Raw genomic sequence first — 126540 nt, 5'->3', positions numbered from 1 at the left:
CTCTGGCTCCTGAGGTGATGGAGGACCCATTGCCTGCAGGCGCTCCACTCTCAGCCCCGTCAGAGGAAGCTGGGGTTGCCTCTGGGTCCGGTAACCCTCCAGCGTCTCCTGAGCTGCAGAGGCTCAGGGCAGAGAGGCGGAGGGAACTAAGTTCCCACAGAAGGAGTGCTCGCCTCCAGGCCAGGAGAGGCGAGTCACCAGAGGATCGGGGCTGCCCTATGCCTCGGGGCAGATAAAAGCCGGCCAGCCCCAGTCCCAAGTTGTGGGAGCAACGTTGTTGGTTGTTAGTTCCTGCCTGGACCCTGTCCTGCTTACCTGCCTGAGCTCCTCACCTGCCCTGGCTCCCTGCTTGCATGCCTGTACCTGACTTCACCTGACTCCCTGCCCTGCACCCAGCTTCAGCTTCTACGGACTGCCTCCATGTTGCACCTTTGACCACGGACTGGACTTGGACCTCGCCTCTCGGGTAACCCACGGAACCAGCACACTATTTCTCAAGAAGCTACAGGACACATATCCTTGTTTGCAACCCCAGTCCCTGAGAGCCTCCAGGGGTTCAGCTTCCTTGGAATGAAGGTCAGCGGAGATTGGTGTCATTAGGATATATGGTTTCATTTACTGTCATGGCCTGGTTGGACACAGAGGAATGGCGGGAGGAACTAACTGGGGAACCACCAAGGGGAGAAGGCTCAGAGCCAGGGGACTGGTGGTGGGACCACAATGAGTGGTCATGGGGAGAAGAGGAGGAAGGCAAGGAGAGAAGCCCAGAATCAGAGGTTGGGGAGAAGGGGGGGGCAAAAGGCAGAGATGAGTCAGGCTGGTGAAGAAGCCACGGTGTCTCCCCCTCCTGCTGCGACCAGCTCCTCTCCCCCTGGTTTCCCAGAACCAGAAAAGGTATGAAAAGCGTGGAGCAGAGACATACACGTTGATGGAGTCTCAGATTGCTTGGGAAGGACCTGGGAGAGGAGGAGACTTAGGTGACTGTGGGAAGATGGCGACCTTCAGTCCCTACAACTACCTTAAAGAGGCAATATCTACCAGGGTGTTGTGCTCACTAGGCCTGGCCTCCTGAGCAGACCTTAAATAAAGAGTGAATTTCATTGATGCTGTGTGGTTGATTGCTGACCGGCTCTCCTGACACCCACTCCTAGCACTGCCTTAGAGAATGAAAATGTTTTTTTAAAACTGCACATGTCCTCCTTAGATATTTTAAAACCTGAGAAAAACAAAGAAGTCTAAATGGCGGATGATTTCTCCTCTGGACTGTTCTTTTTTTTAAAAAAAAATAATGACACACAGAGATGGAAACTGAAAACAGAAGAATGGTTCTCCTTCTGGAATCTTCTGCCTGAACCAGCTGCTTCCCATTGCTTTAGAGGAGAGATGAAGAGACTGTGCCCCACCAGGCTTTGTGGCACTCCAACTACCACCATCCCTGACCATGGACTATGCTGGCGGGGGCTGATGGGAGTTGAAGTCCAAGAATATCTGGAGGGCCACCCCATCTCTCCTTCACAATAATGCTGGGCTTGCGGATCCCCTCAGAATAAGGCAAGGTCTTTAGAACTGTTGCGTAGTACAGTGGTGCCTTGGGTTAAGTACTTAATTCGTTCCGGAGGTCCATTCTTAACCGGAAACTGTACTTAACCTGAAGCACCATTTTAACTAATGGGGCCTCCCACTGCCGCTGCGCCGCCGGAGCACAATTTCTGTTCTCGTCCTGAAGCAAAGTTCTTAACCTGAAGCACTATTTCTGGGTTAGCGGAGTCTGTAACCTGAAGCTTATATAACCTGAAGTGTATGTAACCTGAGGTACCACTGTATCTACATTTGGTGCTCTTTTATGCAATTTGTGTTTATTTTTTAACTCGCTACCTCGACGTTGTTTTAATATGGTTTGGCATTTAGCTTTAATGGTTGTTGTTTTTAAAGAAGAGAATGCAAATTGCCTTTGTTTGATAATGTTATTGATTGAATGCTCCCAAATGAATCTGCCTGCCTCCCAGCTCATTAAAGCTTGGGCTGAGTTCTTCTTCTTCTTTTTGCTATCGTATTTTCACTGTGGACTGGGTCCCCTGACCAGCTTTATTGAAAGGAGCACTGCTGTTGTGCTAGTGTACTGTGAATATCCCTTTTATCAGAGGTGGAGGAAGGCAGGGGCTGAAAATGTTAATAAAACATAATCTGATGCATTTAAAAGGACTTTGCAAAAACAAGACTTGCTCAAATTACAGAGAATCGCATTTTCAAAGCCCCCTTTCATTGCATTTCATTCATTTATCCAACTTGCATCCCGTGTCCCTTAGATCAGCAATTTGGGATAAGGTTGCCAAATTTTGGATCCAGCTTTGCCCAGTCTTACAAAAGAAAAAGAAAAACTTTTTAAGGTATTTGAGGCATTTTCATACTGCTTAATTATTCACATTTCTAAGGGGTGTACATAAAAACAACTGAAAGAATATGAGACAGCAAAACAATAAAAAAGATATAATCAGGTCAAACTCTACCTTTAAATACCTGCTGGAACAAGAAAGTCACAGGCCATACATTTAAAGCACTATGATACCACGTTAAACGATCATGGCTTCTCCCAAAGAGAACTGGGCAGGAGCTGTAGAGTTGTTAGGAGACCCCTATTCCCCTCACAGACCTGCAATTCTGTGTGAAGAGAGATTGAGTGTTAAAACCACTCTGGGAACCCTAAATCTTCCCCCTCAGCAGTCTGTGGATTCTGGATGTGCAACACAAAAGTTTCCCCAGGCATGACCCCTAATGCCTGTACCGTCCAGGTGAAAAACTAGTGGCTGCTCTGCAGTTTGGGGAAGAAGCTGAAAGATGTACACATGCCGTAATGAGCCCAGAAAGTAGGCTGGGACCAGAGTTAAAGTGAATTAATTGCTGGTTCTTTTGATCTAACGGAGATGCATGAATCTGAGATGTATGCACTTTGATCTAACTGAGATGTATGAACTTACACACGACTGCATTCATCACTCCAGCAGCCTTATTCCCAAGCCTTCCTCCTGCGTCCTTTGCCAGAGGTTCAGAGTTTTGTTGTTCCTGTGGAATGATAGGCTTCAATCTGATCCTGAATGTCGCTTTTGGCTCTGACCCTGGCTGTGTACACAACATCCATTTAAAGGAACTCTGAAGCACATGACTTGCAGCAAAGGATCCTGGGAACTGTTCCTCAGTCATTTTTACTGTGTTCGAATTATGTTACTTGTGAGAATTATTGCAATCGTTTTGCTTATTATGTGTTTATCTTTTCACAGTACCATTTTTTGGGGGTAAACTGCCCTATGACCATCCCCCCCAAAGGGCAGTACAGAACTCTCTAATGGTATGTAACTGTGCGGTATAAGATAATCAACAGATAAAGTACAGCGAGACTAATTGGAAGTCATTTTTAATTTCTTGTTTTACAAGTTTTACAATCGTTCACATCATTGGGAGTACAATTGATGTTATAAGAATTGTGTTGTTTCATGTATTGCTATTGTCTGTTTGTCAATTTATAGTTTGTTTGTTTATTTGATTGTATGTATGTTTGTTTGCTTTCCTGGCATAAATGTATCTATTTTAAAACAATATACAGTGGTACCTCAGGTTAATTACTTAATTCATTCCGGAGGTCCTTTCTTAACCTGAAACTGTTCTTAACCTGAAGCACCACTTTAGCTAATGGGGCCTCCTGCTGCTGCCGCGCCGCTGGAGCATGATTTCTCTTCTCATCCTGAAGCAAAGTTCTTAACCTGAAGCACTATTTCTGGGTTAGCGGAGTCTGTAACCTGAAGCGTATGTAACCCAAGGTACCACTCTCTCTCTCTCTCTCTCTATATATATCAATATATATCTCAATCTCTCTCTCTCTCTCTCTCTCTCTCTCTCTCTCTCTCTCTCTATGAACTCTCTAATGGCTAAATATATCAATATATTTATTGGGAAGGTTTCCTGCAAATATGTGTATATGAGGCAAAATGGCACACAAAAATGGGCATATCTGGAGAAATGTTCACAATAAAAAAAACCACTGTTTTCTAACACCCTTGGTCACCATACACCTAACTGAGGAGTCCGGGCTGTTACCCTCTTCTGAATCCCTTGGTCACATTATGCCAAACAAGCACATCTATTTTTTCCCATCAAACAGTGGAGGCCATGGATATTTGTTTATTTTTAAGCAGACTCTGGGGCACCCAGGCGCTGTGGCTTGTGGTTTCTATACATCTCATAAACACACACACGTCCTTGTGTGTGCGTGTTCTTGAAATCATGTCAGCCTCCACCATTGAAAACAATGCCTATAAAATCAAGAATAAATGCTGACCAATAATTTTTTTTTAAAAAAAAAGAGCAGTGAAATTCAGCAACAATTTGAAGGACCCGTTTTGAGAGCAGTCCTCCTGAAGTGTCTGGGTGATTGTAGATGATGTGTCGTGCTAAGATAAATTCCGCTCCCTTAGTATAGTGGATATGCCTCTCCTGAAATAGATGTAAATCATTATTTTTGGACTGCCCAGTCTGGTGCCACTTATCCAATTAATTTCATCTTTTGGCCAGGCCAACTTCCTATTCATGGAACAGTGTATAAATATTACACTTGGAATAAAATGGGGGCACATGACTGCACTGCAGCTGAGAGTGACATATCTGAAGCTGTCAGGGTGTTGGCTCCCACCTTTGCAATGCTGTTTTAATTCTGTGCAAGACAATTTAGCCAGAAAATGCCCTGGGTGATTTGATCATTCAAATATTTTTTGCTTTTAATGCAAAGGCGATTCTGCAGCTTTTAAAGGCACCTAAAAGCTTCCAGTTGTCTTTAGCTGCCTCTAGGTATTTTGTTTGCTTGTTTAACTTTCAGTACAATTTCAACCATCGTTTTATTTCTCTGCCGCCTTTCCACAAAAAAAGAATTTTGCTGAAGGCTCCTTGCAACAAAGGATAAAGGAATATATCTTGATACCAACCATCGCAAGAGCTCCTGCATGGTAACGAAATGAAACCACGTATGGTGGTACCTCGGTTTTCGGACTGTACTGAGTTGAATAGAATCAAAAGGGCAGCAGTTTGATTGGTCCTAGAACAATAGGATCCAAAATGCAGCAGTCTGATTGATCCTAGAACAATGCAGCAGAATGATTGGTCCGCAGGAGCCACCCAATCCAGCTCCAGGTGGAAGTGAATCCGCAACCTGATTGGCCCACGGGAGAATCCCGGAATTAGCCAATCACGTGCGGCCCATTGTGTAAATAATGTATATAAAGCAGATATTTTGGGGGAACTTTCATTCCCCACTACTATGAGCTGAATAAAGAGCATGAAATCCACACTCGACTCCGAGTATATTTCACGAACGTAATCCGTTCCGGAAGACCGTTCAAGTTCCGAAACGTTCAAAAACTGAAAACAGAAAACTCAGTACGGAAAACTCAATACGGAAGCTGCGTGGCGTGTTCGACTTCTGAGGTGTGTTCAAAAACTGAAGCATTTATTTCTGGGTTTAATGGCATTCGAAAACCAAAATGTTCGACAACGGAGACGTTTGAAAACCGAGGTACCAGTGTAATAGCAAATACATATAGCGACATGCAAGAACCCCCCCCCCCAATATTTCAGTACTATAAATATAACAACAACATTAAACAACATGGCACTTCCTGGCAATGGCAAAAAAATAACAAGGGAGTTGGACAGTTTCATCTTAGTCCCAGCAACATCCCTCCAGCCGTGCTGTTAGTATTCCCTCTCCTGCCACAGTTTCAAGGCTTCTGACAACACTCCTCTTCTGATGTCGCTGTTTAATGCAACCCTTCCCATTTTCCACTTTCAGTGAATACGTTTTCTTGTAAGCAACTTTATTGTTTGGCTTTACAGTGCTACCTTGGGTTACAAACACCTCAGGTTACAAACACTTTGGGTTTATAGCTATCAACTTACAGATTTGAAAATAAGGGACCAGCAGCCTCAAAAATAAGGGATCAACAGCCAAAATAAGGGATTTTGGCTTAGCTTATCCAGAAATCCGCCACTGATGGAGCCATGCTGCTTTTGCTGCGACTGACTGTGTTTTGCAGGGGGTTGGACTAGATGACCCTAAGGGTCTACAACTCCGACCAAAGAAGAGGGGCAGACAAAACTGATGAACGACGTCAAGATGGCAAAGCTTACAGGCAGAATTAGAAACCAGGAGGAGGACCTCTTTAATAAAGAATGGGGAAAGTTTATAATTTATTTGAAAAGCTATTGTAAAGAGTTACATATATTGGTAGGATTGACAGAAAACTTGTAGTAAAAAATTGAACTATGGATGGACAAATTATAAAAATAGAGTTATGAAAGGGATGCAGAGGGGGAAATCACTACATTAAGATGCTGCACTGGTTGGAGGGGTTGCCCGTTGCCACCCGTCTCCTCATGATGCGCCCCTGAGGGGGAAAAGGGAGAGATGGAGACGCGGCAGCTCGTGCGTGCGCTCTCTCTTGCTCTCTTGAGGCGGAGGACCTCGAGCCGCTGCTTCCCTCCCGAGCCGGGCAAGCATGAAACCTGGGAAATTTAAGGGACATCATCAATCCGGAACAGCAGTGGGAAACGGTGCTGGGATAAGGGAGTTTCCCGCCAAATAAGGGATGGTTGACAGCTATGTTTGGGTTACAGACTCCGCTAACCCAGAAGTAGTACCTCGGGTTAAAAACTTTACCTCAGGATGAGAACAGAAATCGCGCACCGGTGGCATGGCGGCAGTGGGAGGGCTCCATTAGCTAAAATGGTAGCTCAGATTAAGTTTCAGGTTAAGAACGGACCTCCGGAACGAATTAAGTTCGTAACCAGAGGTACCACTGTATTATTTATTTCATTTACAAATCCCGCCCTGTGAGACAGCTCAAAGCAATTTGCAATACAGCAATTTACAACACACACACACAAACACACACGTACATGCGCACCACATATTATTCTTATTCCATACCCCTCATTTGTCCCGGGACATCCAACTTTTCTGTGTAAGAGCATGGCACCCAAAAACGTGTGGTTTTGAGCACCACAATCTCACATGATCTCACACCGTAAACTCACCCCGAAAGATGCACTTTTTGTGGGGCAGCGATCTCTCGTGGTGCCCCAAAACATGCGTTTTTGGGCACTGTGAGAGCACTGTGCTTTGGGGGTGCCACAACTCCACCCACGTCATGTGACTCGCATGGGAGTGTGCCCTAGAAAACAAGCGTCCAGGTTTTTCGCCTCGACGTGGTGGAGTGTATGTTATTCTTATTCTTATTATAATTATAATTATAATAATTATTTATACCCTTGCCCTGTTCCCTGACATCAAATCAAGGCAGCTTACATATATAATAGGAAAAGCTAAAAGCGTTTGGGAGGGAAGCAATGATTAAAAAGAAATTAAACAGTATAGAATTAAGAGAATATATATGATATCTATTAGAAACATAAAGATACTTACAGTAAAAACAGCATGGCACCAGCCCTTTCATTAAAAGCAGTCAGCTCCCAACAGCCTGTTTGAATAAGAGGCATTAACCTACGAATGGAAGGACAAACATGAACACATGTATGACAAATCATAGAATCATAGAGTTGGAAGAGACCACAAGGGCCATCGAGTGCAACCCCCTGCCAAGCAGGAAACACCATCAGAGCACTCCTGACATATGGTTGTCAAGCCTCTGCTTAAAGACCTCCAAAGAAGGAGACTCCAACACACTCCTTGGCAGCAAATTCCACTGTCAAACAGCTCTTACTGTCAGGAAGTTCTTCCTAATGTTTAGGTGGAATCTTCTTTCTTGTAGTTTGGATCCATTGCTCCGTGTCCGCTTCTCTGGAGCAGCAGAAAACAACCTTTCTCCCTCCTCTATGTGACATCCTTTTATATATTTGAACATGGCTATCATATCACCCCTTAACCTCCTCTTCTCCAGGCTAAACATGCCCAGCTCCCTTAGCCGTTCCTCATAAGGCATCGTTTCCACGCCTTTGACCATTTTGGTTGTCCTCCTCTGGACACGTTCCAGAAAATCAATTCAAATCCAATACAGATATCAGCTGGGATAAAAGTCTCCACTTAGAAACCTTGTTGAAAGAAGAATGTTTTCATCAGGTGCCAAAAGGCCAATAGAGAATATACCTGCATGATATATAACAGGAGTTACAAAGTGCAGTAATAATACAGTGGTACCTCGGGTTACATACGCTTCAGGTTACATACACTTCAGGTTACAGATGCTTCAGGTTACAGACTCCGCTAACCCAGAAATAGTAGTTCGGGTTAAGAACTTTGCTTCAGGATGGGAGCAGAAATCGCACGATGGCAGCGGGAGGCCCCATTAGCTAAAGCGGTGCTTCAGGTTAAGAACAGTTTCAGGTTAAGAACGGACCTCCGGAACGAATTTAGTACGTAACCAGAGGTACCACTGTAATAATATTTACACCCCGCCTGTTATGTACTGAGGTTCTCACCCTGGGCCAGCAGGGGGATACTGCAGATAGTTATGCAAACAAGTGATCGAAAGTGACGTTCAGTGATTGGATAGTTTTAGAAAATTGTTACATTTACGTTGTACTGGAGCTCTATATAAGCAGGCTGACTGAACCCTTCAGTTCAGTTCTGTTCTGGCCTGTGAATAAACAAGAGCTGTTTGAAGAATCACTGTGTCGTCTGATATGTTCACCCACAACTTAACACCGCCCATCTGGCTGGGTTTCCTCAGCCACTCTGGGCGGCTTCCAGCAGAATATAAAAACAGAATAAAACATCAAATATTAAAAACTTCCCTAAACAGGGCTGTCTTCAGATGTCTTCTAAAAGTCAGATAGTTGTTTATTTCCTTGACATCTGATTGGAGGGCGTTCCACAGGGCGGGTGCCACTACCGAGATGGCCCTCTGCCTGGTACCCTGTAACCTCACTTCTCGCAGGGAGGGAACTGCCAGAAGGCCTTGGAGCTGGACCTCAGCATCCGGGCTGAATGATGGGGGTAGATGTGCTCCTTCAGGTATACTGGGCGGAGGCCATTTAGGGCTTTAAAGATCAGCATCAACACTTTGAATTTGTGCTCGGAAACGTACTGGGACCCAGTGAAGATCCTTTAGGACCGATGTGGCCATTCCCAGTCCACTGCCACACTATAGGCTTTATTCTGACATCATGTGGAATGGCCCTCCCAATAGTATGTATGTATGTATGTCAAGAAGATCAAATCTCTCCATTCTGAAGGAAATCAGTCCTGAGTGCTCACTGGAAGGACAGATCCTGAATCTGAGGCTCCAATACTTTGGCCACCTCATGAGAAGACTACCTGGAAAAGACCCTGATGTTGGGAAAGATGGAGGGCACAAGGAGAAGGGGACGACAGAGGAAGAGATGGTTGGACAGTTTTCTCGAAGCTACCAGCATGAGTTTGACCGAACTGCAGGAGGCAGTGGAAGACAGGAGTGCCTGGCGTGCTCTGGTCCATGAGGTCACGAAGAGTCGGACACGACTAAATGACTAAACAACAACAACAAATGTATGTATGTAATAAAAATTATACACCCCTTGATTGTAAAAGAAAGAAAGAAAGAAAAAAATATCCCTTCAAAGCGGTTTACAAAAGGGAAAACAGTAAAACTGAGAGAGAAAAAATCACAACCCTACTTTAAAACATACAAAAGTTAAAATACTAAAACAGATTAAAATCTTTTCCACTTTCTAAGCATCTGGGTAGGCTTGTCTACACAGGTGCTAAAAAGAGGACTGTGTAGGCACCTGCTTGATCTCAACAGGCAGGGAGTTCCAAAGTGCCACACTAAATGACTGCATTCTTACAAATGCCGAATGGGTATTATGGGGCACTAATTGCATTAATGCCAATTCTGCCAATCGAATTGTGGGGTAAAGGCGATTTTGTAGGAGCACCAGCTGCAGTTTCTTGGGTACCCTTAAGTCCATGGCAGCAATTCAACCTGGAGGTTGCCAGAGGATGGGTGAGGGTGGTCAGGCTCCCCCACTCCAGAAACAGCCGTAGCTGCCAAACCAGCTGAAGCCGGTAAAAGGCACTCCAAAACCCCTGAAGTCGCCTGGGCTAAAGCAACAGAGGTGGATTCCAGGATCCACTCCCAGGCTCTGAAGGGGCTCTTTCAAGGGGAGCATCCCCCACCTAAGGCAAGCACTTGATCAGTTATCTGACCAATAAAACACACTTTTCCAGTCAAAGCTTTGAATGTTTCCTGTTTCATCTATTTTATTAATTAAGAATAAAGAGTATCAATCTATTGCACGAGTTCTCCAGTGATTTCTTTATTTTGCAACCTCTCTGGAGGTTCACTAAGCAGCTCCCTGCTCATAGAACAGTGTATTAATGCTAAGAATAAAAATCAGAGTACGTCCCTGGGCTGCAGCTTAACGTAACGCATCTTAAGCTGGCAGGGTGTTGTTTACCATCTTTGCGGTTGCTAATCATCTCCTTCCTCGCACACTGCAATGCACGCTCGCTTATTTATTTATTATAATTTTGCAGAGTCTGGTGTGTCAAAGAACTTTCTCCCTTTTACCCTACATGATTAACATTATACAGTGGTACCTCGGGTTACATACGCTTCAGGTTACATATGCTTCAGGTTACAGACTCTGCTAACCGAGAAATAGTGCTTCATGTTAAGAACTTTGCTTCAGGATAAAAACAGAAATTGTGCTCTGGCGGAGTGGCAGCAGCAGGAGGCCCCATTAGCTAAAGTGGTGCTTCAGGTTAAGAACAGTTTCAGGTTAAGTACGGACCTCCGGAACGAATTAAGTACTTAACCCGAGGTACCACTGTATGTGTGTGTGTGTGTGTGTGTGTGTGTGTGTACACACACACACACACATACACACACAAAACAACCCACTAATACCATCAAATCATGCTTGAATTGTCACAGAATACAAGAGGGCAGGCCCTGCCCCAAAGAGTTTGTTGCAGTTGTTCCAGTTACGTACGTATCCTTAAGAATGGACCTAGCCTTAGTTGCAGTCCCCAGCTGCTGTTGGACTACAACTCCCATCATACCCTGAGCATTGGCCATGATGGTTGGGGCTGATGGAAGCTGGAGTCCCGCAATAGCTGGAGGGCCACAGCTTCCTTAGCCCTGGTCTAGGCAGTGAAGTACACTGGTAACCTAGCCTGCCCTCAGCCATCCAGTGGGCCTTTGTGGACAGAAAGGATTGTGAGGGCTTCCAGTTTACTGAGGCAAAACCTCTACCTGAGCTTTTGGTGTGATCTTGTGTGTATTCTGGGTTTGTCCTTTGGTTCCGACATCTGACCTTGGTCCGGATTGCTTCCTGGCCATGATTTCTGTTTTACCCTCATCTCCAATGCCTGTTTGGTTTCTTTGGTCTGACTGAAGATTCCTGGCTTATTTTAGACCACTGCCTTTGGCTCAGCCTTGACAATGACCCTTCCTGAGGAGTGGATGTGCCTGGTCCATTCCCAAATTGCTTTTTGTTGTTGTTACTGGTCAGCCACCAACAACCATCCAGTTGAAGCCCTAGTGCAGGGTAGCCAATGCTATAGACTATAGTTCCAATCATCCCTGTCCATTGGCAGGCTGACTGGTGCTGATGAGGTTGTAGTCCAAAATATCTGAAAGTCACCAGGTTGGCTACTCCTACCCTAATGAAACATTGGTACAGAGAGTTACCTCAGATGGCAGGCATGATGACTTCAAGGGACCCCTTTCTGGAGGCTATTATCCTTCTTGATATTCCAGAAAACCAGACAAAGCAGGGACAAGAACTTAAGCTATAATCTAACTGAACACCAAGTGTCCTGTAAAAACTGGGACCTGTTTTTTCTCATGAGAGAGCAATGGGTGCTGTGATCTCACATGAATTTATGCAGTGATTTCTTCCCCCAAAAGAACTTTTTGGGGGTTCCTGTGATCTCATGTGGCACCCCAAAATGAATGCTTTAGGGTGCTGTGTCTGAAAACGTACTTTTTCCAGGGGGAAATTATGGCCCCAAATTGCACGAGATCACAGCATCCAAAATGGCCGCCATTCTCTCACAAGAACAAACGGGAAGACGGCATCCTGGAAGATTGTGTCCTGAATTTTGCCATCAAGGTGTTTGGTGGATATGGCGAGAGCCCATTTGAAGGCCTGCTCTGTGACAGGAACGGCATCAAACACAACTTATTTTTCTGTCATTGCATTTGTGAAACCCTGCCTAGCAGAGCAGTAAATGGCCTAGTGCAGCCTCCTGTCAGAGGGAAAATTGGGATATAAATAAATAGAACAACAAAATAACAACAACTTAAATTATGATCAAATCTAATCCTCAGTGGCTGGCTGTGGTATGTTTGTGAGGTGCTTTGTGGAGAAAATCAATCACTTCTCTTTAGATGTAATCATCACTTTAATTCAGGGCTGGGAAACCTTTAGCCCTCCAGGACTCTAGCCAAATGATCATATATGATGGGAATTGTAGTCCAAAGGTTCCCCAGTGTTGCATTATATTGTATTTTAATGTTGTGAACTGCCCTGAGATCTGTGGATGAAGGGCGGTATACAACAACAACAACAACAACAACAACAACAACAACAACAAAATAAAGTGCAGATCCTACAGAGGAGGTACCTAATGTCTTTCCTAGCTGTATTTGCATGGATGAATTCCTGCTGTAAATACATGTTGATCTTTTAAAAACATTTCATGGCTGAGTTACTCTCACTTTATGAATGCTAATATAGTAGGGTTGTCATATTTCCAAAAAGTGAAAATCTGGATGCAAAAGTTGTTGACCTTTTTTTGTGCCAAAGTTGTTGAGGGTTTTTTTTTGGGGGGGGGTGTTGTGTGTGTTTTTAGCGCAAAGTAATGAGCTTTTATGGCTAAATCGCAAAAAAAGAAGTTTTACAGCTATTTTTAAGGAAAATAGCCAAAAACGATTTCCGCCCGGACACTGCTTCCAACTGCAGTATTCTGGCTATGTCCGGGAAGTTCCTGACATATGTTGTTGTTGTTGTTTGTTGTTTAGTCGTTTAGTCATGTCCGACTCTTCGTGACCCCATGGACCAGAGCACGCCAGGCACTCCTGTCTTCCACTGCCTCCCGCAGTTTGGTCAGACTCATGTTTGTGGCTTTGAGAACACTGTCCAACCATCTCTGTTGTCCCCTTCTCCTTGTGCCCTCCATCTTTCCCAACATCGGGGTCTTTTCCAGGGAGTCTTCTCTTCTCATGAGGTGGCCAAAGTATTGGAGTCTCAGCTTCATGATCTGTCCTTCCAGTGACCACTCAGGGCTGATTTCCTTAAGAATGGATACGTTTGATCTTCTTGCAGTCCATGGGACTCTCAAGAGTCTCCTCCAGCACCATAATTCAAAAGCATCAATTCTTCGGCGATCAGCCTTCTCACTTCCATACTTCACTACTGGGAAAACCATGGCTTTAACTATACGGACCTATAGCAACCCTATAATTTAGCATAACCCTAACCATCCTCCATATCAAACCATCTCTCACAAGTTAAGTAAAGAGAGCACACAATATTTATACCCTGTTTCATTTTATACCCAAATAAAATTGCACTGAGCAAACAGATGAATTAGTTTGGGATTTCCCTTATGCATGCCTTTTAATATTCTTTCCCTTTGCATTTGTTTAATGTCATTTGCATTTGCAATATCTTGCAGTTAATTTGCAATCCCACCCCACCCACCCCTTTCTGACCTCCTACTCCTGTGAGCATAAACGCTTTTTTGGCTTTGCCAAGTCAATGTGAGACCAGGATGGAGCCAGTGCGTTTCACTAGTTAAGTCTCCAAGGTTATGGCCAAAAGTCCACCGAGGTTCCTCAACAGGACACAGGAACACAGGAACAGGAGTAATTGAGCATTAATGGCATCTATAGGGCGTCGTACAACCCACCATTTGAAGAAGTCCTTTATCTGAAGGCCAACCCACTCCAAGTCCTTTATTTAAAGATAAAGGACTTGAAGAAGGAAAAACGGGCCCTGAAGTTGCCCATCAACAATTAGCACCCGGGCAGTAGAATGGGGAGACATGCAGATCACCAGATCAGGGCTATCTCACATAAGAAAAGCCCTGCAGGATCAGGCCAATGGCCTATCCAGGCCAGCAACCTGTTCTGATGGTGGCCAACCAGAAGTCTGTGGGAAGCTCACAAACAGGCCTGATTGAGACGTATTCCATTTCTGTTTCAATTATAGTCATCATTTCTAAATTTGTATCTATGCATTGTAACATGCAAATGTTATGCAAATCTGTGTCCTCTTTTGCCCTCCTGCTTTTAAACGACACATTTCCTCTTTTTATGGCATTGGGTAACTGAGCGCCCTAGACATTTCCAAGGTAAAGGGTAGTTTCAAGGCAGTCCGGACAATTTCCTAGATTCACTAGATTCACTCTCCGCTTGTTCATGCATGTGCAAGTTTTGCTCGGTCTCTTATCATTCCACTATAGCTGCCTACACATCATGCGTTTGAAGCACTTGTCTTGTAGAATCCTTGGAATGGTGGTTTGTTAAGGGTGCTGGGAACTGTAGTTTTGTGAGGGGTAAACTACAGTTCCCATGATTCTTTGGGGGAAGTAATGCACTTTAAATGTAGGGTGTATATGCAACCTTAATGAGTCTTGGTCAGACGTGAAAGCTTTAACCATGGAGTCACATACCCTCCAACATTTCTCCGATGAAAATAGGGACATCCCATTCCAAAATGATAATTTTACTGTTTATACCCCACACATCTTACTGGGTTGGCCCAGCCAATCTGGGCAGCTTTCAACATACAGTGGTGCCTCGCAAGACGAAATTAATTCGTTCCGCGAATTTTTTCGTCTAGCGAATTTTTCGTCTTGCGAAGCACGAAATCCCATAGGAATGCATTGAAAATCAATTAATGCGTTCCTATGGTCAAAAAAAGTCCAAACAAAGCCAAATTTGGTACAACAAGAGTTTATTAAGTGCTCTTTAAAGTCACACATACTGTAAAGAGCATTTCAAAATTCAAACCCAGAATTTTTTTTAAAAAACAGCAGAGTTGCCCAATGGTCACAGAAAATCATAAAAATGCAGAAAAAAAACACACAAGCTTCCAGATTCTTGCAAACCCCTCCCCAACTGTTCCCCCAGCCACCCAGCACACAGAAATTCAAATCCAGAATTTTTTTAAAAAAACAGCAGAGTGCCCCAATGGTCACAGAAAATCATAAAAATGCAGAAAAAAAAAACCACAAGCTTCCAGATTCTTGCAAACCCCTCCCCAACACCAAGTCCTTGAATTCCAAACACCCCAACCCAAAATCCAAAACCCTCCAAAAAAGTTTTAAAAGCTTAACTTACCAAATGGCTGCAAAAGAAGTTTTGGAAAAGCTTCAAAAATCACCAAAGTCTTTAAAAACCTCAAAAAAGGCTACTATGCACACTGCGTTCTATGAGTTGCTCCTCGAAGTCAAGTCGCAACTGTATTAACGGTGTTAAGAAAAAGGAAACAAACTTGCAAGATGTTTTCGTCCTGCGAAGCAAGCCCATAGGGAAATTCGTCTTGCGAAGCAGCTCAAAAAACGGAAAACCCTTTCGTCTAGCGAGTTTTCCGTCTTGCGAGGCATTCGTCTTGCGGGGCACCACTGTATATAGAAACATAATAAAACATGAAACATTTTTGTAAAACTTCCCTATACAGGATTGCCTTCAATCCTCTGGGGGAGGGGTGTGTGTGTGTCGGATAACTCCATACCCTCCAACATTTCTCCAATGAAAATAGGGACATCCTAAGGAAACGTGGGGCATTCTGGGATCAAATCAGAAACTGGGACGGCTTCTGTAAATCAGGGACATCCGTGGAAAATAGGGACACTTGGAGGGTCTGGAATCAGGTGAGGTGAAAGCTCTATTTGCAGTAAAAAATTGGAGCATCCTTCACACATGCAAATCACCACTCACAATCAGCCTGATAAAAATGCATGTGAAATCTGCCCTGATGTGTCTCGCACTGTGGCTCACAAGAACTTACTGTTGTCAACAGGGCCAGCCCATCCATCAGGCTTGGTGAGGCAGTTGCCTCAGGCGGCAGCTGGGAAGAACAGGAGTGTGCTTGTTATGTACTGAGTTGAATAGGATTCAGAATGCAGCAGTCTGATTGGTCCACAGGAGACACCCAATCCAGCTCCAGGTGGAAGGGAATCCGCAACCTGATTGGCCTACAGGAGAATCCCAGAATTAGCCAATCACGTGGGGCCCATTGTGTAAATAATGTATATAAGGCAGACATTCTGGGGGAACTTCCATTCCTCCTCACCACTATGAGCTGAATAAAGAGCATGAAATCCACTCTCGACTCCGAGTATATTTCAGTGCTGCTTGCCTCATCCTCCGCTTGCCTCTGTCCCCCACCCCACCCCACTGCCCTGGGATGCTTGTAGTTGCCTCAGACAGTGGGGGGGGGAGAGAGGCCACGGAGAAGGAGGCAGTGGGATGGCAGCATCTTCTGTTTTGCCTCATGCGGCAAAATGTCTTGGGCCAGTCGTGGTTGTCAGCTTCTGCCTCTGGCCGTTGAACGAGGGTTTAGTAAACCAACACTGTGTGTTTCTGAGAGCAAGACTTCTTACGCGGGGTTTGCTGCTTACATAATTGCATGTAATTACTTCTCACCTAGAAATGCTAGCTGACGCTCGAGTTCAAATTCAAAAGGCTATCGAGTGTTCATATGGCTGCGGGGGGAAGGGGAGCTATGCTTTGAGCACTGTGCAGCGCTGCTTCAATAGGCCTTGCATATTACAAGACTGGGTGCATTAAGGCTGCAACCCAAAACACACTTACTAGGGAGTAAACCCCACTGAACAGGGTGGACTTACTTCAGAGTATGTATGCATATTCTGTGCAGACTTATTTGGTAAGCACTACATTGAACACAGTGGAACATTACCTCCATGCAACCAAGCCTAGGATTGGGCTGCTGGGCTTGCGATTAGTTAGAGGTGGAATGGGGAGGGGGGTAAACGACTGTGGAACATCAGTACATATTGGAGGGCATCATGCGTGCTATACATTTTGGCCCCATTGAACTTCCTCAGGAGGAAACGCTTGAGTGTGTACTGGTACACAGTCTTTAGTCCGGAGAGGGCACTTGTATGCTGAAGGGCCTTATGCAGTTGTGTAGTGTGAGAGGGGGCCACAGGGGCAGTTGCCCTGTGTGCAAAATTGTTAGGGGCTGCAAAATTTCAACACCTAGTGCTGCCTCAATACAGCTGTGGCTTCCGTCGCTGGGCTCCATTGAAAATGGCTTCTCCATGCGAACCAAGAAGTGACTTCTCCAGACAGCGGAACAACTCTTTTCTTATCTTTGCAGCTGGGATCTCCTGGGTGACTTGGATGCCGTTAGGCAGTTGAATGTGCATGTGTACTCCGTTTCCTTCCCTCCCCCCTCCCTCTGTGCAGCCCAGGGCACTGGCAACCCACGCTATGCCACTAGCCTTACGACCATAGTGTAGAATTGTGTGGAGCAGAAGCAATGCCACTGTCCCTTTCTTCTCAAATACAGTGGTACCTCGGGTTACATACGCTTCAGGTTACAGACTCCGCTAACCCAGAAATAGTACTTCGGGTTAAGAACTTTGCTTCAGGATGAGAACAGAAATCGTGTGGTGGCGGCGCAGCAGCAGCAGCGGGAGGCCCCAGTAGCTAAAGTGGTGCTTCAGGTTAAGAACAGTTTCAGGTTAAGAACGGACCTCCGGAACGAATTAAGTACGTAACCAGAGGTACCACTGTAGAATGATATTTCTCCTGCTAGGTCCTTTGAGGTCCTTTGGGTAGGTACCACCAAGTCCAGAGGACTTAAATGGATGCAGATCCCTTCTAGTCAGGAAAACAAACAAACAAAATAACACACCATTCTTTTTGTTTGTTGTTGTGTTCTTGGCTTTCTAGATTTGTTGTGGAAGCTGAGTGTCATAATGATACGTTTCTGCCGTGCACTTAGAAAATGGCAGATGGTGTTTTAAGGCAGAACAACACTGCACAGCATGCTTTGTTTGGTTTTCGGCACACTTGTTGGCAGTTTTCTAACACGCCAAAGCCTTATCCCAGAGGAAAGATAATCTGTTTAGCTTAGTGGTGGCCTATCTGTTTCTCCCCATGGTACCCCATGCCGACGGTTTTTGCCAATTTGCAAAAGAAGGCAACACTGTCTGGGGTTCTTGAATGAGGGAAATCCGGTGCTGTCGTGTGTGTTTGATTGACGCCAGGACTTGCGATGTCAGTCAAGATAACCGGTGGGAGAGCTCTTTCATAACAATTGGTTATTACATCACAAACCACTTAGAAACCTTTCCCCATCCTTTATTACTACTGTTACTGTTATTTTAATTTACTACCCAACCACAACGATCAATGGGATGGAGATGCTTCCCTGCAAGGTAAAGTTGCAGATTGGGACTTTTTAGTTAGGCAAGGAAGAAGTTGACGTGATAGGAGTTTGTAAAATTCTGCATGGCTGTCCGATCCTCCTCCCTCCCTCCCTCATGGCAGGCTGCCAGTAACGAAAAAACAAGAAGCTCTTACCATGGTATTTTAGTCAATATTCACAGAGAGGGACATAGGATGTTGCCTCTTTGATAGTGGCGTTGCTCCAAGTCAAGTCCCACCCCCTCTGTCTCTCCTATTCTACATCATTCCTGCATTGGCTGATCTCTGCTTTCTGCATCTGAGCCTTCTGTTCTCCTACTCTCAATGCCCGCCTGGTCCTGGTCGGTCAGGAATGCTTTCTAAAGTCACGACTGTCAGCTGTCTCTCCCCTGGTGCTTCTTTCTCCTCCTGCCAATCTCCCAATATTTCTTAGCTTCTCCACTCTGAGGCCTCTGAACGATGACCTTCTGCAAACCACTGTTCTAAATCTATACAGTGGTATCTCTGGTTGCGAACGGGATCCATTCCAGAGGCCCGTTTGCAACATGAGCAGAACGCAACCTGCATGGGGGTGTCTGCGCATGCGCGGGTTGCGATTCGCCGCTTCTGTGCATGCGTGTGACGTCATTTTGCGCGTATGCACAAGCAGCGAAACCCGGAAGTGACCCTTTCCAGTACTTCCGGGTCGCCGCAGGACGCAACCTGAAAAAACGTATCATGAAGCAAACGTAACATAAGGTATGACTGTAGTGTCCTCCTGTTCCCGGGAAGGTCCAAGAGAAGTGGGAGGCGGTCTCCACCATTCCTCCTCCGATGTCCAGTCCCTGATACAGAAGGGTTTTCCTTCCTTTCTCTTAACACTAGAACTTGTGGTCTAGTGGATGTTGCAAGATGATAGACAGATCAAAGAAAGGACAGTGGTACCTCAGGTTAAGTACTTAATTCGTTCCGGAGGTCCGTTCTTAACCTGAAACTGTTCTTAACCTGAAGCACCACTTTAGCTAATGGGGCCTCCCGCTGCTGCCGTGCCGCCGGAGCACAATTTCTGTTCTCATCCTGAAGCAAAGTTCTTAACCCGAGGTAATATTTCTGGGTTAGCAGAGTCTGTAACCTGAAGCGTATGTAACCTGAAGTGTATGTAACCTGAGGTACCACTGTAGTGGTATATAAACACTTTTACAAATAAATAGAATACAATTCTGTTGCTGCTGCTGGCTCTATCTGTAACTGAAGTCTGTATTTCTGTTCTATGCTGTTTTAACCTTAATGTTCAATTTGGTTTAGAGACTGTATATATTCATCCTTAGTACCTCTTGGTAAAGGGTGGATTATAAATACTATCCTAATACAGTGGTACCATGGGTTACATACGCTTCAGGTTACATATGCTTCAGGTTACAGACTCCGCTAACCCAGAAATATTACCTCTGGTTAAGAACTTTGCTTCAGGATGAGAACAGAAATCGTGCTGGGGCGGCGCAGCGGCAGCAGCAGGCCCCATTAGCTAAAGTGGTGCTTCAGGTTAAGAACAGACCTCCAGAACGAATTAAGTTCTTAACCTGAGGTACCACTGTAATAATAATAGTAGTAAAACAACAAGAACAACAGCACAACATTTCCTTTCCTACAGGGTTCCCCCACCCACCTTGTAATGGAGTGTGGGGAAAGATGAAGATCTTTTGAACTAGAGTGGTACCTCTAGTTACAAACTTAATTCATTCTGGAGGTCCATTCTTAACCTGAAACTGTTCTTAACTAGAAGCATGCTTTTGCTAATGGGGCCTCTTGCTGCCGCTGGCACACGATTTTCGTTCTCATCCTGGGGCAAAGTTCTCAACTCGAGGTAACACTTCCGGGTTAGCAGAGTTTGTAACCTGAGGCGTTTGTAACTCGAGGTACCACTGTATTTAATTGGAAAACTTGTGTCACTGGTGATAGCCGAAGACAACAGACTCAACAGACTTCCTTGTTTTCTGGATGCAGGTATAGAAAAGAAACATCAGCACATCTCTCTCTCTCTCTCTCTCCTCTGTCACAGTCACTGCACTCTATTTACTTGTTGGTTTGCATGGTGATGTGTGATGGTTCTGTTGCCACCTTAAGTGTGTATTTTTTGATGCTGTGTCTGCTTGAATGCCTGACTTCAGGCATGTCTGCATGGAACTTTTCCCACATTTCCCCCCCTGTTTGTTTTCTTGCTTGAAACAGAATGGATTTAACCCTAACCAGATTATTATTTGTCTGGGCATCAGCTGAACTTTCGTTTTTGAAAGTTTCCTTTGGCTGCCGGCCCAGAGATGTCAGTGCAATAATTTAGCTTTTGCTGATTTAGAAGGCCTAAAATACAGCTGGGTGTGAGTTTGAATAACGAGAGCTCATCTTGTAATTCATATTGTTCCCCATCCAAACTTGGACCACGTTGTCTCAGATTATTTACACACCCACCCCTATCCTTTGGAAAGCACCAGGGCTGTTTCATAGTTCATATTATGTCTTGTTCATGCATGTATTTTAGAGGGGTGGTATTTATATCCTGCTTTTCACTGTAGGGCTGTGTTCTCATTACCGCCGTACAGTGAAGTTGTTTCCTACAGGGATGTCTTTACCCTATAATAATATAGGGCCCAATTTAAAGTGCTGTTTTTGACATAAAGCCTTAAATGGCTCAGGACCGTAATATAGTGGTACCTCGGGTTAAGTACTTGATTCATTCTGGAGGTCTGTTCTTAACCTGAAACTGTTCTTAACCTGAAGCACCACTTTAGCTAATGGGCCTCCTGCTGCTGCCACCCAATTTCTGTTCTCATCCTGAAGCAAAGTTCTTGACCTGAGGTACTATTTCTAGGTTAGCGGAGTCTGTAACCTGAAGCGTATGTAACCCGAGGTACCACTGTACCTCAAGGACTGCCTCTCTCCATATGAACCTGCCTGCACCCTGAGATCATCTTCTGAGGCCCTCCTTCGTTTGCCTCCTCGACGAGAGGTCTGGAGAGTGGCAACATGAGAATGGGCCTTTGCTGCAGTGGCTGCCCATCTGTGGAATGATCTCCCCAGGGAGGTTCTCCTGGTGCCTTCATTGTATATTTTTAGGCACCAGGCAAAAACGTTCCTCTTTAACCAGGCCTTTGGTTAAATCCAATGCCCTTTTAAAATGTGTTGGGAAGGGGGCAGGGACAATTGGGTTGTTTTTGTTTTGTTTTGTTTTTTTTAAATGATATTTATTAAAATTTCAGAAAAGGTTACAAAAATAAGAAAAAGAAGAAAAAGAAAAGAAAAGAAAAAATACAAAATACAAAAAAATAAAAACATTTAAAAACAAATCAATCTTTCCATGTCTTGTCTTTCATTTACTTGTTTCCCTGACCTCCTCACACCTCCCTTTTTTGTATTCCAGTTCAGTTAGTTAATTCAGCAAATCCTTTCCCTCTTTGTTTTTATCTTAATCCTTTAACTTAATATATCATAGCTTTAGATTCTCACCTGTTAACAATCCATTTTTACATACTCCTTTATAACATTGCTGCTAAAACCACTTAACTTCATTAAGACATCATTCTAACATTCATTAATTTTGCAGTATTTCTGTAAATAGTCTTTAAATTTCTTCCAATCTTCTTCCACCAACTCTTCTCCCTGGTCTCGGATTCTGCCAGTCATTTCCGCCAATTCCATGTAGTCAATCACCTTCATCTGCCATTCTTCCAGAGTGGGTAGATCTTGTGTCTTCCAGTACTTTGCAATAAGTATTCTTGCTGCTGTTGTGGCATACATAAAGAAAGTTCTATCCTTCTTTGGCACCAATTGGCCAACTATGCCCAGGAGAAAGGCCTCTGGTTTCTTCAGGAAGGTATATTTAAATACCTTTTTCATTTCATTATAGATCATCTCCTAGAAAGCCTTAATCCTTGGGCACGTCCACCAAAGGTGAAAAAATGTACCTTCAGTTTCTTTACATTTCCAACATTTATTATCGGGCAAATGATAGATTTTTGCAAGCTTGACTGGTGTCATGTACCACCTGTATATCATTTTCATAATATTCTCTGGGTTGTTTTTGTTTTTATTACAGTGGTACCTTGGGTTATATACACTTCAGCTTACATATGCTTCAGGTTACAGACTCCGCTAACCCAGAAATAGTACCTCGGGTTAAGAACTTTGCTTCAGGATGAGAACAGAAATCATGCACCGGCAGCGGGAAGCCCCATTGACTAAAGTGGTGCTTCAGGTTAAGAACAGTTTCAGGTTACGAACGGACCTCTGGAACGATTGAAGTACTTAACCTGAGGTACCACTGTATTTATTTTGTGTTTTCATATTGTCATTTTATGTTGAGAACCGCCCTGAGACTTGCATTTGTATAGGGCGGTATACAAATTAAATAATAATAATAATAATAAATTTATTTATTTATATGCCATCCATCTGACTGGGTTGCCCCTAGGCAAAGGTGTTCACACCTGGCCAGAGACAGGTGGCTTAAGGACTCCAATTGAGTGAGGCTGTTTTGAGAAGCAATACATCCAACAGTAGTATCTTACAACAAACTACAGGATAATGTAGTTCATCCAGCATGTGAACACGGATTAAAAACAGGCAATGGAAACTCACAACAAACTGTGGAGTGTAAACGCAGCCTAAGGTTGCAGGCCAGCTTAATGTCGAAACAGATAAAAACAAATGACAGGCAAAACACGAGGCATGAACATTATTGCAACACATTTCTGATCTGATAAGAACCATTTTCTTCTTCTGCCACTTCCGAAAGGGTCGATGAGGACGATGTCTCATACTAAAATTGTGGTTCTGAAAGTTGCTATAGGATATTGAAACACCGTAATTTGTTTTTAAAGGTTCTCGCTGGGGGTGGCCAGAAATTGGGCATTTTTCCACCAAATGTCTGGCTAGCTTTCGAAATGATGGAGCTATGCTGGGTGCTCAAACACGCCCACTGTGGGTGCCCCACAATTGGCACTGAGAGTGACTGAAGCTAGGAAAAGCCATTCAAAAACATAAGGCATGAAGTTGTTTTCTAGCTATAGATGCTGCAGTGAACATTTTGTTTCCTGCCACATTCGCAACGAAGGCCATGATGGGGTCCAGTCCTCCTTCTCCACCTACCCATCTTCTCTGCCTCTTCCCACCCCCATTTCCACCCCACCCAGTTACCTATCTGCTACAACTGGTGTCCCAGTACTGGGTTCTCGATCAAGTAGTGGCCACTGCCAATGAAGCATGGCTTAAAATCATGAGAATAGCATGAGCTTCATGCTCAAGCGGTGTATATAAATTTTATGAAATAAATAAATGGAGGGAGGCACCATGTATCTCCACAGGCAGGTTTCACAGACACATCATGCTCCTTGCTGAAATCAAATCTCTGATCGTCATGATGGTGGTGATATGGAGAAACTTTCTGGGGGGAATATCAATATACGGTACATGAATATATTGACTTTTTTCAGAGCAGTGCCACAACCCAGAAGTCAAGGGACAAGGACTAGATTTCTGTGAAACAAGAAGCCCATAGCCAAGGAACCAGCCCTGTTTGTATACACAGAAGATATTATTCAAACTATGGAATCTGTTCCACCAAGATGAAGCGATGGCCGTCAACTTGGGACAAATTCACGGAGGATAATATCATCAGTGGGTACTAATTCTCATGCCCACGTTCTACCTTCAGCCTTCAATGCACTAGGGCAGGGGTGTCCAACTTCCAAGAGACTGTGATCTACTCCCACTATAAATAAACTGGCAGTGATCTACCCATTGGATTAACCAGAGTTTTGGGGGAGGATCAGCCAAAGTTGTTGAACTTTTTTGGGGGGAGAAGATCGACCAGGTACACCCCGCAATTGACAGGTAGATCGACCCATTGGACATCCCTGCACTAGGGCATCCAAACATCAGCTGCTGGGGATCACAAGTGGAAGAGGGCTCTTGTGGTCATCACTTGCTTGTGGGTTTCCCCTTAAGTATCTAGTCGACCACAGTGAGAACAGGGTGCTGGACCGCACAGGCCACTGGCCTCATCCAGCTGGACTCTTCTCCTGTTCTTAAATAAGCATTTGCAACTCAGGCTGTCTTCCACAGCTTTTCAGCCCCCAGCTGCTTCCCTTTGCCTTATTATGTCATAATACTTCTTCAACAATAGAAGCCAGAATTCCCCTGTTAGGGTCTAGACGATAGGTCTAGTAACTGCTTCCTTTAACTACTTGTCAGACTTCCTAGCATTCTTGTCTCTCTCCCCCGCCCTTCATTGCTTTGATGTCCCCCCCCCCCCCAAGTTGCTTGCCCTTTCCCCCAAGCCACCTATCCTTCTATCAGGCTCTCTCTCAATCCATTAGCTTAGTCTGCACAGTCCATTAAGCTTACCTGCCTCTAGGATTCCTATCCTTAGCCTCTGGACATTCAGGACCTCTTTCCGATTCTTAGCTTGTCTGAATGTGAGTTTTCAATCCCAGCCAAATCGACAATTTCCTCTTCCCTCACAGAAGCTGGTCTGCAAATGTGTTCTCCGAAGAATACTCTGCTTCACTCAGCCAATCACTGTTAGACGTTTTACTGCCACAAGCACAATATACTGTAGATAGTACCTAAAAATATATATCTATAGGGGAATCTCATTTGTTGACTATTGTCAGCAGCTATCTTTCTTCGGAGATAATGGAAGAGTAAACCTTTGGGAGTTAAGTCAAACTGTTGGAGAGTTACAGTGCCTGCTGTGGCTGTAGAGACTGTTATGGGAGAGACATGTTTTGTTGCAGCTGGCACAGATGAAGGCGTCCAGTTGTGCTGCTGCAGATGCAACATGGTGTTTCTTCTGTCTGTGTTCCTCCAAGCGATCATTCCTCCTCTGGTCACTGCTGTGGATACACAATCTGTCTGTCTGTCTCCAGGCACTGTGGTCATCTGCAACGGATTCCCACATAGCTGGCTTGATGTTGCCAACCTTCATGTTTGCAGACACCTTTGGCGCCTGATGCCAGCTTCCCGTGGAGCACGTCCTTGGGGATCCTGCCATCCTCCATTCTGTGGACATGTCCAAGCCAGCATAGATAGCGCTGAGACAGGAATGCAAAAATGCTGGGAAAATGTGGGCTTGGGAGAGCGCATCTTTGCTTGAGACTGTCCTGCTAACAATGCAATATTATACAAGCAATGTCACTTCTTCTTAACTATCGATATCTGCCAACATGCCATTTCACTTTTGCATATCACTATATTAGAAACTGGCAGGATCGTGGGTGGCTCTGTGGGTTAAACCACAGAGCCTAGGGCTTGCCGATCAGAAGGTTGGCAGTTCGAATCCCTGCGATGGGGTGAGCTCCCGTTGCTCGGTCCCTGCTCCTGCCAACCTAGCAGTTTGAAAGCATGCAGTGCAAGTAGGATAAATAGGTACCGCGCCGGGGGAAAAGTAAATGGCGTTTCCGTGTGCTGCTCTGCTTCGCCAGAAGTGGCTTAGTCACTCTGGCCACATGACCCAGAAGCTGCACGCTGGCTCCCTCGGCCAATAAAGCGAGATGAGCGCCGCAACCCCAGAGTTGTCTGCGACTGGACCTAACGATCAGGGGTCCCATTTATATTAGAAACTGGCATCTTGTCCACCTAGACATCTCTCTCTTCTCAGTGAGTTTCGTTTAGCAAGGGTTGGTGCAGCATTTTTTAAAATAAATAAATAAATAAATTAGTGTAGGCAACAAAGCCTTATATAATTTTGCACATTCCTCTTGGCTGAAGTAGTCCAGTATTATGCTAGTTTCTATGCAGAGAACTCTAGCTTGCAATTGACCTATCCCTGCCCTTTAGCTGAGCCAAGCGAGCTTATCCTCAGCTCTGCTCTATTTGCCTGTCATGAAATAACTTTAAAAAGTCCCCAGCAACCCAATGTTTTCCCTACAGGAAGTGTCCTTGTTCTGCTGGGGGTTAATGGTTCTTCCTTTGCTCCCCAATGTTTACCAGCGATCTGAGCTATCTTCTGTCTTCTCTCTGCCATAGCCCAGCAGCCAATTTCCTTATCATCAACAGAGCTGCTCTATAAGGACATAAAGAAGAGCCTTCTGGATCACGCCAATAACCCATCGAGTCCAGCATCCTGTTCTCACAGTGGCTGACCAGATGCTTGTAGAAAAATCACAAGGCAGATTCAGGCATTAACGCATTCTTCTTTCCTGCAGTTTCCAGCAACGGGCATTTCCTTTGTTATGGGTTTATCACCACACTGCTAAGAAAACAAATGAATAACCCTCAATAGCACACACACACACACAAATATGACATGGCCAGTGGATAATATTTATTAGGCAAAAGACAGTTATGTACTATACATGTTACCTAGCATTTGAGACAAAAGGTATTTGCTTATTGGTGGAGTTAAGAAAGCCTATATAGGATTTGGGTTCAGCAGCCACCATGTGTATTTTCCTCAACAGCTTTTTGACCTTCGACTGTAGGGTGAGATAGTTTCACTTCTTAATTTAGTGATCTTAATCAGGGTTTGGATTCATGCTGTTCGGATCCCTGATTATCGTCTTCCAAAGCAACTACTCTATTCCCAACTTAAGAATGGAAAACGAATGCTGGTGGAGAACAAAAGAAGTTTAAAGTCGCTCTCAAGGCAAACCTTAAAAAAAAAAGTAGTATAAGCACGGATAATTGGCAAACACTGGCCTGCGAGCACTCCAACTGGAAAACAGCCTTTACCAAAGGTGTTGTGGACTTTGAAGACGCACAAACTCAGGGTGAAAAGGAGAAATGAGCTAAGAGGAAGACACGTTTGGCAAAACCTCTCCGTGATCAACTCCCACCCGGAAACTTGGGTCTCATCAAGAGTCTCATCATCCTCTAGCAATTGAGCCATCAACCTATCACTTGTGGAAAGAAAATAACTGAATATGTTAACAAAGTGGCTGTCTGCTGCTGAGGAAAAATCACAATTTGGGTTTGATTATAGTTTGTAACAGGGCTTTTCTTCCGCCAGAACTTGACGGAACTCGTTTCCGGCACCTCTCAGTTGGGCGCCGTTGCCTTTCTAAGAGAACCTGGGCAGTGTTCATGGTGAGTTCCGGCACCTCTTTTTCTACAAAAATAGCACTGATTTCTAGAAATAGTGATATGGGGAGAGGACACACTCTATGGTGCATACCAGGAGCAGTTGTGGTTAGTTATAGCACTGTGTCCAACTATGTAACTACTCAGAGTAAGCCTATTAAAACCAGTGGACCTGTTAGTCAAATCAATTTGTTTTGATTGGTCTACTAACACTGGATATAATTATTTCTCTTCATATACAGTGGTACCTCGGGTTAAGAACTTAATTTGTTCTGGAGGTCTGTTCTTAACCTGAAACTGTTCTTAACCTGAGGTACTACTTTAGCTAATGGGGCCTCCTGCTGCCGCTGCGCGATTTCTGTTCTCATCCTGAGGCAAAGTTCTTAACCCGAGGTATTATTTCTGGGTTAGCGGAGTCTGTAACCTGAAGCGTATGTAACCTGAAGCATCTGTAACCCGATGTACCACTGTACTTGATTCGTTTCAGTTACACACACACACACCCCAAATGACCCCTGGGTTGCTAATGAGTAACTTTGAACCCTGATTAGATCATGGTATCAAACACTTCCCAGCATTGGCTAAAGGCTAACTTTTTTCAGTGTGGTAATGACTCCTGTTTTCATTTTAGCTTTCATTTGCGATGCTCCTTCTTCCTCTTCTTGTCTGCATCTCCAGTGATTGCGTACAACTCGGCACATGAGGTGGAAAATCCCAAAGGGCCTCTTGCCTTGCGGAATACATTTGCTACCCTCTGATGACGCCCCACACATGCTGCCAAGCAATGCGTGCCTCTGCCTCATTCTGCACAGAACCAGCCGTGCTGAACATTTTCTCTCATCGTTCCCCAACCTGGTGCCATTCAGATGCTTTGGACTCCAACTCCCATCAGCCCCAGGCATCATGACCAATGGTCAGGGTGGTTGGAAGTTGTCGTCCCAAACAATCTAGAGGGCACCACATTGGAGAATGCTGTTCCTTCTTAGCCTTCTTTACCTTACCCTTTACCTTACCCAATTAAAACCTTACGAATGAGGTAACTGTGCCCCTGAAGGACCAGGTGCGAAGCCTGGGAGTCATTTTGGACTCACAGCTGTCCATGGAGGCACAGGTCAATTCTGTGTCCAGGGCAGCTGTTTACCAGCTCCATCTGGTATGCAGGCTTGAGACCCTATCTGCCTGCGGACTGTCTCACCAGAGTGGTGCATGCTCGAGTTATCTCCCGCTTGGACTACTGCAATGCGCTCTACGTGGGGCTACCTTTGAAGGTGACCCGGAAACTACAACTAATCCAGAACGTGGCAGCCAGACTGATGACTGGGAGCAGCCGCCGAGACCATATAACACCGGTCTTGAAAGACCTACATTGGCTCCCAGTACGTTTCCGAGCACAATTCATAGTGTTGGTGCTGACCTTTAAAGCCCTAAACGGCCTCGGCCCAGTATATCTGAAGGAGCATCTCCACCCCCATCATTCTGCCTGGACACTGAGGTCCAGCACCGAGGGCCATCTGGCGGTTCCCTCACTGTGAGAAGCCAAGTTACAGGGAACCAGGCAAAGGGCCTTCTCGGTAGTGGCACCCTCCCTGTGGAACGCCCTCCCACCAGATGTCAAAGAGAACAATAACTACCAGACTTTTAGAAGACATCTGAAGGCAGCCCTGTTTAGGGAAGCTTTTAATGTTTGATGTATTACAGTATTTTAATATTTTTTTGGAAGCCACTCAGAGTGGCTGGGGAAACCCAGCCAGATGGGCAGGGTATAAGTAATAAATTATTATTATTATTGTTATTATTATTATTACCCCATGTTCCTCCTTTTACAGAGATACTGGAGTCCTTAAAAACACCAGACAAAGTGATGACGATCCTGTTTTTGGACCATACTTTTCAAATTGCAGATGGAGACTCTTACGATTGAGTGGTCCTGCATACGAGTATATTGGGAAGAAGGTTTGGCCAGAATATTCCCCCTTGACTTCTGTATTTCTGTAGGCGAAGAACCGTATGGCTTTGGAGTTTCTTCCTATGGTAGAAGGTGTACATGAGACTGTGAGGAGAACCTGAGACGCTCCTGAGTCGATGACAAAAGCCAGTGCTGGTTCTCCTCACAGAGACCTCTCCTGCAGGCTGAAATAGCATGAACCAAAACAAAGAGAACAAGGCTGAGGTCTCCCTCGATTCATTTTTTTCTAAATAGAAACATGCACTTCATTTATTTTTCATACACACAATAATTCTACATATTAAGCTTACGGTCACCAGCGAATTTGCTAGCCATTAAGTCCAGCTGAGCTCACAATTTAACAGTCCCATAGTGATTGTGCACGCATTGGTTTTCATGGCAGGGGGTGGCATGAGGAATGCGAACCAGAGATGGGAGCTCAGCATCGGCCTCAAGGCAACATCCACTCAAATGGGGATGCTAAGCCAAGCACCAAACAAAATCCAACTACCATTATAGGTGCCTAGGAAGCTGGTCTGAAGTCAGAACATTGGTCTACCTAGCCCCATATTTTCTACCCTGACTAGCAGTCGAACCTGCCTATGTTCTCAGGCGCAGAAGTCCTATTCTGCAGTAGGACTAGCATGCTGCCCCCCTCACTGCGTTTCAGTTCAGTTTTGTGTGTTACTGTACACCTGGCCATGTTTCCATGTTGCCCCTTGCCTAGTGGGTGGAGATATATTTGTCTGCTGCGATTTGCCTGGCTGGTTACCCCCATCCCTCCACCTACGTCGTCTCCTTTCTTGAGCAAACTTGTGAAAAGCTAAGCCTACAGGCACTTGGAGCTAGGAAGCCAGAGCTCCGTATTATGGGCAAGAACAGGGGTCGGCAACCTAAGGCCCATGGGCCACAAGCGGCCCATGGGGGTTGTTTAACCGGCCCATGGACCCCCACTGCCCGCTCCTGTGCACCACGTTAAACCGGCGTGGATCAGAGCAGGGACCGCCTTCCACGATGCTGGCTGGCTTCCCATTGGCTCCTGCAGCCAATAATAATAATAATAATAATAATAATAATAATAATATATTATTTATACCCTCCCATCTGGCTGGGCTTCCCCAGCCACTCTGGGCGGCTTCCAACCGAATATTAAAAACAATATAGCGTCAGACATTAAAAACTTCCCTAAACAGGGCCACCTTCAGTTGTCTTTTAAAAGTAAAATAGTTGTTTATTGCCTTGACATCTGCTGGGAGGGCATTCCACAGGGTAGGCACCTCTACCGAGAAGGCCAGTGTTATGTGGTCTTGGCGGCCACTCCCAGTCACCAGTCTAGCTGCCGCATTCTGGATTAATTGCAGTTTCCGAGTCACCTTCAAAGGTAGCCCCACGTAGAGCGCATTGCAGTAGTCCAAGCTGGAGATAACTAGAGCATGCACCACACTGGCAAGTTGTGGCTGACCAGATTGCCTGCAGGAAAGCTGCAAGCAGGACCCGAGTGCAAGAGCACTCTTCCTGGATCCTGTGGTTTCCAGCAACTGGTATTCAGAGCATTGCAGCCTCTGACTGTTAATGCTAGGCATTGATAGCCTTGTCCTCTGTGATGCCACTTTTATTTTCACTACCCAAGCTGTTGGAAAGGATTTAAAATTAAGCATCGCTTTCATCCCTCGGGAGGTTGTAGACTCTCCTTCCTTGAAGGTTTTTAAGCAGAGGTTGGATGGTGAACTGTCATGGATGCTGTAGTTGAGATTCCTGCATCGCAGGGGGTTGGACTAGATGCCCCCCAGGGGTCCCTTCCAACCATACAATGCTATGATTCTATGATCTGTGTATGTGCACAGAGGACACGCACCCCCTGCCATGGAAGAGAAGGTTGGTGTTGCAAATTTGCACAAATGTGCAAATTATTCAGTCCAAATTTGGATTGAATAAGGCTACAGTCTGGACCGAAGCTAGCTGGTGTGTGTGTGGGGGGGGGGGGGGAATGCATCAAACCACATATTTCACAAAAAAACCCTACAGGATACCTCTGGTGCAGAACATGGTGGCTTGGCTGCCTCTGGGGGAAAACTACCACCAGCAGATGACACCTTGCTTTCAGGATTTGCACCAGCTACCAATCTGAAACCAAGCCAGGTTCCAGTTGTTGCCCCTATAATATGATGCCCTGTACAGCTCAGGGACAGGTTTCTTGAGAGACCGCCTTTCCTCCTTATATACCCAGTAGATTGCTGCGGTCTGAGGGAAAGATTCCCCTGCAAGATCCAAAGATCTCAGAAGTGCGCTCCGCAGTAATTCAGTGCAGGGCTTTTAATGTGGTGACCCCCATTTTGTGGAACAGCATTCCTGTCAAGATTTGACAGGCAACCACCAGCAGCGTTTTCTGGAAACAATTCAGGACATTTTCGTTCTGACAGCCTCCCCCGTTGGATGAATGGGTCTTTATGTGGGTCCACTCGTTAGTCATATTTTAATTGCATCTGTTGCTCCTGTGTTTTCCACTGTTTCTAATCACCTTGTGTGTTAATCGCTTTGAGAGGGTGGTTTAGAAGACAGCTGATAAATAAATGGTAATAATAATAATAATAATAATAATAATAATGTATTCACAGGCTTGGTCTCTGCCTCCTTCCTGACCTTTCACCTGCATCTCTGGAGGGTACCACACACTACTGGCAGAGCATCCTACATGACACAACACAACACATGAGATGTGTGGGATGCAAGCCCAACAATGCGCATAAGCTTGTTGTACTTTTGCAACCCAACCGATCACAAAGTTACACGTCGTAAGAAAAATATTAGAGAGAGACATTGCGAACGAACGTGTACTTAATCAGTAGTCCCTGCCGTCACTGTCATGTAGTGAACTGCGGCAAAAATGTATTTTTCAACCATTTGTTGGGTGGGTGGGGAACTAAACAAAACTCTCTACAGAAAAGGGGTTGGGAGTAGAGAAAGGAATTTCTTCAAAGTGTTCAGAAGGGGACTGTTGCTTACTGAACTTAATATCACATGGTGGACAAGAGTTTTCTGTGCCCCTTCACTTTAACCCTTTTTAAAAAAAGTTCATTGCAGAGGGCACAAGGCTCTTGTCTCAGCTTCTGGTTGGCCAAAGTTTCCAGAATGCTGTTGTTCCCAAAGTTGGGGCCGGCACATCCATGAGGCAAGGTGAAGTGACCGCCTCAGGCTGAGGGGCGGATTCGCAGATCCCAATCAGATATTTATTCCTCCCTTGTCCCTGATGTAGATCTTAACTCACCCTTTCTTCTCTGGCGGGCACCATTTTGTGGTTCACCTCGGGTGCCAATATGTCTTGGACCAACGCTGGCCAAGGCATTCTGGGAAGTGTCGCCAGGAGGAAGTGGTGCAAGACACTCTCTGCCACTTCCTGCAAGCCACAGTTCCTGCTGAGACCCGGTAAAGCAGCTTCCCTCCTAAAAAAATCAAGAGAAATTCTGCCATTGTCCTGAAAGCAGCAGCAGATTGGCCCAGTTTTTGCAAGAGGATAATATTTGGGGGTGGGGATATTGTGTGAGTGTGATTTCAGCCCAGCCATAAGTGTGACATTTTGGGTTGTTCCTTAGGCTGACTACACCACCTGAGACCCAGAACCCAAATTTCAGCGCTCAGTTTTGAAACATATTGTGTGCCATTGAGTAACAACTGCCCTGCTTCCACATAACTCGACTGGAAAATAAGTAGCGATGAAACACTGGCTAGCCCAGCCTTTGCCAACTTGGTATCTCTGCCAGATGTTTTGGACCACAACTTCCATCACCATGGCTGTGGCGGTCTTAAACATCTGGAGGGCACTCAGTTGGCAAAGGCTGGGCTAGATTAGTACAGTGGTACATACGCTTCAGGTTACAGACGCTTCAGGTTACAGACTCTGCTAACCCAGCAATATTACCTCGGGTTAAGAACTTTGCTTCAGGATGAGAACAGAAATCGTGTGGCGGCGGCGGCGCAGCAGCAGCAGGAGGCCCCATTAGCTAAAGTGGTGCTTCAGGTTAAGATCAGTTTCAGGTTAAGAACAGACCTCCAGAACGAACTAAGTACTTAACCCGAGGTACCACTGTAACTGGTGGAAAACTATTTTCGATACAAACTGCAAATGGCAAGTGTCGTCATAGAAGAGGCATGCCCTTTCTGGGTGAGAATGAAGGGACATCTAAGTGGGTGCCTCTTATGAATCATGCTCGCATCACCCCAAAACTAATCATGCCTTTTCACTTTGGAACAATTGAACAACTCAAACTCACAGACACGTTTTTGCCTATTTAATCGTTTACAGCACACACCTATGTCTGCTTGTCCAGAACAGGTTCCACAGTGTGCAATGGGGCTTAGTAAATTAAAAAGCACTTTAGTCCCAATTGAAGAATTGTGGTTTTGTACGTGTACGTGTGTTGTTGTTGTTTTTTTTAAAAAGGAGCATGCTCAGAATTGTCCCTTCTTCGCCTCCTTGGCTAGTGGGTCACACCCACTAGTGCGAATGGAATGCAGCAGGAGGCACACACACACACAAAAATACCTCCCAAACTGCGGAAAGCAGTTCCCCGTTTACCTTAAGGACCGGAAGACCAACGTGCAAGAGCAACACAGTGGAAGAGCAACGACTGGGAAGCGCTGGAAACCACCAGGCCTGCGAGGAACCGGGTCCCCAGTGCAAGGAGGGCGCAGCGCTCAGCACATGCTCAGAGATGCCACTCTCGCCATCGGCTTTCCACAGCACCAGGCTTATAAATCCCGGATGTGTGTGTGTGCGTGCACGCGCGCAAGAGAGGAAAAAGCGCAGCCCCTGAAGCCATTCCTGGCCTCCTGCTGGCTGGGTGGGGGGCACCCCTCTCCCGATGCCTCCCCGCGCGCTTGCTGCAAAAGAAAGGCGGGCCGGATCGTGCGAGACGGATTGAATGAAATCCCTCCGGGAAGAGCGGCTCGCCCCTCCCACTCCCCCCACCCCCCGCTGCTTCTCTCTTTGCTTGGCAGGGCAGGCAGCCAGTCCGCTGCGCCGGCCGCCCAGAAAAAGGGGCTGGCGCGCGCCTGGCGGAGTCCCTCCCCGCCTGGCTTGCGACGGGGAGCTGCTTGCCGCGCCTGCTGTCTGGCGCTTGTGCTTGCGCCGTAGCGAGAAGCCGGGCAGGGCGAGAGAGAGAGAGAGAGAGAGGGGAAGGGAACGCGGCGTGCCGGGGATTTCCAGCCTGGGCTTCGGGAGGGCGGGAGAGGAAGTGCGGGGCGGGGTGAGGGAGAGAAAGAGAGCCGGGGCAGCGCACCAGGGACTTTCCAGGCAGCCGGAGCGAGGCGGCGGCTGCTGCTGCGTTTGGCTGGGCTGCTGCTGGTGCAGCAGGAGGCGGCGGCGGCGGCGCTGGTAGCGAAGGCTCTTTTCTCCTCCGTCTCCCCTTCCCTTCGCTTCCTTTCCTCGGGCAGGGAGAGGAGAGAAGGAAGCAGGTAGGGCAGCCGGGCTGTTGCGCCCCTCGAGGCGCAGGCGGAATCCGGGGAGAGGAGGCGAGGGGGGTCCCCTCCGGCTGAGGAGGCGGTGTGTGTGCGCGCGCGCGCAGGGGTGCCCGTGTGTGTGTGTGAGGCGGGCGGGGGGCGCCTCTGGTCTGCTGGCTGCTCCCGCCGCCGCTGCTGCATTTGCGCGCAGGCTGTGAGGGGAAGGAGGTGGTGGATGCCGGAGGTCCTTTCCGGAGCCTCCGCGGGGAAAAGGGAAGGGGGCGTGAGGGAGGAGGAGGAGGAGGAGGAGGAGAGGGGCGGCTGGGTGGCCGGGCAGCCTTCATGGTGGCGCCGCCTCGGCTCCTGGGCTGGAGCTGCTGCTGCGAGGGGCTGGCAGGGCGAGAGCCGAGGAAGGTCGGCGGGCTGGGCTGCGCCGCGGCGGGCAGGAGCGCGCGAGGAGCCGTCGGGGCTGCCTGAGGGCGCGCGAGGGGACGCCCGCTTGCCCGCCCCCCTCTCCCGCTTCGCGGCTGTTGCTTCGCTCTCCCTCTCTGGCGCCCCCCCCCAAACCACCCCCTCATTCCACTGGAGGCAGCTGCCCGCCAAGGGGGTCTGCGCCCGGGGACTATGCAGGGACCCGGTTGCTTCTGTTGCTCAGCCCCATTCGGTCTCCATGCTTTGACTGCCGGGGAAAAGGCTTCTGGGGCTCAGAGGTAGATTCCATTCGCTCGCTGCTGCTGCTGCTGCTGCTGCTGCTGCTGCTGCTGCTCTTGCTCTCGACGCCAGGAGCAAATGCTTGCTTCTGAGCCACTGGCTTTGCTCAGATCTCCAGATCTCCCAAGTTCATCCTTCCAGCTGTTGGCTGCTATCGCTGCTCGCCCCCCACCCCACCCCCGCCGCTTCAGTCAGCCCCGGTGCTTGCTTTGGAGACGGGGGCGCGCGCGCCTGTGTGTGCTTTATTGCTCTTTGAGAGAGGCTACTTTGGAAGGCCGAAAAAAAAAAAACACACCTTAACGTCTCGGTGTTGGAAAGTGGATCAGACCAGTAAGTCTTTTTCTAATAAATAAATTCAGAATGGTTTATGTGTATATGTGGGCTGCTGGTGAAGGAAGCATGCTTCGACCCCCCCTCCTCTTCCTCTCCCATTGCTGTGCCTTAAAGGTGTCTCTGCATGCATTTGATGTGCTGTTTGAATGCAGAATGCTCTCTTAATTTCTGACTCCCTCCATATGCAGTCCGTGTGGGCGGGCCGTAGGTATTTAAAGGGGAAGTGTCTTGTCTTGCAAACCTTTTATTGGGGCGGGGGGGGGGTTGTTTTAATTCACTTGTGGCAAACTCCTGTTGTATCCACTTTGCATGTCCCCACAGGCTAAACCTTTTTATTTCTTGGCTTGGTTGCTTCGCGGTGACTGCACTGATGCTTGCAGTAGGCTGCATGTTGAATTTCAATCAGTGGAGCAGCCATGCAGGATAAGGGAACATTGCAGTTGTAAGTGGAGGGAGAGCTCTAGGACGAGATACAGGATAAATTATCTGTAATATGGGTGCGTGCATCCTCTCCTATTGGGAAAAAAAAACCCCACCGTTGTGTGTGTGTCTGTCTGCTCTTTCATAGGAATAGCCTTGTAGCCAGTGCGGAAGAAGGAGCTCTTCTGTAAAGGACACAGAAAGAAAGGTATCTATTACGGCCTTTACACATTATGAATTGGTTTGCCGTTTGCAACCCACGGTGCTTTTTAGATGTGCATGGTTTTAACATGTGGGGAATGTTAACTTGTGTATGATTACGTCATGTCGTAGTGTAACGAAAGGGAATGGGGTTTTTAAAAGTTTTATCCTGAGTCATTCCTCTGCAGATGAAATCTTTTGTTAAAAGCAGTAACTGCTATGTTTTTGTCCCCCCCCTCCCCACCCCAGTAAGGCAGGAAGGAAAAGCCAGTAACTGATCAGTCACAGAGATGTATATTTAGATAATGCTTGGAGGTATGATTAAACTTGGAAAATCGTAGTTCGCTTAGCATTCTGGTCATGTCTCCATAGTGTTGTACCAGGGTATTGCTGATAGAGGATTTGTATGGGCTTCCAGCTGCAGGAGCCCTTGCTTCCAGCTGTAGTTAAGCCTCTTTGCTCTTACCATTTCCCAGTAGCAGAATGGGAAGGATCCGCAACGCATCATCGGGGTTTTTTTTTTTTTTTTTTAAGGATATTGAATGCTTGCGTATTTGTGTGTGTGTGTGTGTGTGTGTAAGGGTGAGGAGGGAAGAAGAGTTGTCAGTCTGTTGGCGATGGCATTGTGATCAATGAGTTTACAGAAAAGCATTACGTGTTATACTACTTTTAAGGGGTGCATTTGGGCTCTATTTTGCCTGTTACTGACCTAAGTGACTGAATTTCTATTGACGTCTTTGAGGCTAGGATTGCACCAGTGGTATTGTAATCCTAAAGTACGGTCCATCAAGGGGTGTAGCTTCTATTCTAGCATATGCTGTTGAATTGCAGTACTATGAATGGCTTTCAACATGGATTCTGACCCTGGCTGTTTAGTGCAAAATGCTTATTTCAAATAGTTACTGGGGGTGTACGATGGCTGAATTGCAACCTATGAATACATATTCATCTACAGATGTCTTCCTCCCTCCCCACCCCACAATCTCGTTTAATCACTGAGGTCCAGTTTATGGTTTTGAATTGGCATATATTTAGCTCTTTAAAATAAGAGAATGCAGTTTTTCAAAGTTAGATTTTCTGGATTAAGACGCTTGTGAATATAGCATGCGTGCATTTAGTTTAAAGTGTTTATAGGAAAGACATTAAGCGTATGAGGCAAAATCACTTTCGTGTCTGAACGTGTGGTTTCTTGGTCTTGTTGGGAAGCCCCTGAGAATACTGGTTAATAATGGAAACAGTGATCTTACTTGAGGTTAGGCAGCTAAAGTTATCTTCGTAGTTAGGATTTTGCACATGCTTCTAATTGCAAGCTGTGTTCATTGTTGTTGTATGGTATGTTAGTGAAATGCTTTTTGGTTCAGTAGCACCGAACACTTAACATGTTCTGCTTATGGTGGCAAAGGAGCCAATCCAGCATGTGGGTGAGGAAGGATACTGACATCCAGAGCTTTCCTGGAATACAGCAGTAAGGAAGGCTGATCTTTTGTGACAGCTGGACACAGACATTCTGGGAGTGAAATAGGCAGACGATTTGGGATTGCCGTACACGAGACATTTTAGTTGAATTAATGTGTATGTTATTGCCATCTGGTCATCAGTGGGTATGAAACACATCACGGGGTTAAAAGCAAGGAATTCTGTAGTAATTGTCAGCGTGTAGTAAGACACCTAAGAACTGGGCTGGATCCAGCCGAAGGCCTATCCAGCGCAGCATCCCTTTTTTACACAAGTGGTCAAGACAAGCAGATGCTTCTGAAAAGCTTCGCAAGCAGGACATGGAGACGTTAATTCTCTTCCGCTGTTGTTTCCCAGCAACGGGCATTCAGATGCATGCTTCCTCTGATCTGGAGGAAGTATATACCCATCATGAGTAGTAGCCATTGAGAGCTGCATCCTTCAATGACCAGGGATGAATTTGTAGAGAACAGCATCAATGAAAATTCCGAAACCGGCAGAGATTTGTTAAAGGAAACAGGTTCTGTGCTGAGGATGCATTTCAGAATGCCTGAATGCATGCGAATTATTTCCGTGCCCTCAAGTGACTTTTACATCGCAGTACATACAGACGAGGCGAGATGGAAAAGAGGCTGTAGGTTAAAGGAAAGGGGATGATGCAGTGGAGCGGTTGGAATATTCACGCTGGAATTAAATAGCACAATGTGCTCTTAAGTTTTGTTTTCCCTTTATGGGTTTCTTTTAATAATAATAATAATAATAATAATAATAATAATAATAATATAGGCTTGGATCCTAGCTATTCTTAAAATCAACACAAGTCTACATAAGCAGCAGCAGACGACAACAACAACAAAACTAGAGTTGCAAAGCCGGCTGCTCGCAAATTGCCTTCTGAAATGTTTTGACATGACCTTTCGTGACTCAGTGTCTTGACTCAGTGGCGCTCTCCACGCTCTTTTCAACAGGCTTCTTTTAGCCTCGTAGATTTCTTAGCTAGTGGAAAGTGAGATTGTTGTCCTCACTGCCCGTGGTTGTAGCCATTGGGCCAGTCTGCATGGACTTCCCGACAAGCAGAAGCCCTCTGTGGCATGCAAGCACGGCTGTGGCTTTCTGCTTTTCCCAGCGCGCACACCTGTTCCACCTCCAGGCGCAGTAGACACCCACGTGTGGGCATAAAATAGGCATAGGACCTGTGCATGTATAAAATGAAAAGGGTAATGTACAAAATAGAATGCATGCGGTCCTGATCTGTGCAATCAGCTGGGATTTTACGGACGTGATCATTTAGCAAGTGCCAGAGTGTGACCTTGCTTCCCCTTCTCCAGTGGTGGTGAAATAAGCTTGAGCTAGCCCATTGGGTAGCAGTGGTCAATGGGATATCTGAAATGCACCTATAAAATGGGTACAAAGTTTTCTTCTGCAGCCAAGTGGTTTATTTTTTTAAAAAAAAGATTTCTTCATTACGGAAAACCCTAAAGTACTTCAGTTTGGGGGTTCCAACCCCCCCCCCACAACATTAGAATAGTTATATCCGATTTTACTCCCATCATGGTAAATTCATTGGTAGCCTTTTAAGGTGTGTGGTTTTGTCTCCATGTACATATATGGTATTATTGTTTCAGTAATAATTCCATGCCAGTGCCTTTTCTTCTGGGATTTACTGTTTTATGCCTCTTGGGATTGTAGAAGGTAGTAATAGTGTCAGCCTTGTTTGACAGAGCCGTTCTAGCTAGCAATTTATATTGTATGTAGAATTCTGGAGTGGTCCTTCCTGCTTTCGAAAGAATCTCCTAAGGATGCTCAGAGCTAATTCTGGATCTTACTGCAGACTCTACTCCATATGGCTGGATTTGGTAGGAAAGCACAGAAGTGTTGCTGTCTTTCTTCAAACGAAACTTAAAATGTTGCTGCAGCAAAAACAATCAATGTTTAGGGTACAATCAAGACTGTACCTTGAGTTTATAGCTCCACCCCACTAGCGGAAAGTATTGCACGTATTCAAAGAGACTTTGTGTAAATGCTGCATGGCAGGCGCGAGAGAATTGCCAACATGAAACTTTCATTGGGTCCCTGTGGATTCGTTTTTGAAAACAAACCCTGAAACACAGATACCTACCATTTATTCAAGAGCATAATTTTAGATCCCTGTACAGCCTTTTAAAAATGGAGAGTTAATTTGTATTAATTTTAAACTCCCTCATCCCAATGTATTTGAAGCTAGGGTTACAATGTATTTGAAGCTAGGGAAGCAATCAGTTATCCACAATTTGTTCCAAACCCCTACAAAGATACAAGTTTTTTGCCCATACACTAGTGCCCTCACTAGTGCCTTTTTTTTTGCCCTCACTAGTCAGGAAGTGCTCTGAATCTCACTTAGGAAGGAACTACCCAGCCTACAAACCACTATTGAGATGGCCTTGCTTTCTGACCCCAAACCTACGTATCTCGCCCTGTGTCCTTTCATGCACCGTGGTGGAGGAAGAAAGCCTGCAGGTCCCACCAGGAAGTTCTTGAAGATGACCAGCAATATCTTCCAGGGGGCTTCCCCTATAAGAAGAAGCAGAACTACCTCCACAATCTTTGCAGATGCTTGCAGTCAGCTGATTTATCTCCACACTGCAGAGTTAACTACTCATCCCAGAGCCTTCTTGGAGGAAGTGGAATTTTGGCTGGGAGATCAACCCTTAAGACTGAGGTTGGGGAGAGAATGTGAATGAACACAGGTCCATTGATTTGGCGCTGCTGCTGGAAGCCACTCGTAACTCCAGGTGACATTTATTTTGATTTATTTATTTAGATTTTTGTATCAGCTGTTCCTCCAGGAAACTTGGATCAGCAACTCACCACTGTGGTTGGAGGGAAAAAGAGAGACAGAGACAGTAACTTGTTCAAGGTTCCATGGAGCAGGAATTTCAACATGGGTTTCCTATTTTCAAGCTCAAAACTCAAGCCGTTGTGCCACACTAGTTTTCATGCTATACTTGAAACAGCTGTTTCAAATGCAATTAATAAATACATTGCGAAGTAAAGCTTGCCTACTTTTTTAGATTCCCAGTGCTGACAGCAGTGAGAAACCTGTGGTTCTCCAGGTGTTTTGGGTCTCTAACTCTCATCAGCTCCAGCCAGCATGACTAGTGGTTAGGGATTAGGGGAGCTGTGGTCCCACAAGAACTGCAGGGCTACAGGCTCCTGATCCTGGCTCTGTCACTTGGAACTCCCGCTGACTGCTGTCGTCATCATACAGGCTGCATAGATGCACTAGTTCTTCTCTGAATAAGATTTGATGAAAGGAGCCAGTCTCTGAAATTAATGTGTCTGGATTAATAACATTCAAAATACCAGCAGACATTGATCTTGTTGAAACTATTTTTCTGTGTTACTCTGTTAAATATGGTTTATACCCAATTCTGATGATGGTGAGAGGTAGTCATCTATCTTTCTAGTGTCATGGTTAGTTTACCTTACACATAAGGAACCCTTTCCTTCAAGATCTTCAGAAGGACACCTCCGTTCCAATACATAAACTTATTATCATTTTGAAAACCAGACCTTCAGCCAGGAATAACAAGAGACTCAAATCACCCACCAGTTATAAGTCTTCGTTCTGTGGCTAACAATGGCATTAACCAGTAAAATGGTAATACCTCACAAAATTGAGAAAACCCATATTTGAATACTACCCCTCCCCCCAAAAAGTCCATGTTTCCTGCCTTACTTGAATCCATGGTGTAACTCTGAATATGTAGTGGCAAAGGAAGCATTGAAGTTCCTAGTGTTGTGTCATTAGACCTACCCAAAAACACTTGCTTTCAGAAAGAGAACAAGTCAGGGTTCCTATACTAGGCAATACGAGACAGGTTCTGATGTGCCTGTTCAGTGGTTGCTTGGGATAAAATCTGGGCAATCAAGGATTGTTAGTTATTATATGCTGATCCTGGAGCACCATTGATTGTGTGCTATTGTGAGTACCATAAAGGAGATAGTTTCCTCTCCACAGACACAGGCAGATATACATTGTTGTGAGTTTGTGGGTGCCTGACTCCCCTGTGCTATGCATTTCAGACTCCCCCATGTTAAGAGTTTCTGGGTGGCACACACTCCTGGAATTCAGCAAATGTTAAAATGTAAGCTTGGTCCTTTTCCTGAGGTGGTGATGGGCCATCAGAAGAACAAAATAAAGGTGATGAGCCATTAGGAAAGCCAAGGTGAGGGGGCTCTGTGACAGAGGGCAAGTGGGTGGGGCACCTCCTCCACCTCTTAGAAGACAAAGGCAGAATTTGGAGTAAAATTTTAGAGTTGGCCGTGATGTGCTCTAGAGGACAAAAAAGGTTTCAGACTGGTAAAGGCGGCAAGCTGGAGTGAGGTTCAGAGCACAATGGTTGATTTCTGTTTGAATCCAAGGCAGATGTTGTGGAAGAAACAAGAACACCCCTTGGGGTGTTGATGCTGTGAACCGCTCCGCCGTAGGCTCAGGTTGTATATACAGTGGTACCTTGGGTTACATACGCTTCAGGTTACAGACTCCGCTAACCCAGAAATAGTACCTCGGGTTAAGAACTTTGCTTCAGGATGGGAACAGAAATTGTTCTCCGGTGGCACGGCAGCAGCAGGAGGCCCCATTAGTTAAAGTGGTGCTTCAGGTTAAGAACAGTTTCAGGTTAAGAACGGACCTCTGGAACGAATTAAGTACTTAACCCGAGGTACAACTATATGTGTAAATAAACCACCCCAGTTTCTTCTGTGCCTCGTTTCCAAATGGAAACGTAAACCCCAGGTTAAGTGCCTGGAACCCCTGGAATTTTGCACACAATTTCCCGCCTGCCTGCATTGCAGACCTATATTGTGTGACCTCAAGTCACACTGAATGCTGGGTGCTTCCTTGGTCTGGTCTTGTTCTAATGGACCATGGTTTATTAGTACCTGTGGTGCTGGAGTGGAAAGAAGGTCAGGCAGTGAGACTGGGAAGGATTCATTCTCAAGACCCTGGGGAAATGTTGTCGGAGATGGAAACACGGAGCTGGGTGTAGCAATGATATAAGGCAGGGAATAGGAATCCTGAAGTCTTCCAGATGTTATCCCCCCTCCCACCATGAGACCATTAATCTCAGGGTTGTGAGTTCAAGCCCCATGTTGGGCAAAAGATTCCTGCATTGCAAGGAGTTTGGCTAGATGACCCTCGTGGTCCTTCCAGCTCTATGATTCTATGAACCCTGACTTGTGCTGATGGGAGCAGGCATTGAGCAACATCTAGAGCAGCCCAGATGTTGTTGGACTACAACACCCATCATCCCTGACCACTGGTCCTGCTAGCTAGGGATGATGGGAGTTGAAGTCCAACAACAGCTTGGAGACCCAGGGTTGAGAAAGGCTGATCTGTAGGGCCACAAACTCCACACACCTCTGCTCTTAAGGCATCTTTATCATAGAAAATAATGCCAAAATGAGGAAGAAGAAAACGCTAACAGCTGATATTACAAAGGCACTAAAGCAAAATAAAAGAAGCTTTAAACTTAATCCAGGAGGGAAGAGGGAGCCAATGTAGAGATGTATTCAAAGGACAGAGACTTTCTCAGTGAGGGGAGAGAGAAATTAGATGAAGGGAAGAGTTTGACAGATGCTGAAGGCGAAAGAGGAGGCTTCCGTTGTGTGGCAATACATCCTTTGTGGAGCAACAGCTGAAACTTTCTGACTTCATGAATTTAATAGAGTTGCATATTTCAGAGTTCTGCCATAAAATCCAGGAGACATTAAAATATAATCTCCCTTGGGGCGTGCCTCATGTAAGTCTTGCTATAGAGTCTTCTTTAAAAAATAATGTAAAAGTGGTATTTTTAAATAGTTTTAAAGCTTCCTGGTGTCTGAGCCTTTGGCTTTGTTAAGGGCACTTAATGGAAGGGCTTTTGATCTCGCAGACACATTTGAGAATCAAAGAGAAAGAGAAGCAGTTTTTGCACCCAGGAAAGGTCTTGACTGCCAGGGAACACCCTACAGAACACAGTGAAATGTGGTGGTGGGGTGCTGCAAGGGAACAGAAAATAGGCAAAAAACCCCCCACCCAAAACCCCTTCATTCTCATTAGCAGAAACATCTGCTGGGTCTAAAGTGCTTGCATGAGCACAGTGGCACCAATTGGATTCCATTCAACACTAGACCACAGCTCCCAATCCTTTCATACAAAAATCCATTCCAGGTTTTCCCCAAAAGCTTTCTTTGTGTCAGCAGCCTATTTTTTTTTTTTTGTGTGGGGTGGGGGACGACAACACCTTTTTGGTGTTGCTGTTATTCAACAATTGATAATTGGAAACCCTTGTTGATTTATTGCACATCTCCCCAATAAACATGATAGAAAAGGAGAGAGAGGAGGGCGCTGCAAATCAGCCAGAGATTCACTAGTAGATTTCTTGCTTTCTTTGGTTATACGTGGGTAGTAGTTGCAATGCCATTTTCACTGTGCTGCTTAAAACGATGGAAGCAGTTGTTGAGAGGCTTAAGTACGTTGCAAGCAATTCAGCCACTTTTCTCTCACTTCTTTTTTCCTGATGGATCACGTCCGGCCGTGAAAAACTTTGGTTAGCTTACTGCATGAGGGCTTTCTACCTTCTCAGAATGATTCATTGCACTCAGAATAGGGGTTGAAAGGCTATTTACTTTCGATATAGAGTGGCAGAATTTCTCTTGGGTCCATGTAGAAGTGGGGCATAGTTTAGTTCAAGTATTTGCCGTACGTTATGTCCAATCTTTTTGAGTAATGTGAGTTATTTCGGGTGAAAACTCCACCTTTATTTAACTTAGCAGCCTACCTAGAACTTGGTTAGCACGAGCCACCAAAATTTGAGTCTTAACCAACACCACATGAGCGCAATACATTTAGAGCATATTCATGCTAATTTAACAGCCACAGCTTCCCTAAAGCATCGTAGCTTAACCTCTCAGAAAGCTACAATTCCCAGCACCCTTCCCAAACTGCAGTTCACAGGGCAAATAGTGAAAAGCCATGTGCCTTAAGTGTGTATTGTGAATGAAGCCTAAAGCTGTGTGAGATTTGGAATTTTCTATGTGTTTTCAACATCATGCCTACCAGGCGCTATTGTTTCCCAGGTGTGGGATGTGGACTCTGTTGTCTTCCAGATGTAGTAGGACCACAACTCCCATTATCCCTGACTGTTGCCCATGCTGGCTGGGGGTGATGGGATCTGGTGTCCAGCAACAGCTTGAAGGGCTTACCCATGTCTTAAGATGAGAAATCGCTAGCTGTGGTTCTTGCACTGTCCTTGCTACCCATGCGTTTCTCATGAAGACTTAATCCTATAAATCATTATTATTTACTGGGGCTTAATTCTCTTGCAGTCTGTAAATCTTTGGGCTGTGTTTCCTGTAACTACTGATGGGGAATTAGCTGCACATCCCCCCAATCTCATTTTAAAACAAACCTTCGTCTTTGTTATTTTAACATGGTTTTAAATAAATCTTACGTCTATATTGTAAACTGCTTTGAGATTCATTTCTTTAAAATATAAAGTTGTCTAGAAATAAGTAATAATAAAAATTATTTAAAAAATGATGTTCTCTTGGTGTGGCTTTAAGGTGAGCTGTAAGCTGTTTTATTCCATCCACACTAGGGAAGGCCTTGTGGTGGTGTGAGACTTCTGTTACATTCATTATTGTAATTTGTGTACACAATGGTTTTGATTTTGTAACGTGCCTGGAGATTTTTTTAATCAATAGACGATCATATAAATTTAATAAAAAATTTGGCATGTAGGAAGCTGCTTTGTGCCACATCAGACTTTTGTCAGTTCAGCCTGTTGTTGTCTGGCTGGCAGTGGTTTTTCCAGGATCTCGGGCAGATATTCGTCCCCATCACCTGTTACCTGGTCCTTTTAACTAGGAGGTGCGTGAACCTGGGAACCTCTGTATATAAAGTGTGTGCTCTCTTCAACTCATATGACCTTCCTTCTGAGTTTTGCATTTGGCGAAGGAGATAAAAGCAATTTCAGGTTTTGTTTCCCCCCCTGAAAGTAATTCTGCAGTGGCAGGCGTGGGTGGCAATAACCTGTGATAATGGAGTCCAAAATGCTCCTTGGGGGCCTATTCAGTGCAGCCAGAGGAGGACTCTGCGCATGCCTCCTGAAATGTGTGACACCAGCCACCACTGAAAATGATTTGGGAAGGAAGGTAAGAAAGAAGCAAGCAAACTAACTAACTAACTAACTAACTAACTAAATAACTCTACTTGGTGGATAGTTCAGATGTCAGTCTAAATTATGTCAGGATTTTGGACTCTGCGGGGTTGGTGGGAATTTCCATTTTTGAAATTTGTTTTTGTTAATGTGACCAGCCTAATGGCGTTAAGGTTATTAATGGCCTAGATCAGGATAAAAGACTATATTTTTAAATTTAATTTGGACTGGAGGAATGTACTTGCTTTATTAGGCTCATTTGTACACCATTCTTAATTTAGAAAAATCACAAAGGTTCTAATGAAGATAGGTGGATGGGTCCCCCTCTGTTGAAAGAGTGGAGGGTTGTGAGACACGGGGTGAATCCTTCTCAGTATTGGTACCAAGGCCATTGAACTTGCTCCTCATGCAGTCTTGTTCCTCCCTTATTCCTTTTAATAGGCACCAGCTCAACAGAGGTTGTTTTTTTAAATAAATATAATAGAGTGTTTAGGGTTCATTGAACCTTGGTTTACCCATTGTTCTTCAGTGGTGTACATAAGAATAACTCTTCTGGATCAGGTCAAAAGCTTGAATAGTCCAACATCCAATTCTCACCATGGCCACCCAGATGACTATGAGACACCCCCACACAGGACACAAATACAACAACACTGTCCCCACTTGTGCTTCCCAGAAACTGGTATACAGAGCCATAACACCTCCCAGTACTTTAGATAGTATACACCTAGTGACCATCAATAGCTTTACCCTTCAAGAATTTGTCTGAACCTCATTTTCAGTCATTTGAGTTGGTGACTGTTACTTTACACCCTTTTATGGCTTTTTTTTTGGTGGGGTGGTGGAATCTGTTTATTTTAAAATAAAGATTATAACGTATATTTTCCCTAAACTTAAAAGTCCCTGAAAGGAGCCCCAACCTCTTTCTAGGCCTGCTTAATTCAACAAGATTGGATGAAGGCCTCATGTGCCTTCATCCAATCCCTCTTTCTCAGTGTTAGAAACTCAGATGTATAAACTAGGCGTCAAATGGCTCCTTAAACCAGGGTTACAGTCACCAAAACAGAAAGCCTAGTTGCCATTTTTGGGCAAGATAGCTCTAAGGTCTTATTTTTCAAATAACGGCCCGACTGTGATTGATTCTCAGTGAAACATCTGGCTAGTTCAGATGACCACTTTGAAGCTAGGTTAAGAGCTTTGAGAACTTAAAGAAGAAAAGTCCTTTGATCCATATGTATTGGCCTATTCTGACCTCTTTTTCTTAATGGTGACTGTTCCTTCTCAGGCTGCGCAGAAAAATCAGTTTGATTCCAGAAATTCATTCCAATTGTACAGATAAAATATAACAGAATTCTGCAGGATGGGGTTTTAGAGTGTGAAAACAACCCAGATCCAATGATCTCCATATGGTGGAGATGTCAGGTGCCAACCTGGCGACCAGGCATCTTCACTTGGTCGCAAGTGGTTGAAAACTAGGTGCAAAACGCGCCTGGCTAATTTCGAACATTGCCTCTTCTAGTAACTCCTAACCTAGTGTTGAATTAAACATTACACTATTAAGACCATTCAGTCAGGTCAAGCATTTCTGATTGTCAGATGGAATGAAACCTCTCCTTCCCCTGTATGCTGTTCTGGGGGGTTTTCCTGATCCCTAAGAGCAGATACAGGGCAGGGAGGACAGCCCCATTGCGCTAGTGCTTCTATATGCAACATACAACTGTGTGTAACATACAGTTGCACCACAAATCCACATTCTTTTCCTCAGGAGTTATGGCCAGTTCAGATTGTATCAAACTCAGGTGCTTGGGTATTAGTGCGCATTATTCATTTTGGCAGTTATTTATGTGTTCATTGCCTGTTTTCTCAGTTTAGATAGGTCTTCCTGGAGTTTTTCACAGTCTCCTAATTAATACAGGTCCTTGAGGGGATTTCATTGCTTGTTTGCCCTTTGTACTTCTTTCTACTGTTTGCTTCCTGTTGTTCAGCCACTTGTTGATCCCCAAGATATTTCCATTTGCCTAACTTGGGCATAGCTTTCCAAAGCTTATGTGCTTGTGAATGATGTTTCCTTGACATCATTGGGGACAGCTGATCAGCCAAGCATCTTCAGCCGGTTCCTTTAAGAAGACACCTTTTCCTGCAGTCTAGAGAGGCTGTGGTCTGTAAGCAAATCAGCAGGTACCATGAAAGTTTTTCTTTCCCCCCCCCCTTTTTAAAGGAAAGTTAAGGATGTGGTGGTGCTTAAATGCCCTGCAATTGCACCAGATCAATGACCAGTCCAGAGGGTGCTTCTTCCTATCGGCCTCTTAAACTCTTACATACTTCGATTAAGTGGTTCAGTTGCTTTTCTTGCTTCTACTCTCCAGTGACAATTCGGTGTTGGGAGGGAGGGAGGGAGCGCGTTCCTCAAACACACATTTTCACCATTGAACTTTGCAACAACAACAACAAAATTCTTGGAAAATAACCCTAAACTTTGCAGAACTACCCTAAACTTTGCAGAACTGGCTCTCGCAGGAACCAAGAAGAGCATTTCTCAATAAATATGTTATATCTTTAAGGTGGTGCTTTTAGAGAGTTCTTGTTCAGCCCATGTGGCCTCTCTTCCTCGGTCCCACCCTCTTCTTCCGCCCCGGATTGTTCATCACATTGCAGAAGAGGAACAAACAGACCTGAAAACTGCAGACACAGCGAGTCCCTGATCTGGATTGGAACCATGGTGGGCGGAGGTAGAGTGGCTTTAATCCACCCTCCCCTGCTCATGCCAGAGCCTTGATCCAAATCAAGCTCCAACACCTGCAACTTGTATGAGGAAAAAAGCTCCCATTTGCTTTAATTGGAGTCCTGCCACCGTAATGTAAATTGCAGATGTGTGTGTGTTTCTGAACAACTAGCTTCAGGGGTGAGGAACTGGTGGCTCTCCAGATGCAGATTGACTCCAACTCCCATAAGCAGTGTTATAAACCCAGATATATAAGCTAGGTACCAAAATGGCACCTTAAACCAAGGTTTATGTTTTGTTGTTTAGTCGTGTCCGACTCTTCGTGACCCCAAGGACCAGAGCACGCAAGGCACTCCTGTCTTGCACTGCCTCCCGCTGTTTGGTCAAACTCATTTTTGTAGCTTCGAGAACACTGTCCAACCATCTTGTCCTCTGTCGTCCCCTTCTCCTTGTGCCCTCCATCTTTCCCAACATCGGGGTCTCTTCCAGGGAGTCTTCTCTTCTCATGAGATGGCCAAAGTATTGGAGCCTCAGCTTCAGGATCTGTCCTTCCAGTGAGCACTCAGGGCTGATTTCCTTCAGAATGGATAGGTTTGGTCTTCTTGCAGTCCGTGGGACTCTCAAGAGTCTCCTTCAGCACCATAATTCAAAAGCATCAGTTCTTCGGCGATCAGCCTTCTTTATGGTCCAGCTCTCACTTCCATACATCACTACTTGGAAAACCATAGCTTTAACTATACGGACCTTTGTTGGCAAGGTGATGTCTCTGCTTTTTAAGATGCTGTCTAGGTTTGTCATTGCTTTTCTCCCAAGAAGCAGGCATTTTTTAATTTCGTGACTACTGTCACCATCTGCAGTGATCATGGAACCCAAGAAAGTAAAATCTCTCACTGCCTCCATTTCTTCCCCTTCTGTTTGCCAGGAGGTGATGGGACCAGTGGCCATGATCTTCGTTTTTTTAATGTTGAGCTTCAGACCATATTTTGCTCTCCTCATTAAAAGGTTCTTTAATTCCTCCTCATTTTCTGCCATCAAGGTTGTGTCATCTGCATATCTGAGGTTGTTGATATTTCTTCCGGTAATCTTAATTCCGGCTTGGGATTCATCCAGTCCAGCCTTTCGCATGATGAATTCTGCATATAAGTTAAATAAGCAGGGAGACAATATACAGCTTTGTTGTACTCCTTTCCCAATTTTGAACCAATCAGTTATTCCATATCCAGTTCTAACTGTAGCTTCTTGTCCCACATACAGATTTTTCAGGAGACAAATGAGGTGATCAGGCACTCCCATTCCTTTAAGAACTTGCCATAGTTTGCTGCGGTCGACACAGTCAAATGCTTTTGCATAGTCAATGAAGCAGAAGTAGATGTTTTTCTGTAACTCTCTAGCTTTCTCCATAATCCAGCGCATGTTTGCAATTTGGTCTCTGGTTCCTCTGCCCCTTTGAAATCCAGCTTGCACTTCTGGGATTTCTTGGTCCACATACAGCTTAAGCCTGTCTTGTAGAAATTTAAGCATAACCTTGCTAGCGTATGAAATGAGCACAATTGTGCGGTAGTTGGAGCATTCTTTGGCACTGCCCTTCTTTGGGATTGGGATATAGACTGATCTTCTCTAATCCTTTGGCCACTGATGAGTTTTCCAAACTTGCTGGCATATTGAGTGTAGCACCTTAACAGCATCATCTTTTAAAATTTTAAATAGTTCAGCTGGAATACCATCACTCCCACTGGCCTTGTTATTAGCAGTGCTTTCTAAGGCCCATTTGACTTCACTCTCCAGGATGTCTGGCTCAAGGTCAGCAACCACACTACTTGGGGTGTACTAAACCAAGGTTAGAGATGCCAAAATGGAATGTCTAGTTGCCATTTTAGGGCAAGATGGCTCTTAGGTCTTTTTTTCTTCTTCAAATAAATATCAGTTAAACATCTGACTAGTTCAGATGACCACCTTCAGCTAAGTTAAGAGCTTTGAGAACTTAAATAAGAAAAGCCCCTTGATCCGGGGACAGTCCACGAATATTTTGGCTTATTCTGACTTCTTTTTCTTACGTGTGACTGCTCCTGCTCAGAAAAAATCATTTTGGTTCCAGAAATTCATTCCAATTGTGCAGATGAAATATAACAGGTAGAATTCTGTGAAAACAGTCCAGATCCAAGGATTCCCAGGCATGCACCTCCAGATGGTGGAGATGTCAGGCGCCATCCTGGCATCCAGGCATCTTCACCTGGTCACAAGTGGTCAAAAGCCAGGTGCAAAACGCTCCTGGCGCCTTGCTAATTTTGAACACTGCCCATCAGCCCAAGGTGACATGGCCAGTGGCCAAGGATAATGAGAATTGTCCACAAGGCATGGAGAACCACATTTTTCCTCCACCTGTGTCCTAAGGGCACTGTCCCAGAGGTGGTGTGCTCTGCATCAGTTGTTGCTTTAACACCAGAGTGGTGGGTGAAGAAATTCTTTGTGTTAATGCTTTTTGCTACAAGAGCGAACAAACTTCATTACAGTCTTCACCGTTCTTGAAGCTTGAGCCCTGATTCCTTGCTGCTGAGAGATCCACAGCGTGGAGAAGATAATGAAGGTGTTTTTCAAGCCTGGAGTACCAGCGAGCACTGTAGTCTCTGAACTGAAATCTTCTTGTTCGTTCTGAAGAACCTCTTGACGATTCACTTAACTTGTACCTGAGGACAAATATGTGTTCTGAAGCATGAGCTGAAGGAGTTTATACCTTGACATTCATCACCTTCCTAAATATATAACAGCGCCTAATTAGGAATTCATGCCTAATGAGGAATTAGTGTTTCTGGTGGTTGGGATGGGGGGTGGAAATCAAGCAGGAAGTTTTCAGATACAATTAGCATTTACGGTCCCTCAAGGTTGACACAGATACACGTAAGAAGAAAGGAAAGCACCAGTTTATGGAAATCTAGAAACAAGAGGTACCAATATCCAAATGGGATAGAATCGCTGTAACACTTAACGCAGACGAGCCTTTGAAGAGCTAAGTCACTTGAATGCATGAACCAAATGCAAGGCTGGGAAGAAGCCCCCTTGAAGCGTTTTGTAAGCTCCATCTGTGCGACGTGCATCTGCTCCAGAACCTTCAAATCGAGCAAGTGACTGAATAGTTTGCTGGTAGCTTTCCATTTTAATCTGTTAAAAGGAACGGAAGAGGATGTGCAATTCAGCAAGAGGCGAGCGATATGCTCCTGCCTACTTTCTCTGACGTCTTCTGAGATTAGGTTGGTATCAGCCATGTTTGGGTCTTTCTCTGCTGTGGAGTCCGCTCTGTGGAATCGCCTGCCAAGCAAAAACACTTGCAGATGGATATTTATGCCTGTCCCGGCTTACATTTTGTGATGCTTTGATGGCTGTCCTGGAATTGTTCTATTTGTTCTGAGTTTGTTGTCATTATTTTTGATTATGTACTTAGCTTCAGTTTGGGGATTAAGCACACACACACACACACACACACACACACACACACAGTGTGTTAATGATTAGTTGGCCGCCTTGAGTTTCCTTGCAAAAAATTGGGAATAAGATAGTATCTTTTACGATAATGCAATTAACAACACAAATTGGCAATCCAGATTATAATTCCTCTAAAGGAATGCTGAAACCCCACCAGCAATCACATTGTTTCAATAGATACTCAAGTGTGTAAGTTAAACAACTATTGTAGGGAAATCTTAAGCCTTTTCTGTTTACGGAGGTCTAGATGGTGGTGGTGATTATGTGGGACAGTTGATTTCTCTCCCTACGAAATACTTACATCCAATATCTATATGCCACCAAGCCCTCCCTTACTTAAAACAATTAAAATAAGCAATTTATGTTTTATAGAAACAGTTGTTTAATTTTTCCACCAAAGATAAAGCTGAAAATAGCAGCACTTTAAAAACAGTAAGCATCCTGCTCACAGAGTTCATAATAAAAAAAATTGAAATAAGCTTTTAAGGTTTGTATAAAACTAATAAAGACGGAGCCCAACTCACCCATCCATTGGACGAGCCCCACAGATAGAGCCTTTTCAGTGTTGGCTCCATATCTAGATTGTTGAAGTTTGATGGAGGGCCTTGAAGCAAGTAAGGATACACATTCTTGCTAGGTCTCCACTACGATCAAGCAAAGGATATCAAAACAATATTGAATAACTGTAGCTGGCTGCTGCTAAGTGACTAACACTCAGTTTTTATAGCTGCAAGGGAAGAAAATAATGGGAGTCTCTTAGGTACATTGAATTGGACCCATTAGTATTGTCCACACTTTTTGGCAGTGGCTCTCCAGGGCTTCAGGCTCTGGGGACCCATCAGTACCTGTGTATGTCAGCTCACATGGTCATGATGGAGCCAGAATTTCATTTATAAGTTTATAAATTAAAAATAAAATAAAATCAGTTTGCATTCTGTAGCAGGAGGCCAGAATGTGTTCTAATAAATATTTCAGAATGACTAATTGCTGCAATGTTTTTATAACTCTGAGCCCGGCTTCGGCTGGGGAGGGCGGGATATAAATAAAATTTTATTTTTATTTGTATTATTTTAAAAAATTCTGCGTAAAGTTTATCCCATTATTAAAATGAAAATACTTAATGATTGCCTAGGAGGAAAAAATGTGACGGCCTGAATGTTTATCGGATTCAGAGTCCTGGCAAAATGTAGAGCCCAGATTGTTCAACGTTCCTGCAAGAGCTTCTTTCGCTCAGTTTGGATGACCACAGGCTAACCACAAGCAATGATCAGGAAGCAAAGTAGAATTGTATCTGCTTGCCTACTAGATCCATCTGTGGACACCACCTTTGGGCTTCCTGTATATCTATGTCTAAACGTAATATTTGCGTAAGCTCCATATAATTGACAGTGGAATGGACTCTCCTTCACTGGAGATTTTAAAGCAGAGGTTGGATGGCCGTCTGCCATGGATGCTTTAGTTGAGATTACTGCATTTCAGGGGGTTGGACTTGATGACCCTAAGCACCCTTTCCAACACTACAATTCTATGGTTCTATAATAAATAAGATGTGTAGCTCAAAACTATGCTGTCAATTGTCGGTAGACGCTTCGGTATTGGAGCCAAATATTTTCCCCTACGTTTCATTGGATTTGACCCGTGTAGGTAGTAGCAGTCAGAAGAGAGAAATGTTTATAGGGAATGTAGTCTCAATATTTGTGTACACACTTTGGAAAGATGCGGCGTATGCCCAAATTTCTATTTATTGTCTGCCTTTGAGGCTTGCTTTATAGCTTGTGCATATTAATAGCAGGCAGTTAAAGCGAGCTTTGCGGGTTCGTCTCCCAGCAGGAAACCCCTGGGTGTTTAAATTTCCAATAGAAACAGGACCAAGTTCTCCAGCAGTAGTACATAATGTATTTATCACTCGGAAACGTGGAGTGGGGCCTTGCATCATGCTTTGCCACTCTGCAGTAATGGATAGCCTCTTCTAGTGCAGGTGGAAGGTCCTAGTACCTTTTCAAGCCCGTTGTTTGTTTATGTTATGGCAATCGGGGAACCTCAGCGCAGGCAAACTACCTTTCTTTTGTAGCAGCTGAGCGCTACTTTACTCTTCCAGTATTGCAGTCTTATGAAAAGAAAATGACGTGTATTTAACAAGAAGCCCAGTTTACTATATTTGTGGAGCTGAATGGCCTATACAGTGGTAACTCTGGTTACAAACTTAATTCCTTCCGGAAGTCCACCTGCCTTGCCCCACCCTCTAGTCTCTGCTTCTCAATTTGAATTGCATTATTTTATGTACTGTGGCTTGCTGTTGTTTTACTGATTATAGTTTAGAAATTATTTATTGTAACTGTTGAGTGGATTTCTGTTTAATTTTTATATGTTGTTATTATTTAATACTATTCTAATGATGGTTGAATGTTGCTTTTTTGATGTAGGTTGCCTATTTTAAAGTTTTATTATCACATTTTTGTATTGCATTAGATTGTTATAGGATGTACATTTTTTGTTTCTTCAGCTTGTAAACCGCCTTGAGTATTGTAAGATAGAAAGACGTTATACAAATTAAAAAATGATGATGATGATGAGGTCCGTTCTTAATCTGAAACCGTTCTTAACCTGAGGTACCACTTTAGCCAAAGGGGCCTCCTGCTGCTGCCGCAGTACGATTTCTGTTCTCATCCTGAGGTAAAGTTCTTAACCTGAGGTGCTACTTCTGGCTTAGCGGAGTCTGTAACCCAAGGTATTTATAACCCGAGGTACCACTGTATAGCTCAGTGCTTCTGACTGGCCGCAGCCCTCCAAGGATTCAGACGGGGTCTAACCGACCCTTACCTTGAGATGTTGAGGACTGAACCAAGCACATGTTTTTACCACTGAGCCATGGCCCTTCTGGAAGGCAGGAAGAATGGAGTTAGGGCTGCGGCAGAATTTCCAAGTCTGTAAGACTTCTAAGTGTCTTAAAAGGCAGAGTTGGATGTTACAAATGGCACATTGCTACTCCCTGCCAAATGATGAGATCCATGTTGAATTCCCGACTTCCTTGCCTGCTGTCTCCATGTAAAGCATGGCATTGGCTTAGTGTTACGTGCAAACCAGGTCAAACAAGGAAGCATGCTGGGAAAAATTGTGGCTGCTTTGCTCCTTTCCCTTGCTGCTGATGCCACGCTTCTGGGAGCTAAGCCATTGTTTGGCCTAGTGTTTACATTGGAACCCGGGCTTGTAATACTACTACTACTACTAATACACCACCCATCTGGCTGGGTTTCCCCAGCCACTCTGGGTGGCTTCCAACAAAATATTAAAATACAATAAAACATCAGACATTAAAAACTCCCCTAAACAGGGCTGCCTTCAGATGTCTTCTAAAAGTCTGGTAGTTGTTGTTCTCTTTGACATCTGGTGGGAGAGCGTTCCACAGGGCGCCACTACCAAGAAGGCCCTCTGCCTGGTTCCCTGTAACTTCGCTTCTCGCAGTGAGGGAACTGCCAGAAGGCCCTCGGAGCTGGACCTCAATGTGCGGGCTGAACGATGGGGGTGGAGACGCTCCTTCAGGTATACTGGGCTGAGGCCATTTACGGCTTTAAAGGCCAGCACCAACACTTTGAATTGTGCTTGGAAATGTACTAGGAGTCTTTCAAGACTGATGTTATGTGGTCTCAGCAACCGCTCCCAGTCACCAGTTTAGCTGCCGTATTCTGGATTAGATGTAGTTTCTGGGTCACCTTCAAAGGTAGCCCCACGTAGAGCGCATTGCAGTAGTCCAAGCGGGAGATAACCAGAGCATGCACCACTCTGGCGAGACAGTCCGCGGGCAAGTAGGGTCTCAGCCTGCATACCAGATGGAGCTGGTAGACAGCTGCCCTGGACACAGAAATGACATGTACCTCCATGGACAGCTGTGAGTCCAAAATGACTCCCAGGCTGTGTACCTGGTCCTTCAGGGGCACAGTTACCCCATTCAGGACCAGGGAGTCCCCTACACCTGCCCGCCCCTGTCCCCCCAAAACAGTACTTCCGTCTTGTAAGGTTTCAACTCCAATCTGTTAGCCGCCATCCATCCTCCAACTGCCTCCAGGCACTCAAACAGGACCTTCACTGCCTTCACTGGTTCTGATTTAAAAGAGACGTACCTAGTCCAAGCCCATTCAGTTCTGGAATATTTGCCAGACATGGGGCTCAAACGCATGACCTTGAGATAAAGAATCTCATGCTCTACCGAGTCGTCTAACTCAGCAAACCAGATGTCACCAAGGTTTGCTTTTGGCTGGGAGGTGGTGTGTGTGTGTGGAGATTAGCCACCCCTGTTGGAGAGCCTAGCTCTGTCTTAAAAACTGCTCTCTTAAACTTCGGGCTGTGCTAAAATCGGATCATTTTGAAGTATAAAATTCATCTTATTCTGTTGTGCATGGTCCCATGTGAGGGCGAGGGCCTGGAATTTGGCCAGTAAATACTTGAATAAAAGGTACACACACATATATATATGTATATATATTTAAACAACCACCTTTTTTCTTCTTCGCCAGGCAACTTTGTGGAATATGTGATTGGTGAGAGAACTGTAGTGTAAACTATTCCATCTGGCTGCTAATTAAAAATGTTCCTACGAGGTTAACTATGTCCCGGTGAATGAAGCTTGCTGAGGGTTTCTCATTTGGAATCAGAGTTGCCCCAGGCTGTCGGATCTCATCCCCCATTATCACTGTAGGCCCTATATGGCTTCAAGTATTCAGCAAATGCATCACGTTTCATCTGGTTGCGCCAGGAGGTGCTCAAAGGCTCCTGTTTGGACATTTTGATAATGTCTCCTTTGTTTGCTTGCCACAGACAAAACATTTATTTCTGTTTTTATTTTTAGAGCGGGGTTTTGCTTGCTAATATGAAGAGTTTTATTTGGCTGTAAAAACCAAGTGTTGGTGTAGTTTTTCAACAGGTTAAACCAGAGCTTTTCATGTTGGTGACACACTTTTAAAGACATGCATCATTTCGCGACACAGTAATTCACTTTTACTAGCAAACCAGAGGTTAAACACAGACCCCCCTCTCCCGCCCCGGGAGGAGCGCGGGGAGCGTTCGCACGACACACCTACACACTGCAGCTGACGCACGAACATGTTGTGACACACAATTTGGAAAGCTCTGGGTTAAACTGTTAAGGTGGCATTCAGCATTTGCCAAGAGCAGTCTTTCTCAGTCTTGGGCTCCCAAATATTTTTGGACTATGATTTCCATAATGCATAACCATTGGCTAGGGTGGCTCTGGATAATGGGAGTTCTTTGCTGGATTTCTCTTCATTGCCCTTATAGTTCAGGAGCGCCAACACGGTGCTAGCAGGCAGCTATGTACTTGCAGCCGTCTCCCCTGGTTGACCACAGAATCTCCTGCCCCTGCTAAAATTGGGCATGAATTCAGCGTATACAATAGGTTCAAATTTTGTGATGCCTCCAACCAAAAGCGACATACAAAGATTGCACATATTAGGGGAAAGTATGCATGTATTAGCACATGTGTAAGTGAAAATAACAAATAACAAAAACATTATTTGGAGTGCTTGCAAAAATGCATAGGAGGAACATGCAATAAAATGCAAGCGAATTTTCATGAGGACCTTCAGAGTGGTGCGCAAACCAAATTTAAGGCTGGAAAAATGAGAAACTGAAAATGACATATTAGTCTCTACACTGTAGTGTGTTGTGTTGATCTGGGCACTAGTTGGCAGCATAGTACATGCTCTGCTGGAAGTAAACGGTAATGAGCTTTGTGCTTCTACAGTTGTACGCCTGGGAATTCTGATGGACGCCTGCCTTCAATGTGGTGAAATCCTCCCTACCTCTCGGCAAAGCAATAGCAATTCAGATGATCTGCTTTGCAAATGATTTTCGGGCACATTGTGGTAGGGATCATCCACCTCGGATTGTGGCACGTGAACAGTGCTGTCAAAACGCTTCTGGGTTCAAGAAGCATGTGCACGAAGTTCCTGTTTTGCAGATGTGGATGTAATATGGAAGGGAAGCGCCACCGCTTGGTGTAGGACATTTGCTTTGCATGCAGAAGGTTCGGGTTCAATTCCTGGCATCTTCTAGGTAGGGCTGGGAATATCCCTTGCCCGAAATCCTGTTGCCAGTCACTGTGCTGTAGAAGAAGAAGAGTTTGGATTTGATATCCCGCTTTATCACTACTCTAAGGAGTCTCAAAGCAGCTAACAATCTTTCCCTTCCTCCCCCACAACAAACACTCTGTGAGGTGAGTGGGGCTGAGAGACTTCAGAGAAGTGTGACTGGCCCAAGGTCACCCAGCAGCCGCATGTGGAGGAGCAGGGAATCGAACCCGGTTCCCCAGATTACGAGACTACCGCTCTTAACCACTACACCACACTAGCCCTCAGGCTTTACTGAGCTAGTCGCTGGATTTGGAATAAGGTACCTTCCCATGTTTCCTATGGCAAAATGAACGTGTCAGTAATGGAAAAGCAGTGCGATGCAATTCAGAATTGGTGGTTCTGCTGTGTTCAGTGGAATCGTCTTAAAAATTGATTCAGCCCGGGCTGATCTCAAAGTGGTTACCTCCACATTTTGCTGTGTTCCATATTTCATTAACACAGTGGTGGGTGTCGCTGCGTTCGCAAAGCTGAACATTGTCATAACTACCCCTGTTTTAAAAGTATTGGCCAATACCAGATAATGGACCTTTTGCTTTGCGGCAACATGGAATACCGGGTCAATTTCTTTGTTTGCTGACGAATGTCTTATATAGCACTATTTTGTGCGAGAGAGAGAAACGTGTTAGAGTGAAAAGAAAGAAAGAAAATCTGCTTGGAGCTAAGTAGCGATAAAAATCTGGTTTTTCCTCTTCGCAAATTCTGCTTTGGTCATGCGAAATAGGTATTCCATGAACAATTCAGTGATGAAACACTTCCTGGAGCAGCAAAAAGAGGCTTGGAGGAAGGAATAGAGAGAGACCAGGCCATGGAGATTCCACCCTACTTTGGTAACCTCTGTCCTGACTCAATTTGCAATGCCTTGAAGGTAATCTGCTTAATTATATGGCTCCTGCAAAAGCAGTTTACTGTATACTTGTGTTCCTAAAGCTCTTTCCCATGCTGACTTGATTGTATACCCATCAAGGAAGACTGCAATGCAGTAATTGGTGTGAGCTAGTATTAGACAGTGAAAAGTGCAAGTCTATGGTAACATTTCTCTACTCCTCTGCCTGCCCCTTCCCACTTGCAAAGGAGGGGCAGGCAGGTGTGCAGTTCATGAGTCAGAAAGGTAGAGCCTTGTGTTATGTGCAGGGGAATTTTTGAGGCTTGACTGTTAGGCAAGAAAGTAGAAATACGCTTTTTTCTGTGGAGTTTTGCTACTGCATATCAGGGGCTGCACATGTGTATCTCTCTGGATCTATTTCAGTGCACTGGACTTAAATTCAGCGTATGGGCCTTCACCAGATTTTGTACCAGAACGGTTCTGTTAAACAGTAATGCTTTCTTTTCAGGCCATTTATTGGATTAAGGTAAGATTTGTTCTCTTAGCTGCAGATGATTCCAACTAATGCAAACCATTTTCACGCTACAGGTAGTTCTGCTCCTCTTGATTTGGGATTTGGGATATTATTGCTAGGAACTATAGCATGGGTAGGCAAACTAAGGCCCGGGGGCCGGATCCGGCCCAGTCGCCTTCTAAATCTGGCCCACGGACAATCCGGGAATCAGCGTGTTTTTACACGAGTAGAATGTGCCCTTTTATTTAAACTGCATCTCTGGGTTATTTGTGGGGCATAGGAATTCGTTCATTCCGCGCCCCCCCCCCCCCCAATATAGTCCGGCCCCCCACAAGGTTTGAGGGACAGTGGACTGGCCCCTTGCTGAAAAAGTTTGCTGACCTCTGAACTATAGCTATAAAATGGAGGGATATAGCAACTGCAAATCCATATTTTACCTGTTGCTTGTTTTCCCCATCACTTACCTTTCAAACACATTTCGCAACTTGAGTTGGTCAGAATTCTGAATTTAAACTGAATTGGCCACATGGATGTGAATGGTGCAAACGAAACTTAAAATACTTGGGTGCAGTTTATGTTAATTGTGCTAGGAAATGCGAAGCCATGACTTGCAAACAGTACCTTGGGAAGATTGTGTTTAGGCCATATTAATAAAGATGTTCCTTAGGCATATTAATAAAGATGTTCCTAATGCCTGGGATTTCTGCCTTTGATTTTTATTTTGTGTGCACTTTTGCATTATATACAGGTGTCCCCCTCCCCCCACTTACGCCGGGGTTATGCCTTGGGCCCCTGCGTGTGTAAGTGAAATCGCGTAAAGTGGGGAGCACCCTTCAAATGCCCTCCCTGGTGCTCTGTCACCAATCCCAAACAAAAACACCGTATCTAAAATATCCACAGTTAGAATTGAAGCTCTGGGTCTAGCTGGAAGATGTGTGAGAAGCGGCTTCTGCGCAACCCCACACACCAGCTGATCGCCGGGGAGGCTGAGCAGCCTCAACAAAGTGCCACTGCATCTCTGATCTCTTTGGGGATCCCTCTGCCCTCATCAACACCCTCTTTGGGTTCCAGGGAGGTTCTCCTTGCAAGCCACAAGGACTCTCCCTCTCTCTCCCAGCATTTCCAAGTTTGAATTGAATTATTTATTCCTGGCACTGTGCATTTATACGGCCGTTCACACGCTTGTACTTCATTGGACAGTATACAGCCTTGTGCTCAGGAAGAGGAAGGGGAAAAGTGAGGTTTACTGACTCGCCTTTCTCCTACAACCCTCCACACCTGGTTCTGGAGGGTCCCCCAACTCTCTGGAGCTCATATTTTGGGTGGTGGTGCTGAGATCACTCTTTAATCTTGAGTCTAAATGGAGGCAATGTCAAAGTGTATCGAAGGAGGGTTCTCCATTGTGTTATCCTTCTCTGACTGCGACAGCTTCTGGTGGAGACTGTGCCTCTAGCAGGATTTGTACACGGGGCATCTTGAAATGTTTTCGAAAGCATAGCATGTTTTATTTATTTTGGATTTAGAAATCTGATTCCTCCCTCAAAAACCTTTGGGGAAAACAGCAACCTCTTTATGTCAGGGTTGGGGAATCTCCGCCACCCCCTATTGAGGGCCACATTCTGTGTTGTCCACTGCCCTGGGATCTATGGACATAGGGCGGTATACAAATTTAATTAATAGTACAGTGGTACCTCGGGTTACAGACGCTTCAGGTTACAGACTCCGCTAACCCAGAAATAGTACCTCGGGTTAAGAACTTTACCTCAGGATGAGAACAGAAATCGTACTGCAGCGGGAGGCCCCATTAGCTAAAGTGGTACCTCAGGTTAAGAACAGTTTCAGGTTAAGAACGGACCTCCAGAATTAAGTTCTTAACCCGAGGTACCACTGTAATAATAAATTGATTTAGGATAATCTGTTGGGGAGCAACTTACTACCACCCATTTATCTCTCTCTGCGTACCAGACACTTTTCTCTCCTTATCTCCTCACTGAGTGGGCTGCCAAGGGACACACAAGTCTCTCTTGCAGAAGTTTGCCCTCTGATTTCTTACCAAGGAGTTCCCCCTTCCATTGCACCATTTGTTCCGCCCTCTCCCACATTTTGTTCTCCTCTTGTCCCCCGTCTCTTCCTCTAGTCACCCACACGTGCGCGAAATTAGGCCGAAGGCCACAGCTTGCCCACCCTTGCTCCATGACGGTATCAAGGAAATCCACACAGGAAGTATATTAATATAATTTATTTCACGACAGCTACACCTCCTTTGCCAATTAACTTGTCTTTTAACACTGTCTCATTTAGTAATTATGGAAACGTTAACAGAAATTGCTGATTTGTATGGGTGAAATAGCCCCGCAGATTTTCTGCGAGATTCAGCCTGTTAACGTTTTACCGAGGGAATAATTGCTTCACACACGTTTCTTAAGATTTGAAGAGCAGGTTCAGGGAAAGGAGGAGGTGGTTACCTGATAATGTTGGATCATTAGGCAGTGGGGGGTGAAGTTGGATTACTTCTCAAGCAATGGAACTGGGGCTAACCAGTTTTGGATCTCCAACCCAGCCTCCTTGCTTATTTGCTTATACAAAAAAATTAATCTTGGTTATTTGAAGAAATCCTGATTACCACCAGCTAAAATAGACGTAGCTGCTGAGGCAGTGCATTTATTACCATCTATTTCCATAGCCTCTGCTATGCTGTAATGACTTGCAGGATAAAAAATGGCGGGTGTCCTCTGGGTACCTTTTGATCTGGCAGCTTCCCAGTTAGAAGCTGCTACTTATATGCATCCCAAATATCTTTAGCGTCCTTGTACAGCTTCTTGTAATACCACCAGACAAATCGCTGTCAGTAGAAATCCCTGTGGACCCTCCAGTGATGCTAACTATATTGCAAGAGCAGCTTACGTAGGGCTTCATGTCTTAATTTCTTTCTTTTTCTTTTTCTTTTTTTTAAAAACTTATTAAATGCCAAACGGCTATTAATGCATTTTATTTTAAAGTTCCTTGGCTTCAAAAACCAGTTGGCAACTGATTCCATTATCCCATTAGTGTTTGCCAACAGCGACTTCTGGATCTGAAGATGGCAAAAGATTTCTATAAATAAAACTTAAGTTTTCTGACTTCGTGACGTGGTCAGAGCAATCCGACCTTCCTGAGTAGGGGAGATTTGTTGTGGAGCCACTGTCCTGTCTAGAGCCTTGTTCCCTGGCACAGCTTGTGTAGGTTGGGGGCAGGTAGGAAAGAGAAGGGCGTGTGTTGGTGGATTTGCCACCCAATTCCATTGGGTTTTCTTGAAATATCCTACCTGTCCACTCCTTGCTGTTCTTCACATGAACTACTAGCAGCCTTGTACCTGGCATTGCTCGGGAATTCTGAGACACCGAAAAACCAGTGCAGTTTTGAAAAGTCTGCCATCTTGGTTCAAAATGGTGCCCAGTGGTGTTCATAAATGAAAACCTGTTCCTTGATCACAGGAGCAGTTCTGCAAAATTTGGGTACATCTTAAAAGGTGACCAGTACATAGTCAGCAGACAAAAGACTTCACGAAATCTGCTATTTCTCTTTTTTTTTGGATGTGTGAAGAGGTACCATTGGGAAAACTGAGAGGTAGGAGGTAATAGATCATATCCTTCCATCTGGCAGAGAGCCTCTAAAAGGTCACCCCCCCCCCGCTACATAGAGGAACGTGGTGTTCTCCTTCTTAAAGGAGCCATAGCTGCTTTGGTGCCATCAGGAGCAAATAATTTTAATAATTCAATTTCTAGTCCACTGTTCATTGATACACAATCCTACAGCGGGTTGCATCATGGAACCTACACAAAGGATTACAACCACAAAGAGCATTGCAATGTAAAAGTTAAAACATCAGATTTTGTAAACACTGTGAGTAATACTACAGGCGGTTTATTGGTTTACAGCTGGCTGCATTGCATTAACCCCCTGCAAAGACTTGAGCTCTTTGCTTACATTCCAGTGTCAGCTAACGCTGTTGCAACCCATATCTTTGAGGGGAGGGCATTCCATAGCTGGGGTGCTGCTGCTCTGCAGCTTCACCTCAAATCTATTCTCATGTCTAGCAACCAACTCGCTTCATGTTAAGAAGAGGTGCAGAAACCGCCATACTTGATTGTTTGGAAGGGATGGAAATTGAGAGCCAAGAGTGAACAGGGACTTACAGAGAGGAGCAATAGCCGGGACAACTCCTTCATACGAAATTCCCTTTTTGATTAATATTTTGCTAGTTGATAAGTGTGAAATATACTGTGAAATGCAGATTTCAAGATAGATTGATTAATTAATTCAACTATATAATTCATTCAGAGGTGCAAATTAGGGCTCTTTCCCCCACCCCACCCCTACGATAACGTGCTATGTGAAACTCTTCTCTTTTATAATAACCTCCATGTGAGTTTGAAATGAAGAATCATGTAATGTATAGAAAGATAGTTTTTGAAGTTATGGCAGAAAAGCTGTATTAGAGCAGCCTTCCAAGGTGCCTTTCAGATGCTTTGGCCATGGTGAGTGGAGCTGATGAGAGCTGTGGTTCTTGAGGGCACATGTTTGGAGAACGCTGCAATAGAGGACAATCTTCTCTTGTATCTGCCTTTAAAAGGCTTCTACATTTGTCACTCTGTGTCCCTAGACAAGACGTTCTTCTTTTCTGGAACAGGGGTTTTGCAAATTTCATAAGGTCAATTAGATTTGTTCTTGACATTTAAATTATTTTCTGTAATGGATGGGTTTGTTCTGCAATACATGGCCCTTGTTGATCCCCGCGACACATAGGTTTATGTGTGCTACAATGCAAAGGTGTTCTAAATTCAGACTGACAACCCTTACAGCACAATCCTGTACAGCTCTACTCAGTAGTAAGTCCCATTGAGTTCATTGGTAAGACTGAAATGTTCCACTTTACTTCTGAACTAACCAGAGTTGCCTGTGGTTTCTGAGCTCTGGGAACCATCATTTGTTTAAACTATGTTTATTGAAAAGTCAGTGAAAAGAAGAAGAAGAAGAAGAAGAGGAGTTTGGATTTGATATCCCACTTTATCACTACCCGAAGGAGTCTCAAAGCGGCTAACATTCTCCTTTCCCTTCCTCCCCCACAACAAACACTCTGTGAGGTGAGTGGGGCTGAGAGACTTCAGAGAAGTGTGACTAGCCCAAGGTCACCCAGCAGCTGCATGTGGAGGAGCAGAGACGCGAACCCGGTTCACCAGATTACGAGTCTACCGCTCTTAACCACTACACCACACTGGCGTAAAAAGGGATTTAGATCTTGCCTTGTTCTCACTAAACCCTAGTTTAAACAAACCACAGTTCACAGAGCTTGGAGGTCACCAGAACTGTATTCTGTTTGAAACTGAAAATAAAACCTTTCTATCTCTCTCTGATTCATGAAAAAGGAGAGTGGAACACACAAGCTGTAGGCTCTGGCCACCTCACCTCCGCAAGGATATTGTAGAGCTGGAAAAGGTTTAGAAAATGCCATCAAGAATAATCAAGAGGATGAAGAAAGGTTGCAGCATTTGGGACTATTTAGTTTAAAGATAAGGCAAGTAAGAAGCAACATGATAAGAGTTTATAAAAACTTATAATGACATGAAGAAAATTTAATAGAGAAAGGTTTTTCTCATAGCAGTAGAACTTGTGGACATCCAATGAAGTTGAACATCAGAAGATTAAGGGGAGTTGAAAGAAAGTACCTCCTCATAGTCATAGTCATACTATGGAATGTGCTCCCCAGGAGACGGTGATGGCCACCAACTTGGGATGACATTAAAAGAGGATTGGACAAATTCATGGAGGAGGAGTGGGCTATCAGTGGTTATACTCTACCACCCCAGTTGGAGGCAACAATGCTTCTGAACACCCGTTGCTGGAAACCACAGGAGGGGAGAATTCTCTTGTGCTCATGTTCTGCTCGCTTGTTTCCTGCAGGCATCTGGTTGACCACTGTGAGAACAGGGTGTTAGACTAGATGGGCCATTGGCCTGATCCAGCAGGCTGTTCTTACGTTTCAGCAGAAGCATTCGTAGAGCAACAATACTTCTCAGTTGGGCTTCATAGAATTATAGTGTTGGAAGGTGCCCATGGGTCATCTTGTCCAACCCCCAGCAATGCACAAATCTCAGCTAAAGCATCCATGATAAATGACCACCCAGCCTCTGCTTTAAAACCTCCAGGGAAGGAGAGTCCACCGCATCTCATGGGCAGTCTGTTCCGCTTCCGAACTGCTCTTACTGTCTGTAATTTCCCCCCAAATGCTTCGTGGGAATCTTCTTTCTTGTAACGAAGCCATTGCCTCAAGTCCTACCCTCAAGAGCAGGAGAAAACAAGTCTGCTCCATCTTCCATAAAGTTATTTGAAGATGGCCATCATATCTCTTCTCAGTCACCTCCTCTCCAGGCTAAACATACCCTTCAACCGTTCCTCATAAGGCTTAGTTTCCAGACCCTTGGTCATCTTGGTTGCCTTCCTCTGCACACTTTCCTGGGTATAACAACAACAACAACAACAATAAATACCTCGCCCATCTGGCTGGGTTTCACCAGCCACTCTGGGCGGCTCCAGTGTGGTGTAGTGGTTAAGAGCGGTAGTCTCGTAATCTGGGGAACCGGGTTCGCGTCTCCACTCCTCCACATGCAGCTGCTGGGTGACCTTGGGCTAGTCACACTTCTTTGAAGTCTCTCAGCCTCACTCACCTCACAGAGTGTTTGTTGTGGGGTGTTTAATATTCTTCCAACAGAATATTAAAATACAGTAGTCTATTAAACATTAAAAGCTTCCCTAAACAGGGCTGCCTTCAGATGTCTTCTAAAAGTCTGGTAGTTGTTTATCTCTTTGACATCTGGTGGGGGGACATTCCACAGGGCCGGTGCCACTACCGAGAAGGCCCTCTGCCTGGTTCCCTGCAGCTTGGCTTCTTGTAGCGAGGGAACCGCCAGAAGGCCCTCGGCGCTGGACCTCAGTGTCCGGGCAGAATGATGGGGGTGGATATGCTCCTTCGGGTAGAAATATCAGTTGATATATATGCTCCCTAAACCTGGTTGTTTTTTTTAAGGAAATATGCAATGAATGGGAATGTAGTTTTCCATTCAGCAGCAAAGCAGCTGATCATATATTCCTGCATTGCAGGGGATTGGACTAGATGACCCTTCTATGATTCTGTCTAGGGTTTACCGAGACCCAATCAATCACCAGGCCCTCTTACTGCTTCTAGGCCACATTTAGGAAAACTATGGTAAAGGCGTTCCAGGTCTAAGTTAAGTGAAATAAATACCTCTTCTTGTCAAAGCAAGTTGAAATAAACGTGTGCTATCTCTACTGTGCTGCTGTCACTGATATATATATATATATATTAAACTACACTTTTCAATAGTAGTACTGCAAGTTTAGTCTAACCCAGTGGAAGGGATCAAGGTTCTCTTTGAAACATTTCAGATGTTTGCTCGCTAGAACGTACTCTTTTCAGTCGAAAAGCTTTGTTCTTTGCAGCCAAAATATTGAAAGGCATCTTGCTGGGAAGGGTGGGTGGAAAGATTACTGCATCCCTTGGAATGAACTATAACCTAAAATGTTGAAGGCAAGGATGTCAAGCTGGGCAATTTATACTTACTAGAAAGTCACCACTGTACCTGCAGCACTAGAGAAACTTATTGCAGGACTAAGTACAAGGAGGCAGCCCAGTTTCTCCCTGTAACACGATTTAAGTGTCTTTCAGAAGTAGCCATTGAACACACACAGAAACCTACAGTATTGTTTTGCTCTTGGCACTGTCTGCTAGAAAAAATGCATTTTTTGTTGTTGGAAGTATCCTCCAAAGGTCATTTAGAATCCCTGGTGCAAAGCCTATGCTATTAAGTCATTTCTGTTGGGGTTTCTGCAGGAAATGCCACTTGGCTAGGGTTTTGGGGAGTGCTCACTGCTGCTGTCTAACCTGCCCTACCCATCTCTTCTCTGCCCCAAAGATAGTTTTCTGGGACCTCGTAACAGGAAGAGATGGGAAAGTGGAGAGTGGTTTGTTCGCGCCCTCCAAGCTGTTTTGAAAGCATTCAAACAAGACTTGTTGAGAAAGCTTAGGCTTTTAAACCTGCATTTCAGTTGAAAGCTGGCAAAGGCTTGATCCTTACCCGGGCAAGCAGAGGTGTGTTTATGCACCCGCAAACATAACAATGTCCTTTCGATTAGGCTTGCAACATTGCATGCTAGCCAGGGCCGGATTTAGGTTTGATGAGGCCCTAAGCTACTGAAGGTAATGGGGCCCTTTATATGTCCAGCTGTCCTTTGTCAACAACAAATTGCTGCTGTTTTTTGTGTTGAATATATACTATATGGTAATTTATGGACCTAATAGGTATCTAAAGCTATTTGCACATGCAGAATGTAGGCACCCTATACAGTACATAGAAATGAGCAAAGCAGTGATATTTTAGGGAGCAGGCTAGCAGGCGGGGCCCATGACTTACATCATAGGAGCATACACAACACAAAATACTGTTGCTGTACGTAGGTTTTATTTTATTTGTTTTTTATCTTATATTTTGGAAATGTACATCCAGGTTTTCCCCCCTTTAAGTTTTTTGCGTCCGCCCAAGAGAGTGGGGCCCTAAGTTATAGCTTGTTTAGTTTATATGTAAATCTGGCACTGATGCTATCCCAATTTACTCACATACATTAGAGTGGAGCACAGAAGATGCATTTCTTGTGACAATTCAAATTCTTCCCCTCGCAGAAAAGCAATTCTGACAGAACGTGGGGGGAAAAGGGAGGTGAGATTGTGAATATGTTATTCACAAGTGAGACCTTTTGAACTTTTAGTTCTTCCTGCGTAAGGTGTAGCTGCTTCTTCTATTTTATAACTAGGAGGCGTCGATTTTGCCGTTGTGTTTCAGGATGCCCGGGCATGTCTTCGTCATGGGGCTCCATGAAGGATAATGTGAGCCAGATATGCAAAGCTGCAATGCTACATGATTCATTGGTCCTGTGACCTGCTTTCCTAAATGACATTCATAAAGCACACACCTAAACCTATCAGTCTTGATCTAGATCTGTAACTGTGCTGGAAGTAGCACTGCTTGTGATCAATAAAAATCTGTTCTCATGCTTGCCAGGTACAAAGTACGCTTGGGCATCTGATTGAAAAGTATCAGGGTTTTGTTTTGTTTTTGCAAGACATTGTCCTTTTATGTTCTGCTTAGTTATGCTAGGAAGTTTGCCATCAATAAATCTATGCAGTGGCATTGTGTGGGGAGGGCCGGAGGGTTGGTGGCCCCAGGCGCATTTGTTAGGGGGCACATTTTGCTCCTTGCCGCCCTGCCTGCCCTGTAAAGCTCTGGGGAAATTGCTTGCAAAAACACGTGCCTTAGTTAAAAATGTGTATGCAGTTTTCATGGGGATTTTAAAAAATAAAATGCTGATTGCTATGGAAATGTGGGAAACTGGATTTTTAAGCTTGGAAAAACGAGAAATTAAGAGAACCAAACTTCACAACGTCTTTCTATCCCTACTTTCCAGAGGTTTTTGTGATTTTAAATTCAATCTCAATTTTGCATGTGGACTTAAATTGAGTTTTCTTCTGTCTCTTAAGTTACAGGAGTCAACATTTGACAGTATCAACTGGGAAACGGATTCACAGTTCATTTTTTGTTGCCTTTTCTTCTCTGTTCCAACGTAGATGTCCTTGCCCCTTTCGTCTGCCATTATACAGGTAAGCTGTTGGGCTCCTTTTTGGGAGAAATGGTGGTATACAAATTTAATGAATACATTTTGTGTGGGGAAACAAGAATATTGGTATAGCGGCATACTGTTGTTGTTTAGTCGTTTAGTTGTGTCCGACTCTTCGTGACCCTATGGAGAGCACGCCAGGCACTCCTGTCTTCCACTGCCTCCTGCAGTTTGGTCAAACTCATGCTGGTAGCTTCGAGAACACTGTCCAACCATCTCGTCCTCTGTTGTCCCCTTCTCCTTGTGCCCTCCATCTTTCCCAACATCAGGGTCTTTTCCAGGGAGTCTTCTCTTCTCATGAGGTGGCCAAAGTATTGGAGCCTCAGCTTCAGGACCTGTCCTTCCAGTGAGCACTCAGGGCTGATTTCCTTCAGAATGGGTAGGTTTGATCTTCTTGCAGTCCACGGGACTCTCAAGAGTCTCCTCCAGCACCATAATTCAAAAGCATCAATTCTTCGGCGATCAGCCTTGTTTATGGTCCAGCTTTCACTTCCATATATCACTACTGGGAAAACCATAGCTTTAACTATACGGACCAATATGAGTGTAAATTTTTCATTTTCTGGATTAATTTTTTTGTAAGTGTAGTGTTCAAATTATACTGAATTGTTTATTCATATTTTTAGTCAGTTCTGAATTTTGTGGAGAATCTCACCCTTTTCCCATCGCAGCCAATCATCCAGGGTGGCACCTGGGTGAAGTTCTCTTCCTCCTGGGCACCTTGCATTACTTTTCTGCCTCCTGTCAAAGTCTTTAGTATGTCAGCACTACTTCCTGCTGAGATATAGCTTACTGGTGCATTTTTTCTGGCTGTTTTCTGGAAATCGATAGCCAATATATGCTGTTTCGTAAAATGGAACCCTGAGGAGCCATGTCTTGAGTTGATAGGAAACATGATTTGCCAGCTGACAATCAAGTTGCCTAAAGCTTACAGAAAGCCCTCTTAGGCTGCTCTTTCTGAATTTGGTTCTGAGCCTCTGTGAATAGGCACTTATAAAAAAATATAGCAGCAAAAAACTCTTGCAAATAGCAGTGTTTTACCACTTTCCTTTTTGTATCAAGTTGTTCAGTTCCATATGACAAAATACTGCTATTTGGGAGGGTTTTTTTGGGGGGGGGGTCTGTGCTATTTTTCTGTTTCTTCTTTTGATTGCTGTGTGTCTATTAAACATTGAATGGCTGTCCTCTTTCTGCCCCTGACATCCTGCGCTCTCTGTAATTCTCCTCAAATTGTAAAACCATTTCTTCATCGCCTTCTCTAGTCACCTTCTCTTCCCCAATTTATGCTTTATTCAGGAGTGGAGAAACTTGTTAAGCCCACGCTTATTTCTCTTGGTGATCTCATCTGCTCAGGTGAATTCTTAACAACCTCTTCTGATGAGTCCCTAAATCAGCCGCTGACCTGCCCACCTCTTCTCAGGGCCAAACCATACATGATGCACAGTTCCTGATCTCTTTCCTCCTGATCTCAATTTCCTTTATTTTATTTTTAAAATGAAAGGCAAGCTTGAAGGATTGCAGTTGGGAGTGGAAAATGGGAAGGCAAGGGACAGCTTTTGTCCCATCGACCGTTCTTCTTGAAATTTTGGGTATTTTTTTTAAAAAAAAGACAAGTAGATGTTGCAAAACCAAGGAGTGGCAGCAGTAGTGAGGAGTACTAGAGGAAACTGAATATATATGCTTTATCCAGTTTTCACGGAAATTCTTACTTTGGGTGTGGTTTTGCAAAATGCTCTTGTAAAAGAGCTTCATGTCTGCTAATATCCTGCTATATATGGGATAGGTCATCGAGACGGCAGATTATGAGGCAGCTTCATTTAAGCACAGCTATTTAAGCATGAGAGGTCTGGAGGGCAGCAACATGAGAATGGGCCTTTTCTGCTGTTGTTGTTGTTGTTTAGTTGTTTAGTTGTGTCCGACTCTTCGTGACCCCATGGACCAGAGCATGGCAGGCACTCCTGTCTTCCACTGCCTCCCGCAGTTTGGTCAAACTCACGTTGGTGGCTTCGAGAACACTGCCCAACCATCTCGTCCTCTGTTGTCCCCTTCTCCTTGTGCCCTCCATCTTTCCCAACATCAGGTTCTTTTCCAGGGAGTCTTCTCTTCTCATGAGGTGGCCAAAGTATTGGAGTCTCAGCTTCAGGATATGTCCTTCTATGCAGTGGCTCCCCATTTGTGGAATGCTTTCCCCAGGAAGGCATACCTGGCACCTTCATTATACTTTAGGCACCTGGCAAAAACTTTCCTCTTGAACCAGACCTCTGGTTGATTGACATCTGATGCCCTTTGAAAATGTGCTGAGGATGGAGGAATTACAGTGGTAGCTCTGGTTGCGAACGGGATCCATTCTGGAGGCCCGTTCACAACATGAAAAGAGCGCAACCCGCAGCGGCGCATCTGCGCAAGCGCAGGTTGCAATTTGGCACTTCTGCGCATGCGCGCGACGTCATTTTGTGCGCATGCACAAGCGGCGGAGCCCGGAAATAACCCTTTCTGGTACTTCTGGGTCACCGCAGGACGTAACCTGAAAGAACGTAACATGAAGCAAATGTAACATGAGGTATGACTGTATTGGGTTGTTCTTGTTTTTATTTTTTATCGTGTATTTTATGCTTCTATATTGCAGTTTTATGCTGTGAGCCGCCCTGAGACCTGCGTGTATTGGGCGGTATACAAATTTAATAAATAATAATACTCCTTTCTTCCATAAAAAGGGACTAGAAATAAATAATTTTATTTTCTTTGAAATGTAAGTTATACACTGCCTGTTAACTTGTAAGAGAGGAGTGCGGTACCTTTGGCCTGCTGGCCTGGCCTGCCCATTTGGCCCACCAGGTAGACATGGCCACAAGCCTTACACCTGATGCTCTATGTGATGTCAGGTGTGGAACAGGTAAAATCATAGCGGGGCCAGAAAGTCTGCACGCCCCTTTGCAAGGCTCCTTGAAGAGCCTTGCTGATTGTCAGAGCTTTAAGAGAGACCTGCACAGCCAAAGCTGCCCAAATCAGCTGGGATAAACTGCTCTAATCCTCTGGAAACTCCCTAGCATAGCGGGGGGGGGGGGGGCTGGAGGAAGCGACTTGCATTCATGGTGCTTCCTTCAGAGCTTTGAATACAAACTGCAACCTTTGGAAAGAAAAGGAAAACAGCATCTTTTTCTTTCTTCCCAGAGGAAGGAGTTTGTATTCCAGGCACTGGAGGAAGTCCATTAAATACAAACCGCTTTCTCAGCAGAGGAGAAAATATTCCTTTTTCAATAAGCTTTTCCCTGTCTCTAATGACTTCCAAGTTGTGATCAGCCAGTGGGCAATTGCAGGGAGCATCTCGGAAGGAGGTTGCTGTAACCCCCCCCTCCTCTGAACTTTTGACAGGTGTCAGTCAGGGGATTGTCAGAGTTGGAGTTTGAGGAAATAAGGATCCGGCCCTGTGATCGGATCTGTTTCTGCGCCCTAGCTCTAAGGCAACATATGACTATTAATCGGATTCAACTCAAATGAGCAATTGTCTGGGGGGTGCACTTGTGTTAAAATGTTAAAATGAAATTGCCCCGCCATAAAACAGGTACCGCCGAATCGGGAGCCTCAGAGGCAAAGAGTGACATAAGCTGAACGTGCGGCAGATCACAGGTGCCTTCTCAGTGACCAGCGCTTGGGTTTTCTCCAGTTTCCTGCAGAAATACCCACACTTCAAACGCCACATGAATTCTGCATGAGATTCTGCAAGAGGCAGATGCAGTATTTGATCCAAGCACTGTGTGACAACCCAATTTCATTTGCTTTTAATTCTCTAGCAGAGTAGTCCTGATTTAAACACATTCGATGAAAAAAATTAATCTGAAACAAGGTTAGCTATTGAAAGGCAACCCAAGCAAAGCATGGGAAGCTTGTGTATGAATGGGATATTGATGAATTCTTATATTACCAGAAATGGGTTTGGGTGTATATTGACTGTACAAGCATTTGCAAAATGTGGCGCTGTGGTCTAAACCACAGAGCCTAGGGCTTGCTGATCGGAAGGTTGGCGGTTCGAATCCCCGCGATGGGGTGAGCTCCCATTGCTCTGTCCCAGCTCCTGCCAACCTAGTAGTTCGAAAGCACATCAAAGTGCAAGTAGATAAATAGGTACCACTCCGGCGGGAAGGTAAACGGCATTTCCGTGGGCTGCTTTGGTTTCGCCAGAAGCGGCTTAGTCATGCTGGCCACATGACCCGGAAAAACTGTCTGCGGACAAACGCCGGATCCCTTGGCCAGTAAAGCGAGATGAGCGCCGTAACCCCAGAGTCTTTTGCGACTGGACTTAACTGTCAGGGGTCCTTTACCTTTACCTTTAAGAATGAGAGAGGAGGGGATTTGAAGAGAGTATATCTGGATAGATAGTGAGTACTTCCATTTGGTGTAGAAAACCTGCCCCTCTAAAGAAGAGTTTGCTGTTTGTTCCCATAATCTATCAGCTATATTTATTTATTTTGCATAGTTTCTATCCTGCCTTTCTGTTCAAAGTTCCCATAACATTTTACATTCTGTGAAGTCTTTGTAATTTCTTTAAAAACCACAAATACTGATTTTTTAATAATTTTTTTTCAAATGAAAATACACAAAAGTAATAACAATACTATTTTAAAATTTTCTTTAAAAAATTCTCTTCCCTCTTCTTTTTCCTTTGAATTTACAAACGGATTAAAAAGAAGCGATAATATTAATTTTTTAAAAATTGAAAGAAGCGATAAAAAAGAACAAGTAGCTATTCAAGTCAGCAGCAGTAGCCTCTTTGGGAAGCAGTTAACATAGCCAAAGCCCTGATTAAAATAAGTAAGCAACCATTAAATGTCTTGGGAAACAAAATGGCCGTGCACCCTCGGATTTGGCATGAGGGGAAGGGAATTCTATAACGGCTTTTAATATAAGCTTTGATTTTTTGCAGTGTGTAACTGTTTGCTACTGTTCATTGCTTAACACCAAGGACATGCTAAGTTATGTCTAGGGACCAGCGTCAAGAGTGGCTCACAATAATTTAAACAGAGGGAATAGAAATGGCTCCAAGAAGGTTGTAGCCATTGAGGTGCAGTGGAGATGTACATTGGTTCTTTTACCCTTCTCGGCTCGAAATGTGATTTTTCTTCGCCCTCCGGGAATGCTTAGTAGGCTGGAGTCAGGAGGGAAGGCATTCTGGTGACAGCGCAGACTGTTGGGAAGGCTGCGATGGCAGGAAATTTAATTTATGCCCTCTAGCTGTCAGTTGTAAGAAGATCTTGTTACATCGCCTCTGAGGAACTGGCCGACCTTGATCTAAGAGCAAGGCATTCTGAGTTGACTGAAGTGTGGAACTGGGACAGAAGCGGAAGGCCAGGGAGAGAGATAAACAAGAGGTAACCAGGTCAGATGTTTCTGCAGTAGTATGTTGACAGCTACTATATTTCAGTCCCCTAACACCGTATTCTCGGACAGAATGTGCTGGGCTAGAGGCAATGGAGGCTACAGAGTAGATAGTCTACTGCTTCTATTGTTCTTCGCTGTCTTCGTAATGACCCTAACTCTTTGGGGCTGTGAATGAGCTTAAGGAAAATATTGGCTGCTCCTTGTAGTTTTTAGGTTTGCCAGCTTCATTGAGGATCTTGCCAATTGGGCCCCAGCAGACCCAGCACTCTAGGCCTTTTGAAAATGTCGGAGAACCCATCTTTCCTCGCTGGCTTTCCACAAAAGGTGTTTTAGTTTAGGGTTTTGGCTATTGTTAGGGGTTTTTTTTGGTAATATTTTTGTAGTTTTGGAATGCTGCTGCTGATTATTACCTGCCCTTCGCCAGCAGGTCCTGGGGCATATGACAGGAGTTTAAAAATTCAGAATTATAAATACGGTTGAAACGCAGTACAGACACAGGAATAGGATGGGCTCTGAAGACACAGAGATTTCTACAACTCAGGGGCTGCCACAGGGAATTCCCTCTTCACGGCCACCCTTCCCAAACTTCTGAGGGATGTGGGACTACCCAGAAGACCCCCTCTGTTGACTTTACGGCCTAGGAGGGTTTGTAGGGAAGAAGCTGTCTGTTCAGATATTTGAGGCCTAAGTCATATCAATTGCTGGCCTGTTAATTTTATTTTATTTTTATTTTATTGGGCCTGTATTGTTAATTGGCATTTTTTTGGGAAGCCACCTTGAACGAGTGTGCTTCTAAGGGTGGTGTATAAATATTTTAGATAAAATAAGTATATTTCAGGCTTAATCGGTTCTTACTACTTTCAGACTAGGCACCTATATCAAATTCCAACATCTTCAGTGTAAGTTGGGGTGGGGGCACTGGATCTGGTTGGTGGGCTTCATCCTGGCCACCCACCTGTCAATACCTTTGCATCACCTTGAGTCAGGTGATGCGTTTCTTTTGCCAGCGTAGTTTGGAATAAAAGGAATGACTTTGCAGTTGCCTTCAAACCTTCCTTTCGGCAGGGAGCTGCGTCTTTATCTGCACCACACCTAGAATCATAGAATCATAGAATCATAGAGTTGGAAGAGACCACAAGGGCCATCGAGTCCAACCCCCTGCCAAGCAGGAAACACCATCAGAGCACTCCTGACATATGGTTGTCAAGCCTCTGCTTAAAGACCTCCAAAGAAGGAGACTCCACCACACTCCTTGGCAGCAAATTCCACTGTCAAACAGCTCTTACTGTCAGGAAGTTCTTCCTAATGTTTAGGTGGAATCTTCTTTCTTGTAGTTTGGATCCATTGCTCCGTGTCCGCTTCTCTGGAGCAGCAGAAAACAACCTTTCTCCCTCTTCTATGTGACATCCTTTTATATATTTGAACATGGCTATCATATCACCCCTTAACCTCCTCTTCTCCAGGCTAAACATGCCCAGCTCCCTTAGCCGTTCCTCATAAGGCATCGTTTCCAGGCCTTTGACCATTTTGGTTGCCCTCCTCTGGACACGTTCCAGTTTGTCAATGTCCTTCTTGAACTGTGGTGCCCAGAACTGGACACAGTACTCCAGGTGAGGTCTGACCAGAGCAGAATACAGTGGCACTATTACTTCCCTTGATCTAGATGCTATACTCCTATTGATGCAGCCCAGAATTGCATTGGCTTTTTTAGCTGCCGCGTCACACTGTTGGCTCATGTCAAGTTTGTGGTCAACCAAGACTCCTAGATCCTTTTCACATGTACTGTTCTCAAGCCAGGTGTCACCCATCTTGTATTTGTGCCTCTCATTTTTTTTGCCCAAGTGCAATACTTTACATTTCTCCCTGTTAAAATTCATCTTGTTTGTTTTGGCCCAGTTCTCTAATCTGTCAAGGTCGTTTTGAAGTGTGATCCTGTCCTCTGGGGTGTTAGCCACCCCTCCCAATTTGGTGTCATCTGCAAATTTGATCAGGATGCCCTTGAGTCCATCATCCAAGTCGTTGATAAAGATGTTGAATAAGACCGGGCCCAAGACAGAACCCTGTGGCACTCCACTAGTCACTCTTCTCCAGAATGAAGAGGAACCATTGATGAGCACCCTTTGGGTTCGGTCAGTCAGCCAGTTACAAATCCACTGAGTGGTAGCATAGTCAAGACCACATTTTACCAGCTTCTTTACAAGAATATCATGAGGCACCTTGTCAAATGCCTTGCTGAAATCAAAGTAGGCTACATCCACTGCGTTCCCTTCATCTACCAGGCTTGTAATTCTGTCAAAAAACGAGATCAGGTTAGTCTGACATGACTTATTTTTCAGAAATCCATGCTGACTATTGGTGATCACAGCATTCCTTTCTAGGTGCTCACAGACTGTTTGCTTAATCATCTGCTCCAGAATCTTCCCTGGTATTGATGTCAGACTGACTGGGCGGTAATTATTTGGGTCCTCTCTTTTCCCCTTTTTGAAAATAGGGACAACATTTGCCCTCCTCCAGTCTGCCGGGACTTCGCCTGTTCTCCAGGAATTCTCAAAGATGACTGCCAGTGGTTCTGAGATCACATCTGCCAGTTCTTTTAATACTCTTGGATGCAGTTCATCTGGCCCTGGAGACTTGAATACATCTAAACTAGCCAAGTATTCTTGTACTATCTCCTTAGTTATTCTGGGCTGTGTTTCCTTTGCTGAATCATTTGCTCCAAATTCTTCAGGTCGGGCATTGTTTTCTTTATCGGAGAAGACTGAGGCAAAGAAGGCATTGAGGAGTTCAGCTCTTTCTGTGTCCCCTGTTTGCATTTCACCATCTTCTCCTCTGAGTGACCCCACTGTTTCTTTGTTCTTCCTTTTGCTACTGACATACCCATAAAAGCCTTTTTTGTTGCTACACCTGATGTCAGGTGTAGGGCAGGTGACTGTGGCTTCAGGTAAGCGGTCTGATGGACCTAATCAGGGCTGCAGGATCCCCACCAAAGACACAAGTTGGTGACTTTTCATTTGGTCATTTGCAACTGAATGCTGGAACAACCTCATTGGAGAAGCATTGTGTTTGAGGCGATAGATGATATGGGAATTTTATCTGAAGCTGTTTTTCCATGCATGCAAATCACCACTTGCTGCTTCAGCTCTTGAGTAGTGAATCTGCATGTGTGCACTTTCTCTTCAAAGGAAGGAATGGGAAGTGCTTTTGCATATTTCTGTGTACTCAATATGTTCCAACGCTCATGATGTTGGAGGAACCTCAGACAAATGTTTGCATGAAATACGCATCTGTTTCTCATCTGAATTGTGTGGGTACAAGACTCTCTCTTCATGCATGTGTGGATATGTGTTTTCTTTTAGTAATATTTATCAACTGCAACATGGACACAAGCAAGAAAACAGATCCCCCGGTGTCAGTGGAACTGGTCCAAAAGGCAAATCCCGACCGCAGCCCAGTGGCATCCATTTACGTGCCCGAACAAGGTGGCTACAAAGAGAAATTTGTGAATGCAGTGGAGGACAAATACAAATGCGAAAAGTGCCACCTCATTTTGTGCAATCCAAAGCAGACAGAATGTGGGCATCGGTATTGCGAGACCTGTATGAATGCTTTGCTAAGGTTAGTGTTTCTTGGTATTGTTTCAATGGGGTAAAACGGTACTGAAGGCAAGGTGCTGGCTTTCTAACCTAAATGCTTTCGTGGTCAAGTTCTAGGCATGAAGTAACTTTGCATGTTGAATATGTATGCATAAAGTAAAGAGCAAACACCTGGACTAGTTTCATATCTAGCAATCCACAAATGAGCTCACCAGTCATTTTTTAATTGGGTCAAAGTGGGCAGGTGGGCTCCCCTGTGACCTCACTCTGGACTTCAGAGGGATTCCAGAAAATAGTGCTCTATGTGACACCAGGTATGAGATTCTTCCCCCCACCCCCACCTCAATTAGGGGAACCATACATTTTGGTTGACTGTGAAGGCTGACCAAAACTCCTTTGCTCCTTAGTTAGTGCTTGATACATGTCACTGAGAGAGAAGACAGACTGGATAGGTCAGTCGGTAGACCATGAGACTCTTAATTACAGGGTTGTGGGTTCAAGTCTCACATTAGGCAAAAAAATCCTGCATTGCAAGGGGTTGGACTAGATGACTCTCACAGTCCCTTCCAACACTACAATTGTGTGGTTCTACGACAGACAGAGGGACGCGGGTGGCGCTGTGGGTTAAACCACAGAGCCTAGGACTTGACGATCAGAAGGTCGGCGGTTCGAATCCCCGCAACGGGGTGAGCTCCTGTTGCTCAGTCCCAGCTCCTGCCCACCTAGCAGTTCGAAAGCACATCAAAGTGCAAGTAGATAAATAGGTACCGCTCCAGCGGGAAGGTAAACGGCGTTTCCGTGTGCTGCTCTGGTTCACCAGAGCAGCTTTGTCATGCTGGCCACATGACCCGGAAGCTGTACACCGGCTCCCTCGGCCAATAAAGCGAGATGAGCGCCGCCGAGTCGGTCACGACTGGACCTAATGGTCAGGGGTCCCTTTACCTTTACTTTATGACAGACAGATAGTTGGAAAGAATGGGATTATATTTTCCCCAAAGACCAAAGAAAGAGTTTTGAAACACCTGAGAGAGTAGCTAATTTTAAACTGCATCTCTTGTAAGTTGATGCTGATAACATTACCATAAATTATTTGCCAGTTCAGAAATAGTCCAGAGAAACGAAGGAGTTGACATTTTCATATTTTGCCGGATAGATATGAAACATCCACGTCAACAATTATATAGCTGTAGAAGAAAACAGGGAAGTGAAGAAGACACCAAGCCCGAGGGCCTTCCTAGTGGCTCTGAGCTTTTGGAATGATGGGCTGCAATATTGTTTCAGGCAGTTGTTAATTGCTCGCTACTGCTGTTAAGCTCATTGCGCAGCACCTAGGCTTCTTGTCCTTCTTGATCCATCACTGTAAATATGCAGACATCAGAAACAAATCTTACTGATTCCTACAGATAAAAGTGCTGTTTTATTGCAAATAAAGGAAAAAGTCTAGTTATTTCTTCCTGGATATATGTATAATGGAATCATAGGGTTGGAAGGGAACTCAAAGGCCCACCCAGTCCAACCCCATGAAATGCAGGCTATATTAGAGATGAAAGTCATTTGTGTATATTGGGCGGGTGGCACTGTGGTCTAAACCACAGAGCCTGGGGCTTGCCGATCAGAAGGTCGGCAGTTCGAATCCCCACGACGGGGTGAGCTCCCGTTGTTCAGTCCCTGCTCCTGCCAACCTAGCAGTTCAAAAGCACGTCAAAGTGCAAGTAGATAAATAGGTACCACTCTGGTGGGAAGGTAAACAGCATTTCCGTTCGCTGCTCTGGAGTCATGCTGGCCACATGACCCGGAAGCTGTACACCGGCTCCCTTGGCCAGCAAAGCGAGATGAGCACCGCAACCCCAGAGTCGTTCGCGAGTGGACTTAATGGACAGGGGTCTCTTTACACACACACACACGATTTTTGTAGTAGAATGCTGTCATCTCACGCTGTTAACAGCTGATAAGAGGGAGGCAAAATAACTAATAATAATTAGATGAGGTAAAGTGAAAGATGGGGGGGGGGGAAGGTTCCTGTTATGATGAAATCAACTTGAGAAGAATGAGACTTGTAATCCAAAATGCTAAGTTGGTGGGCATCTCCTTCCCTAAGATGTTTAGATATGTGATTGAATGTTAATTGTGTTTTCTGTGTTGTATCAAGCAAATGGCCTTCTGAAAGTGTGTGTGTGTGTGTGTGTGAATGAAATAATAATATGAATTTCAAATAACCTGAAAGCTGCAAAGAGTAAATGGCTTTGTGGTGTTTCGCTGCTCGTGCATTGTTGTTTGCATACCATTACCCCTTTCTATATAATTCTTCTAGAATCATTGTTTGCAGTGATTGTGTGGGCTCCACTTCCATTTCCAACTCCCGACTGTTAAAATGAATGGAGAGCGTGCCACCGCATTGGGTTTGGAGCTGTGGGTGGAAAGCAATTCCATTCTCGGTTCTCGTGTACTTGTTAGAATATAACGATCATGCCGTGGAGCCTTTAGCGCTCTCTCTCTCTGGGTCATCTGAGGATAGAGAGACAAGAACCACTGAAGACAGCCCAGTGAAGATTACTGCTCAGTATGCAGCAGTAGTTTAAAAGAGCAAACAGGATGCTTGAGTGCATTCAATAAGCACTAGGAGACAATAGCACAGTATCGGATGAATGGTATTTGTTCTAAGGCAGAACACAAGTTTCCTGCATTATCCTCATCTCAAAGGGATGGAAAATTAGAGAGGAAAGAAATGAAGAGAGTCAGTGGAGATCATAGAACTGTAGAGGTGGAAGGGACCCTGAGGGTCATCTAGTTCAACCCCCTGCAACAACAATCTCAGCTAAAGCATCCATGACAGATGGCCATCCAACCTCTGCTTAGAAACCTCCAAGGAAGGAGAACCCACCACCTTCCGAGGGAGTCCGTTCTGCTGTCTTAAGAGCTCTTACCATCTGAAAGTGCTTCCTGATGTTTAGTTGGAATTTGCTTTCTTGTAACTTGGTTTTTTGGTTCAGGTCTCATCCTCCAGAGCAGGAGAAAACAAGTTTGCTCCATCTTCCGTTTGACAGCTCTTTAGCTATTTGAAAATGGCTATCACATCTCATCTTAAGTCTCCTCTTACCCAGGTTAAACATACCCACCTCCTTCAACCGTTCCTCATAAAGGCTTGGTTTCCAGACCCTTGATCATCTTGGTAGCCCTCCTCTGCACACGCTCCAACTTGTCAACATCCTTCTTAAATTTTGGTGCCCAGAACTGGACACTGTATTCCAGGTGTGGTCTGACCAGGTCAGAACAGAGTGGGACTATTCCCTTGATCTGGACGCTGTACTTCTGTTGATGCAGCCTAGAATAGCATTAGCTTTTTTTTCTTTTTGCTGCTGCATCACTCTGTTAACTCATGTTAAGCTTGTGGGCCTATTAAGACATTAGGAAGTGTGTTGCTGTTAGCATGACAGCATTTAAAAGATGAGGATTAAATTGACTAGAGTAATCAAGGGCTGCAATTGAAGTAACTAATATAGGTGATGCAAGGGCATCGTCTAGAACAGCAATTGCCGTTGCATTTTGCACAACTGAATTGCCAGCATCCTACTTCTCCATTGAGCGGCAGACAATCTGGGCTGAAACTTTGGCACACATACAGACTATGCACTGGAGCTTTGGAGAAGAGCAGAGATGTTGGACCTCTTTGGGAGACGCCAGCAGGTGCCCTTAGGAAGGTTCCCCCCCCCAACTGTATCGCTGTGCTAGCACTGTGCATGTCCAGCTGTCAGGGGGGCATAGGGGGCTCTATGGGAGTGGACCCCCCTCCACGCATGAAGAACGGCATGTGCACACAGTGTGCGTGAAGGCATCAGCTGCGAAGCAACCTTATCTCCCAGCATTGTTGCTGTCAGTAAGAAAGGAAGCTTTCACTCTGTTATGCTCTTAAGGTAATCTTCTTGTTGCATCAAAGCCGACAAGTGATTGTGAATGGAGCATTGCAATAGCATTATGATGCTTTTGCAAGAGCTTTTGCTCAGTGTTGCAGGTAGACGGTCTTACGGCACAAGTAGGGGGTTTTTTTTATAAAAAAAACTCTTTATAGCCATGCTTTTAAAAGTTGACCCGGAAAAAGTAAGCTTGCTACCTCGTTAATAAAGTTATGGTTTCCCATTTTTAAAACAGAATTTTAGAGATGGAAGGGGACCCCTTGCAATGCAGGAATATGCAGCTGTCCCATGTGGGGATCGAACCTGCAGCCTTGGCACTATCGGCACCACGCTCTAATCAACTGAACTGTCCAGGCATTTAATGCCATAAACTTTCATAATAGCCGTAAATGGTGTAACCCAGCCTCCTCCGACCTGGTGTCCTCCTGTTGTTTGGGACTACAACTCCCATCATGCCTGACCAAGAAGCACCTGGTTAAGGGAAGCTAGCACAACCTCTCTTGGGAAGACTTAACCTTGTTGGTAAAGAGAATGCAGACCTGGTGTTTTCGTGGAGCTAATAATAATAATAATAATAATAATAATAATAATAATAATACATTTTATTTATACCCCGCTCTCCCCGGCCAGAGCTGGGCTCAGGGCGGCGATAACACCAATAAAATCACAGTAAAAACATAATAGGGGGAACAAGAAAACCAATTTAAAATACAGGTTAAAATGCAATTTAAAATGCAGCGTCATTTTAAAAGTAGCCGATAAATCAAGACCATAAGGGGAGGGAAACATAAGGGTCAGACTGAGTCCAAACCAAAGGCCAGGCGGAATAGCTCTGTCTTGCAGGCCCTGTGGAAAAATGTCAAGTCCCGCAGGGCCCTAGTCTCTTGTGACAGAGCGTGCCACCAAATCAGGGCCAGTCCTGAAAAGGCCCTGGCCCTAGTTGAGACCAATCTAACCACCTTGCGACCTGAGACTTCCAAAATGTTGTCATTTGTGGACCTTAAGGTCCTCCGCGGGGCATACCAGGAGATTAATACCAGGAGATTCATGCAGATTAAACAATAAAAAAGGAAGGGGAAATAATAAAATTCTGCTTGAAGGTGCTCTGAACATCACAGGGCTGGGCCCAGACTTGCGCTGAGCAGAGCTCTCCTTGTGCTGGAAGGATGGGATGTGAGGCCGAGTCCTTTTCTTCCCTGTAGCCCCTTGAGATGCTCAGCCCAGAGGGTTGAGGGGGTCATAGAATCATAGAACTGTGGAGTTGGAAGGGACCCGGAGAGTCATCTAGTCCAGCCTGCAATGCAGGAATCTCAGCTAAAGCATCCATGATGGACAGCCACCCAACCTCTGGTTAAAAACCTCCAAGAGTCCACCACCTCTCGTGGGAGACTATTTTCTGGAACAGCATAGGTGCTTGTGCTGGGGGTTGCAGTGGAAAGGGGAAACCAATAGAAATTGCCACCCTGCTCCCTTTCACTAGTGGGGAGCCTCGGTTGGATCAACGCTTCCTTTGCCCTTTCATTCATACAGGAGAAAGTTTTGGACCCAAGTTATAAGGTGCATTTTGATTTGATTGTTTGTACTCTGCCTGCTTTTTGTGTGTATGTGTGTCATTTAACCTCTGTGACCAGTGCGGTCCCAACCTTTGCCTATTTTTCTTTTTCTTTTTTTTTAAATGTACTGACCTCTGTTTAAATTTATTGTCAACATATATGAAATGCTACATGTATGCAAACGAAGTTTTGGTGTAAGATCAGTTGTTGTTGTTGTTTTTCTTTTCTAGCTCTGCAATTCCAAAATGTACAGCATGTCAAGAAACAATAGTGAAAGATAAGGTATAGTTCCATCTCCCCACCCCCTCCCCAAAAAAACAAAAACGAACCACCTTATTGTGCATCTTAAACTAGGTTGCTTTGCTTATCTCAGACAAGAAATTGGCCTTTACTTTCTGCAGTGTAAATGCATTTCTAGCTCTCTTTCTCTTGCTCCAGAATTTTTCATGAGTGCAGTTCTTGTATGGGTTGTCCTTTTCAAAAACAGGGCCCACCTGACCCCCAGGAAAGCTGGTTGAGCAGGATTCTTATAGCTGATCTTCTAACTCCTGATAGCAGACAGCTAATGATGAACTGTCTTCTTACTTGCTCGCCATTCACATATAACTGCAGTTCTTCCCTGAGGAATCAGCCGAGGTGCGTGTAGCCAACAATCCATAACAGGCGGATAGAGATGTAGTTATCTTGCACAAGTTCTGTTATAGCAAGGCAAGCATGACAAGATAGTTCTGCAGTAGGGAGTTTGCAAACAATACACCACGGGTAGCTAACATGGGGCCCTCCAGATGCTGTTAGACTGCAACTACCATCAGCCCCAGCCAGTGGAGACGATGCCCAAGGATGATGGGAGTTGTAGTCCCACAACTTCTGGAGAACCCCACCACATTGACTACCCCTGCAGTTCTCCCAAAGAACGTAAGAGCTGGTAGTGTTGAGGATCGTGGATTGTATTCACAAGAGTGCTATGGGGAATGTTTCATCAGTGCAATGATTTCTCTTCGTGCATCAGAATGTTCTTCACCCCATTCACTCCCTAAACCTATTGTAGAGGTTCCCACAACACTCTGGAGCAGATTTGGGGGTTGTGGGGAAAAGAGGAGGGGGGAGAGGATGAAGTCCCTTGGCACAAGTGGAAATCGTTCTGCTTGTGCAGAATGGATGTGGATCCATGCAAGAAAGGGAAGCTGTAGAAGGTTTACAGAGTCGTGGTCAATTCACCAGAGAAGCAGATAGTTGCCCCATGGCAGCATCAATGTGGTTAGAAACTAGAATTACTCGTCTCTTCACATTTTACTAGTGTGGAGTTTGCCCAGTCCCCATGGGGGAAGTAGATGAAGTTGCATCCAGCGATGAAAGAGCAGGTATTCCCCTCAAGTACAAGTATTGACTCGTCTTGTAGCAAAGCCAGCAGGTGATGCTTGGCAGCGATCATCTAATGGAGATTTGTCACTAGGCGAAAGTTGGCGGGATGGTGGAGGCTGCTGTGAAAACCCTGCTTCTGGTCCTGCTGCACCAGTCAGTGGCTCTGCGTTGACACTCAAGCTGGGCAGGTGCTTGGAAGACAGCTAGGCAGGTGCATCTGCTGAAGGAAAACACGCAGGGCATGTCCCAGAAGCCCTAGAAGGTTAGAAGCTCCCTATGCAGAAAGTGTGCAGGTGCGCATTGTCCCTGATCAGGAGACACATAGCCGTGGTGTAATCAGCTGTGATTCGTAAGCACAGCTCCTCTGCTGCTACTGGGATGAGGCTAATGAATGACAGGCAGGTAGGAACTCCAGCCTTAACGATATATACAGCCAGGTAGTCAACAGCATGCGGTCTCTGAGAACAATGCTGCATTCCGCAGTCCCAGAGAGGTGCAGTCATGCAGATAGAGGCTAACAAAAGGCTGTGCAGGCGTGGGCTGCTGATGAAGTTCACTTGAAGGCGAATCAAATCGGAGGGATGCTGAGGAGCATGCAGGCAGCGCAGAAGGAGTAGAAGAAAGCCTGCCGTGCAAATAAAGCATTCATAGCAGAAGGCTAGATGTTGTGGTATGGATCACAGACCCAAACGCTCCTTCGAAGGCAGCACGCTCCAGGATTGAAGCCAGGTTACAAGGCTACAGGTTTTTTGGAGCAAGTCTGCACAGCAGGGGTGGGGAGCAATTTTGGCCCCTAGAGCTGCCCTTTGCTCCTGGGCAGGCTCCTGGGGACTAGATGCCAGTGGCACGTGGGGCCAGACTCAAAGCTGCATGCAACTCTTGACCATTGTGCAAAAGCCAGAGGTTTTGTAGACACACATACCTGCCTCTCATCATGGCAAGCAAGAAGTTTTGTTGACATTTCAGCCAGGCAAGAGCACTCCAGGAAGGCACTAAGCAGGGCTGGTGACAGGTGAGGCCTGGGTGAGACCCTCAAGGACCGGATGGAGATGCATGGAGGGCCACATTTTAAGGGTCCTCTCACCTTACAGCATACACTTTGTGCTAGAACTTGTTGGGAACCAAGATCATTCAGGGAAAAGCAGTTATGTACCCAGAAAACGTGGTGCCTATGTAGTTGAGTGCATTTCAACTCTATGTGCTTTATGCCAAGGGTTGCCAAGTGTAGGGCACTGGGGCTTTGGCTGGGACTGCCTCTGTAATGAGCACCAAGTCATAGGCCAGATGTCAAGGCCACCAGCGGCCACTAGGTGTTGAAGTAGGTTGGTGGTTCGTGCCCACCCAGGGACACCATCGTAGGTGTCAAGGCCACCTTTACCAAAGAAAATGCCCACACTGAGCCCATAAAATGTAGAGGATGCGAGGTTCCAAGGCTGAGTCCAGGTCCTAGAGCGGCCAGTAATGAGAAAACAGGAGATACTGAAGCTTGAACACCCTTTGTACAGAGAACACGCGATGCCGAGGATAGAGTTGGATATCAGGGGCAAAGGATGGGACTTGCCACTGAAACCGTCATTGATGAGAAATGTTAGGTACTGAAATTGGAATGTAAGCAGAGAAACTTTGCATTGAAAACCCCCAATAACTGAGACTTGAGCTGGGGTTCAAACCTGTCAGGACAGAGAGAGAGGCTAGATATTGGGACTGGCACTAGGCATGAGGTGGTGCTGAGGAACCGTAGGCACCAGAATACAAGCCAAACATCAAGACTGCCAGTTTAGAGAAACACTCTAGGTACCAAGGCATGTGCTTGGCTCCTGAGACTTCCAGATCCAAGGGATGCCAGCTGTTTAGGCTTGAACTGGAGCCTGCCAAGAAATGTTCTAGGTACTACAGCTTTAGCAGGATACTGAGACTGTTCATATGAAGGTAATCCTGGTATCTAGACTGGAGCTGGGCACCAAGACTGCAGTCGTGGTATTTGAAACGCATGCAGTGTAGGAGAAAGGATGGCTGTCGATACCAGCCCCATGCCTCCGTTGCATTGTTGTGAGAATTGGGTCATTTGAAAACCCAACAGGACTGAATCCTTAAAACCAGGTGGTCTATGAATCAGTGTCAAGATCAACAGTCCTTCAAGCTTTATGGTCAACGATCTGTGATCAAGACCAGTGTGGGAACAGAGGTAGGTGGCACAAGGCACACTTCACGTTCCAAAACCATACCCAAGCAAGTTAATACAAGCACCTGGGTCAAACGTTGGACACTTAGGGAGGTTATAACAGTAGCATTGACGTCAGACTGGGCATCAGTCCAGAGAAATGAAGGTGCCTGTTCAAGGGCAATTAATGCCCATAGAGGGACGTGAGTGTGAATCCCAACACAATGCAGGAAAATGGCAAAACACAAGGTGAGCAACAGCTCAGGTAGGCCCTGTTGCTCAAGCAGATAATCCACCAAGGCAGCAATCCCTCTTGTACTCTGCCATCCCCAGGAGCAGCCAAAGGCCAGTCTGGAATTTTCTTCCTCAAGAAGCTGTAGAGAGATGGCTTGCCACATGGAGCAGTGGTCAGCAGTTGTTGACGACATCATCATCCAGGAAGACTCCTCCTACTTCCTTATTGGAGCAGAGGGTGGGAAGGGAGGTGGGAATTGATAATGCGTCACCATGCCAAAGCTAGTTGAGCTGGAGGCTTCTTAGAAGTGTTGACTCTTCTTCAGTGCCTAGTAAAGACAAATCATAACTGTTGTTTCATGGTTGTTTTCATATTTCTTCACTCTATCATGGGTTTGGCCACCTGATCCCTTCTCTCGTTCTCTGTTCCTTTGCTGCTACTGCAGCTGAGCTTGGTGCATTTTTGCTACAGAGCGTTTTTGGTGCACACTCTTCACTGTCCTATTGCGTTTCTCTCTTCCCTGGTCACTCATGGCAGATTTCTATAACCCAGTGTAGGCTTTTGTTTCATCATAAAGCCGATTTCCTTTCCCACAGGTCATCTGTCCTATCTTCAGATGTTCTAAACTTGGGTCTGTGTGGTCTGCGGAAAAGAGAGTTGGGTGTTTGCTGGGCCACAAGAAGCATAGTGTGTTCTGCCACCTGTGATGGGGTAGACACTGGTTCTCTCCAGGTGTCATCAGCCCAAGCCTCAACTCCAACCTATGTTGGGAGGCATATGTAGAGGGGACCATATCAGTGACCTGTGATCACACTTTGTCTGTGCATACACCACAATAAACCTGTGGGCATCATATTGGTCAGAAGGAATGAATGCTCATTGACTTCACTCAGGTTCTCTTGGCTCCATGGGGCCTAGAAAACTGTCTGGGTGATTCAAAATCAGTTAATTTTATTTCTTTATTATATACCACCCTTCATTCTAAAATCTCAGGGCGGTCCACAGATTAAAATACAAGATAAAAGCAAGTTTACTGGTGTATGTAGTCTAGCCTTCTCAATCTGGTGCCCTGCAGAGGTTGCCCAACTCCCATCAGCCCCAACCAGCAATGGCCCATTGGTCAGGGATGATGGGAATTGTAGTCCCTTTGGAAGGGTGCCAGTTGGGCTGATGTGGTTCGTGGTCTGCCACTAACACAGTCAAATAACGTAGATCACTTCAGAACCTTCTTCCCCAATTTTTGTGGCATTGTGGTTGTTCAGCATCTTCAGTCTAAGAGGCTTCTTCACGGCTGGGCTTTTTAAAGGATAAATCTGTACCAGCTGAAGATCTGAAAGGCTACCTACAGAGGATATTCAGTTTTAATTCAGAATGGCCAGTCATACCATTTGATTCATTGGGATGCCAGCTAAAAAATTTGTAGCTCCTCATTCACGTTGCTTTGCAAAACCAAGAGCAAACCTGCTTGTATCCTAGCTTTTTGTACTCGTGCGCCTGCTAATAAAAAAGGCAAATTATTTGAGCAGAGAAACGAGTGTTCTAAAAGTGTAGACAACCTTCAGACCTGTATTCATAGCACAGAAGAACATAATATAAATAAAAAAGAGCTCTTTCCCAGGCTACTTTGGACATCGCAGCAACACTGTTGTCTTGCTGTGCATACAGAAATCAGGATGTTTTCATTGTGCTGATTGATAGCCTGTCGGCACGAGGTGACAACGGCAGCACCCGCGCTCAAAACTGGTGTTAGCCGATATTGTTCTCAAGAAATTGCTCTGAAAACAATTTTCCTCATTTCATGAGAATCTCTGTGTGTCTTTATATAGCTGTTCAAAAGCTGGCCTTTTAGTCAGCCACTTACAATCATGCAGCAGAGCTGCAATAGTGTGAAGACTTGGACCACTGCTATAACCATCTGTTAAATGTCTCTTAATTCTAGATATTTAAAGATAATTGCTGTCGGAGGGAGCTTCTTGCCCTTCAGATATTCTGCAGGAATGAAAATAAAGGTTGCAGAGAACAATTGACCTTGGGACAGTTGCTTGTAAGTAGTTGGAATATCTTGCAATTACTTTCCCCCCCAGTTTACAGAAGGGTGTGGTCTATGTTCTGTGGTCAACTAACTAAAGCTCCCCAGCAGGTGCATTCGCACATTAAGGTAAGCCAGGGTTCCTCACTTACGCACGTTAATACCCACGAGCTGCCCAAATGCTCCTGCGTCACCCCTCCCCTGGTGCAAGTGGGAGAAATGAAAAAAGGAAGTTGCATGGCTTCCCATTACATCTCGCTTATTTCTCCTTAATAAGGCAGGATTGCTACTCAACCTTAAGCCATGGTTTGATATTGGCTTAAGCCATGGTTAGTCAATAGGCTTACAGAGCCCAGCCTGTTAGGAAGCAGCAAACCACAGTCCTGGGTTAGGATGCGATGGGAAGCCAGTTTTTAACTGCAGCTGCTTGTGTTGCTTCCTGGCTTGTGCACAGGGAGGGAGTGATTGGGCAGCATGTGCAAGCGTGCCGTTCATCCAAAGCAAACTACGACACGCCAGAAACCTTGGCTTATTGTGATGTGCAAACGTGTCCGCCCTATTAACCAAAACGAGGGAAGGAATGTTGGAAAGCAGAGCGGCTAATGACCTCTAGACTTCGAAACCTCGAATATCATTCCCTGTTGAAAACATTAAGGGTGGATTTTGAGATCTCAGAGAAACAGACCAAGCACCTTCAGTCTGATCTTTCTCTTGCTTTTCTCAACACTTACTCCCCCTGCTTTTTCTCTCCTGGTCCAGCCCTCAGTCAGGTCACACTGTTTGTGACCTATCAGATCAAAACCAAAGCACCAGAATAAAGTGACTATCTGCCACAGGGTGTTGTAAACCAGCTCCTAATGCAATGAGAGAAAAGGCGCTGGTTATCCAAGCATAGTTGGCAGAAGCTACATTTTCATCTGCATCTATTGGAATTGCTTTTTCGACTTTTTGATTGTTTTATCGCTTATATGATTACCATCCTGGGTTAAACCACAGAGTCACGACTGGACCTAATGGTCAGGGGTCCCTTTACCTTTACCTTTACCTTTATGATTACCATCCTGGGCTCCCTTGGGAGGAAAGGTGGGGCATTTAATTCATTAAATGTGTGCGAAAAGGAAGTGTTTGCAACGGTGGGTAGAGGAGGTAAGATGTTTGGAACTGTGCCGTTAAGATTTGTGTGGTCACGAAAGATGACAGGTACCAATATTTTGCTTTTTTGAACAAAGTTGGGAAACCTCCTTACCTTTTCTAGGTGCCACTTCGTTAAGTTTTAGGAGTTAGCCTCAAAGGTATCAACCACCACTTCTGCAAAAGGCATATTTAAAGCTTTTCTGGGTGGCAACCGCAGGTGTGTAGGTAGCCAGGTGTCTTGAGATTTTTCCAGCTTTGTGCTAGTTAGTTACCGTATTTTTCGCTCTATTAGACGCACCTTTTCCCTCCTAAAAAGTAAGGGGAAGTGTGTGTGGAGCGAATGCAGGCTGCACGGCTGTCCCAGAAGCCAGAAAAGCAAGAGGCTATCCCAGAAGCCAGATCCCTCTTGCTGTTCTGGCTTCTGGGATTCAGAATATTTTTGTTCTTGTTTTCCTCCTCCAAAAACTAGGCGCGTCTTTATAGAGCGAAAAATATGGTATATTTGCACTTAATTTGAAACAAGGGAAAGGGTTGATTTTGAGAAAGAGTGGTGCTATCTCTCTTTAAATTAACTTGGTAAGATTCACCTGTTAATGGCTAAAGTGAGAAAATGTGAAACCCAAAAGTGTACATGACCGCCTGGTACATGTTTGCTTCAGACCCACCTGAGAAATGACTGTCTGTTTGAAGAGCTTCCATGCCCTCGGGCTGATTGCAAGGAGAAAATACTTCGAAGAGACTTGCCAGACCACGTAGAGAAGACCTGTAAATATCGGGAAACAACGTGTAAATACTGTAAAAACCAAGTCCCAATGATTATGATACAGGTGAGTGTTGCTTTTCACTAAAATAGTTCATTGCTAAAAGTTGTCGTTGCTTTTTCAACTTCTGTATAGCAGAAACTTTAAAAAGGTTGGTTTTTTTAACAGTAGAGAGGCATTTGGACCCACAAATGGTGCTGTACTATAGAACCTGTGATTCCTGCTTAGAATCTAATGTGATCCGCAGTAAATGGGACACTGTGCCCAGTGCAAGAAGACACCTCTTCTCTTTACTGGAGAAACATTTTAAGCTGATCAAAAGGAGTCCTGCTCTTAATTAACAGCTGCTTCCTTGGAGGCGCCTCTTTTGGTCACAAGATAAACCCATCCATGTTTTATCATATCAGGCAGCCTTCCAGTGACATTCTGAAAATGAAAAGAAAGCAAACAATTCTCTCTGCCCTTCAGAAGGGGGAAGGGGGTTTTTTTTGTGGGGAGGGAAGGGAATCAAAGTTATGCAAACGAGATCTTTAAATATCTTTTGTTCTGCTAGCTAGAACTCAAGGATTCGTAGACTCTGCATGCCTCGCAGAGTTGGAAATCCCCTTTGTAGCTCAAGAACTAACAAACCGATTTTCCATAGCTTTCCAGAGCCTGGCGACTTTTGCACTGGTTCCTAATTTTTCCTAATTTTTGTCAACTTGTTTTATTGTCTCTTATATGTCAAATGCTTTGCTTTATTCTGTATCGTGCCCTGGTATCTGCACTGATGACCAGTGTAATAGAAGCCTGTTAATCAGTTAGTTTAACTTCATTATACACCTTTAGGCACCAGGCAAAATACGTTTCCTCTTTAACCAGGTGTTTGGTTGTTTGACATCCAGCGCCCTTTTAAAATGTGTTAGGGATTATAGGGTTGTTGTTCTTGTTTTCATTATGTATTTTGTGTTTTTATATTGTGATTTTATATTGTGAACTGCCCTGAGACCTGAGGGTATAGGGTAGAATACTACTACTACTACTAATAATAATAATAATAAACAACTTAACAGCACAGAGAACTGTAAATTCATGGTGTCAGCCCCCCACGTGCATGGCTGATATTTATTTATTTATTTATTTATTTATTTATTTATAGATTTCATATATCACCTAATCACAACTGTGTCTAAGGAATGCAATACAGTACAATGAAAATTAAAATGGTTTAAAACTATAACATCGGAATTGCAGCTATATAGTCTGAAATCCATGCAGTTAATATTTTATGGAGTTTTTGGGGGGGAGAAGTTGTAGGGAAGAAATCTAATAAATGGTAGTGATGATGATAATAGCATTTGGGGACCCGAGGTTGAAGAGTGTGCTACAGCTGGAAGCAAGGGTTTTTAGTTTATTTACTCTAATAATTCATTTTAAAATAATGTGCACCCTTGTGAATTATATCAGAAAGGAAATAAGTGTGTTGATGCTCTAAGTGTGACATCAGTAACGAGTGTTGCAGGACTTCATAAACACCGCAATATGTCTCTGAAGATCAGAGTACTGAGATGTAAATTACGAAGGAGAAACGTGCTGGTTCTTTAATGTCCTCCTGTGAAAATTATTAATGGACTTTCAAGTGTGTGATTTTCCCTTTCTTCCGCTTAGAAACATGAAGATGCAGACTGCCCTTGCGTTATGGTCACGTGTCCTCATAAATGTAGCGTTTCAGCGCTCCTGAGAAAAGAGGTAAGAGATCATATTGCACAGCCATTCATGAAAATGAAAGAATGAAGAATAGCCTGTCATATTACTCGGCTTAGAATGTTGTTCTTAGTAATAACGTGCAAGAAATTTGCGAGAAGAAGCAGCTCCAGTATGCGCTTTTTTTTTTTTTTTTTGGAAAAAGGAAACAAACCTTCGTACTGTTATAAAGAAATCTCTATAGACTTCTCTGATTTTGTAATGCAGATTCCGCTTCCCCCTCCTAAATTTTTGGCGTTGATCCCATCTATTTTCTCATCGCTTCAGTCATAGTTAGAGCTAAATTCAAAATGCTTACTGCAGGTATCAGAGAAGAACTTCTTAGCATCGTGTAACCTTTGCATCATTTAGGTGGTGTTCGTATTCTGAATTTAAGTTGTAGTTTTAAATGCTTTAAAAGTTGGTTTTTTTAAAAAAAACACACCCTAAAATAATTTTAATAACAGAGTTCATAATATGTAGTCTTGCAGTCTGCTTCTCCAACATTGAGGCTGGGTTTTGTTTTTTACAAAAAGACCCAGTTTTTAAAAATGTTTTGTGTAGTACCCAACAAAGCAGTTCCGTTAGCGCAAGGATTTATGTGAGTATAAATCCCTGCTCTCTACGCTCTCTGTGCACCTCTGCGCTCTCCCCATATCTGTTCTGGATGGTTGGGAGAAACCCTGAAACGGATTTCAGGGGTTGGGGATGGGAAGTTTCTTTACGCAACCAGAAGTCTTTGCACCAACAGGATGGTTGGCGTACGGCATGTGCCAAACGTGTGCAGCTCCCCAAGCGCGTGCAAGTTTGTGCTGGAAGAAATTCAGTCGGACTCCCAACCTTTCAGTCAGTTCAGTCCTTTACTGACCAGGTCCAAAGCTTTAAGGCAGTTTCAATACACTATATGCTTCCACTAGATCCGTAGTAGAAGGTGCAGGCTTCAAATGCAAAGCAAGTGCAACTCACAACATACATCCAGCACAGAGTTCAGTATCAATCTGGCAGATCTTCCTCGCGGCAAAGCAAGAAGGCAATGCACGGCCCCCTCTTAATATACCCAAGAACGACCACACTTTTGCCAGGTCACAATGACCTTCTTGGCCAGTTGCCAGGTCACTTTGACCTTCAAACACTAATTACAATACCTGAAGGTGCAAGATAAGGGAAACATGGGCGCCAGATTTTCAACAGCAATTGAAAGAACATCAACAAGAACTACCTCATTATAGCGGATCCAGCCACTTATCGCCAATTGATAATGCAGTGGACTCACCCTGCTAACTGTCATAGCGTGCACACCTCACCGTACATCAATTAATACAGAGTTTTGCAAATTTACCACGGGGTGTCCAGGGGTGGGGGACTTGTGTGAGGGAAAACTTAATGATTTCGAGTCCCAGGCAGCAGTTGATCAAACAAACAAGGAAAGTGTATTCAACAAAGAGAAGTTAACTTATTACTAGAAGTGGGCAAAAAAGATGTCACGGTCTTAAATACACTAGGATAGGCACAGCTCTTCTTAAACTCCAGCCGCTATTAATCAGCTGGTAAGATGCTTAAATCACTTTCTGCTACTTAGCTATGACAGGCGGTTCCATTAAATACTTTTATTGCAACACAGCTTCCTTCACAGATTTATTACCCTGGTTCATGAGCGAGGGGCACTTTCCCCCAGTTACCCACTCACTTAACAATCTCACTCCTGAGGTATTTCAAAATAACATAACAGACCCAGGTGATCACCTCACCTGTTGTTACTGGGTTGGGAGTTTTGGACCTAGAAGAACTCTCCCTTCCTGGCTAGAAAGAGATGCCGTTGGCCTGAATTCCCACAGGTTCTCCCTCTCCCAGTTCAGTCCCAGCCCTCTCAGGACACTCCTGTCTGTGTACCTTTCCCAGACCCTCAACCCGGTCTTCCTATCTAAGCTACAAGTCTCTGTCCTCTCGCTATGGATAGTCTCCTCAGTGTGGATGTTTAATTGAACTCAGGACCATTTCTCCCTCAGTCTCACTTCCATCTCAAAACAAGCCCTGTCCATCTTCTCAAATCTGGCCCTATCTCTCCTCTTAAATCAAGCCCTATCTCTCAACCTAAACCCTGTCTAACATCTCAAATCAAGCCCTATCTCATAACCTGAACCTTAGCCTTCTCTAACTCTCTCCCTCCGAAACCGCTTCTTTTATTCTCTCTCCCAAAGTGATGCTCCTCCCCCCTTGTGTGACTAGCTGACTCTGTAGCCAATCAGAGAGAGGCTCCGGTACTCTGGTGGAGTTTCAGGGGAAAACTGGACCATCAGATTGGTCTGGCTCGGCCGTCCGTCACAACCACCCTTTGCATTTGATATTGTGTACGCACAGACATCTCCTGCTACACTTAATTTGACCTGTGGATTTTTTTTGTTACTGGGAACAAAACCTATGCACTGGTAATTTAACTTTAAAGAGGTGATCCAGCTCCTGTAACCATCATTTTCAAGTATAGCGTTGACTTAATTACGCAGTCTTTAGGATTAACATCTAGCTGCAGAAAGTAAGAATGAGCATCCTATGGGATTGCAGGGTAGAACTGGAAGATGTGGAAGGGGTAGAGCAGCTATTGCCTGTTGTCTGTTGCTTCTCCCCTGCAACACTGTCCAGCCATTTTTTCCTTGCCGTGCCCTACCATGTCCAAAACTGAAAACAAACTGCAGGGAGGGAAGGCCCTAGTGGAAAATCTCTGGGAGTACCCCATATTCTGCCCTTCAGTTCTCATTTGACATTTTCGTACGAGCACATAAATGCACCTCGCATCATTAACTGTCACACACATTTATGGAAATACGTCGACCAGCGTCATGTATTGTTCCACATTAGTTTATTGGTATGAAATAGGGGGAAAATAGTATTGTGCTGGTCCAATAAGGCATACTATTTAGCTGTCTGTATGGATCAATGAGGGACCCGGGTGGCGCTGTGGGTTAAACCACAGAGCCTAGGACTTGCCGATCAGAAGGTTGGTGGTTCGAATCCCTGCGACGGGGTGAGCTCCGGTTGCTCGGTCCCTGCTCCTGCCAACCTAGCAGTTTGAAAGCACGTCAAAGTGCAAGTAGATAAATAGGTACCGCTCCAGCGGAAAGGTAAACGGCATTTCTGTGTGCTGCTCTGGTTCGCCAGAAGTGGCTTAGTCATGCTGGCCACATGACCTGGAAGCTGTACGCCGGCTCCCTCGACCAATAAAGCGAGATGAGCGCCGCAACCTCAAAGTTGGTCACGACCGGACCTAATGGTCAGGGGTCCCTTTATCTTTTTATGGATCAATGATACTAACTTTCTTAAGATATAAATCCTTAAGCCTGTTTACTAATGGTCCACTGACATGGAAGTTAAGAAGATCCTAACTTAGCATCATGCTAAGTTGATTGTTCCGTCAAAACAAGAATTTCATTTGCCAAATGGAACCATCTCCCCTGTTTCTCCCCTGCATGCTGTTCTGAGGTTCTCCTGAGTTGATTTGGGGGGAGTTCAAGTGAGAGGGAAGTCTTGTTATGCCAGATTCTGTTGTATCTGACCCTAGAGTCAAGAGCACCCCAAGAATGTATCTGACCCTAGAGTCAAGAGCACCCCAAGAATGCTCAGTATTGATATCGGGACATACTAATAAACATCAGTATTTTAGCACAACAACACAACCGACAGAGGTGATTTCTCAAACTGGGGGAGCAGGCCTGTCATAAGTCAAAGTGTGTGTGCTGAGCAGAGGTCGGGAGCAGAGAGAGAGAGAGAGAGAGAGAACATATAATTAATGCCTGCTTTCTCATGGGTAATATACTACAAAACGCCAGGTTTCAGTCCCACCTCCCAAAATGGTGGGGAAAATCCCACAGGCATCTCTGAAAGAGAGGAGCATGGTCATTACTATCGATGTGCTTTTCAATCCGCTGGCGAATCTGGTGCAAAGATTATATGAGCTGATTTATCTTCCTGCGAGCTGTCCTGGTTTGGGCTGTGTAGACTGTGCACAGACAATGTAGTGAACTTGGAAAGGTAAATTGCAATTTAATAAACCTGAGGTAATGCCCCAAATCAGGTGATCTGAACTTTTGAGGCCAGACAATATTTGTGGTCAGCACCAACTCCCAAGGGATGTTTTGGAGGCATGTAAGGCCGAAGCTCTGGATGTGGTCAGTGGCCTGAAATGGGGACTCCTTGGGAATAACATATGTGATGCCTTGGTTTCCATGATGGAAGAAAGGTGGGGTATAAATGTAAGAGGAATGAATCCATCAGTTCCATCTCCTCACTAAGTCTTCTGGTTCATAAAGAGTTTTCAGGATTAGACCTTTAGTAAATTCCTAGATTATTTCTGTGCTTTGTGATAATAGGGACATATCATCTGCTGTTTCTCTTGCTTTTCTCTCACACATGTGCTACAAACCTCAAACAAAAAGCTGGCTATGCAGGCCTTCTTATTAGCTGCAAGGATGGGCCGAGGAGTGAGGTGGTTTGAAACTGTGGAGAGATTGTACATGATAGGCCAGACTTGGGTCTCCAGCTGTTTTTGGACTCCAGTTCCCATCATCCCTGACCACTTAGGGATGATAGGAGTTGCAGTCCAAAACCAGTTGGAGACCCAAGTTTGGTATACCCTGCCCTAGGCTCTGGAATAGGCAATATTAGGACCCTGAAAGGTCCTAAAGCAGATGTAGGGAACAGGAAACATGGTTCTCCAGAAGTTCTTGGACTCCAGCTCCCATCATCCCCAGGCAGCATGGCCAGTGGTTGGGGATTATGGGAGTGGTAGTTTAGCAACGCCTGTCCAAAAACATTTCAAGGAAACTTGCGGACCTTTGCTTCCTTTATCATTTATCCATTTTCTTGCTGTCTTCTGTTTTGATCTTAGCTGCTGCCCTCTCAGCCAAAACTAGCTGAAATCCCAGGGTGCTTATATATGCTGAGTGTGAAAGATCCTTTCTCTACTTTAAGTAGCACTTATTTCTGCCTGCTGCTTCTGTAAATATAAAACCCGTGTTTCTTTATTGAAAATGTATATGTCCGTTTCATGCAATATTTGTTCTAAGTCTCTGTCATTCTGTTCTTTATTCTTATCACTGGAATTTTGCATGACACGTTTCGGGAAGAGGAAAAAATCCGTTCCGAATTAAAAACAGTTTCGGAGAGGGCAGGAGGGAGGGGGGGTGTGCATTATTAATACAGCGAAACTGCTGTCGAGAGTGGCTGCTCAGCGGACCATGATAACTTTGAGAAATTAGTCTCTCATCAGAAATCAAAATTACGCGGAAAGCGTGCAGAGGTCCTTTTCGAATCAGGTTGCAGTAGCCACCCGAAGAGGTTTCACTGTAAATGTGTCACTTTTGTATATCTTATTGGAATGTTCTTGTGATTACATGTGTATATGTATACCCCTCAAGTACAACTGGAGGTAATATATGAGCACATGCTTTTAAAGCAAGCAAAAAAAAACAACCCCAAGCCACACAATGCACAAACCTGCATTGTGTGCTCAATATACTTATGAACTTTATTGTGCATACATTTTTTCCGTTCAAAAAAGAAAGAAAAAAACTCACATTTTTTTCCCGTTACAGTTGAATGCACATTTGTCAGAATGTATTAATGCCCCAAGCACCTGTAGTTTTAAGCGTTATGGCTGCATTTTTCAGGTCAGTATATAATGATTTATATACTTGATTGAAAGTCTACAATAAGAAAACTTAATACTTATTGATAGCTCTCTCGACTGGGCTTGACATCTCTCGTTATCCGCTAAGAGAAAGGCACCCAGTGGCTTGAGTGATTTTGAAGTTATGTATTGGGTGATGATCAGTTTACCTGCCATAGAAATTTAAATGTGTAAACGTGTTTCTAGGAACCACAGTGTGTCAGGGTTTCAGTATTCTGTTGCTTAACATAATAGAGACATTGCATTTGGAATTCGAAAGGCACAATTTGCCCCTCAAGAAAGCAGACTGCAATTACTTAAGTTGTTTCAACAAAACTTACTACTTTTCTGCAATGAAACTTTCTGGCCCTTAATACTGCTTGTGCCCAATAAAATCCACAGAAGGCTTAACCCGCTATAAACTGCTGTCCTGCAATTTCTGCCTTTGTGCGTTTAAACAGGGTATATGTGGAGGTTTAGTGAGTGGCCATTAAGGAGTTTAAAATGTGTCAGCCTAGGCTGGGGGCTACCCAGTGTGGCCAGTGGTTCCCAAACACCTGCAGGATTCTGGGCTGGGGGAAGGATGACCCTGGTTCTTCATACTTACAACGAGTAGGTTCATTGTCCAACCCTTGGCACGCGCAAACGAAGCCACCAAGAATGACTGTGCCAAGTGGAAGACGGTGAACTTTAAAATGAGACTTTTTGCCAGGTAGATCAATTATTCCTTTCCTGCCATGCCTCTTGCCTTAGTTCTCCAGTGGAACCCGTCGACAGTTGGACATTAGTGGGAAGTGCTCAGTCTAATATAAATTGCCCGTTTCGTGTTCCTTTTGAGGAAATGTGCCGGAACATTCTGCACACCTGCAGTTTATTGCTTTTTTAATTTAAAATTTTAAACCCTCTTTAGCCGAAGTGTGAGCCGCCCAAACTCACAGGTATCCCCCTCCCAAAATTAGTGAGATTTCCAGGTAGTTTTTGGGTGGTGAGTAGCTGTGTCCAATTCCCATATAGAGCTACGGTTCTCAATATTCTTTCAAACTGAGTTATATATCTGTAGTAGGGACGCGGGTGGCGCTGTGGGTTAAACCACAGAGCCTAGAGCTTGCTGATTATAAGGTCGGCGGTTCGAATCCCCGCGACGGGGTGAGTTCCCGTTGCTCGGTCCCTGCTCCTGCCAACCTAGCAATTCGAAAGCACGTCAAAGTGCAAGTAGATAAATAGGTACCGCTGCGACGGGAAGGTAAACGGCGTTTCCGCGCGCTGCTCTGCTTCGCCAGAAGTGGCTTAGTCATGCTGGCCACATGACCTGGAAGCTGTATGCCGGCTCCCTCGGCCAATAAAGCAAGATGAGCGCCGCAACCACAGAGTTGTTCACGTCTGGACCTAATGGTCAGGGCCCCCTTTATCTTTACCTTTATATATCTGTAGCACAGACAGGCCATAAGAGCAGTGAGGAGCAACAGGGCTGGGGCCGTAATCTTATCTTTACTTACCTGGGAGCAAGCTCCATTGAATTTAATATGACTTACTCCTGAGTAGGCTTGATTAGGATTACACTGTGAAGAAACCTCCAAGGGGTTCTTAACACCTGGGAAACGAAGCATTCAACAGTTTGCACACAAGCACAATTGCTCTCAGTGGTAGAAATAGTTTGTCTTGTTGGCACTGCTTTCTGTTCCCTTATCACCAATCACTATTTTTATGTTCCGTGTTTCTGTGTGTATGTAGATATATATTTTACTGGAATACTTATTATACAGAACATGTACATTAGAAATCACAGAAATATTAAACTTGCATCTTAATTTACGCACGTTTAAAAGTTTAATTTACACAAACCTTTTTTGCATGGTGTCTCATCCCCTAAAGGGACTGAAACAAACAGATGTACATACTCCGCATATTACTTGTTTTCTGTGCAATTGTATGTAGTAGTTATTCATACTGATGTGTGTGTTTGTAAGGATCACATATTTTCTGATTACCTAAAAGCATTAAGCAGAGCATTTTGGAAACTGTCTAAAATGGAAAATTTCACTCTGTTGAAGCAGTACTGCCATTTCTAGGGTTGATGAATTAAATTTTAATCTTTCAATCTGCTCCCCACCCCCACCCCACAAACAACTTGTTCTGTTTTCACTCAGTGGACTGGCTTGGGCTTCATGCTAAATCATAGCTTAGCATTATGAGAACAAGCCTCAGTGAACCCGGAGCTTCTGTGTTTGTTTTCTATTTTACTATAGTTTAGTGTGTCATCTGAACCTTGACAACCTGCAGTTAATCTTAACTGTGGTTAGTGGAAACAAACCGACTTCAAACCATAGTTTATGGTTTTAACTATGGTTTAATCATAGTTAAAATTAACCAAAGTTTAGAGTTGAAAAAACACGAAACTACAGCACACATTTTTCTTTTTCTTTTTTTAAAAAAGTGGTCTAGATAAGTTTTTCTTTTTAAAGCTGCTGTTAATATAGAACAGAAGGGCAGGACTCACTGAAGCTTGTCCTTGTAACACTAAACCATGGTTTAGCATTATATCCAAACGCCGCCAATGAGCATTTCCATATATAAAAGCATGGTGTTTCCTGCTTGGCAGGGGGTTGGACTCGATGGCCCTTGTGGTCTCTTCCAACTCTATGATTCTATGAAATCCTGTTGGTTTACTTTCTCTAGTTTCCTGGGTAGACAATCCACCAAGTTCTGCTCCTGTGGAATTAACCCTTTAGGCCAATGAGTGAAGACGTTCAGGGGCTTCAGAACAGGTTGCGAGCAATGGTTTGCAGCAGCAGAACTAGACCTGTGTCCCGTTGGCCACAGGAGAGAGCAGTTGGCATATTGCTTTTCACAGTTTTTCCACCATTCTCTCTATCTCTGCCTCACACTTCCTTCCTTTTCCTGGGAACGTGATAACCATAGAGTAGAAAAGGCAAGTAAAATAAAATAGAGCACGTAGATTCAAAAGGTATTTGTTGGCTAATTCGTTGCTTAAATTTGGCATTGTGCTAAACTGCTGCTTGGGAAGACAGGTTGCAAATAGCCACTTGCTGGGGAGCAAGTAAAAATTGCCCCCTGGCAAGCTGTTCTTATGTCATCGTGCCCCCCAGACACAGTGAAGCCAGACTGTGTGGACATCTGTGATTCGCTTCCAACCTTAAAGGTTTGAAGAGAGAGCAGGCCAAAGGCCTGTCAGTTCAGCATCCTGTTTTTCATGGTGGCTAGCTAGACACATCTGGGAAGTAGGACATGAAGGGAGCAGCCTTTTCCCTAGGGCTGCCATACAGAAACATGCTGTTTCTGATCCAGGATGTATCACACAGCCTTTGACAGCCTCATCTTCTGTGTACTTGACTAATCCCCCTTGTAAAAGCAGCATCATAAGCATCTCGCAGCAGCAAATCCCAAGGATGCTATGCGAGAAGAAACTGCTTTGACCTGGATCTCCTGCCAATCACCCGCACTGGATGACCTTGGGTTCCGGTGTTAGAAGCGCTCTCTCCAGACCACACCATGCTTAACAATGGAAGAGAGAACCCAGCAACCCGGGGTCTGTGCCCCTTAGAGAGTGGCCCCCACAGCTCTACGGTTCTGAGTCTTCAGGGAAGATTTAGGTTTTACAAGTGCTTCTTTAGCCTTGGATCCTCAGATGTCACTGTACCACATTTCCCATTGTCTCCAGTCAACTTAGCCCAACGTTCAAGGATGGTGTGAATTGTAGGTCCCTTCCAGGCTCGCTGTTTTGCAGGAGGGGTTCAGTTGAATTTGCATGCTGCCAAATTTTGGTGTGCATTGTTAAATGGGTTAAAGCAGCCTTGCACAGTTAAATAAATAAATAAATAAATAAATAAATAAATAAATAAATAAATTTGTGATAAGTGGGAAGTGATAGGAAAACATGCTATGGGTCAGGGATGTCCAACCAGTAGATACCTGGCTGATCCTGGCTGATCGTGTACAAGTTTCATGGAAAAAGCTAAAAAAAACTGTGTAATCCTCCCCAAGAAAAGCTCAACAATTCTGGGCAATCCACCCACCTCACGCATGCTCCTCCTCCTTACAATAACAATGGGTAGATCACTGCCAGTTTTTTTATACTGGGAGTAGATCACAGTCTCTTGGGAGCTGGACATGCTTGCTTTAGCTATTGTGGGACGAGTGTTTTCTCCTGCTCTGAAGGGTAGGACTCCAACCAACGGCTTCAAGTTACAAGAAATGGGATTCTAACTAAACATCAGGAAAAACATTCTGACAGTAAGAGCTGTTCCGCAGTGGAACGGTCTCTCTCTGGAGGTTGTGGACTCTCCTTCCTTGTAGGCTTTTAAGCAGAGGTTGGATGGCCGTCTGTCAGGGATGCTTTAGTTGAGCCCCAGGGGCTGGACTAGGTGACTCTTGGGGTCCCTTCCAACTCTTCGATTCTATGAGAAAAATCAATTGATGGGTAGTTGTACAACCGTGCAAATCTAATTGGGCTGGAGGCTTCCTAATTGGCAGATGCCGTAACAGCCACTGGGCAAGCTGGTTGAATGCTTAATTAGCAGATTGTGTGGAGGCACCTCTACCTCTGGGGACCTATGGTGGAAGAACTCTTGCTTATATGGCCAGCAATTGAAGGACAGGTTAGTAGAGGAAGCAGCTGAGCGATTCAGGACTCACCTTAACAAACGCTGTAGAAAAATAGGGTTCCTGCCCCTTTGTTCGTCCCCTCAATGTACTGTTTAAATGAAATAAATAGGGATATTTTTTCCCACTGGCAAGGTTTGGTGGATTGAGCCTTTACCTTTTGAAGGCTGTTGTGTTTGTGTGTGTGTTTTGGTGCTTACACAAATGGTTCTGAAATGCATTTTAAAACAAAAAACTCTTTTTACATGGTAGTTTTAAAGCCACGCAGGAGGGGTTTTGGGTGGGGCTCCAGCACCCCTAAATGGAAGGTGAATTCAGGCTGTGTTTGCACATCATGCTAAGCCACAGATTACAGTGAAGCGCATGAGCAGGAATGAGCTGCAGCAAGGCTTGGGCTCATGCGCTCCCCATGCCAGGAGGAGTTCAGAAGCTTTTGCTTCTGCAGTTACTTAACCACAGTTGGCCATGGCAGGCAAACTGCAGATACTATTAACCATGGCCAAGAGACTGATACTGATGAATTGGAAGAATGGAGATACAATTCCCCTTAATCAATGATTGACAACGTGAGATTGGCAACATATGGACAAGCAGCTTATAGACGCAGACTTTCTTTGGATAGATACAGTGACATTTGGAATGCGTTTACACAGAATATATTAGGTTATTGACAATTATATGTGTATTAGGATAACAAGGATATACTCATCTGTATATTAATGTGTGGTAATGTAACAGTATTTTTCTTTATTTTTTCATTCTCACTTCTTTCTTACCCTGTTTTTTTATAAAAGAAATTAATAAAATATTAATTTAAAAAAACACACCCTTTGGTTAGGTTAAAGTAGCTGCCCCTCATGGCCATGGTACTCTCCAGACGTTGATGGACTACAAAGCCCATCAGCCCTGGCAGTATGACCAGTGGGCAAGGATGATGGGAGTTGTAGTCCAGGAGCATCCAGAGGGCATCAGGTTGGGGGAGGCTGCCTTACAACAATCTAGCTTCAACACCTAGGCCATGAAAAGGAGGAGCCCACAAGCTCAAGGCTCCCTGTGGTGGCGCATTGTTTGCTTGTGCACCTTGCACCAACCTATGGTTTAGCAGGATGTGCAAATGCAGTCTCTGTGTTGTGTGTCTTTATTATTATTATTATTATTATTATTAAAGCAGGTTTGTTGCAATAATATGCCTGAGAAATGCATCATGGGTCAAACCTATGGTGGGTGGGTTGGTGCTACATTGAATGCAGGGTTGGCTAAGAAATGAAGTTGGCTAAATCATGTTCTTTGTCACAGGGAACAAACCAGCAAGTTAAAGCACATGAAGCCACCTCAGCAGTGCAGCATGTAGACTTATTGAAAGAATGGAGTAATTGTCTAGAAAATAAGGTACATCTCCTCCTCACCTTATCTGCATTACTCTTATGTTTTATGCGTCTAGCAGGGATACCATTGTGGGAGTTTGGAACGGCCGCTGAAATACTTCTCTGTTTCCAAAAGCAATGAATTGTGTAGCTGCAGGATTTTTGTTCTTAAGGTTTGAAAAACAAGAAGTCTTCTAAAGAGGTTTTCATTAACTGGTAGAATGTGCATAATATAGATAGGTAAACTTGTCTTTCACTCCCAACTGGTTAATTATTATCCCCCCCCCCCCCCCCAATTGGGCTGCCTTACAAAGACAGGCAAGTAAGAAAAACCTACGCTATTAAAACCTGCATCGCTGCTTGATTTTAAGGATGTTTTTAATGTGGGCATTTCCAGCAACTCAGCGTAGAGCGAGAGGCCATGACTCAGTATTAGACCCCTCATACATTACAGGCACAAAGTGTCAACTTCCATTCTGTGGCATCTCAGATTTAAAGGGTCTTGCTTGGGTAGACTTGGCAGGCGTAGCCAATGTGGTGCCTTCGAGATGTTGTTGAACTACGACTCCTATCATCCCTAGCCAGCATGCTCAATCTTCAAGGATGATGGGAGTTGTAGTCTCACAACATCTGGAAAGTACTACGAAGGGTTACACTTGAATCAGTGCACCCGTGTCTCTCTTTCGTTGCAGAAAATGTTTTTCCCCCCTTCTTGGCATAAGAACCGCTGCTGCTGCTGCTGCTGCTGCTGCTTCTTCTTCTTCTTCTTCTTCTTCATCATCATCATCATCTTCTATACCACCCTTCATCTGTAGATCTCTGGGCGATTCACAGCATAAAAAGACAAGATAAAAACACAAAATGCATAATAAGAACAAGAATAAGAACAAAACAGGGGATGCGGGTGGCGCTGTGCGTTAAATCACAGAGCCTAGGACTTGCCTATCAGAAGGTCGGCGGTTTGAATCCCCGTGATGGGGTGAGCTCCCGTTGCTTGGTCCCTGCTCCTGCCAACCTAGCAGTTCGAAAGCACATTAAAGTGCAAGTAGATAAATAGGTACCACTCTGGCGGGAAGGTAAATGGCGTTTCCATGAACTGCGCTGCTTCGCCAGAAGCGGCTTAGTCATGCTGGCCATATGACCCGGAAGCTGTATGCCGGCTCCCCCGGCCAATAAAGCGAGATGAGCACCGCAACCCCAGAGTCGGCCACGATTGGACCTAATGGTCAGGGGTCCCTTTACCTTTATAAGAACAAAACAAACTAATAACCCCCTCCCCCACTAGATAGTTTAATATACATGTCTCTGTGTGTGTTGGTTTTTCTTAATTTGGTTAAATAATAAAATGGAGAATTCCCTGGATGCCTAGATCTAGGTTTGAAATAGCCATGGGTGTTGCTCTAAGTTGATTCATTTTTCTACTTTGGGACTAATATGTAGTTATAGTTCACATTTATTGCTGCCATCTCCAAAGCCCCCAAGAGCAAAAGGAAAAAAACAACAACCCCTGATTGGCCTGCTCCCTTTTCGCATGTCACTGTGTTCATGGTGCAAACAAAGCTCTGGAGTGGATTTGGGTGGGGAAATGGACTCCTGACTTAATTCAATGCAAACTGATCAGGTATTCAGAAAACGGAAGTCCCATATCTGGTTTAAGATGTGAGAGGTTTGGTTGGCAGGACTAGTAAGTTAAAATTTAAAACTTCCAAATCAGCATAAGTAAGTTGAACAATTATAAATTGTTAGCAATCAAAGGAGAAAACACACACACACTGGAATAAAATTACGTACGATTGTTCTGTAGGGTTGTTTCATGTCTTGTTTGTTTATTTGTGAGATTTCTATCCTGCCTACATAAAAGGCAGGTTTGACAGATTAAAAAAAAAAACAGCCATCCTCAGCAGTCCCCTTATCAAAGAATCTTTTCTTTTTGCTCTTATTTTTGCTTTGCTGAGCTGTAATCTGTGCAGCAGACTTCAAAAGCCATTTCCTTTCCCTGGGGAACCATGGGAACTGTAGTTCTGTGAGCATGGCTAAAGATCTTTTAAAAAGGTCTCAATGTCCTTGTTTAGTCGTTCAGTCGTGTCCGACTCTTCGTGACTCCATGGACCAGAGCACGCCAGGCACTCCTGTCTTCCACTGCCTCCCGCAGTTTGGTCAAACGCATGTTATTAGCTTCGAGAACACTGTCCAACCATCTCGTCCTCTGTTGTCCCTTCTCCTTGTGCCCTCCATCTTTCCCAACTTCAGGGTCTTTTCCAGGGGGTCTTCTCTTCTCATGAGGTGGCCAAAGTATTGGAGCCTCAGCTTCAGGATCTGTCCTTCCAGTGAGCACTCAGGGCTGATTTCCTTAAGAATGGAGAGGTTTGATCTTTTTGCAGTCCATGGGACTCTCAAGAGTCTCCTCCAGCACCATAATTCAAAAGCATCAATTCTTCAGTGATCAGCCAACTTTATGGTCCAGCTCTCCTTACTAAACTACAATTCCCATGATTTTTCCGAGGAAGCCACAACTGTTAAACTGATACCAAACTGCCATCTTACATAGCTATACCCTGAGTAGCATAGTAGAAAAGATTGGGGGGGGGGGCAACCATTTTCACTCAAAAAGGCTCTCTCAAAAGACCCAGCAGTACCTCTGAGTAGTATCTATAATCCTCAGATGCAGTTTACACAGTTGGTACTTCAGATTGGCACTGATTTTACAATTTTGTTTTGTTGAAGTTGTCTTCGCACAGCTGGAGAAGAGTTGCCAGATTAATCCTCACTTAGAAAATTTTCCAAAGTAGGATGGCAACCCCTCCCCTGTTTTACAAGATGGAAACTTCTTTCAAAAAGGATCTCGCAACTAGCGATCCAAATTCAAATTTTGAACCCATCGCCCCCTCTCTAATAAAACCTATTAGCTGATGAAAGAGATTTTATTCTTTTAGCCCAAGGCAATAGTGATAAGCATTTTATCAAATCTGGTACAAGCTGAGAAGTTTGCTCATTTGTGGTTGGGTTTCTAAAAATAGCCTTCTGAAATAATCAGGGAATTTAGTGCGCTAATGTATTAGACAGCTTGTCCAGTGCGAAATAGCTGGAATATAACTGGCAAATGCCACAAGATTTTTGGGTTTGGGGGGAGTTGTTTTGGTGCGGAAGAGGAACCTGAAAAAATGATGTTTTTCTTCAGATGTTTACCAAGAAAACCCCCTTGTCAGCCCTTTGAGCAAGGGTCAGCAAACCTTTTCAGCAGGGGGCCGGTCCATTGTCCCTCAGACCTTTTTGGGGGGGGGCAGACTATTTTTTTGGGGGGGGGATGAACGAATTCCTATGCCCCACAAATAACCCAGAGGTGCATTTTAAATAAAAGGACACATTCTACTCATGTAAAAACACGCTGATTTCCGGACCGTCCGTGGGCCGGATTTAGAAGGTGATTGGGCCGGATCCGGCCCCTGGGCCTTATTTTGCCTACCCATGCCTTTGAGGATAGCAAAGGTCTGTTCCCTTCTCAGATGTCAAAAGAAAACCAGCATGTATTATGCCCTCATCTCTCCTACTACTCTTAACAAATCTGGCTCTAGTTTTTGTTTTTGTTTTTTAACCCCTAGGCTTGGGTATGTGTGTTGGCATGGTGAGTGCGCTTAACTGCGATGTCTCAGAGGAATCTGGGCTGAATGCTCAAATCACTCATAGATCCAGGAACCAACAGGAAAGCCAAGAGCAGATTGAGGACTGAAATCCTAGGGGGACAAACTATCCTTGAGTTATGCCATCTCAGTGGGCCGACTAATCTGCCTGTCAAATCCCCCACCTCCTTAGTATTTCTGCATCTTAAAAGCACCTGCTTCCTGCTCATACACAATTTCATTTTGGAGGCAGGGAGAAAGAAGCAATTTTTTTTTGTCTTGGCAAGGAAGTGTGGCTTTATTGCAAAATGAAGGACAACCAGTTTTATAAAGAGTTTGACCCCTCTTGTGTTAGAAAACCCGGATGCTTTCATCCTTATCAATACTGGCACAGGTGTGCTTTTACTGTAACTGATAGGCAGCATTGTGTCAGAAACATTTGAGAAACCTTCCCTACTTTTTTAAGATGGATCACAAGTGGTGGTCCTAGGCAGTCTGTGGTGGTATTTCAGGTACATAAATACCCTCTCTAGCTGTTTCTTTTTTGGCCGATTTGCTGAGGAATGCTAAATGCAATCTTCACATTTTGCCAGGACGAGAGGGCAGGGTTCCAGGTGCGAGATGGTAGGGTTCCAGGTGCGAGATGGTTGAAGGGAAGAAAAGCACTGATGAATAGAGCAAAGATCCTCACAGTGACTGAAAAATGATAGTCAGCTGTTCTTTGTGGTTCCAGCACAGTCCAGTAGGTGCGCTAAGTATTTTCCGACAACAAAGCACAAGCTGATTTCTTTTAGATTATATCATCAGTGCACACCCCTGTTCTTTCATATTACTCCCTAAGTATGTATCTTTCATTCATGGAAATCATTACAGGCTGGTTTTGACTTGTGTCGTTTACTGAAGAACCATTCAAATATGATTCTTAAAGCAGCCACAGCCTATTTCTTTTTAGACACCAAGTGGGGTGAAGCAGTTTTAATCATCCTATTTTCTATTTTCCTTTTCGGTCACCATTTTCTTCTGTAAGTCTTTCTACTGGCCTGTCTATTGTAAAGGACTTAGATGCCCAGTATGGATTGCCCTCAAATAATGCAGTTTCCTTATCTCCAGAAATCAAAGCCTTGGGAACGACCAACTAAATAAGTGAAACTTGCTTAGAAGTTAAGAGTTATGACCAGTGTTGTACTCCTCCTTTTAATCCAGAAGGAAGAAGAAGAAATCTGCTTTCAGCAAGGGCTAGAAAATACAGTGGTGCCCCACAAGATGAATGCCTCGCAAGACGGAAAACCCGCTAGACGAAAGGGTTTTCCGTTTTGGAGGTGCTTCGCAAAACAAATTTCCTATGGGCTTGCTTCGCAAGACGAAAATGTCTTGCGAGTTCCTGCGGGGTTTTTTCCCTTTCCCCCCCTTTTTCCCAAGCCGCTAAGCCGCTTATCAGCTGATCCGCTAAGCCGCTTAATAGCTGATCGCTAAGCCGCTTATCAGCTGATCCGCTAAGCCGCTTAACAGCTGATCCGTTAAGCCACTAAGCCGCTTATCAGCTGATCTGCTAAGCTGCTTAACAGCTGATCCGTTAAGCCACTAAGCCGCTTATCAGCTGATCCGCTAAGCCCGCTAAGCCGCTAATAGTGCTAAACCGCTAATGGGCTTGCTTCGCAAGACGAAAAAACCGCAAGACGAAGAGACTCGCGGAACGGATTCGTTTCGTCTTGCGAGGCACCACTGTACACGAAACACAGTGAAGATATATTTTATTTGGAATGCTCCTCCTTGTTTGTGAGAGATGGCTGGTTCTTTTTGTGTATGTCTGGTGGGAGTAATTGTAGATTATTCTCCGCCCCTCCCTCCAGGTGGCCATGCTCCAGAATGAAAGTTTGGAAAAGAACAAGAGTATACAAACTTTACATAATCAGATTTGTAGCTTTGAAATAGAAATTGAGAGACAGAAGGAAATGCTGCGGAGTAATGAGTCCAAAATACATCACTTACAGGTAAGTTATTGATTTCTTCCCGTGCTTGAGCAGAGCATAGTGAGCATTTTTCTGCTCTTTGCCTTCCTGTTTGCAGAGCCAAATATGACCATTCGGGCCGTAGTCCTATATACACTTTCCTAGGAATAAAGTCCAGTCGAACACGTCTGTTGCCATTTACTTTGCTGCCGCGAAGGCTTATTGGGGTGGGTTGTACTAGCGTTCACGGCAATCCATGCATGTTTATTTACTTTAAATGCTTGCATCATAGCAGTTCCCGCATCCTCCTTCAGGAATAGCGAGTCTTCATGTATTCCCTCGTCTGTTGTTTCCGTTGGAGGTTTCCTTTTAAATATTAATTTTTTTTAAAAAAACGATTTATTCTTTTCATTCAAAGCGAGTGATAGACAGCCAAGCTGAGAAGCTGAAAGAACTGGACAAAGAAATCCGTCCCTTCCGACAGAACTGGGAGGAGGCAGACAGCATGAAGAGCAGCGTCGAGTCTCTCCAGAACAGAGTGACTGAGCTGGAAAGCGTCGATAAGAATGCAGGGCAAGGAAATAGGAATGCAGGTAAAAAATATTTTTTTAAAAAAAAATCTGAGCGCAAAGCCAGCAAGGAACTTGTCTGGCAGATCCTGTCAAAATAACTAATAAGGTGCATTCTGAAATGGAACTCCTGCTGGGGATGTTTCCCTCTGAAGACAAGCAATAACTGCAAACCTTGTAGTTTCTTGAGAGCTGTCTGCTTAATAGCCATCTCAGAAGTTCATCCCCATTGTGTCTGTGCTACAGCACCAATTGAGGGCCTTAGCCTATGCGATTCCCTTGCCAAACCATGTGGCTGTCAGAGAAAACCAGGCTATGCAGTTTTGTTGTGTGGCCCAACCCCTTAATAACGAACATTATGAGTCCTCTTTATATCTTGCCTTTGACACCTGAAATTTTGTGTTTCCAGGGCCCACCTTATTCCTTTGGTTGTAACCCACTTTAACTCTCTTTAATCTTGAATTTTAAGTTGTTGCGACCTGCCAGTGAAGGGTGGGTGATAAATTTGATGGCAATAACAACTTTTAGATGCTCCTCATACAGACATTAGTACCTCTCAAACAAGTTGCTGGTATGCTTTTTCAGCCACTGTGATGGAAAAAGCATAATCAGTATTCAAAAGCATAATCGGTTTTCAAAAATGTCATCGTTCCTCCCCCAATCCTTAATAGCCTCCCCATTTATAATCTGTGGCTGCTTTTACTGTAGGGCTTACAGTCTTTTATGTGTAGTTCAGAGGGATGTTTCATCTGAGCATCACCATGATAAAACAAAGGAGGCCGTTGCCTTATTCTGTGAACAAAGTAATAAAAACCACAAATTAGCAATATGACGCACGCCTTTCTTAGCGGCTTACCCGATACGGTTTGGTTCAAACGCGAATCAGCAAGAAGAAAAAATAACTTTTATGAAGAATAAGCCATCTGTTAATGCACCTTGCTTGGACTGTTGTGTAAATATGAGTCCATTCATTGCTGAACAGTAGTATATCGATCTGTAACTCAGTGCTCAGGTTGGGGTGTTGTGCCTGATGGCGACAGGTGGAATTTCACCAGCGCACAGGGCGCTCTCCCCCTTGCTACCTGAAGGGGGGGCACAATGGGGCACAGCCATTTAGACTTATGTTGCTGGAGACCATGAATTTTGAAAATTGATTATGGAGTCCCATAGAGCAGGTCTCTTATTCAGTTGAGATCACAGAGAATATATACAGGCATTAAGCATATAACTTCTCCTTCTCTGAGTTGATTGCTATAGTACCTCTGGTATGCCTTTGAATCACAGTTGCTGTATGTTGCAAGCAAGGAAGTGCTTTTGTGCTCCTATTTTGCTTGTGGGCTTCCCATAGGCATCTGGTTGGCCGCTGTTGGAGCAGGATGCTATGTAAGCCTTCGGTCTGAACCAGCAATTCCCTTTTTATGTTCTTACGTTGTTAAAATACCAACAATTCTACTAGCTGTCTACCAGTTCCACCTGGTACGCAGGCTAAGACCCTATCTGCACACAGACTGTCTTGCCAGAGTGGTGCATGCTCTAGTTATCTCCTGCTTGGACTACTGCAATGCGCTCTATGTGGGGCTACCTTTGAAGGTGACCCGGAAACTGCAATTAATCCAGAATGCGGCAGCTAGACTGGGAGTGGCCGCTGGGACCACATAACACCGGTCCTGAGAGATCTGCATTGGCTCCCAGTACGTTTCTGAGCACAATTCAAAGTGTTGGTGCTGACCTTTAAAGCCCTAAACGGCCTCGGTCCAGTATACCTGAAGGAGCGTCTCCACCCCCATCGTTTAGCCCAGACACTGAGATCCAGCGCCGAGGACCTTCTGGCAATTCCTTCGTTGCGAGAAGTGAGGTTACAGGGAACCAGACAGAGGGCCTTCTCAGTAGTGGCACCCGCCCTGTGGAACGCCCTCCCTTCAGATGTGAAGGAAATAAGCAGCTATCCTATCTTTAAGAGACATCTGAAGGCAGCCCTGTTTAGGGAAGTTTTTAATATTTAATGCTGTATTGTTTTTAACACTCGACTGGGAGCCGCCCAGAGTGGCTGGGGAAACTCAGCCAGATGGGTGGGGTATAAATAATAAATTATTATATTATTACTAACAAGTACTAGTAGTGGCAAGTGGGGTAGGATGTTGCCAACCTGGCTTCCTAATGCCCAGGTCGCTGCTAGTAACCAAGACGGGCAAGGTAGTGGAGAGGTTGGGGCAGGTGCCGCAGGGAAGGGGATGAGCCGTTCCTGCTGCTGTGTCCACACTTTGCTGACCTCTCCACTGCCTCGCCCCTCTTTCCTTGGTTCCCAGCAGCCACCACTGGGTTGGGAAGCCAGGTAAGACATCCCACCACACCCAGTTCTGCCTGCTGTGGATGCTACTGTGCACCTTTCTTTAACACTTAGTCAAAATTGCAAGGTTTTTCTTCTTTTTTTGCAACTTTCACAGAGCAAAATGTCACAGTGAAAGCGCTGTGGACTAAGCATTAATTAGAAACTGGCAGTAAGGTGTGCCTTGTCTTAAGGCTGTGTTTTGGGTCATGTTGTCAAAGTATTGCTTTCTTTCCTTGCATTTTTGTTGCTGATAACATTTCATATTGAGCTTTTTACATCTTTTTTGCACTTGGACACATCTGTCTGCACGAGCAGTAATGTAATGTAGTGTGTGTGTGTGTGTGTGTGTGTAGGCTAACTGCTGAGATCCATCTGCACAAGCAGTAATGTAATGTAGAGTGTGTGTGTGTGTGTGTGTGTGTGTGTGTAGGCTAACTGCTGAGATCCATCACATTACATTGTTCACATTGTGTTTTCAGGTCCCAAGGAAAAAGAAGCCCAATATCGTTTTTAAAAACTGACCTGAAAACCCACCTGAATAAATGTTTTTCCTTGACAATGTTTGGGTTTTCTCTCTTTTCCTTCCAGGTCTGCTAGAATCCCAATTATCTAGGCATGATCAGATGCTGAGCGTCCACGACATCCGATTGGCTGATATGGATCTCCGCTTTCAAGTTTTGGAAACGGCCAGCTACAATGGAATATTGATCTGGAAAATCCGAGATTATAAACGTCGGAAGCAAGAGGCGGTGATGGGGAAGACGTTGTCCTTATACAGTCAACCTTTTTATACGGGGTACTTCGGCTATAAGATGTGTGCCAGAGTTTATCTCAACGGAGACGGCATGGGGAAAGGGACGCACTTGTCCTTGTTCTTTGTCATCATGCGGGGAGAATACGACGCGTTGCTTCCGTGGCCCTTCAAGCAAAAAGTCACCCTTATGTTGATGGATCAAGGACCTTCCAGGCGCCATTTAGGGGATGCCTTCAAACCAGACCCCAACAGCAGTAGTTTCAAGAAGCCCACCGGAGAAATGAATATTGCTTCTGGCTGCCCAGTCTTCGTTGCACAGACTGTTCTAGAAAACGGAACATATATTAAAGATGATACTATTTTTATTAAAGTCATAGTGGATACATCAGACCTACCAGACCCCTGACGTATAGCAGAGAGGCAGATTCAACAGAAGACAACTCCATTTGGGGCTCTTTTTTATATCTACCTGTCTTCAATAAGAGGTCCCTAAAGCTCAGAGGGGACCACCTTGTGTTATCAGAAGGAAGCGTTTGGAGGCATAAATTTGCATAGGGGTCCAATGGCAAACGTAGCAACCCATTAAGAAGTCATACCATGGTATATTTTCTAATTAAAACTAATAGGAACACTTCGAGTTCTGACAAGTCACTTAATCCTCACGAGGACAAACGATTACAGTCAGAAAACCTTTTCGTAATTTATTGGTAATCTCTAATCGGTTGGAGGGGGGGGGGGGGGAGACAAAATATCCTGTGCTGGAAAAGACATGAAACTTTTATTCCTTTTTAACTAGAAAACAAAAGTAAAAGTTCACATGTGGGTTAGCTAGAAACTGTCAGCATGTTAAGTTAAAAAAGAAGAAGAAGAAATTATGAAGTAACATTGCAGTTAAAAGATATTATTACTTTGAAAATCGATAAGTGCAATCCTGTCTGAAATACAGTATATTGTTTATTTTTAAGGCCTCTCCTGGTCTCTGTTTTAAAATAATTACTTTGCCAGAAGACCTCGACAGAATGTCCAGATCTTCTTGAAAGTGTCTAAATCAGAGTCATATTTTTGTTTAGAGTTCTATTAATTGCTACAGAAAAAAAGCATTTTATTTTAAAACTGTTGATAGACTGATATTTCTTGGAAGAAAAAAAAAAGATCAAATGCAGGTTATCACTTGTGATATGAAAAGAAACTATTCAACTACAGCTGTTATTTCTCTTTAGAAATGTAAACCTAACAATATATGTCGTAGTTAATGACACTATTTCAAAATTAAGAAAAAATAATCACTCATGGATGCTGTGCATCATTATCAGATTTATAATTTTCACCCTAAAATAGGGCATTTGTTGAACTTTGGAGTTCTAAACGGAATCCTGTATGTTTTTAAAGTTCTGCCTCATGCGCTCAGACCAAGCTCTATAAAAATATATCTATATATCTATATATAATCTATTTTTTTGCTAAAGCATAAATGTGCAACATATTTTTGGTGTTTGAGAAGGGGGCATAGTGCTGAGTAATACCTATATAGGAAACCTGCTAATTGATCCTCTGCTTGGGAATTAACCGCATCTTGCAGAGGACAATCCGTTAGGAGAAAGCAGTGTCTTAAATGGAGAAACGGTGGCTTGCATGCAATTCATGTGCCTTAGCTGTAACGTGCTGCTTTATAGCTCATAGCTTTGTATTCAGATTTTAAGTTCAGATTCCTGAAATGGTCATTTTTTTTAACTGGACTTTAGGCATAATGTGCTGACTGGTCTGTAAAAACCCACGCCAATATTTTTCGCAGGATACGGAAACAGAAGCCAAACAGCTGCGCTTCTGACTTAACCAGATATTCCATCCGTTCAGTGTTGTGGAATACTACTTCTTCAGGTGCTATATATATATATTTGGTGCACGGTGCTCCTATGGAGCCAGGACTTCTGACAGCGCCCCTGTTTCCAAGGAGAGCGGCTGTTCAATGATGCCATGCTCCTAGGTAGCAGAGCTAACATCATTTCAAACTGGCTCGGTTTCAGAATTTGCAAGGGGATGTATTCAGGGGGGGTTGGTTTTCTGGCGGGTGCGACATGCATCCCTGCAGGGAAAACCCACAGGACCCTGCTATTATAAACTACTACCTGAGCCTTTACTAGGAAGCATCTTTCCCAGCCTTCGAATCATGCTGATTGCAACCCACAGAACTTACCGACTTTTGTTTTTAATAGTCCCTTGTGCGACTAGTAAGTCTAATGGCATCGCTTGACCTGTACTACACCAACCATGTGGGTGCTGCTTTTTAATTGCATGGGTGGCTGTGTAACACTTAAGAGTGCTCCCCCTGGACAGAGCTGACGTGCACGTGGGCAGAGGGATCGTGGCCCCCGTTTTCCTAACCAGTCAATTGTTGTACCCACTCAACCTTTCCGCTTCGGTCGGGTGTTATAGCCAGAGTTCCATGTCTAGGGCTCAGTTGAAACCTCACGTCATTGTAGTTAAGTTCCTTGCTCTTGCCATTGTCTTTTATGGCTGTGCCTTTTCACTCAGTGCCTGCCAAAGGCTCCCCCCCCCCTTTTGTTCTGTTAACAAATATATACGTACCGTGCATGCCGAGTGATCCTCGTGGGGCTATTTTATTTTTATTTTTATTTTTTCCCAGGCACCTGCTTAAGTACTGCCTGCTGCCTGGCAGCCAAAGCATTCAGTAGCAACCTGTCTTCCTCTTCTTGCCTTCCATGGTTCAAAGTACTGTATTTTTCTCTTATGGTACTAACTTAGCTGTGTCCGCTGGTGCAAACTGACGTGAGAAAGGCAAGCGTTAAAATCCTAGCTCTGACACGAAAGGAAGACTTCTCCTGCCGAAGAGACAACCTGGCGCAGTTTTACGCAGGCCGGTGTAAACCCATAACCTTCTGCTTTAGAGGAAAGTGTTAAGTTGGCTTGTGGTACTCTTTTAATAGTCATGAATGTAGGCAGCTGAGCTTTTGTATATGCATTACAGAATTTTACTGAAAACAGGATTCCCTAGTGGAAATGTCCAAAGGGCTCACCCTCCTCATTGCTATTACGTCATGGGCATTTTACGAGCGCGGTCTTCTACGAACAGTTTATGTCCTGTTTGAATATGATACTGCTAGAGGATGACCCAGACCCCATGCAGTGCAGAATTCCTTTCAAAACATCTCTTTCTTTTTGAAACCCTAGAAAATGTGAACAGAGTAGTAGTCAGTGCAGTCTCTCTTTTTCCTGAGTCCACAGAAGTCTAATTTTCAGCTTGTAAACTCTCTGATGTGCTTACAGTTCTATGTTTTCGCTTTCTGAAGTCAACTCTCTGACGTGCTTACAGTTCTATGTTTTCGCTTTATGGTGTTTAAATTAAGTCAACAGCTTCCCGAAGCTTAAATCTCGTTGGGCCGTATCCTGATTGGGACCTCGGCATTTAAATGTTACTACATTTAAAGAAGGCCGAACATCAGAGTAAATACAGCACCAGCTATGACACTGGTTGCTATAATTATTTTCCCTCCATCGTGATGTGGATTTTTTACTTTCTTTCTGCCATCCTCATTATATCAAATGCTCCTCATATAACTCATAGTGCAGATTCTCTCCATTGTTAAAAAGCAATCCCTCCCGCAACCCTGCAAGAAAAGAGGTAGCTTGGACTACCAAAAGGGTTGGGTGGGATTTTGACTTTCAAACATGGTGCTGTTTACAACAGACATGACTTTTGGGACTCCCGTTTCCACATCACAACTTTCTTTGTCACTCACTTCAAGCCAAGTGTTTTTTGAGGGCTGTGCATCTTAGCAAAATCATGTTCAGCTCAGGATACTGGCCACTAATCTTAGGTGAAGTATGCAGTCTGCCATGTTGTAAGTAGGTTATATATCACAGTACAGTGGTACCTTGGTTTACAAATTTAATCCGTTCCGGAAGTCCGTTCTTAAACCAAGGCGTGCTTTCCCGTAGCAGCGGGGGACTCAATTTACAAATGGAACACACTCAACAGGAAGCAGAACATGTGTGGTGTAGTGGTTAAGAGCGGTAGACTCATAATCTGGGGAACCGGGTTCGCGTCTCCGCTCCTCCACATGCAGCTGCTGGGTGACCTTGGGCTAGTCACACTTCTTGAAGTCTCTCGGCCCCACTCACCTCACAGAGTGTTTGTTATGGGGGAGGAAGGGAAAGGAGAATGTTAGCCACTTTGAGACTCCTTCGGGTAGTGATAAATCGGGATATCAAATCCAAACTGCTGCTGCTTCTGCTTCCGAGACAAAGTTCATAAACCAAAACACCTACTTCTGGGTTTGCAGCGTTCTTAATCCAAGTTGTACATAAACTAAGCTGTTCTTAAACCCAAGGTACCACTGTACTCGATATTTAATAAAGATGTAAGCCTAAGTACTTGCTGGCTCATAGAATATACCTTGATTGGCTCACTTTTTCTGATGAACAACTGCAGTAAATTTGGCTGGCCTGCCACACAGGACAGTTGTTTGGGGAGGAAGCAGTTTCCTGAACTTAAGATAACCTTAACTCTCTGAAGATGCAGCCTTCAAATAAGATTAGGGTTTGCACTATTGGGTAATGTCTTTATTTTTCCTTTTATTTTTTAAACTTTCCTCAAGTTTTCAGAATTATTTTATTTACATTTGTAGCCTATCTCAAATGCTCAGGTAGGTAAAAAAAAAAGTGTGTCATAAAAAGACAAGTTAAATAAAAGGAATATAGCAAGCAGTTTCCCCACTCTGATTGCAAAAGCCAGCCCCAGTTTAAAGGTCTTAAAATGGCTCAAAAAGATGCTCAAATGTCAGGATCCTACAGTTTCGGGAGGGAGCACAACCCAAAATCACACTTCTCCCTTCATGGCCTTGTAGGGCCAATTTGGTGATGCATAGATCATTCATTAGTTGATTAGTCGCCCTTCTGCACTCCTGTGATAACCCCACAGTTGCACTGGTGTTGCATAACTGTAGCTTTTTGTGTTGCAACACGAGGGTATATAGAACTCAGTGTTGAAAGTACAATTCTAGCCACTGACTGCTTAAGAAAGCACAGTCCCATTGCTGCTGTCCTTTATCTCCCCATTCTACGTTTCAAAGCAGCTTTTGTTTCCTACCTTCTACAAAGCACTTTAGACTTCCGCATCAAACAATTTTTGCACCACATGCGTCTGCCCTGTTTCCTATTTTCTTCTTTTTAAAGTCTCAGATCCAAACAGGAGTAAACTGTTCCGGTGCCTGAAGATCAACGTGTGATCTTCCTGCATGACTGTATTTGCATTGCTTCTCTGTTGATTTCGTTTCAGCTGCTGTCTACGACACAATTATTGAGTAAGATGCGAGCGGCTAAAATGCAGCATTGACTTTCAGCCTTGTACTGTAACTTTCATTGTTCTTGAGAAGAATGTAGAATAGGAAGAAAAGAAGTGGAGATATGGCTCTACAAGCGATGGAATGTAATAGATCTCTTAAAACTTTAAAAGTGAGGTGCACTCTCAGTTCCTTTATAAAAGCTGCATTCCCTTACGCCTTGGGAGAAGGGAAACTCAAAGATGTGGAATGTTTATGTTTTGCCATACTAATCTTTGTCAAAATTCAAATAGAGATTTGGTATAATGATTGGGATTGTATTGCTCAAAGTACAGTGGTACCTCTGGTTGCGAACGGGACCCGTTCCAGAGGCCCGTTCGCAACGTGAAAAGAGCGCAACTCGCAGCAGCGCGTCTGCGCACACGCAGGTTGCGATTCGGCGCTTCTGCGCATGCACGTGACGTCATGTTGCGCTTCTGCGCATGCGCGAGTGGCGAAACCCGGAAGTAACCCTTTCCGGTACTTCCGGGTCACCGTGGGACGTAACCTGAAGCAAACGTAACATGAGGTATGACTGTACTACCAATTTCTCCTGCTTATAAAACTTTGAGTGGGCTTTTTCTCTCTCTAAAACCTCACCTGTTTATATCTCTTTTTCATCGTGCTGAACAGGCATTTCACTGACAAACCAGCCTCTTTAGAAATACTGATTGGTGCATGCAAAGGCTGGCATAGAGCAGTCACTACAGGAGATGTTTTCTGCACCTCGATGACACAAGTTCCAATCTCCTGTAGTCTTGATGCCTTCATTTATGCAAACTATGCAAATGTATAAAGAGGTGGGCAGGTTTTAAGAAGAAAAACAACAACAACAACTTGGTAATTTTTTTTCCAGGTCTGGAGCTAAAGGCATGTAGCACATGCCGGAATTCTTCTAAGCACATACTCCCAATAGCTGCTCCCAACTGTTCTCTAAAGTCCCTTAATAGGGAGAGAAGCAGTAGCTGGGAGGTAGAGCACATGTTTGACATGCAAAAGGTGCTGGATAAAATCCCTGGCATCTCCACCTCAAAGGACCAGGTATCTGATGATTTAAAGGGCCTCTCCTGGAGACCCAGGGGGGCTCATGCAAATCACAATAGCCAGGTGGACAGAAACAAAATAGTCTGACCTGGTCATAAAGAAGTTCCTTCCTTTTGTCCCTTGTACACAAAAAAAGGGAGGTGATAGGGAGAAATAGCTCCTGTGCACAGCCAGGGCTGTCCTCTTGAAATGTTTTTGTGCCAAATCCAAGAAAAGTTTTTAAACCAGTTGCCACTAGGAGTGGGGGAACTGTAGTTCTGTGAAATAAGCCCACGAAAGAAACCTTAAAATTGGTGCCGCACAAACCCTAATATAATAGATCATAGCCTTGGTTTGCTACAAATCATGTGTTCTGTTTCGGTTTTTTCCAAGGCAAAAGACAGAAGCTTTAATCTCACAGAAATTTGTCCTTTTCTAGTAGCTCAATTACCTTCCACCTCCTCCCTTTGCTGCGAATGTTAGGGGCTCATGGATGTAAGTAATAGTTTTGGGCAACGAAAGCCCAGAACATAAAAGATCAGCTTTGGCTGATGTGAAGTAGCAGCCTGCTTGCTTCTTGGAAACATCCATATCTGAGAGCCTCTGGAGGGGCCATAGGGTCAAGCTAGAAACTGACCATAGAACTCAGCAGACCGAAATGGAATACAGGGACAGGAGGGACAAAACAATAAGTAAATTGGCAGTGTGAGAATGTCTACCAGCTTCCACAGTTAACTGTTTAGTACTCTTCACTGTTATAAATCCAAAAACAATTACAAGCCAATGAACCTGGGATTTAAAGTCTGTTTAAAATAACAGCTCTTGGTGCTTGGTGCATCTTTCATCTGTGCACTGCTTTACAAAATGTCAGTCAAGCCTCAAAAAATGAATAAATATAGAATTGCTTATTTATGTAGAAATTGAATGTTGCACAGAGGAAAAGCTGGTGTTGGTGCTATATGGTAAACACCAGCTCTTACTTCCTTGTGCTGCTTTCAGGCCACTGAAACATCCTTTTTGATCTCTAACCCATAAAGAAGGGGTATTTGGGGGGGGGGGATGGAGGATGGGGGACAAGGAACCTGTTTTACAGATTGCAAAGTCTATAACTGACATATCGGCTGTCATGCTTTGGGAATGTATTTGTGATGTGGTGACTCGGCTGTCCATGTTCCAGTGTCCCTTTTTACTCTTCAGAGCTCATGAGATTAACGAGAAGCTTAGCATAACATATTCCCACTTGTGCCCAGTAATAAACGATAACCTGTGTCTTGGTTTTATAAAAAAAAAATCTTCTGATACAGCAATTTATGTTCTTTGTTTTAGAGGATTCAGTTTTTAAGGGCTTTATTGGACAAGGAAAACTCAAAATATTTTTAAGTGCATGACTTAATTCTGGTTCTGTCACCTTTTCCACTGTGAATACTTTAATTATGTACTTTAAACAAAAATAAAATACTGAGGGCTTTACTATTACTTCCTGCCTTTTAATCCAACGTAACATTCTTGCATCTGCAGCATGGCTACTGAAATGTATTCTCAAGAAATGTGTATATGCTATCCATGCACTTATTGGTTATATAACTTGCTCATAACTTACATGTGCATACTGAGGAGTTCGATGTTCCATTCTCCTCTTGTAGAATTACTGGCCCGTTCTGACAGTGTTTTCCAAGTACGCACCCATGAGAATGATTAATTCAGGAGCCATCCTTCAGATGCAAAATATTGCGTTGGAACTGATCCCTAGACTTTATTGAGACCTGTGCCAGATGTAGGAATAGGTACGTTAATGGGTGCTGATGAGGGGGCATCCTTCATTGTTTCGAAGCAGTGATACACCACAAAAGGGATCTGTTTCATCCTAAATTACCTTCTGACATATTGGCAAGACTATGTAGCTTTTTTGTCTTCCACTTCACAGTTTTAAGCCCTGATCCTAAACATTTGTTTGCACTTCTGGCATTACGCTGAGCGTGACTTGCGGGACCAGCTATCAGGAGACCATATTCCAAGCGAGAATCGGCAAGGTTTATCGAAGCTTAGGATCAGGCAGTGAGAGTCAATATTCAATAATTTTCATTATTATTAATGGGGAATTCATGCTAACACTTAATATTTGTAAGCATGCAGCTTTGAACTGGAATCCCATAATGCTTTTGGAGTTAAGATTGGGATTCCCTTCCTAACTCTGCTGGTTAGATTTCATCCATCCCACCCGCCATGTAAGGGACTCAAAAGTCGTCCTTAAGAACAAAACTATTAACTGCAGTGGCTAGTTCTGCAAGGACTTTAAACTTCTTACAAAAGGCAGTGTTGCCTGCAGATTGCTTGGTAAACTGGTTTATATATAGAGAGAGAGATTAAACCATTTATCGGCATACTTTAAGGGATCTCGTTCCCTGCAGAGAGAATACTCTTAGAGCTATGAACTGGGCTGGTGCTTGCGAGCAAATAATTTCCCAGCCATTACTGCTTCTGCTCGCGGAGTTTTTGGTACTTGTAGAATTGGGGGTGGGGGGTGGGAATAATGCTTTTGCTAGTGCTGAGGCACCAAATCATTCACATAGTATTGTTTTCCATGTAGCTATCTAGGATATATATATCTTCTGCATTTTGTATGACTATAAGAAAATATATAATTTCCCCACCCAGCTGTGATCCAAAAGCTCTCATGATTTAGGGATAAAAAGGGGGTGTTGGGAGACACCCCCGTGCTGAAGAGATGGGCAATGAATCCATTCTCCTTTAGGACAAGTAGGATAACCTTTTAACATCCATAAAATGCCATTTATTGAATGAGCTGGGGGAAAAAATATGGGCATCCTTTTCCAAGAAGAAATATCTGTTGAAAACACACCAGTAATCATGAACTGTGTACAAAATCAGTCTGTATAAAACTTGTGTGACTTCTTTTTATTTCATATTTGGTAAAAAGGTACATTGGTTGTGTTCGGTTTTCTGATCCAGAAACAAAGACCAAAGAAGGCCAACCTCATTTGACTGTGTATATTCTGCCTGTCTTAATTATTGATAGCTATAAAGGATACAGTGCAAGTAAGTGAATCTGGTAATCAGTGGTTTTTGTATGTTTATTTTTTAAAGGAAAAGAACTTTTAAAGTGTATAATTTATTGCTCAGCAATACCCAGGTTGTTAATAATGATTAGCAACAAGCCCTGATTTCCCAATAGCATTATTATATGTTGTCCTTCGGTTTGTTGTATTGTTATTTGGTATTTATTTGTGTTTGAAGGTCTTGCTATGTCTTGTGTTTTGATGCTAATAAATGAGAACAGTGTGTAGAATGCAAAACTTTGAAATGCTGAACTGTATTAAAGGGGGGAGGGGAAATAAACCTAAATAGGAAGTGATATTTTTTAAATAAACAGAATTGTGTTTTTATTTTGTCGTATGGTGTCGAGCCATTTCCAGTTCACTTTCATGGCTCCTAGAAACATGTTCTCTCACAAATGGGGAATCTTCTTCTTCTTCTTCGAATTTATATACCACCCTATACCCAGAGGTCTCACTGCGGTTCACAGAACAAAATAAAAATACAAAAATCACAAAATACATAATCAAAACAACAACAACCCAATAACCCCCCCCCCCCAAAATCATCTGTGGTCCCTGAGATGTTCCTGGACTCCGAAATCCCATTATCTCTATAGCCGATGGTTAGGAATTACGAGAGTTGCAGTCCCCCAACATCTGGAGAACCACAACTTAACTCATGGTGTATAGATCAGTGTTTCCCAAACTTGGGGTCTCCAGCTGTTTTTAGACTACAACTCCCATCATTCCTAGCCAGCAGTACCAGTGGTCAGGGATGATGGGAATTGTAGTTCAAAAACAGCTGGAGATCTGATTTTGGGAAACACTGGGATAAATACAATCCTGTGTAGATTTGTTTCCACAAAGGATTTGAATTTTCTTTCACTGAGATACGTGTTGGATCAATTTTTGAATGCAGGCTATCTCTTGGCTTAACATAGACATCCTTTTAATAACTTGAAGGAACTATCAAGGTCTGACAAATGGTGGATTTCAACATTTCATTTATAGTGCAATCTTATGCATGCCTATTCAAAAGTAAGCGCATTGAGTTCAGCATTGCTTACTCCCAGGAAAGTGGGCATACAATTTCAGTCTTGGTGTATTATTGAGTGGAGAGTGACAGTAAACAAGAACTATTAAGTTTGGCTTCTCAATCAATTCCTATCAGGTATAGTTCACTACATTAGTTTAATACCTTGGACAAAGAAATGGATAGCATCTTACTTAATTGGCAGCAATATAGTAGTGGGAAGATTTCAATATTTTGTAGAGCTGGTCTTACAACAATATGAAATTCAATCCAATCAGTTTTCACAGCTTTTTCATATACTCAGCAACAAAACAGGCAAAGCATGAAAATCTGAAAAGGATGAAATGAAACAATGAAAGTTGTGATATACTAAGAGCTGGGACTTTCTTATGTGGAGCAGCAAAGAAGTATTAGAAAAACCAAAATATTTAACACATTTTAAACCAGATTCTTTTACATAGTGAAACTCTTCATTGGCTAGGTTAAAACAAAGTGCAGGAGTTCAGTTGGATGATGATGATGATGATGATGATGATGATGATGATTATGATAATAATATATATTTTTATTTATACCCCACCCTCACCAGCCAAGACCGGGCTCAGGGCAGCTAACACCAGGCATAAAACAATTGATTAAAATACAACTTAAAAACAAGATTAAAACACAACATTAAAATGCAGCCTCATTTTAGTAGAAACTCAACTCAAAAACTTTTTGGGGATGAAAACGTCAAATCTTTGCCAAGGCCAACTATCCAGACTGGTCCTACATGGGCCAGAAAAAAGCCAGGGAAGTCCCCAAATAGGAGTTCCATCACAGAAGGAGAAATGAAAGAGGGGAAGGGGATCAAGTTGATTCCAAACCAAAGGCCAGGCGGAACAACTCTGTCTTACAGGCCCTGCGGAAAGAAATCAGATCCTGCAGGGCCCTGGTCTCATGAGGCAGAGCGTTCCACCAGGCCGGAGCCAGTGTTGAAAAGGCCCTGGCCCTGGTTGAGGCTAATGTGACTTCCTTAGGGCCCGGGACCTCTAGAGTGTTGCTGTTTATGGACCTTAAGGTCTAATTATGTCATTGTTGAGGAATAAAATGGTAGTATATTCTGTGCTGTAGGTTGCTGCGATGTCCCTTTTCCCCAGGACACTTGAGTATGGAAGTAACGTACTGCTATGAACTTGATTGGGGTACAGTATTCAGGTTTCGGCATCACAGTTTCTTGGGAGCAGATTGTTTATAAGCAGAATGGGATCGCACCAAATTAGGTTCTGGCATCCTTTGCCCTGAACATGCTTTGGGAGTTGGACAAATTCATAGAGGCTGTGGCTATCAGTCGTCATGGCGATATGCTCCTTCCACTCACGGAAGTTGCTGAGCAAAAACAAAAAGCTATTGCCCTCATATCCTTTTTTAAGGCTTCCCAGAGGCATTTTGTTAGCCACTGTGGTAAACAAGTTGCTGGGCCTTTGTTCTGATCCAGCACAGATGCTCTGGAGTTCTTAAGGATCAGGCGTTGAAGCCATACATGCCTCCGGATCAGAGGGACAGCTTCCAGCTCTGTGACTTCACGCTGTTTTCTCAGTCTTTTCCATAATTTTGTTTGTCTGGTATATTTATCAATTTCATGCAGCGAAGGGCTCTAGGCGGTGTACGATGAAAGCATCAAAATGCAAACACGATAACAAAGCCAACAAAAAAAAATAGAAATCAATGCTGGCACGTTCATATTAACGTTTAAAAAATTTAAAAGACCCGCATCCAAGCTAAAACCAGCTAATCGTCATCCACTAAACAGAGGCTAACAATGAATTGCATTAAAATAACATTAAATTGTTAAGAAATGTAGAAAGCCC

At 44.3% G+C, this 126540-nt stretch overlaps 2 protein-coding genes and 1 long non-coding RNA gene across 4 annotated transcripts; 2 read left to right on the top strand and 1 right to left on the bottom strand.

Annotated features, from left to right (window-relative positions):
- Nucleotides 1–30580: 30580 nt before the first annotated feature.
- LOC308463115 (uncharacterized protein) lies at nt 30581–37000 on the bottom strand (the record flags this gene model as incomplete). Its single annotated transcript, XM_080981328.1, has 4 exons — nt 30581–32082; nt 33968–34870; nt 36411–36479; nt 36962–37000. 4 exons carry the CDS (start codon nt 36998–37000, stop codon nt 32038–32040), a joined length of 1056 nt encoding a protein of 351 aa, XP_080837454.1. The 3' UTR covers nt 30581–32037.
- On the top strand, nt 34684–123408 carry TRAF3 (TNF receptor associated factor 3). 2 transcript variants are annotated; one of them, XM_080980719.1, is made up of 13 exons: nt 34684–34845; nt 36443–36502; nt 69405–69524; nt 78274–78532; nt 84205–84256; nt 89672–89776; nt 91555–91722; nt 93304–93384; nt 98964–99038; nt 104954–105046; nt 110489–110629; nt 111006–111180; nt 114074–123408. In XM_080980719.1, the coding sequence occupies exons 4-13, from the start codon at nt 78294–78296 to the stop codon at nt 114643–114645; spliced, it is 1701 nt and encodes a 566-aa protein (XP_080836845.1). In that variant the 5' UTR covers nt 34684–34845; nt 36443–36502; nt 69405–69524; nt 78274–78293; the 3' UTR covers nt 114646–123408. The 2 variants fall into 2 exon arrangements, with proteins under 2 accessions (XP_080836845.1, XP_080836844.1); XM_080980718.1 differs by lacking the exon at nt 34684–34845 and adding an exon at nt 34868–35871.
- LOC308470420 lies at nt 71999–123408 on the top strand. Its single transcript, XR_013982418.1, has 2 exons — nt 71999–72101; nt 120108–123408. It is a non-coding gene; the product is annotated as an uncharacterized lncRNA (long non-coding RNA).
- Nucleotides 123409–126540: the final 3132 nt, after the last annotated feature.

The sequence above is a fragment of the Podarcis pityusensis genome (genome assembly GCF_964106645.2).
Source record: "Podarcis pityusensis genome assembly, chromosome: 1".
NCBI lineage: Eukaryota > Metazoa > Chordata > Lepidosauria > Squamata > Lacertidae > Podarcis > Podarcis pityusensis.
This window is presented reverse-complemented; position numbering and strand designations above follow the sequence as displayed.

What these genes read in the sequence shown, in the direction of transcription:
- TRAF3 (XM_080980719.1), top strand. Translation starts at nt 78,294, where the DNA reads ATGGACACAAGCAAGAAAACAGATCCCCCGGTGTCAGTGGAACTGGTC. An exon ending in AAACAATAGTGAAAGATAAG is followed by an intron (nt 84,257 to 89,671) that starts GTATAGTTCCAT and finishes TCTTAATTCTAG; the next exon opens with ATATTTAAAGATAATTGCTG. An exon ending in GCAAGGAAATAGGAATGCAG is followed by an intron (nt 111,181 to 114,073) that starts GTAAAAAATATT and finishes TTTTCCTTCCAG; the next exon opens with GTCTGCTAGAATCCCAATTA.